Raw genomic sequence first — 144,179 nt, forward strand, 5'->3', positions numbered from 1 at the left:
ATAGGTACTTTACAAGTGTTTTCCTTTACCGTAAAGCTCGAAGTAAATTTTAAATGTTATTTTGCCCATTTTCTCAATAAATAAGTAATCTACTTATATTTTTTATAAGAATAATACATAAAAAATATCGTAAAATTAAACTTAAGCCGTCTTAGGTACGTAAGTACAAAAAAAAATCTAGATTTTTTTCATTTTTTTTATACGACTGGATGGCAAACGAGCAAGTGGGTCTCCTGATGGTAAGAGACCACCACCGCCATAAACATCTGCAACACCAGGGGTATTGCAGACGCGTTGCCAACCTAGAGGCCTAAGATGGGATACCTCACGTGCCAGTAATTTCACCGGCTGTCTTACTCTCCACGCCGAAACACAACAATGCAAGCACTGCTGCTTCACGGCAGGATTAGCGAGCAAGATGGTGGTAGCAATCCGGGCGGACCTTGCACAAGGTCCTACCACCTGCAGAAAAATTATGTCGTCAGACCCGATTTAAATTTAGCAGTTCATACCGAAGTATGTTTTGATATTAACTAAGCTTTAGCACTAAATCCAGTTTTACCATGCCGTGCCCCCCAATCACGTAGTATTGTTGACGCTGCGTGGTGCACCGGGTCACGGGTCGTCACCAGCCCCAGCGGCTGCGCTCGCGCCGCGCATACTAAACGGTTGACGCGCGCGGTGGTTGCCACTACCACAGAATAACTAATATCACTACCTCGCTAACGATAAAGTAGTAGATAGGTACGATTTTGTTGGAAGGACTTTGTTTCATTTAACTTTAACTTAAACTTTAACTTAAAGCCCATCACACACTACGCAGATACGATAATATGTTATCTGCGTATAATAACTTAATGATCTGAAACTATTACACACTACGCAGATACGATAATATACGAGACGATTGCATAAAAAATCCTAAATCCTTCAAACTGAGTAGACTTGTTTTTTGGTGCGGATTCTTTATAAATTCAAATGATTTATTCAGTAAATAGGCCGCAATGGGCATTTTTACACGTCATTTTTTTAAACTACCAGCGCTTTCGGAAAGACCATCATTGCCAAGAAGAATGCGCCGCAAGACTCTTGGCAGAAAGTCATTTTTTCATAATAAGTAATATAATTACAAATAAAATACTTAAAAACTATATTATACAATTAAAGAAAAAAAAATACAAAAAATAATAAGAATAAAAAATGCAGGGATGTACGGGGTCCCTTAGTTACAATACTAAACACTAACTATATCTAAACTATATCTACGTTCAGGGGAAGTGTAGAATGCTTCCACCGTCATAAATTTTAAAATAATAAAAACAATAATTTAGTTCTGAAATATACATTTCAGGTCGAGTAACCATTAAGTTTTTGGATTTCGAAGGCAAGTTCACCGCAAAGCTCTTGGTAAATTTCAAATGTAATTCCGCACATGAATTTCGAAAACGATTTTCGGGGTTCGAACCCACGACCCTCTGCTTGAGAGGCGATAGGTCAAACCACTAGGCCACCACAGCTTCGGCTTCGAACTTAAGTTACTTGTAAACTAACACTATGGATTTTTAGGTCCGAAATAAATTTTTGAATTTGAATTGGAATTTCAATTAATTCGATGCTTCTACCTATTTTACTAAGGCAGGTCTGGTTAGGTAGTTTAGGTACGACAACGAGCGAAGCGAGGAGTGTTAGGTAGAACTGCGACCCTCAGTGCGCGAGCGTGCCGCGGCAGCGGCCGGCGAAGTGCCATGCAGAACCGAACATTTTTTGCTAATACTTGTATGATGAATATAGTATTTAAGTATACTTATATGTTGTATGTCTACCCGTTGTTTAGCACCCATAGAACAAACTTTGCTTAGTTTGGAGCTGGGTAATTTGTGAGAGGATATTATTATTAATATTTCATTCATTGTTTAATATCATTATGGTCAAATTTCAGTTCAATTATTTGATGATGAATGTTATTTTCCAGTGATTAAGTATAATAATTTTTAGGAAGCCATTTCTATATTGTTTGGTGATTCAGTTTTAGTGACTATCATCTATTATTTTTGAACCCAATATAATTATTTGGATGATCAATATTAAATAGATATTCCGAGAAATTTTTAAATAATATTTAGAAAACCGTTTTAATATTATTTGGTGATTCAATTTAGGTGACAGATCTACTATTTTACTATAATTTTATAGGAACAAATATAATTATTTATTAAGTCGCCGAAAACTTATTTATCTATAGGGGCATACATGCCCAAATGTCAGAAAGTCCAGGTGTCACATTGTCCATGGTCAAAAAGTCCGCAGGATGAAACGTCCTGGTATCTAAAAGTCCTAGCGTCAAAAAGTCCATGGTCAATAAGTCCGAAGGATTAAACGTCCTAGTGTCTGAAAGTCCTAGGGTCAAAAAGTCCATGGTCAAAAAGTCCGAAGGATGAAACATCCTAGTGTCTGAAAGTCCTATCGTCAAAAAGTCCGAAGGATTAAACGTCCTAGTTCTGAAGGCCTGAATCCCATAATGTCTCATTGTATAAAAATATGACTAACACAACTAAATGATAAATATAACTGAAATAAATTAAGAGAGCTAGATTGCTCATCTGCATTATTTCCAGTCTATTATCTTACACACACTAACACTTCTTTTTGTTATATTTACTAATTATGTGTCATTGCTGTTATAAATAAATTATTTTCTTTCTTTCTTTCTTTCTTAACACCCTGAGGCCCATTCTCGGTAAGATCCAGATGCATCTATGATGCTTCGTCCATGTCGTGTCGAGTCGACGAGAATTGACCAGCTGATCTCTTACCATCACGAGAACCACTTGCTCGTTTTCCATCCAGTCGAATAAAAAAAAACCCAAGCGTTTTTTTTTCAGTAGTTTATTGTAATTATTTACAATGATCCGTTGTTCACTACGAATCGTTTTGGGCATTTTGTGTTATTGTTCAAATGTTCAAATAAACCGCCACAGTGACACTGAAAAATCATTAAAAGTATTGCCAGTGTAAGAAATTAGTTCCTATGAAATTCCGCAACATGGCGAATAGTCATATATTTCTGTATTATTATTTATTATGAAATTAAGATACACAACAAAAACAAAATACCTAGACTAAAGTGCGGTATGTAAGTAAGCAAAATAACCCCAAATCACTACCCTGAGGTACTTGTACTACTTATTACTTATTCGGTGGTGTGGCTCAACCCTTCGGGTCTCTTTTTATCATCGTGAGCAAGGTCGGAAGGTTTAATTACGCCACATTTACGCCTATAATTAATATTATTTTAGACTTTAAAGCTAGTCGTGGGTATCATTATCACTTTGTTTTAAATAAATTCCCATTGTCTTGTACTTGTTCTATGTTTGTTTTTATGGCGTTAAATAAATGTACTTATTTTCTTTCTTTCTTTCAATCAGTAAAAGTATAGGTAGGGTGCTTAGAATATTGTGCTAATGACGCGAGTGGGATTTGGTGCTACCTAATTCAGATATAAGTATGTTTTTTTTAGGTCATTACAAAACAGTCACCTGACTCATCGGCTGACTTACTGACTGGGTTAATTATTTATAGTTATAGATTAGGAAACAATTCTCGCTTTTACTTTAAGCCCTGTACTGGTTCTGAGGTTATCAATAGCTTGTAAGCAACAGTGTGACGTGGGGTGTGTGGTCTGCTGGTATCGGGAGTGTAAATGACAAGATCGAATTGTTACAAAAAGGCCGAATCTCGGCGCATCTCACTTTAGTCAGACTTGCTTTAAAACTTTATTCGAAAAAATACTTGAATACACAGTATTCTTACAAAACGTTCAGGTTCCGCCGTGGGGACAGTACTACACAAGTTGGTAATAGTAGAACTATATTTTCATTATTTATAAATAAAAAAATGGAAATAATAAATAAATTATTACATAAACAATATATTAAAGTTCGGTTCACTGCGCGGTGTCAGGCGAGTGGTGGTGGAACCGGCCGGGCGGGCGTGGCGTGTGGTGTCGGTGCTGGCAGCCTACGCGGCCTCTCCGCCCTCCTCCTCCTCGGCGCTGGCGGTGAGCATGGTGATGAGCTTGGTGGTGTCGATGAAGCCCTTGTCGTCGATGTCCATCTGGTCGTAGGCCTCGTCGACCTCGTCGGCGGAGAACTTGTCGCCCCACGTCATGAGCGCGTGCCGCAGCCGCTCCGAGTCGATGCGGCCCTCGTCGTCGAAGGTCTTGAAGGCGTTGATGACGACGTCGTCCTCGTCGGAGCCGCCGGACATGCGGCCCGCGAACAGCGTCAGCAGCTGCGTGAAGTTGATCGGGCCGGGCGCCTCGTTCACCATCTCGTCCAGCTCCTTCTCCGAGGCCAGCCGGCCCAGCGAGTCGAACGTCGCGCGCAGGTCGTTCTTGCCGATGATGCCGTCTTTGTCATGGTCCATCAGCTGGAACGCCTGTATGGACAAACATATAACACGTCAATAATTGTCAAACAGGTCTACCTAGCTAGTCATTAAGTTACCCGTCACAAAGATATACTTTAGGTCATTTGTGGGATTTGTGGGTTCTAATTGTAAAATTTATCTAAACTATGTAATAATGATGTCATTATAATTCCCGTAACATTAATACTTGTGCGGGCGATCAGAACAATGGCAGCTGGCGGCGGTGTTTACAAACACGCGCACGCGCCGCGCATCTCTCGCGTTATTTTGAGTTTCAGCGGAACCGCGTGGTCTTTACGATCCGCTAATATTAGGCGCAAATACTTAAGGGATTGGAATTTATGTTGAGAATGTCTAAGTTAGCAGATGCGAAACACAGGAAAGGTCAGAAGTTAGTCTGCTGGCCCTCCAACAGACAGATTAGTTGCTCACAGAAATGCAGGAAGACATTCTCGAGGGATGTTTGGAAAATTTGAACGAAGCAAGAGATATAAGGTAAAGTATCTGAGAGTCGGTATTCCTCACCTCCTTGAATTCGGCGACCTGCTTCTGGGTGAACATGGAGAAGACATTGGAGCCAGTGCGCTTGGCCTTGCGCGAGCCGCGTGAGCTCTGGCGCTCGCTGCCGGAGGACGGCGCGGGCGCGGCGGCCGCGGGTGCGGCGGCCTCCTCTGCTGGCGCGTCTTCCTTCGCCTTCTTCTTCTTTACTTTCTTGTCCTTATCCGCCTGCAACCAATCAACAACACTACGTCAAACCCCATTCAGTCCAAACTTGACTTATGATGAATTCAGAGGCTTTACGAAGTGCCAGACCTACATTGTTATTTGATTCCGTTCCGATTCTTTCGTAGAATTATTTTAATTTTTTTCATTTAATTTTAATTTTCACCGCCTTTATTGCTTTTATCAACAGCCAATGTTTCCGGTTAACGATTTGTCATGGCATGATGTTAGTCCAAACACGTAACATAACTATTGTCAGAATTTTTATTTGTATCCGTTTACAATTGTTCAACCGATTGTTGCCTTTATTTGATCTGTTATTTCATAGTTATAGTGCGCGGGGTCGAGTCTCGTCCCGAGCGGCCGAGCGGCGCTCCCGGTTTGGTGCCGCTATATTTAGCGCGGCTCCGCTTACACGTGCCGAAATAGACCGCCCTCATACTTTAGCAGGAATTTTAACCACTTCTTAATTGATTACCGATTTACCTATCAAAATGATCGTATTTTTAAAACTTTCTAAACAAATATGAGCATCATTAATCAAAGTGGGGTTTTGTTTATTTTGCACGAAGAAGAGTTAAATTGTAGTTAGTTATAAAAAAACTTTTATCAATTGTTTTATAGCTATAGTTATGTTTTGATGTGAATTCATTTTTCAGTCGATTTAGTTGTTGTGTGCGGTGACCGACCAGAAGTAACAAATACAACGAGAGATATTGAAATTTGGAGATCTGAATGTTATCATCGTTTATCTGGGTTGCATTGCAAGCCCAGTTCACCGCGAGCGCGAGCACATGCCGATGCATTTGCTGTTCTTTTCCTTGATGTCATCTTGTAGTTGGTTTCCGTCCAGTAACATCCACTACCATCACATAGTTTACTAATCGCGGCACTTCGCGTACGCCGGTGGGTTTATTGCGGGTAGTTTGTGCGGCGGCTTTAGGCTGCCGTCCACTCGCGTCGTAACCACTAAGTCCACATTGCACTTCACTAACACCATGTCACTTGTCTGCACTTACCATTGTGTTGTGTTATGGAAGGCCGACGAAGGATGGACTGTACCGCTCGGCAGTCCCGCCCTGACTCCGAGTTGCTGATCTCTCTCGCAGCCCCAGCAGTCACCCCCCCCCGCTACCCCCTCCACGCGCTGGCGCATGCTTCCATATATAGCTCGAAGCCGCTGCGGCGGCGCCGCGCTCAGAGCGGTCCAGGCAGTTCGCCGGCTCGGCCGCCCAGCACTCTTTTGTTTATTTTTAAAAACTACAGAAGTAGCACACCTGAAGTGGGCTTGTTTCAGTTCCCACCCCCCACTACCCCCTTGACTGATGATCGTCTCGATATCGATGATCCTCGTCATGCGCTATTCTTGAACTTTGTTCGGATGCAGGACGGCCCAGTCGTAGTAGAGTTTCGTCACAATATAGTTCACAATGTTATCGTTTAAACCACTCACTAGAGCTTACCACGAGTGTAGTGCTCTCACTGCCTAAGCTGTTATGATGACGATTTCTGAGTTCCTAATAAAACGCCACCTACAAACGCTGGTCAAGTAGATCAAGGTTAGGGTTAACTCCAGCGATGATTATTGCGTTGGTGCTGAAACCGGAACACTCCCAGAGTTTAATCCACGATCGTTTTCTGCGTTGACTGCTTGTACCTATACACTTTTTATTAAACCGCTTCCCTAATTCCAGAACAATTAAGTAGATGGTCCAGTAGGTATAATTCCATGATGAGTTTGCAAAAAGATATCCTTTTATAAGACCTGCGCTGTACCCTGCTAATCCTTTACTTGTGCTGTGCAGAATCAAATATGAGATTTTTATCTTTATCTTTTGTACCATAACTTCTTGCATTAGCGTCGCCGCCGGTGGCCCTCATGCGCTCACCTTTGTGGGGGGTATCTGGAATAAATGTTCAGCCTTGTCCCACTTATATAGTTCTTGTTCCGAAGCCGTAGCCTTAGTCTCGTTTTATCAATCGAATTGAAGATGCTACTGTACGTAGATCGTTGGCAAACCTTCACTTTGAATTTATAGTTTTTAGCTATCGCGTTTGCATTGCACATAGTCAGGCACTAGGCAGCAGGGTCAGTAGCGCTAGCCTACTCTGGAATCAACCCAATGCAGCCAACGGTCAGTCAGAATGGAGAAGAGCGGGACAATATGAAAGTTTCAACAAGTACCTATGCTTTACAATGTCAAAAGGCGGTTAAAAGCAGGACACAAAGACACCAATCTCATCCTTTTACTTCTTCTTACTCATATCATTTAATTTTGATCGAGAACCTGGCGAGAGGTACGAGCATCTGCGATCTCATGAATGTTTATAATGGAAAAGAGATAGAATCTTCAGCAGTCGCTTGATGATTTCCGAACCTCAATAGCTTGGAGATCCGGGAATGAACTAGGTATTTTGAATGGGAGGGGGCAGAGACATGGTTTTACAGTCTCCAGCACCAATATCTGATCCGACTCTTCTAGGGTCGGTACGAGTGTCAGATATTTTTGCACGCTCTTGCTGTGGCAGATATTATATAGGTACCCATAGGTTAACTTGTCTGTTGCGACGCTACGTGACGGTAAAGGCTGGAGTTGGTTCCGGGAGCCGCGCTAGGGCGGTGTGGATTACAATAGTCGCGGGGGCGGCGCGTGAGTCGGCGCCGGGAATAGATCGCGCGCCTCTAAAGTCCCGTCCACACGCACCGCGTCCTGGAGAAGTGCGTAACATAACTGAAGCTGTGACCAATAACCATGGAGTGCATGGCCATGGAGCCGCTAATGCATGGTTGACAATTGAGAAGAGGGTGATACTCGTATAAAGTGATATATTCTTCAGTTTAAAATGTCTAATGCTAAATTTCGATTTAAGTAGTACAGTCAGCAACGAAACTTGCCGAACAAAATAACGTTACAAAAGATAGACACATGAATTGTACATAAGTTACTGAACATAGTTGCAAACAAAATTCCATTTTAAATTTCCAAAAGTAGCTATACAGTATATTTCCAAAAGTGGCTGGACAGTAGACTTTCAAAAGTTGCTGGACAGTATATTGCCAAAAGTTGCTGAACAGTATGTCGCTGGACGTATAACATTTACCAGGAAAAAGAACCCGATTATATATGAATATCAGATATGCAGCAATAAGTTAAACAGGGTTCATGAGATACGTGATTTGGGGGTCATAATGGACTCCAAATTTACTTTCAATCCTCACATAGACCATATCTTAAAAATGGCTTATAGACAGCTAGGTTTTATTCTCCGCGTGGGCAAGCCATTTAAACAACCTGCTACATATAAATTGTTGTTTAATAGTTACGTGCGTAGTCGCTTAGAATTTGGGTCGGTCTTGTGGAATCCTCATTACCAAGTCCATAAGGATAGAATAGAAAAGGTGCAAAGGAAATTCGTAAAGGCCCTGGAGTTCAGAACAGGTCGACAATATGTAGATTATGTATCGTCAGCTGTACGCCACAGCATTCAGCCTCTAACCATCAGACGGTCATGTACCGATTTGTTTACACTTTTTAAGATTCTGAATAACCTGATAGATGCCCCTGAACTACTGAATGGTGTGAACAGAAAAACGAACGCAACTGCCGTTAAGGGGCGTTGTTTAGTGTACAGAAACATAGAACCAGGCATGCGCAATTTTCGTACTTGAGACGTATATGTAAACTGTATAATGATAGTTGTATGAGTGCAAATTTGTTTTGCAGCTCGTTGGATGTATTTAAAAAATGTATCAGAGATTTATTGAAGTAGATATTTATATATGCATGTATATGTGTGTGTATATTGTATATGGGCTTAAGATAATTGATGATCTTAATAATGCTTAGGTATAGGTTGTACGTTTAAACGTGTTTCATATCTTCAAAAAGAGGGGTTCTCAATTTACTTAGGTAATTGTGTTTCACATTATTTATTTTTTATTGTACCATTTTGTCGGCATAGTTTACACATATATTCGTGCAAAATTACAGCTTTCTAGCATTGATAGTCCCTTAGCAAAGCCGGCGACGGACGGACAGACAGACATGGCGAAACTATAAGGGTTCGGTTTTTGCCATTTTGGCTCCGGAACCCTAAAAAGGATCTTGCCAGACGGAGGAGTGGACAGAAGGACGGACGGACAACAAAGTGATGCTACGAGTAAAAGGGTTCCTTTTTTGCCAACTTGGGTACGCAACTCTAAAAACATATATTCTACACGTCACGTGGCGAGTCAATAACGGGATGTTTGTAAGGAAATTTTAAACATCCTGTCTACTACTTTATGTTGACTCTTATTTCGATTAATGCTTTCAATAATTTCTGCCCGCGGGGTTTTTATCGCGTGAAAACCATAATTTTTAGCATAAAAGTAGTGTAGATGTTTTCCCGAGGGCTCAAAATATTTTCGTGAAAATGAACAAATAAAAACGGAAATCAAGACAGAAAGAATATAAACTGTTGCGCTACGCGCGGCTTTACTAAGACGGTTGTACAACATGGAAATTATTTGCCAAGTCTTAATACCTACCAGTTAGCCAGTTTATATGAAAATATCCTCTCTTATCCCTATCTTGCAGAAATTTCTAAGGATCCTATTTTGTGAACCTTTACGACCTTTAAGGAAATTAACGTTTATTATCTGCGAAACATCAACCCTTGAAATTCTAAGTAAATAAATAAATTGGCAAGTTAATATCAAAAAAACTTTTATTCCCTATACTAGCTACCCCATGGGAAATACGGGGTTTACTAATGTTTTGGCGAAAATTATTTAGCAAATTATTAACTCCCAAACTATTTATCCCATATTTTTATTTGGGCAAAATTTCATTTCCCAACTCAACATTCCGCACTGATATCATTTCCCAACTAATGATTTGATAAATGATTATTATGCAAATTATTAACTGGGATTTTTTTAAGATGTCATTTGTGTTTTCGTCAAATGCGTTGATTGGCATTCCTTAATTAAGCAAGCAAACAAGCAAGCAAGACAATGATTTTTTTTCGTTCTGTTACAAAAAAACCTAACATCGAAGGCTAAAGCGGAAGCTACGCTACGTTTCGCTCCCGCCTTAGCCTTCTGAACCTAACCTATCCAAGTCGCTTCTGCCTAGTCTCGTCTTGCTCGCTCGCTTCGCTCGCTCACCGCCACATAATTTAACATTTATTCGTTTTATTATATATCATGACTAATATACCTACCTTATGTATAAAAATTGGCCAAATGTTATTTGACTATTTGTTATTTGCCTTAGCCAATCATTTGCTACATAATTGTTTGCCACATAAAAGTGTGATGAAGTAAAATTTTTCAATATAAAAATGTTGCGAAATAAGAAAAATGCGAAGCAAAGTTATGCCAAAGATTGGTTTGCCAAATTAAACTTCGGCGAAAGGTTGGTTGCTAAGTGAAATTTGGCGAAAAATATTTCGCCGAAAAGGCAGTACACCGAAATACGGGAATCATGAAAAATCCCTTCTTATTACAACTCTATGACTCTAGAAGAATATAACAAAATTCATGTCATAACTTAGGTTTATCAAATTTTTAGTCTCCATTTTCGGTACTTTAGGTATTGCGTCGAGTCGGAAAGTCTAAAAAATCCTCTACATTCCTTATCCCGTGGGAATATCGAAAAATTCTGAAAATTATTTTCGCTATTGTTACTTACTTGCACGCAAATGTAATGAAGTCTGTCTGTAGTGTAGACATAAAAATATGGTTACGGTTACGGAGATAGAGCGACTCTGACCGAAGATATAAATACGTTTTATTCTATATGTATATTATTATTACTTAAATTATCAGGCAGGCAGTTACAAGCAACTGATAGGTGCCTGTATCTAGCTGTTCCTTGGTCAAGTATTCTTTGTACTGTTAATATCCCCTGGATTGGGAAAATCTCTTTTTAATGGACTTCTATGATATGATTCTTCTATGATGTAGGTTCTATGATGGTTTGAGTACATATTGTGATGAGGGTAATGCAATAAAGTAATAGTCGTCTTTATCCGAAGCTTTTGTTTGATTTACGTGGACCTCATAATACAACTCTCAAGAGATATATCTGCTAAATTTCAAGTCTCTGGCTCCAGTAGTTTTCGGCAACGATGAATCATTCAGCACGTGATATTTTAAAGATTATAGATTAGGTATACCAATACAATATTCATTTTTTTTACCACTTACAATTTAGTTCGAATCGAATAGGTATAGTCGACTAAGTACTTAAGTGCTTTAACATCAAACTCTATGAGTTCGTTCTCAGAGCTATCGCCACCCGAGCACGCATCCCCTGAGCTGCCTCTTCTCTTGCCAGCGACGTTCTCGTTACCGTCGTTTATGAATGAGAAAGATTATTCAGTTCGTTTGCTTAAACATCCCTGTTTCTTTAAAATATTTTAGCTGTGGTTGACAAATATTTAGTTTATGTTGGGTACTGGTACTTAGTATACTTAAGTACTTATCCAGACATATTATAGTGCATATAGCGACACATAAATGTATGTACACAAATATTCGACCCTGCTAAATCTTGTGAAAGTAACTCTGTCTCTCTGTCTGTTACCTTTTCAGGCTTCAACCGCAGAACCGATTTAGACAAAATTCGGTTTGGAGATAGTTGGAGTCCCGAGGAAGGACCTAGGCTACTTTTTAACCCGGGAAATTTTTGTGATACTTAAGCGATTTCTACGCAAACGGAGTCGCGGGCAACAGCTAGTTTACAATATGTTACAAAATCAATTCAAATCGTTAAAAACATTTTTAAATTGACCCTCATAGCCATCTCATAGATAAACAATTTAAAACTATGATTCATTTTATTTATTTTGTAGTAGCGTATCTAAATTAGCGGGGGAGGGTTTTAGTAACGACATTATGCCGTTTGGGCGCAGTTTTTGCCAGAAAAATCTCTGGATTTGCTTCAGTGGTGCTGCGTGTTTCTACTGTGTCCACCATAATGGAAATATTAATATAATGATGTCATTGTGTGAATTCATCTATAGATCGTATGATGTCGCGGTGCGTGGAGGCGCGGCACTCTGCGGCTACGGCGACTCCGCGAGCTGTTCAAATGTCGACCTTATCCGTATCATCATAGGATAGGTATAGACAGAATCACTGACTTTGCCTTGACGTGCCTCCAGGAACATGCCACTCATGCCTGTACGTGACGTCGGTCAGTTTGCACTTGCAATTCGAAAGCATAAAAGCAAAGTGCATTGTTTGGTAGTTACGTATAAGTTATAGGCGCGGTTAGACCTCTCAAACCAGGAGTGAGCAGTTGTTATGCGTCTAAAATAGAGTAGGTAACTGCGATTCCTGAGATCAGAAATACTCGTTTGGAATCTGGGCCGCGCTCGTCGGAGCTGTGTTAAACTGGCCGGCGCTGTTTGATGGTCTGCTCTAAAAATACAATCGTGAATATGTATGAAATATAATTAAATTAAATATTACTAGTTGTTGCCCGCGACTCCGTCCGCGTAGAATTCGTTTATCGCTATCCCGCGGGAAGTATGCAATTTTCCGGGATAAAAACTATCCTATGTCCTTCCCCGGGACTGAAACTATATCTGTATATAGTTACCGAATTTCATCTAAACCGGTTCAGCGGTTTAGACATGATGCGGTAACAAACAAACAGACTTGCAAACTTTTGTATTTATAATATTAGTAGGATTAGTGGGATATCTCCTATTATAGTGTCTGTTGGAAAGGGGTGTCCCTCATTCGCCTGCTACTCGGTGGGGATTAGGGGAATTGTGCTGGTATCTTCGTAATTTAAAGGATGCTTGATTAAGTAAGTACTTAGTAAAAGCGGGGAAGTCGTGGTAGCCTAGTGTTTAGAACTATGGCCTCTCAAACAAAGGGATCGTGGGTTTATACGTGGCCCCGGGCTCACACGTATTGATTTTTTCGGTAAGTATATACTTGCGAAATTAGGTACATTTGCAACTTACTATGAGCTACACTGTGAAGGAAAATGTCGTGAGGAAACCTGTACACACCTATGAAGAAATTCAATAAACCTGAAAGCCCGTACAATCTACTCCTCAAATAGCATGTCATCTATGTAACTTCCAACAATAACATACTTTTATTGGGTGTATAAGTTTGAATTCAATTTTCTCATAATCACCTTTTCTGGCTTTTGAGCTTCAACATTTTTTTTTAAAATATCTATTAAACCTACATGCATGTTTCTTACATGGTTCGATAGCTAAATGTGTGTAGATTATGGGGATATCAATAACTCAATACCGACAACAAGGTACCTTTTCCCAGATAACGCCACATATTTCTTCGGGATACATATAATAATTAGGGTATCGCAGTTTAGTGACAAATCTAAATTTAAGTGACAGAAAATATAGTTCCCATTATGAACAATCAATAAATTCGAGTATAGAGACAAAAATATTCTACTATTTATCGCTGCAAATTTCTGAACGTTTAAATCTGTCCAACTAACAGCTGTCAATGCATTGACATCTATGTACCTTACTGTCAATGTCAAATGCGTCAGTGGGTGGTCGATTCGTTTATCGTCGTAAATTAATTCATTGAATTGTCCTTGCAAATTGGGTCTTGTGTACATGAGATAAGGTTTTAATTGACTTGATTTTTATTTGAAAACATTGAAAACAAATAATTACGTAGAAGATCAGGAGATCAAACGAAACAACAGTGAAGTGTAGTGCTAGCTATCAAAAATGACCGGGGAGTCGTCAGAGCACTCGACGAGAACGTTTAACTTCTCGTACCCGACATGCACGAACCCGCAGGTGGTGTTCCGCCTGTCGGTGCCGGTGGCGCTGGACGCGCGGCCGCGCGCCAGAGAGCTCGTGCAGCGCCTCATCCGTATGTTCCACGTGCCTGTCTACCTGGAAAACGGTCGGTACTCACCGACACACTTGTGTCTAGAGGGCGTAGACACTGCTACGAATAATGCCCGTAATAGAGGCATCACTCGTCCCGAGTCGCTGCGGGCGGCCGGGGCGGGCCTTCCCTAACTCGCCCGTTGTCAAGCGCCCGTCAGCGTCGCCTGATCTAGATCAGAAAGTAATTGTTTACGCCCCCTAATTTTTTATTAATAACTCGTCAATCAACTTTAATAAGCTATGCTACAACTATTATAATGATACTTAACTTAGTTGTACTGTTGTCTTTGTAAGATTTGCCAACCTTGTAGCAAGGGGTATGTAGTGGTAGATTAGGCAATTATAACTGTAACATTTGGTAAGTATAATGCAATAATGATACAATTAATATTATTTGATTTTAGAAAATAAATTTAACTGAACCAAATTTGTGTAGTATTTGTTTACTGCTATCCCATGGGCACTATATCCCCGGGATTCTAATTATCTGTATACCAAATTGCATCTAAATCGGTTCAAGCGGTTTAGACAATATGATGAGGTAACAAACAGACTTACAAACTTTTGCATTTATAATATTAGTGGGATTCATTACGAAACACAACTTCTCTAATCAATAAAGCATGTGTGGCGCAACACGCATTTGGCCAGTTTTCAACATCCCCACCAGATTGGGACATACGCATGTAAGATCTCGAAATGTCAACTGGTAGGTTAGGCAAAGAGACACTGCCAGTCGACTTAATAGTTGCTCAGAAGCCGCAGGCGAGAGCTAGTAGCGATGAAGGGTGGATGTTCCAGAGCTGAATGAGAAGCTGGCCCAGTTCATAGCAGAGGAGACCAAGAAGCTCCGCGACGACCGCGACGCGGCACTGCTGGCGCGGCTGCGGGGCGCCGGCGGAGGCGAGGGCGGCGCGGAGGGGGGGGCGGCCGCGGGCGGCGCGGAGAGCGCCGTGAGGCTCTGGGAGCGCCGCTTTAAGGACCACGTGTTTGAGTTCGCTGAACACAAGGGCACCTCCGAAGAAGAGGTGAGCGGCCACCCACTTCCCCTGTCTTTCTTAGATGACTGAGCTGTATTGTGTAACGTTCGCATTCTCATTCACCGCCTCTTTCTACCCTCGTCTTATGTCTGTGTATCTCGTATTATGGCTGTGATTCCAAGTTGTTAGACAATACATGCTGTGCAAACAAAATAAACCAATTAGAAAGATTTTTTAACCCCCAACGCAAGGCTGACATGATCACCTGGAGTGTTCAAAGCCTTAAAAAAAAAAAGAGAAAAAAAAAACCCCAATGCAAAAAGAAAGGTTTTATAAGTTTGACTCGTATGTGTGTTTGTATGTCTGGCTGTGGCACCGTAGCTCTTAAACGGGTGGACCAATTTGAATGCGGGTTTCTTAGGCATGTTTTATCAAAATCGGTTCAGCTGTTTTTGAGATAGAATTATATAATTTTGAACTTTGAAGTGGCAAAGTTGTGGGTTTATTTTAATCTTAGAACATAAAGTGATTCTGTTAGTGGGATTTTTCGAGCAAACCGTTCCGCTTCATGCACTACCCTACATAATTATAGTTGAGGCTTAAATTTTTTTAAATTACCTACCAACTCAAGTTCTACAACGGTAATTTTGCGCCAGTTCCCAATGTAGGCTATCGCGTATGAATTTGCCACTAGAGGCGCTGTGTAGCGCAGTGTAGCGTGAGGTCTCCGAAATGTCAAATCTCATAGTTTTTGGGTGAGCTACGCGGGTTTATTTATAATTAGAATAATTTTGTGAATATTTTGCAATATCTGAAATTAATTATGGCAAATATGCTTTCTGGGGCAATGAATGTCTGTGTTTTGAGACAGTTTTGTCTTTCGGAAACCTTTGTCCTCCCTTTTTTCCGAACAAAACGGGGACTATGCAACACTGTGGCATGCTCGATATTTTTATGGTACGGTTTTAAGGTGTATTAAATATGATTTTAATCTAAACTTTGTTTTCACACCCGTAAAAACAGACTTTGAAAGCCATACTTAAAAACCTCACGCAACAGTGCGCCATCTAGTGAGACAAAAAACGATAGCCCTCATTCTATTAAGTAAAAGAGTTGGGCACGCTAAAAGTATAAACGCAGGCATAAAAGTGTGAAGAACTAAAACTGTGGCACATAAACAAAACAACATGGCACAGGACTATTTTGAAAGGGAAATCTAAGCCTGTGTCTCAAATTCAAAAATGACTATGCCAGGAGCCCTACGACACGCGACACGATAAACGGTACCGAGCGAACGGTGTAGTTCTGATTTTACGTAGCATCTGTCTGCTTTAAGGATAATTAATTAAGGATAGGATTAATTAAGGATACGCATAGCCAGATCGAATATAGGCTGTTACTGAACTGGGTTATTTAATCTTCGTCCTCCCTCGCTCTCACCATCGGGCGCGATAGAGAGCGATCGCTTTGATGTATGGGCCTCCGCTGACTCGCGCGGGTGACAGCTTGTTTCGTGCTCTATTGAACGCGCGTGTTCACAGGAGTTCGCGGCGCTCTACCACAAGCTGGTGCACTCGCCGGCGCTGGCGGGCGTGCTGCGCGCGCAGGCCGGGCTGGCCGCCGCCGCGCGCGCCGCCGCCGCCGCGAGGGACCAAGACATACAGGACCTCACGCTCAGGCGAGTCTCTCACACGCTCCGTACCGAACCGTACTGCCAGCGCCCACTGCGGTTACATTACCAAAAATATAGCTGTTGGTTGACACGTCGATAATTTCGCAAATACCCACACACCTGGATTTTGGGGCCGAAACCGAGGATCGGCAAGCGAAGCGGACGGATGACCGCTTGCCGATCTTCAGTCCAAGTTTACGGTCGACGCGAGCCACTTTCGACCGAAGCAACTAGAGGTCTACCGGGGATGCCTGTATCCAACAGCGGCTGCTATAATGATAATGATAACGATGTGGGCAATTTTCAACGAATGAGGATGATCGAGATCGGTTCTCGTTCCAGGCAAACGGAGGAGATGGAGGAGGCCGTCCGTCTGCTGAACGTGTCGTGGTCGGAGCAGCAGATCAACGCGCTGGCGGCGCGCCAGTGCGAGGCGCAGGACACGGCGCGCGCGCGCGGGCGCTCGCAGCTCGACGCGCTCGCGCACGCGCAGCGCCAGGAACACCGCCGCGCGCTCAGGAGCGCCGTGCCGTCAGTACTCACAAGCTATAGCCTATAGGGCGCCAAAGCCGGCCCGGCTCATGGACAAAACACCCATATTAAAGCCCTTTCCCACATCCACAGAGCCTTATAGGTTTGCCGTACCGTTTACAAATATTTTATTTGGACAGAAACTTTATAGCCGTACGGCTCAGCCTGCGCTGCACGCATCACCCCGCGACCACTCTCCTCCAGCACGACACGGGACTCGATCAAAAACCTTCAGTGGTGAACTCGGAACGTTTCCTTTCCCCAGGCTGTCCCCGCAGTCGCCGGCGGCGGAGGCCCCCGGGGTGTGTGGGGCGGGGGCGGGGGCGCGACGCACGCCGAGGAGAGCTTCACCATCCACCTGGGCAGCCAGCTGAAGCAGACGCACAACCTGCGCATCGTGGCGGCCGACGTCGAGGACCTGTTCGAGGCACCACACGCCGACGAGTCAGTACCGACCGACCTCCTACAACAACTCCTTATACGCTTTGGCTCGTTCTCTATGTACAATCTACTATTTTCCAGCGAACTACAATACTATTGAGGGTTGGGACTTCTTGATATAAGTATAAGTAAAGTGTCTATTCCAATAATTATTCGTGAGACTTTTTTATTCTTTAAAACCGGCCAAGAGCGTGTCGGACACGCACAAAGTAGCCCAAACGCCCAAAGTCGGTATTAATATTTAGTAGGTAGTAATATTTAGTAGGTTGCAGAAAGGCCAGATATATTACAAATTATGTTGCAACAACTAGATATTGAAAGCAGAAAAGCAGGACTAACCATGAATCCAGTGAAAACAAAAATATTGACAAATTCAATCAGAGAAAACGTAAAAATAGGAGAAGAGACGATAGAATATGTTGATGAATATATATATTTGGGGCAACTAATATCAATAAAGGACCAATACTCGAAAGAAATAGATAGAAGAATAAGCAACACTTGGAAACGCTACTGGTCGCTAAAAGAAATATTTAAAAACGAGACAATTCCCATGCATGTGAAAAGTAAACTGTACAACTCGTGTATACTTACATGCCTCACTTATGGGTGTCAAACTTGGCCTTGTACAAGCAAAATCAGCCAGAAACTAATAACCTGCCAACGCAGTATGGAACGTAGTATGCTAAGTATAAGGCTAAGTGACAGGTGTAAGTCATCAACAATAAGGAAAAGGACAAAAGTTAGCGATGTACTACTAAAAATAAAACGTCTCAAGTGGTCATGGACTGGACACATTATCAGAACAAATAGAGAAAAATGGACGAAGGACGTAATGGAATGGTATCCTAGGAATGGAAAAAGACGAAAAGGAAGGCCAATAAAAAGATGGGAAGATGACTTACCAAAAGGATGGAGAAGATTAGCCCATGACAGGGAAGAGTGGAAGAAACTAGGGGAGGCCTATGCCCAAGGACAACCTGACCAATAAAATGGTTGCCGAATACATATTTACATAAAATTAAAGTAGGGAGTAGAGTACTGGATAGATGATGAAAAATTTGTCTAGACTTTGCCCCCCTGACTAACTACCTATCTAACTATTACTACTACTAGTTATTTTTAAATTTTTTGTACATTAGTTTATAAGCTTAATTTATACCTACTACTTTTTTTTGGTCAGAGAATAAAGGCTTTATTATTATTATTATTATTAGTAGGTAGTAATATTTTTCTAAGGATTTCGTATTTTATACGGAATCTTCCAAGTTTAGGTATATTTTATACTTTAGGCTCAAGCAAACTTAGCCGTTATAGTTTGATATACTTACTACCATTCTGAATTTTTTCAAATTTTTCGACCCACCTTTTTAGATTTTAGGGGGGGGCTCGATTTTAATGAAAATTTGCACTAAAGTTGAATATTTCGCAAAATTACAGCTTTCTAGCATTAATAGTCCCTGAGCAAAGCCGCGGACGGACAGACAGACAGACATAGCGAAACTATAAGGGTTCCGTTTTTGGCATTTTGGCTCCGGAACCCTAAAACCGAATTAATGTTTATAAACGGTTTTTAAAGAAAATGAAAGTCTATAACGAATAATTATTGGAGTAGACACATTACCTTATATTGTATATTAAGAAGTGTTCTATGAGACAACATATTTAATTTTCATTCAATTTTTATGGAATAATCGACAAAAACTAACAAAAATGCAACGTTGCCAGCTCAGCAGATATAAATGCTCGTAATGATGACATTATCCATGCTTTTTATTCCAAGCAGTTTGTGAAATCCTCGTCAACTCGACTCTCATACCATAAATAATCTCAACTTCTCACGCCACTACCGTTAGGTCCAGAGATGAATGCCGCGGAAACGGATCGATTGTTCGTTTTCTGTCTGTCTGAAGCTATAAATAGGGGACATCGAACAGACGGACGTTGTATAGGTAGGTATCGTGACATCTTAAATCAAAGCTTAAGCAAATTCGGGGTGCATAGCTAGACGACCAGCATCAGAAGCTGGACTGGTTTTCGTGCCACCTCACTTATAGATGACAGAAGGTAATGTGGACATAAATATAGGAGAGGAAACATTATTCAAAGTCAGTCAAACAAAATATCTTTATTCAATTTAGGCTATAACAAGCACTTATGAATGTCAAAAAAATCTACTACCGGTTCGGAAAAGCCTCAGTTGAGAAGAATCCGGCAAGAAACTCAACAAGGTATTTTTTTTAAACAGATTTACAATATTATTAAATGACAGTAGGTTTGCTATTTGAAGGGATCGCCAATGCGGATCGGAGTTATTTCCAAATATCCCTATATATTATTCCTCTAGGGTCGCCCAAGGTTCTCTTTTGGGGCCCTACCTGTTTATGGCTCAGTTTGATGACATGGCTTAAGTAATCAGCTGAATGTTAGACTTCCTAATTGACTTGTGTTGTGTGTGTGGTGGTGTGGCAGCGCGTCGGCGGAGTCCCGTCAGCTGCAGACGGCGCTGGCGCTGTACTCGGGCGAGCTGAGCGGGGTGGTGGTGCTGCGGGGGGCGGCGGGGGCGCGGTGGGGGCGGGGGGGGGGGGCCCGGCGGCCGCGCGCCTCTCCACCGACCACCACTTCCCCGCGCTCGACGACCAGCTGCAGCACATCGCGGACCTCACGAGGGAACCGGTAACTCGACACAACCTAAACACCTTGTTCCTGCGTATGGAAAATGCGTCTTAGATATCCCCCTTGTTTGATACAGGGGGTATATGGGACTGTAGTGGTACTCCTCAAGTTGCAATCGTAACATAACCTAGCCTTTTAAATACAACTGTAATAAATGAATAAGTAAACTTTTTCAGGTATGTATAAACGCGTTTCCGGCAAAGACGGTTCTTTGTCTCATTAGAAAGCGGGCTCTTTCACAAGAGTGAGAACACCCTAAAATTCGCACGCCATTTTACGACATCGTCCAGGGCCTGTAGCTTGGCCGGACCGTCGGAGCATCACCAATCATCGTCCAGGGCCGTAGTTTGGGTCATAATTATGACGTTGGACGTGAGAGATGTTTGAAACTACAAATTCCAATACCGGGTTTATTCAGGGTTTACTCTTGTAGTCATACTGCTAGCTCGCTTCATACTGCAGTAATGGGATTAGATACCTACCTTTTTTACTGTTGACTGTTTCAGATTGAGAAGCGTAACCAGTTGCGGCACGAGCGGCGGGTGGCGGAGGCGGCGGCGGGAGCGGGAGCGGGCGCGGGCGCGGGGGCGGCGGCGGGGGCGGCGCGGGCGCGGCGCGGCGCGCAGACCGGGACGTGGTCGTCACGCGTCACAGCAACCTGCCGGACGCGCACGTCGTGTTCCATCTCGTGATCAACGACGACGACCTCAGGGGCGGTCGGTACCTTCACTATACGGTATACCGCTTGTTCTATAGCGCGCCCGACGGACAACGCGCTGGAGCTAGGAATTTGGAATTTGACGGTTCTCTTATTGGCATGAAAGTTTAATAAACGTGTATGTTTACTGCCTGCATACATCTTCACAAATTTTGCATTTAAAATATTAGTATTTAAGCCATAAGCCATCGGTGCGCTCGGAACAGATTCGTGTGCATTCCTTCTGTATGTTACTTATTATTGCTTACACTGCAATATTAAATAGTTATTTATAGTCTCAGGGTTGCAGATGTTTGGTTTGACATTAGTAATGTTTTTTTTATTCGACTGGATGGCAAACGAGCAAGTGGGTCTCTTGATGGTAAGAGATCACCACCGTCCATAAACATCTGCAACACCAGGGGTATTGCAGACGCGTTGCCAACCTAGAGGCCTAAGATGGGATACCTCACGTGCCAAAAATGTTGTACCAAATCGTTTAAGAAACCAAAAACATGCTTTAATGGTAAATCTGCCTGACTGCTCCATCATCAGAACCTGGGTATCACTCTTAATCAAAGAACATCCCAAAAGTATTCCAGCAAGCTCTTCATCGGGGAGTTTATTTATTTTGTTGTTCGGTGGAGCTAATATAGTGTGTTAAAATGTCGTGTGGTGCAGGCGAGATGAGTTCGCGGCATGCGGCCATCCTCGGGCTGCGCAGCGTGCTGCAGGCCGCCAGCCGCCACGACGTCACCAGCCTGGCGCTGCCGCTGCTGCTGCGGCACGAGCTGACTGAGGTAACGGGGCTGGGGCTGGGGCCTGGGGGCCGGGGCCTGGTGCCGACTGTACACGGTGTGTGTGTGTGCGCAGGAGATGACGGCGGCGTGGTGCGTGCGCCGCGCGGAGCTGGTGCTGAAGTGCGTCAAGGGGTTCATGCTGGAGGCGGCGGGCGGCGGCGGCGCGCTGCTCCGGACGCTGACGCTGGCCGCGCCGGCCGCGCTGACGCCGCCGGTGTTCGCCGCGCTCCGCGCCCTGCTGCCCGCCGTCTTCAGACTCTCCACGCCGCTCAAGATCAAGCGCGCCGCCTGACGCCCGGCGCCCGACTGGCTCGCAGACCAGAGGACCCGTTTCACCTTCTCTCTATTAAGCTCCTGATTTTATTGTTGAGAAATAAACTGACTCGCAAAAACAAATATGCGACACTAGCTTTTTCCCGCGACTTCCTGTCAAGAATTCGTCTGTCGTCGTCTGCATATTGACTGTCCATACAATTTCTAACAAATGCATTTTTGCATTATTTAACTAGCCTCTTGACCGCCATCATCCAGTCGTGACGGCCAATGGAACGCCTCACGCGCCACGGTCATCTATAGGCACAATCCTTCTGCGATGGAATTAAAAATAAAGTCGATTTGTCGCTGGTTTTTTTTGTAGCGTACAGAGCACGTCACTTCGTTTGTTTCGTGGCGGTGAAGAGGTAAATGTATTATGTGATACGGCGACTTACGCTTTTGTACCGTGTGATGAACTAACATCTGTTTTAGAGGAATGAAATAAAAACACAAAATCAAATCACTACATTTATTCTGTATCCAAAAAGATCATAATTATTATCCAACAATCGAGCAAGTATTTAAAAATAGTCCCTATGATACCTATATACGATAGCTATAATAAAATATTATCGATAATTGTCATTTGGTTAAACACCGTTTGATCCCACTAGATTTACTGTTGCCTACGAGGAATTAATAGGCCTATCTTAGTCGAGCGAGTCACGAACTGCAGGGCCACCGGCGCGACGTCCGTTAAACTAAGTTGCACGAAGTACAGTCCAGCTCCAGCTCCAACCCGGGATACGTTTACATCATATCGGAATCATAGCGCACGCCAGGAACGTCTAACCTAACTCATAATAAACTATGTGCGTTATCGTTGGCAGTCACCAAAAGGTATTCGAGAGCGTACAGCTTACTGACAAAATTGTACTAATAATCAATAAAATTAAGACGTTATTAATATAAGTTGTGCACCGAGCCCAGTGTTCGCGCTCTCTTTGGTTCAACCGAACTAACTGTGCTTGTGTATCAGTATCAGGACACTATACTGTATACAGAACAACGGACATGCACAGAGCGAGGCGCTGCGGCGCGACGCGGGCTGGGACAATGCGTTACAATTAAAAACCTTAAAATAAATAAAATCATTAACATTATTTTATCTAATTTCGGAAACATTCCAAAGGATCTTATAAAAATCAGCGACTCATTCGAGCACCTGTAACGAAAAATATTTTTGTTAAGTTTGTTTATTTCGTATTCATTAAACCATAGTGTATCTTATATAATTGTTTAGTTCTACATAATTTTAATTAATTGAAATTATAAATTATTCCTTTCAAGTGGCGTTTCATTGTTTGTTCACCACCATTTTTCTCCATCAAGGCTTAAGAAGAACCAACTTAAGAATTTAAGTGACGGAAGTGATTTTAGGCTATAAAAGTACAATAATATTTAGATGTCCGCGGCGGACAGTCCGCCGTGAACTTGAAACTAAGTGAATGGGTATTTGTTTACCTAATACTAATACTAAATAAGCGAACCAATGTAAAATGGTTTGCTACGAACAAATAATAAGCCAGGAATTGTAAGTGTGTCCTGCGCTAAGGTGCGCGGTGCGCATGCGCGTCATTTAATTGTGACTGACATTTATTTCGCAAGTTTAGTGAGCTCACGTCACATTTTCGTATTTTTGATTGTGAACAGCTCTAAACTATCACGCCAACGTGTGTTATGAAGTGGTGCAGGGCAGGAACAATGCAAAATTAAAATGTCTAGGGATCACTTTCCACTAGTATTAAATAGTCGTAAAATTAGATTTATATTCAAAAATGTTCAAATACATTATCAGTTGGAGATGGTCAGAATTATGCAAAATCAAGTCTGTAGTCTATGCCTCACATAGTCACATAACGTGAATGACAGTTTCCTCACCCCTCTTCATACTTTCTTCTTTCCTGTATCGCCCAAACAATAGGTACAGTCAAGTGCAAAAATAAGTATCTATTCCAACCACTCAAAAATATGTTACTACGGCCTTATTGCGTCGGAATAAGAGTCTGTGGTACATATTTTTGAAACTTTGATTAAGTACATATTTTTACAATTGACTGTACAAACAATCTTTATATTTTTCACATTTTTAGTGTGAATAATATAAGATACAATAGTTTAATGTCAACTGCTCATCACCTTTTACGAAAGATTGCTTTTTCCCATGCAGAGACGTTCATTATTCAAGAGTCCTGGTGCTTCACTACCCGTTCCATTTCACCATAAGCATTATGAGAAGCATAAATTGCTTAGCAACTGTGTTAAAATTAATTTAAAACTTGTTATTGAGTGGTACCTAACTCCGGTGGTCAACCGTGGTCTTCACTTGTCTTTATCATTAGTTCCACTTCATCAAATGATAATGTTCAAGAGCAAATGCACGAGTTACTATTAAATATATCCAAATTATCCTAGGTGTCCCTACAATATTTAAAGAGTTCCCTCGATTTCCTTTGGACCCAATCATCAGATCCTGATTTTGTGCCTATGGGACTTAATTAGAGGTATTTCTGCGTTTTTTTTTTTTCAATCCGAAATACAACCGAATTGATAACCTCCTCCTTTTTTTTAAGTCGCTCAAAAAACAAGCTGTCATTATCAATATATGACGTCATTGAAACGTTAGATGTAAGAACAGTGTTGTCACATCTACTTACTTTTTGGTAGATCTACCACCCTTGACCTCAAAACTACCTATTTTTCAAAATACTACGTTTGTAAACAATTTACCACGCGTGTAATGAAATGTTACTTACTTACTATCGAATTTAGCCTATCTTGTAGTTTCAGCACAAACGGAAACGGAACGCGTCAGTCAAGTGGAGCTCCTAACTCTGAACATTTGAGATTATTTAATAAGAATATGGATAAACTAAACATCACGAATAAACAATTTAAAACATTTTATACGCATTTTTAATCATTAAAAATGGATTAACCTTGAGTTGGTAAATCTATCTATTTTCCATTTCAAATTCTACCAATCCTGTTCTACCGTTTTTCCAAAATTGTATGTGACAACACTGTGTAAGAAGTGATCCGTCTGAACGCCACTTGTCTATGTAGTTTGTGAATCTGACATTGCATCACGCGAGCCAACCAATCCCTGCTTTGTTTCTGAATTTTAACCAATCAACAAGCACGTCTATTTGTAACCTTGAAATTGATTCGTATTTGAATCAAGTCGTTTTGATTTTAGGTATGGCCACTTTTTGTGTGGAATTTGTTCCGATATTATATCACAAAGTATTCCATTACCAACATCCGTTCTCTGCCTTCTTTCATCAAATAATCCATGTATCTATTCCTCCATTGCGTCCTTTATTGTTTCTAATGATATTAAAATATAATTATGCCACCTCCCTTCATATAGATCCAGATCCTATATTTCCCTATCCAAATTCAAAATTCCGTAATATTTTTTATTAAATTCCGCTTCGTTTCCTCACTTTGTAATTGGCACAATCGTCTGTTCTAACCGAACTTGTATATTGCCATTAAAAAAAAAAAAAAAAAAAAAATTTGTTCCGAGTTAAGCTTCCTGACTTATTATTTGTTCGTAGGTGTAAGGACGTACCGTGCGCAGGGCGGCGGGGCGGCGGGGCGGCGGGGCGCGCGGCGCTACCGGCGGCGCGGGCGCGTGGCGCGCGGCGCCGGCGCTGCGATCAGACAATATAATCATCATTAAATAAAAGAATAGTTTTTTTTTTTATTATCTTTAAATCTGTGTTCAAGGAGGCTGTTTCAATCGGCATTCAAAAAGTAAGCTTCAACTCTTCATTGATCGCTTAGAATTTAATTTGTTGACTCCTTGAATGCTTTAGAGCGTTATCACACTGGCGACCGGCGAAGCGAGCGCGTTACGACGTTTTAGATTACATATGTGAGGGGTTAGTTACCGGCGGCGGCTCGGCTGCGGGCGCGCGGCGCGGCCTCGCGGGCCTTCTTGGGCGACGGCTCCTTTGCCTTCTCTGCGAACAAACAGAGCGTTTAGTAAATACACGTTAGACGCCAGTCGAGAGTCGAAGCCACGAAGTGCGCGCGGCGGCGGGGACGTACCTGCGGCCGAGGGGACGTTTTTCCTTTTGCGGCTACGAGTCGTGCTCTCCATCTCCACTACTACTGCTGCCACCTGGAAACATCAAATCGAACGTTAATGTATTAGAGCGTGGAGAATAAACGTAAACGACACTATCAGCAGCAAAGATGTGGACTATTTGGTGGTTAGCATAGCTATGAAAAATTGTAGAGCGTATAGCATGGCGTATAAATGAGCGACTCGCCTTCTTTCCCCGGGTAGATTTTTTGCTGTCTTTGGGCGGTGACACGACTGCCGGTTTTCTAGTAGAGCGCGCGCGGCGCGGCGGCGATGCGGGCGGCGCGGGGCGCGGCGGCGGCGGCGCGGCGGCGCGAGGCGGGGGCGGGGCGGGGGCGGGGGCGGGGGCGGGGGCGGGCGCGGGGGCGGGAGCGGCGCGCGCGCGGCGGGCCCGCGGCGCGGCGGCCTCCTTCTCGGCAGGTTGCTCTGCTGCGGCAGTTTTCCTCCCACGTTTAGCCTTAGGTTCCGTGGCGGTCTCCCGCTTGGGGCTCTGCGGGGCTTTCCGGCCTCTCTTCGGCGGCGTGGCGGCGGGCGTGGCGGCGGGCGCGGCCCTGCGGCCCCTGCGCGGGCCCGGGTCGGAGGCCTGCTTGGTGAGGTCCCGCGCCGGCGGCTCGGGCTCCTCTGTCTTCCGCTTCCTGGCGGGCCGGGGTGTGTCCGGCGCCGTCGCTTTGCGGGTAGATCTCTTAGCTTTAGCTTTAGGTGCGACGGGAGATCGTATCGGAGATTTGATCTTTCTAGCAGGTTTGTCGGTTTTAGTTTGTTTGGGAGCAGGCGCGGGACGGCGGCGGCCGGGCGGGGCGCGGCGCGGGTGCGGGCGCGGGTGCGGCGCGCGCCGGGGGACGCGACGGGACTGCGCGACGGAAGTTTCTTAGCGGTGTTGAGGGGGGCGGGCGACTCGACGACTGCGGCGGCTGTTTTCTTCGCGGCCGACTTTTTGGCAGCCGCTTTCTTCGTAGGGTCCGCGGCGCGGCCCTGCCCCGCGCGGCGCGCGTCCGCCCGGCCCGCTCGGCCCGCTCGGCGCCGGCTCGCGCGCGAGTTTTCTTCGGCGACGGTTTTACCTCAATAGGTTCACTTTCAACAATTGTGATTCTCGCTTTTTTTCCCGTCTGGGATTTATCTTTTGTCATTTCGAGGGGCAGTATAGTGGATCTGAAAATATTATTTGGAATCAGTACAAATGAAGAATCAGTTTTTAATAAAATTGTGATATCAAAATATACATAAATAAGATTAACACACACACCTATACACACGCACACGCACGCACGCACGCACGCGCGCGCACACACACACACACACACACACACACACACACACGCACACGCACACATACACACGCACACACAAACATCACGCCTGTATTCCCAAATGGGGTAGGCAGAGCACACGAAACGTTACCGCTTCGGAGCCACTTTTAGCAATTTCAGGTTTTAAGTTTGACCAAAACGGTACAATAGTGGCAGGTTGCTAACTCTAACCTATATCCTCAGTCACCTCTTACGACATCCCAGGAAGAAATGGAGAGGTGGAGCAATTTTAAATGAATTAATTTACTATTCAAATATCACAACATACTGAAGGTTAATGTTTTTTTTTACCTTTTTTCATGTAATTTACTAGTTAAGTACCTTTAACGTGAAATTTCAAGACTAGTACATTCTTAGCGAGTGCTCCCTGAGTTTGGTTTTTTACTTTTTATCTCTGATTTAGCAAGTAATATGAATGAGTGATACCAAAAAAAAAAACAATAACAGGCATGTTATTAAAAATGTTTGAACAATTCAAGAATTAAAAAAAAAAAATATGGCACAGAAAAATGACTGTTTCAACCTAAGACATTTTTAGTAATTTCGAATGCCTCTATTTTGTTTTTGTGGCAAGAGAGACACTTAAAAATCCGAAACAAAAGATTTTGTTTACAAATTAACGCTCACTGGGGCAATATTGACTCGTGACTATCAAATTCTGAGTTTCCTGAAACTTATAAATTTTCAATTTAAAAAAAAGATATCAAATTTCGGCTAAGACATATATGGTTAAAAATGTTTAAAAATACCTCGGCTATCACCCCCTTAAAGCTTTGCACCTAGCTACCAAACACCCTGTATAAACTGCAAACAAAAATAAAAATAAGTAGTCACCCGAGAAGTTCAGCGATAGGTTCGTCGTCGGTCGGCGAGCGCGGGGTGCGCGGGGTGCGCGGGGTCCCGGGCGGGATGGGCGAGACGCGCGCGGGGGCGGGGGCGCGGCGCGGCGGCCCTTCAGCGGCGTCGAGTGCACCAGCGCGCGCTTCTTGAGCGGCAGGCGCGGCGCCGCCCCGCCGCCCAGCGACCGCTTCTTGATGGGCAGCTTGCGCGCGCTGTACAGGTGAGCGCTGCGCGCGCGCGCCGCCAGCAGCGGGGCGGCGCCCGCCACCGTGGCGGTGGACAGCGCGGCCAGCGCGCGCGGCACGCGCCCGCCCACAGACGCGCCGCGGCGCCGCGGGACCGGCCGCCGGGCGAGCGCGCCGCGAACGACTTGGAGTAGGTGGCGCGGAGGACGGGCCGGCCCACCATCCGGTCGAACAGAGCCTCGGCCGGCGGCGGCGCGTCCTCCAGCAGCCGCGCCACGCCGCTGAGGTCGGGCGAGGCGGGCGAGCGCGGCGCGCGGTACAGGCGGCGCACCCGCGCACGTCGCGCAGGTCGTCGCGGGGGCTCCTCAGGCGCAGCGCGTCCCGCAGCCCGGACACGTGGCCGAGGTCGTCGCGGGGGCTGCGGCGCGCGAACAGGGCGCGCACGCCGCGCACGTCGCGCAGGTCGTCGCGCGGCGCGCCCCCGCCCCCGCCGAACAGCGCGCGCACGCCGGACACGCGCCGCAGGTCGTCCGTCGGGCCCGCGGCGAACGCCTCCTTGACGCCGCGCACGTCGCTCAGCCGGTCGGCGGGAGCCCTGCCGAACAGCGCCTTGACGCCGGCCACGTCGGTCAGGTCGTCGCGCAACGAGCGGCGCGCGCGCGGCGTGCGCAGCAGCCGGGCCACGCCGCGCAGGTCGGGGCTGCTCGGGCCGCGCGGGCTCAGCGGGCTCAGCGGGGACACCATGGCGGCGGGCGAGACGCCGGCGCCGACGCTGGCGCTGCGCGGCGGCGAGTCCTCGTCGTGGAGCCGGCGCGAGAAGTCGGTCATGCTCTGCGACAGCTTGCGCTTGACGGGGCTGCTGAAGAGGTCCCGCACGAGGGCGGAGTCCTCCAGGTTGTCGATGATGGAGCGCCGCGAGTGGGACTTCTTGGCGGAGGAGTGCTTGTTCTTGACGGCCTCGGGCGCGAGCAGCACGGTGCCGGGGGGCGTGGCCTCGCCGGCCAGGCTGCGCGCGCGCGGCGCGGGGCGGGCGCGGGGGGGGGCGCCGCCGCGAACGTGCGCCGCTTGGCGGCGGCGGAGCGGCGCGGGCCGGGGGCGAGGGCGGGGCCGGGGCCGGGGGGGGCGACGCGGCGCTGGCGTCCAGCAGGCTGCGGATGCTGAGCACGGGCGTGCCGGCCGCCTCGGGGCTGTCGCGCTGCTCGGGCGTCACGTCGCCCGCCGAGGTGCCGAGCGTGTCTCCCGCGCCGCGGGTGGTGCGTCTCGAGCTGGCCCGCTTCGATGTCATAGTGGTGTCGAGGTCGCGCTCGCCCTCCGGCGTCGCGGGGAGCGGCCGGCGGCCCCGCGGCGTGTGCCCCCCTGCGGCGGGGGGGCGCGGGGTGCCGTACTCGGAGAGCGCGGAGGCGTCCGACCCGCTGGACATGAGGTCCACGATGGAGTACGCTTCGAGGGCGCGGCGGGGCGGGCGCGGGCGGGGGCCGAGCCCGGCGAGCGCGGCGAGCCCGCCGTGCACCGCGAGTAGCGCGACGCGCTAGTCTCCGCGCTGTCCGACGTCTCCAGAGCCTTCTGCACGATGACGGAGCCCCGCGTGGACTTGCGCGCGGGCGAGGCGGGCGATGGGGGCGAGGCGGCTGGGGGGGCGGGGGGGGGCGGCTCGGCGCCGAGCGAGTGCAGCGCGCGGCGCGGCGAGGGCGTGGGCGTGCCCGGCGAGGTGGAGTACCGCAGCGTGGCGTCCCCTCCCCCGGCCGCGTCGGACACGGTCAGCACGGAGGCGTCGTCGGCGGTCAGCATGGAGGCGCGGCTCTCCAGATTGCTGAGGTCGAACTTGATGGAGTCGGTCTTGCGCGAGCGGCCGCGAGGGTCCTTCAGCGCGGACTTGCGGGGGCTCGCCGGCACGGGGGTCGCGGGGGTCGCGGGGCCGAGGGGCCGCTCCGCGAGCGCCGGAACGAGCCCGCCTCCGAGTCCGATATCTCTAATATTGACACCTACGAGAGCGAAATAAAAACCAAAAATAAAGCAAGAAATCAACAACAAAGCGCTTTTTATCAACAGACTACGGTGAAGCTCGAAAACGTTTACAAAACAGGTCACATCAGGTGACACAAAAACATAATTAGGTATCTATTCCACAATGTTCTGTGCTCATACTTTACTAAGTTCAACTTTCATGCCTAGTGATCCGTTTCATATTACACGGCTAAAGTTTATTGAAGGGCAAACGTCTTACCGTTTGGTTTCCGGAGCTCATCTTGGTGCCGCGTCGCGCCGAGCCGGCGGCGGGGGTCGCGGCGGGGGATGCGGCGGGGGATGCGCCGGGGGTCGCGGCGGGGGTGCGCGAGGCGCGCGGGGTCTTGGACGCACGCGGGCTGCGCTTCTTGGCCACAAAGCTCGGGGTCGAACGCCTGAGGGTCGCCTGCTTCTTGGGAGTGTAGCCCGTCATCAACATTATCGCCGCTTGTTTTGTGTGATCTGAAAATAGAGTGTGATCGAATCAGATATGAGAGCTGAGAGTTGGCAGACTTAAGTCGCAGTTGGGTGAATATTCGGGCGTTAGTACCGCCGTCATTGTTCTCAACACTTTTTTATCAGATTTCTTAAGCAAAAAGGTACAACAAACATCAACATCCGACACATATTGATGAACACATGTCGATATTTATTGTACCTATTTCTTGAAATCTGATAAAAAAGTGTTGAGAACAATAACGGCGGTACAAACGCCCGAATATTCACCCAGTTAGCAGGGAACAGACGGCAGACAGCGCAGTAAGATAGGGGGAAACACGGGTGGGGCAGCGCCACTACGCTAGCGCTGGCGCACTCGAAACGAGCTAATTTCAAAAACGGACTCCTCGTTCATGGCATCAATAGCGTCAGTTCGGTTACTACACCTACCGCACCTCTCGGCGTGTTCTTCGTCAAAGGGTCTCTCCACATCTATGGACGCAGAGTCGGCACAAGCCAAGAGAAAATAGCTTCATGTCCACGCTATAAGAGCTGCTAAGAGAAAAGGCATGGTTCAGCTCGAATCGACTCGACCGACGCATGCCGACGCGTCGACGTCTTTTTCAATCTTATTTTTTTTTTTTTATGTATTGTAGCTTTTTACAGTCAGCTTTTGCCTATTCCGCTATGACCTGGGGTGTGCAGCGTGGGCAGGCAGCGGTACCACTGCCTGCTGCTGTCAGGACACGGCTCGTGTCAGCGCGTGTCGTGCCCCGGCCAGCCGTTACCTGTGTGCGCGGGCGCCTGTATCTTGGCGGGGCGGGGCCGGGGGCGGGGCGGGGGCGGGGCCAGGGGCGGCGCTCCTCCTCAGCACGGCGAGGCGCAGGGGCGTGGCGTGCCGCAGCGAGGCCGCGCGCGCGCGCCCGCGACGCGACTCGATCCACAGCGTCGCCTGCGCAAGAGCACAACTCCACTTACTATGCTTGTCACTAGTGTTTGTCCGCGGCTTCGCACGCACAAATCATTATATCCAACAGTTGAATTAAAATTCAGAGTTTTTACTATATTCCCGTAGGAATTCCTATAAGATTAATTTTGGTTTGTACAGATATTACATTTCAAACATGTGCCAAATTTCATGACTCTTTTACCCACTTTCTTTTCGTTTTTTTTACTTCAAGGTTATATTAATATTTTATAGCACAGTTACATTTTGACAAAATTCCCTTTCGAACCCAGCCGGTACGATCGTGCGGGTTGATTAAATTTGAATTTGACATGTTTCGTACAATAAGGTCGTAACTCTTGCATTTGAATTCTGAACTTGACATGGATTGTACAAAAAGTCCACTGCCGTTGTTCGAGGCGTGAATGAATACACGGTTCCTGGTCGAATGACAATTTATTTCCAATTTACAGGCCTTATATACAGTGCAAGAAAACTCTTGCCAGCGCGATGTAGGATTCGTTCGAGACCGATACAGCGACATCTATCGGGCTTTTATTCAAACAAACCTCCCTATGTACATTACAATCAAACCCAATAATGCGAATTGTACATGCCGCCCACCATGGACATATCTAACAACTATGTCCATAACTAAAACAACCATTATTCAGAACCCTAGTATAATGTGAAACCTAAAAATGAATGACTCAAACAAACATTGAAATTGAATTGAATAAAGGTTTCTTACTTATTTACAAGTGATAAGATGCTGACTTCCTTTAAAATTAAATGAATTATATAACTATATAACTAATTATATAACCCACACTCATATTATAAATTAATAAAAACGAACATTGACATTAAAATTCTAACTATATTGTGCAACCTATTGGACAAACTCCTACAGGCCAATGAAAGTCGGTACTGTGTTTGTACTTTATATAATTGAACTCTTAACTCTATCTTTCTTTCTCTCTTTCTCCTGCATACAAAAATTAACATCAAATAAATAAATTCTAAAGCGACCTAACGTTAGCATGTTTTAAACAAGTACAGCACCATCTACCGAGACATAAAAAAACTAAATTACTTCAAACCTAAATACAGTTTGGACATACCGCCCACCAAGGACAGAATGTCCTTACTAACCGCCCACCATAGCAACATTGACTTTCCTGATCTTGGTGAAGATCATAACATAAACCTTATAATTATAATCATAACGTAAATAAAATCTGAACTAACAAATTCACTGACGGCATACAATAACATATTATTAATTACTACACTAACAATCTTACCTACACATTAACAGGTAGAACACAAAGCTTGGAAGTTGGACGTTTTAAAATTGAATTCTTACATTTCAAAGATACCACTCTAGTTAGTCCGTCTGAGCCAGGATGTTTGGTGAGAATTCTGCCAAAAAGCCATTTACTAGGAGGTAAATCATCCTCTTTTACCAATACAATATCTCCGACTTCAGGTTCTGGTATCTTCAAGGCCCACTTGTAACGTTGCATGAGCTGTGTCAAATATTCATTAGACCATCGTCTCCAAAAATGTTGTAACATCACTTGAGTGAGTTGCCACCGTTTCAAGGTGCCTATATTAGAACTCTCATAATTATTCTCTGGAACTGTTACAAGTGGCTCTCCTACTATAAAGTGAGCAGGAGTTAAAGGATGAGCTTCTTTTGGATCACTGTTCAATATTGACAAAGGCCGTGAATTGAGACATGCCTCTATTTGACAGAGTAACGTGCTCATTTCTTCAAATGTCAACGTGGACTCTCCAATAACTCTTTTAATGTGGTATTTGACTGATTTTACACCAGATTCCCATAATCCGCCGAAATTAGGTGCGTGTGGAGGTATAAAATGCCAATTGGTTCCATTAATTGACAGACTATCAGCTACCTCTTGAATCATTGTTGATTTTTCTGCATCGAACAACTCTTTAAGCTCCCTTGAAGCTCCTACAAAGTTAGATCCATTGTCACTGTATAAGTTTGCACAATGACCGCGTCTGGCAACAAATCGTTTAAACGATTCTAAAAATCCTCTTGAGGTAAGGTCACTTACAACTTCAATATGTAAAGCCTTTGTAACCATACAAACAAATAAACATATATAACCTTTATATGCCTTATGGCCTCTACCTTTAGAGGTTCTCAACATAATTGGGCCTGCATAGTCAACACCGCTATTTAGAAAGACTCTAGCAGGTGTGACTCTAACCGCAGGCAGAGTTCCCATAAGCTGCGTTTGTAACTTGGCTTTATATCGCACACAAGTCACACACTTGCGCACACAATGCTTTACAAGGTTTTTAATTCCTACTATCCAGTATGCTGATCGGATAAAATTCAGCATCAACTGGACATCACCATGCAAAGTTTTCTTGTGAGCGTCATCCACAATTAAATCTGAAAAATGTGATCTGTGAGGCAATAGTATGGGTGTTTTAACAGTTTCGGGTTCTTGTGATTGAGATATTCGCCCATTTATTCTAAGTAGTCCCTTGTCGTCGATGAAAGGGTTCAAATGAAGCAGTTTCGAAGATTTGGATTTAATGTGACCGTAAGTTTGAATTTCTGTTATTTCTGCTTGATACTCATTTGCTTGTGTTAACCTGATGCAATTATTTAAAGCTTCATCTACCTCCCACTTATTTAAATATTTTATACTATGACCCTTTTCAATGATGCTATTTTTAGTAAAAAATCTCCTGCAATATGCTACCACCCGAATAAGTTTTTGCAGCGATGAATATTTGTCTAATATCGACACTTCAACTTTAGCTATATGAACTCTTGTCGATATCTCTTCGCGGGTGTCGTTGTCCTTTAGTTTTTTGTACAATACCTCTTTATTCCACAGAAACCTTGGACCGTATTTCCATAGCTCTAAATCAGCAAGCTCTGAAGGCTGGACTCCTCGCGAAGCACAATCGGCTGGATTGTCTTTTGATGGAACATGAGCCCACTGTGAGGGTTCCAAAGTGGAGTGAATTTCAGATATTCGATTGGCCACGAACGTCTTCCAATTGCTTGGATGTTTGTTTAACCATGCCAACACAACAGTCGAATCAGTCCAAGCTCGTACGTCGCTCCGAGGGATGTTCAGAACATTAGCAATCTCCAACAACAGTTTGGTCAGCAAAACCGCACCACATAGTTCCAAACGCGGTATGCTGATTTGTCGAACTGGTGCCACTCTGGTTTTGGCGCCAACTAGAACAACATGGACTTCTCCGTGTGCATCTATTACTCGGCTGTATACAACCGCGGAGTAAGCCACATTGGATGCGTCAGAAAAACCATGTAACTCAGTAACTGCATCATTTTCCTTTGTGAACATCCATCGTGAAATACGGAAGTCGGTAAGTTGCGTTAATTCTTCTCGGTAAGTATACCAATCTTCTAGAATACTTGTTGGTGGTTCCTCGTCCCATTCCGTCCCCGCTATCCACAATCGCTGTATGAATATTTTTGCCTTAATCACGCATGGAGCTATCCATCCAAGTGGGTCAAACAATCTAGCAACATCTGATATTATTTTTCTTTTTGTTACAGGTGCGGACAACGGAGGTAGTTTCACCGAGTATTGGAATTCGTCGCGACTTCTGTTCCAGGTGAGTCCTAAAATCTTTACTATATTATCCTGCTTTTGTTCTAACGTTTTGTTTTGTTTTATCTCTTCCCTTTTTTCTGTTGGATTTATAATTTTTAATAACTCATCTTCATTACTAGACCACTTCTGTAGAATGAATCCACCTTCCTTTAAAAGTGCATTCATCTCTGTATATAGTCTTATACCCTCTTCTATTGTTTGACAGCCAGTCATTAGATCATCCATATAAAATTCCTTTGCGACTCTTTCTGCTGCTATTGGGTAAGCTTCTTTATGATCTAAGGCAACTTGATTTAAAGCCTTAACTGCCAGGTATGGAGCTGAAGCTGTACCGAAGGTAACAGTAAGCAGTTTGTAATCTTGTATTTTATTTTCAGCGTCATTTCTCCAGACTATACGTTGAAAATCACAATCTTCTTCTGCGACCTTCACCATTCGGTACATCTTAACAATGTCAGCAATCAGACATACTGGATATTTCCTCCAACTTATAATCAAGTGCCGCAAGTCTGGTTGCAACCTAGGTCCAATCATTAGATTGTCATTTAATGAAACACCATTTTCGTTCTTGCAGGACGCATCGAAAACAACCCTGACCTTGGTTGTGGTCCTATCTTCCTTAACTATTGCATGATGCGGTAAATAGACTGAATCTTTATTAAGTTCTTGTTCCGGTACTGGCACCATGTGACCTAACTGTAAGTATTCATTTATTACTTCAGTATATCTCTCCTTTAGTACTTTGTCTTTTATAAACCTTTTTTCTAATGACTTCAATCTTTTTATTGCAATTTCACGAGAATTTCCATTTTTCCAGGTTGCATCATCATCACGAAACGGCAACTTCACTATGTATCTACCATCTTCATCTCTATGGGTCGTGGCTGAAAAGATTTCTTCGCACCTTTTTTCTTCTTTTGTTAAAATTGGCATATTTAATAAAAAATCATTTTCCAACTCCCAAAATCGTTTTATTACTTCATTCTCATCCACTTGCGCATGAAAAACTGATATTTTGTTCTCTGTGCCTGCGGCACCCATCGAGCCAGATAATATCCATCCAAGTGCTGTGCACTGAGCAACAGGAGATCCTACAGGACCTTTTAGTACTCCGTCTTTTATGATCTGGCTGTAGACCTCAGCTCCCAATAAAATATCTATTTTGTTGGGAGAATCAAAACTTGGGTCCGCTAGACACAAACCTTTCAATTGTACCCAGTCGGGAACTTCCATTTTTCTCTCTGGGAGTACAGTTGTTATGTTTGTTAGAACAAAACATTTTACTTCCATTTTAAAGTTTGGATCCGTCAGTGACTGGATCTTTAGTGTTACTACTGCCTTGGACAAAATTGATCGTTGATCACCTCCAACTCCAGTAACAGTTAGGTTAGCTGATGTTTTCTTCAAGCCTAACCCTTGAACTATAGCTTCTGTTACAAATGAGGCTTGTGAACCTTGATCCAGTAGAGCTCTGGCTGATCTATACTGCCCGGTTTTTGATTCAACATTCACGATTGCCGTCGGTAATAATGTATGCTTACTCAATTTCCCTTTTGAGAAACAAGATACAACCGGTGTGTTTTCATTTGAGGAATGGCGACATCCCGTATTTGAACTCCCACTAGCCTTTTCTCCATCTTCTCCAATTGGTTGACCTGAACTACTTGTACCACTTGAACTACACACATTACCATTTGGAGTACCCTGTGCATGGAGCAAGGAATGATGTTTTCTCTTACAGATTTTACAGCTGGTGGCTTTTTGACAAAATCTCACCCCGTGATTGCTACCTAAACAGTTAAAGCACATTCGGTTATTAGTGACAAACTCGTGTCTCTTGTCATAGTCCAGGCTGGCAAACTTTTTACAATAGCATAATTTATGCTCCTCGCTACAGTATTCACAACGCATTTTAACAACATTAGCTGCATGTAACACCTTAGTGTGGTTCACCTTATTACTGGTAGACACCTTTGAATTGAATGTGTTTGGTTTGTTTACATGTTTCGGTTCAATGAATTCCAATGCTCGATATCTATTGGTTAAAAACCTTTGGAATTCTTTGAACGTCGGCAACGAATCTGATGACACATCAGTTGCTACATGTAATTCCCACTGCTTTCGAGATTCGGCATCTAGTTTGAGTGAAAGTAGGTGGATTACAATTATATCCCACGTCGAAACATCGATACCTAAATTCTGCAACGCACTTAAACAATCGGATGACGTATCCATTAACTCTTTCAAGCAACTTGCTGACTCGTTAGTTAAGTTACGTTGACTGAGCAAACGTTTCAAAATGCAGTGTGAAAGATACTTTTTGTTACTGTAGCGATCTTCCAATTGTTTCCAACACTGTTCATAATTTGCGTCAGTGACAGGTGTGTACCGAATCAATTGCTCAGCTTCTCCGGTCAAGTAACCTTTCAGATATTGCAGCCGTTGAACGTTATCCAAATCTTTATTACTGTGGATCATAGATACGAACAAATCTCGAAAAGTAGGCCACTCTGTATATTTTCCTGAAAAGATTGGAATGCTGATTTTCGGTAACTTGACGAGAGAAGACTTGTTCCCACCTTCACTGTTAACATTAGATTGACCTGGTTGAACTTTGACTTTAAATATTTCTAAAATATCCTTCAATTCACACATATGACTCATATAATGATCTTCTGTTTGTTCATAAACATCATTTTTTATATACTCTTCATCCTTTAATAATTTGGAATCAACTTTTTGCAGCAGCTCTTTATGTCCCTGCCTAAAATCCTGCCACAACTGTTCCAACGACTGTAACCTGCCTTCCACATAACGTTCGGTTATACGTTCCCTACTTGTCTTTTTAAAATTAATTCTTGCCTTAGTTATGCGATTCGAAAAATCATTTTGAAAAGTTATTAACGACTCCATGTTTTGAACAAACAGTAAAATCCAAACAGACTATTTTGTTACAATATTAAATTAAAATAGCTTAATCAAACGAACAAGTCACATCACAACTTTAAATTAAAACGACAAAATGTAAACAATCTTCAGATTAAAACGAAATTTAAAGATACCTGTCAAACACTTAGAAAAAATGTAATGTTATTTTTTTGAAAAAAATTACAAGTGTTTGAAATTATTGGGACTTAGGTGAAATCCGGCATGGATTCCCCGTACCTTCGTTTTTTCTCAAACTATTCTAAGTCCCAAATCTACTGCATCTAAATTTTACAAGTTAATTTTAATTCTATAATACACTAAGTCTAGAACTCCATAGAAATAAAGTTGAAAATGTTGAACCTGCTTTGATGAACTTCCACTAATTTTAAAGTTTTGAACTTCTTTATAATAGGGTTGAACTTCGCGTACCAAATAATATCAATGTACTTACAGTTTGCTCTTTGACAACTCACTCAACACAATGCACCAAAAACTTCCACTTTGACCTGCTGTGACGTGCTCACTAGCGCCCTCTTCGCTGTTCTATTGGCAACACAACCCGGTTGTGATTCAGCTTGGCTACCACTTGATGGCACCACCGTCGCTGTTTGATGCCTCTCAATCGTTCCCTCTGGACAGCGATCCACTGACACTATGGGAACGATGCGAAGAGTAGCTCACACCCCACTGAACTACTAAACTAACACCACTTCAGCAATCCGATTCGATGGACCATGGACAAACTCCTACAGGCCAATGAAAGTCGGTACTGTGTTTGTACTTTATATAATTGAACTCTTAACTCTATCTTTCTTTCTCTCTTTCTCCTGCATACAAAAATTAACATCAAATAAATAAATTCTAAAGCGACCTAACGTTAGCATGTTTTAAACAAGTACAGCACCATCTACCGAGACATAAAAAAAACTAAATTACTTCAAACCTAAATACAGTTTGGACACCTATCTCTGCAACTAATTACAATAATGTTAGATCTGCATCCAGTGACTAAAAACCAAAAAATAAACATAAAACATTAAATAAAACAATCGTGGCTCTTTGTCAAATAATATACAACTATAACACACTACCTAGTTGTAAAAAAGAACAATTCTGAGTAGAATAAATTTTAACAACCTGCGTAACCTTGTCCACTCCAGGGTGTTCTTTCACAGTTACTTACCCTAAATGAAGACTGTTTATCGAATACCCAAAATAAATATGAATTAAATACCAAACCAATGAATACCTAGTTCTCGAATTGAATTCACCTTTCATTATTGCATCTATGTGTATTGTAAACGAAATTAATAATAATAATAAATAAACAAAAGTGGTCTAGTAAAAGAATAAAATCTAAGGAACCATCACCTAAGTGATACTGAATTGCTGCCGCCCACCATCAGGACGCCCAGCGCGCTCGTCACCCAGCTATGGATCAGGTGAGGTAAGTACACTTACTGACTTTAACTCCTGTGATAAATATCCTAATTATGTCTCCTGTGAACACCTTGTTTTGACAATTCTTGAATAAGATTATTAACGCTATAGTTATGATTTCTTTCAGAAGATGAATCCGAGATGATTTTTGCTTTTTTAGCAATCTTTTGCGGTATGATATGGTTTTAGTTAACCCTATGTAAGTAGTTACAAGGTGAGTGTTTGTCGTGTATGGCGCTAATGATCCCTGTGCGTCGTCCAGTTCTGAAATATGTTTTGTGATTATCTTTTCTTTTGTTACAGGTGCAGATGTCAACTGTAAATTAGCAACGTACGTGAGTTCTTCGTGGCTTCGACTCAAGGTAAGTTCCGAAACATTATTTATTACTTCTAGCTTTGCCTTTAGACCTGTGTTATCTTCCCATATTTGCTCAAATTTTGCTTTAGAATTACCAGACTTCAGTTTAATCATAATCTGTTCCAATGGATCATATAATTGCTTCTTTGCTTCAGTTGCTTCTTTTTCTCTGTCATATCTTTTATCTAATTCGTGCTTTAATTTTTCATTTGCTAGTAACAATTGCTCTACTTCGACTGTTTCTATCTCTATGTACCCCTTTATATCCCGACGTGTATCATCTGAAGACTCATGTGTGTCTCTAAACAACTCTTCCTTGCATGCATGCGATGCATTGATGCTTATATATATTTTACCTGTCTCTCCGTCGTTTGACTCGATTGTTTGATGAGTTAAGTATAAACTTTTCGTTTGGATCCCTTTTACTTTGTGTGTAACTTCTGGTGTATTATTTATACTTTCGTTAGACATTAATAATTCTGTGTTGTTATGTTTCAGATGCTGGTCCTCCTGCAACTCCTTTTTCAGGAAGTGAAACGTCTCTGGTCTGTTGCAGGACTCTACCTTTTTTTCCTTGAAGGATGTACAAACTTGTTTTACTGGCTCTACTCTTGTGTGCATGCTTGTTACATTGCAAGTAACTCTTTCCAGTGGGTCTGTTTGCCCACTCAATATCCACCCCAGGGTGGTATTTTGTGCTACGAGTGACCCTGAAGGACATTTGATGATGCCATTGTCGATAATCCTACTGTACACCTCCGCCCCTAATAAGATGTCAATCTTATTAGCAGTGTGATATTCTGGATCCGCAAGCTCAACCTTTTTCAGCTCCGGCCATGAAGTGACTGAAAATACAGATGAAGGTGAATATGCAGTCAGCTTGTCGAGAACGTATGCTGACACCTGGAACACACAACCTGGATTGAGACGTGAACTGATTTTTAACTCTACCTTGGACCTCGAAATAAGGTCCTGTTCACCCCCCAACCCTGAAATAATCCCCTTGGTTGGTGTGGATTTCAGTCCAAGTAATTGAACTGCCGCGTTTGAAATAAATGAGGCCTGAGACCCCTGATCTACGAGAGCTCTTAAGAGCTGATATTCCCCGTCATTACGTGATTCAGCTTTAACCATAGCTGTGGCTAGTAGAACTTCCTGCGCTACTCCTTTCACGAAATGACTCGCTATATTTGTGGATGTGGATGAATTGATTTCCTCTGATGCTTTGACTGTATTGAATTGACTAACAACCTGATTACTAACTGACCCGTTTGATTCAGTTACATGTTCCTCACTCTTTGAATGCAATAACGAGTGGTGTCTCCCGTGACATATTTGACAAGACGCGGTGTTTCTGCAGTGCTTTGCGGAATGATTACTACGTAAACAATTATAACACAACCCGTGAGTTTGGACAAAGTCACGCTTGCTGTTAAAATCAATGCTTATAAATTCCTTGCAATTCCTAATATTGTGATCCTGCTTGCAGTAATCACATGACATTTGAGTAATATGCAATGCGTGAATCGGGTTTGTTTCAACATTATAATTAAAACTGTGAGTTTCAGTTCGCTGTCTCTGACCAAATGCTGAACTAGGCTTTGAATCTAAAAACTCTAACGAGTGATATCTTGTTTCCAAAAATTCTCTGAATTTTTCGATATTTGGCAATTGGTCTGAGGCAGTGACTAGTTTGCTAACTTCCGCTTCCCATTGTTTCCTACTCTCAGAGTCCAACTTTTGACTAACAATATAAATTACTATGATATCCCATGACCCGGTGTCAATACCTAAATTAACTAATGAATTTAACGTCTCGTTTGTTAAATCCAACAGCTCCTTGATGGCATTGGATGATTCAGACGTTACGCTCCTTTGGCTAAAAAATCGCTTCAGAATGCAGTTGACGAGATATTGCTTGTTGTTGTACCGCCGCTTTAAAAGATTCCAAGCCTCCTGGTAGCTGTCATTAGTGATGGGTACATGTCGCAAAAGTTGTTCCGCTTCTCCTCTGAGATGAGTTTTGAGGTAGTGTAACTTCTGTACGTTGTCAATGTCTGCATTATCATGAATGAGTGATATGAAAAGATCCCTGAAGCTCATCCATTCTGTATATTGGCCCGAAAATATGGGAATGGTAATCTTTGGTAAATTTACTTGTGATGATTTGCTAGCCGGTGATGATGAGCTCGATGAACTTGGGTATTGTTGTGGTATTAACTTACTAATTGCAGTTTTCAGAGCACATTTGTAATCCATGTACAGTTCATCCGTTACGTCATAAATACCCTTTGTGCCATAAACTGATTTTGCTACACCAGTGTGCGTTAATCCTTCAACTAATGATGTGTGTACCGAAGAAAACTGATTCCATAACTTCTCTAAACTCTCCAACCGAGTCTCCAAGTATTTGGTGATTGTTTGAAGTTTGTGTACGCTTTGGTGATTCGTTCAAATACATCCAATTGTATATTAATTTTACCTTCCATTGTTTAGGCACAATACTCGGCTACTACCTCATTCAAAATCACAAGTTATAAAATCCGTAAAATTTACAAGTCCCAAAAAATTTCATAAAATTTTACAAGTGTTTGACTTTTCTTATGTCAAATGGAAATTCGGCATGGATTCCCCGTCTTTGCACTTTTCTTCAAACTATTCTAAGTCCTAAATAAACACTTCTAAAATTCAAACTACGAAATACACTATTTTTTCTAAGTCTCGATTTGACATTGACACGCCCGAATTAATTAATGATGACAGTACTCACAGTTCTTTCTTCTAATCCACAATTAACACTGCACTTAAAACCTTCCTTGATCCGACGTCCATCCAGCTTGTCTATGGTTGCTTCGTCAGTCCCGATGATTGGAACCGATGTTTCCCAGCCGACGACTCCACTGCTCCGGTGGTGGCGAATCCTCGGTGACCTTCATCAGTCACCACGTGATGCCGCGGCCAAAAACACGCCTATTTTGAAGACACTATTGGTGACACTTGCACCAATCCGGTTCGAAGGACCATGTTCGAGGCGTGAATGAATACACGGTTCCTGGTCGAATGACAATTTATTTCCAATTTACAGGCCTTATATACAGTGCAAGAAAACTCTTGCCAGCGCGATGTAGGATTCGTTCGAGACCGATACAGCGACATCTATCGGGCTTTTATTCAAACAAACCTCCCTATGTACATTACAATCAAACCCAATAATGCGAATTGTACAGCCGTAACTCTTTTCATACTCGGCTGGATTCGGAAGGGTTATATTTATTTTGATCCAAATTCAAAATGATCAATTCAAGTGGACGATATTCCATTTGCACCGAATGACAGTAAATCCAATTATCGTATACAGCGGGCTGTGTACAGCTCTATGAAAGACAATTAGCCTGATTTTCAAGAAAATTCCTATCAACGAGCTGTATGTACATAAAGGCTTTTAGGATCACCTTGGTAGGCGTACTCAGCCGCGCGCTCTGGGGCGGGGCGTCCGCGAGCGAGCCGCGCGCGCGCTTGTCGGCGCGGCCCCCCGCCGCCCCCCGCGCCGCCGCCGCGTCCGCCACCGCGCTGTCTGAAGGAAACATTCGTAATTTAAAACCACACCTTACAATATATCGACCAAGCTGATGCCCAAAAAACGACACTTAACGCACCAAAAACGCGGGTACTCAACATAAATACGAAAAACTAAATTCCGAAAGTCGGAATCACGAATTTCAAAATACCGATTTATATAATTCCGAATGTTTTAAAACTCCTAATATGACTATTCCGATTCTTCATAAAACCGATTTTTATAAATCCGAAAATGAAAAATATGTAGCTTGAAATTACGATTTTCAAAATTCCGAATTTAAATACACCGAACAATAAGCAGTCCGACTCATTGATAATCCGAAATGTCAAAAATACGAATTCCGATTACTAAAATGCCGAACAAAGTTTATTTTGCCGAATGACATATTTCCGAATTAGCGATGTCAGTTCGGAAAATTGATCGTCGGAGTACTGTACTTCGGGCCAATAACATTTCGTGTTTTTCATTCTTCGGGGTTATAAAAATCGGATATTAAAAAATTCGATATTTTGAAATTCGAAAAAAAAAAACTTGTTTTTAAGTAATCGAAATTATGTCTTAGTAATTGTGAAAATCGGAGTTTTGAAAAACGGAATTAGCGAATACGAAATTAAATATTTCGGAGTATTTGGGTGTTCCCCCAAGTAGGTATCAAGTTTTTATCTACCATGCAGATCACCATAAAAAACGCTGCCACAGTATAAATCGAACCACAATTTGAGCACCGGTGTGGTTGATCCTAAACCCGCTTTCACAACAAGTGGCTAGCGGCTCCAAATCTTAGGCCAATGGCGCTGATAGCTGAAAGCGGCGCGCGAAAGCCAGACTGAACTTTATCCTCACGCCACAACACATATCGAAAAATCGTTTAGGGGCATACATGTCCAAATGTCAGAACGTCCAGGTGTCACATTGTCCATTATCAAAAAGTTCGAAGGTTATAATGCCTTAATGTCGGATAGTCCATATGTCAAAGAGTCCAGGTGTCACATTGTCCAGTCAGCGTCATATAGTGCGTAGCAGTTAAGATCACCAAATACTTGGAAACATCCAAATAGTCATTAACATTGACCAAATCAAAGCGATCAAATTGCTCAGGACATCCATCGTGTACAAATAAATCGGAGCACGCACATCACCACTGGTAGCGTAGCAGCCATAATGTCCAAAAGTATGGGACACACTAGAAAACTGAGCTTTATTTAAAAGGTTTAAGGTTTAATCTCGAGTTGAGTGCGAAAAAACATTAGGTAACACGTAATAAGATTCGACTTTTCGTTTTTGACAATCACCGAAAAGAGTACCAACTTGTCAGTGATCGTTCCGTCTCTTTCATTTGAAGCCTGACGCCTTTTTTTCACATTTTTATTTACATTGTCAGAATTTAGGATTAACGGATTTCCTTTTAAATATGGCTTGAATTGGCCAGTATAATTACAATATAAAGAGTTTTTATTTAATTAAAAAGGTAATGACATGTGCATTTTGCACCAAGAGACTGAAAATAGAACATCGTTCACGTTGTATTAAGAATGACTAGCTAACTAGATCATTGGACCTTATACGGTATGTAATAAAGTAAATTTTTCTGTGGTGTCCCATACTTTTGGATACTTTGGCTGCTACGGTACTAATGTCGGCTTGAATGTTATAAAGTATTTGACGACGGGCGTGCTCCGGTATATTTGTACACGATGGATGTCTCGAACAATTTGACCGCTTTGACTGAGTCACTGGTAATGACTATTTTGTATGTTTCCAAATATTAAGTGATCTTGACTGCTACGTACTATATGACGCTGACTGTCCATTGTCAAAAAGTTAGAAGGTTATAATGTCGGATAGTCCATATGTCCGATAGTCTAGGTGTTTATGCCAGGCTTGAGGGCTTGGTACCTCTCGAAAGCCGGTTCTAGAAGGAGGAATGCCTCGACAACCAACCCGCAGAAAGAAGGAAAAGACTGGACGGGAGGACTCACCAGAGGGCTGTTCGCTAGTCGCTTGTCCTTAGCGACGAGAGCCGGATCACACAGTCTTCTTTTATGGAGGAATCCCACTCTCACTATCAATTTTTGTTTACGAGACACGCGCGCACGTCGGTTTTTTGTACAGAATTGTAGCGAGAGCAGAAAATATGGCTGCGACGATTGCAGCGCCGGTCGGGATTGGTCGAGCTACGGTCTTCAGGCGGCACCACGTGACTTCAGGACAGCGCATGCGCGCCAGATAATTGTGCGATGACCTCGCTAGATGGCGGGCTCTGTTCAGCCATGGTGAAGGGAATGTTTGGACTTGGACTTTTGGTGGGAACAAGGAAAGCAATTCGGAGGTCGTAACATTTCCCCCCACTTGAAATCATCGAGAGATTTCAGAAAAAAAAGTAAAAGGACGGCTAGAAAAAAAAACCTTCATAAAAAAAAACTACACAGAAGAGTGTGCTCGAAACTACATGTACTTAATCAAAATTATGAAAAGAATATTACCTAATCAAGCAAAAAATATATATAAGATGTAGGTACTTAAGTTCCTAAATCTGTCTAACTTAAAAGCTAAAAAATTAAATCGTCATAATTAGAACAGCTATTTTTCAACGGGTAACGGGCAAAGTTTTGACACAGGTCGACGAAATAACCCTCCTTTTATGCGGAGAGTGACGACTCGTACTACGCAGTCAGCGCCAGGGTGCAACTCTACCACTTTACCAATAGGCCACTCTAAGGATGGTAAATTTTGCTCCACAATCATCACGATATCCCCGATTTGAATGTTAGCCTGACCTTTACACCACTTAACTCTTTGTTGCAATGTATGTAAGTAATCTAAATGCCAAATGCGCCAAAAGCATTGTGTCAGCTTTTGAAGCATTTTCCATCTAGATAGAGGGGGCACATAAGTGTCAACTAATTGAAGCTCTGGTAGAGCTACAAGAGGCCCTCCAGCCAAGAAATGACCGGGAGTGAGCACGTCTACTTCATTGGGATCAACCGAAACCGCACAAAGCGGGCGTGAGTTTAACACTGCTTCGACCTTCGTCAACACGGTCGAAAACTCTTCGAAGGTGAAGACTTGAGTCCCTACTACGCGCTTCAGGTGGTATTTCATCGATTTCACACCGCTCTCGAAAATTCCACCGAAATGACTCCCAGTAGGAGGATTTAACTTCCATGTAATGCCACGCTCTGATAGGCCGGTTTCTATAGCTCTATTTCCCGCCTTCATAAATTGAGCCACATCATGGAAGTAGTGCTTCGCACCAACGAAGTTGGTTCCACAGTCTGATATGATGAGCTTACACAATCCGCGGCGCGATACGAATCTATCGAGAGCTGCTAGAAACGCGGGAGTTGATAATTCAGTTACCAGTTCCGAATGTATAGCCTTTACCGCTAGACAAACTATAACACATACATAGGCTTTGTATGTCCGAGCATTGCGTCTTCTGCTTTCCTTTAACGTGAAGGGTCCTGCAAAATCTACTCCTATATTCTGAAAACAACGTGCCGCCTGGACTCTTATACTGGGTAAATCACCCATTAAAGGTTGACAAGCAATAGGTTTGGCCTTAAAGCAAGGCACGCATTGCGCATCCCGAGTATCCAAAACTTTCGTTGCACCAGAGAATGCAAAGATCTTGGACCGCTGTGTAAGTAGGTGCGATGATAGGAGTCTATGATAAGCCGCGATAACGACGATTTTTTATGTAAAAGCAATGGCTGAACAGCCGCTCTTGGCAGCAGCGCATTGCGCAATCGTCCCCCACTCGCAGCAATCCTGATTCGTCTAGGATTGGATTGAGCTTTTGGACCGCTCGACTACATAATTTTCCCGCTCGGATAGTTTTTAGTTCCGTTTCAAAATATGATTTCTGTTCCTGGCGAACTAAAGTCAAGAGCGATTGCTGAAGCTCATCGGCAGTTAAACCCGAATTAATGCGTCTGTCTGCTGGTTTCTTAGCGTTTTTTATAAACCTGAGACACCATGCTACCACGCGTTGAAGACGAGACAATTGTGAATATCTCTCCGTTAACATAGGTAGTAGCGTCTTTTCGTCAGTACTGGTTGTAGTGTGACTGACATGTTGGTTATTCTTAAGCTCCGGGACGTCTGTCACCGGATATTGATCTGGAGTGGGCCAAGATGACGTGTCTTCAGTTAACCAGTTTGGACCAGACCACCAGGTGGCACAATCCAACAGCTGCAAGCAACTAAGACCCCTACTGCAGTGATCGGCAGGGTTGTCTCGAGTTGAAACGTGACGCCAGTTTTCCACAGCAATCTCATCGGTGATCTTGACTACTCTATGTGATACGAATGTCTTTAATTTATGTGGCTCAGTATTAAGCCAGGACAGAACCGTTGTGCTATCTGTAAATGCTACAATTCTATTTATTTTCAGTTCACTACTAAGTAAATTTCGCATGTGGTTAAGTACCCGTGCCAGTAATACTGCACTGCATAACTCGATTCGATTCACAGTAAGGGCTTAAGGGGAGCGACTTTTGACTTGCCAATGAGAAGGTAAGCCTGAATAGCCGAGTCCGTTACTATACGGAGGTAAACACAACAACCGTAGGCTGTGGATGATCCATCACAGAATCCAATAAGCTCAACTTTAGTTACGTTTGATGGCACTACCTGACGAGGTAGTCGCACTTTACTCAAATGCTTCAAGTCTGCTACGAACTCTTGCCATTCCTTTGCGTATCCTGGAGGAATCGTCTCATCCCAGCTTAATTGATGACGCCACAAAGCTTGTAGCAAGAGTTTGGCTCGGAGAACTAACGGTGTTAGCCATCCAAGGGGGTCATAAATTCGAGCGACATTGGAAAGAATCGCACGTTTAGTACATATCGGATTAAAATCGGTTGTCGCGTAGGTAAATAAGTCATTTGTGGGGTCCCACTGGACTCCGAGTACCTTCAAGATAGCTTCATTACTCTCTTCACAAAATGATTTTGGAATCTGGCAGTGCTCCGATGGTACTGTCGTCAGGAATTGTGTAGAGTTACTACTCCACTTCCTCAATTCGAATTTTGCCGCCTTTAACAATTCAATTAATTCGTCTTTTAGTTCAATAGCTGCATTCACAGTCGGAGCACCGGCGGTAATATCGTCCATAAAAGTATCGTTCAGCAAAACTTTAGCTGCGCTTGGCCACTGGGCACCATGATCTTTAGCAAGTTGGTGTAATGTACGAATAGCTAAATACGGAGAGCTGCTCACTCCGTACGTCACGGTGTTAAGCTCGAACTCGCGTACTGGATCAGCCGGGGATTTTCTCCATAAAACGTGCTGCAACTTTCGATCTTCGGGGCGCAACTCAATATGTCGATACATCTTACAAATGTCGGCTGTGAAAACTATTTTCTGTAGACGAAATTTAGTCAAAATATCTATAATGTCATTTTGTAGTTTAGGGCCAGTATAAACCATATCATTTAAGGAAGTGCCGTTACTTGATTTTGCACTCGCGTTAAACACTACTCGAAGTTTAGTGGTCTGACTTTCCGGACGTAGCACACAGTGATGCGGAATAACATATTCACCACTTTTTTCCGCAGTTTTATTAATCGGACGCATATGACCTAGCGCTTCGTATTCTTCCATGAAATCTGCATAGTCCTGCTTTAATTGACTGTCACGGTTTAAACGTTTTTCTAAACCAAGTAATTGAGAAAACGACTGATTATACGATTCCCCTAAAGTTCCGCGTGGTTCTTTTAGTAATATCGGAACCACGTAACGACCGTCCGGTTCTTGATATACTAACTTAGAGTATTGTTCCTCACATTTTTCATCATCTGGATTACCCACGTTTACGGTGGGTGGTTCTTCAACTTCCCAAAACCGTTTAACTACCTGGTCGAGAGTCAAGGTTGATGCAAAAAGGGATGTGACCGGTAATGGTTGGCAACTCGTACCTAGTTTTCCAGTAATCACCCATCCAAATACGCTGTGTAACGCTACCGGCAGTTCAGGTCCCAGTTCCACACGTTGACCGTCATAAATGTTATGGAATAGCTCGGCACCGAGCAAGAGATCCACGTCTTTTGGTTTGTCAAAATCACTGTCTGCGAAATTCAAATGTTGATAAGCTTGTCGAACCGATTCCGGTACTTCCACTGCAGGCATTTTACTTGTGATATTTTTCATAACGATCGGTTGAATATTGTAACGCGGTTCGCTCGCGTCCCGCGGTTGTACTACGCATGACGTTATACCTATCACTTGCTGTTGAACCGTATTTTGTCCTAAACCGGCTACCGCGACGTTGCATTTGCGAAGAGGTAGCCCTAAGCGCTTCGCGCAGGTCGCCGTCATAAAACAATCTTGCGCGCCGCTGTCGATGAGCGCGCGCACCAGCATAGGCGGGCTGTCCGCATCAGTGCCGCGCACGAGCACCGAGCACGTGCCCAGCAAGACCATCCCGCGTCCGCTTTCAAGATGTGTACCGCTATTGGCGCTTGTCGCTATGCTCGGGGCTACGCTCGCGCACATACCTATAGCCGCATTACTCGCACTGACATCCGATACTTCCGCATTTTCTGGATTTACAACTGAACCCTCCTGACCCGAAATAAAATAACAGTTATCGCGAATGTCCGATGCTTGGTGATGATTTTGGGTGGCCTGGAAGGTGTTCTGAGAGTTACTATCAGCGCGGGCCCCGGCCGCCGTCGTCGGACTAACGGAGTCCCCGTGTAGTGCCGTATGATGTCTAGCTCCGCATATCGCACAGCTGGTACGGGAAAAACATTGCTTTTCACTATGGTTTGGTCGTAAACAATTTCCGCACATATTTTTCCTTTTAATAAAATCGGTCCGCTCAGCTGAAGTAAGACTTAAAAACTTCGGGCACTTGTAAATAGAATGCGCCAATCCACAACCAAAACATTCCATAGATTTCACGTGAGCGGCCAGCGCTGCTGACTTATAGTTATATTTCCATGACTCCATGGGCCTGGCGCTCTTTTTTAGCTGTGCACCGGTGCTACTATTATTATTAATTGACGTATTTGATTCACTTGCTTCTATAATTTTGACATAGCTCTGCAAGAAGGCTAGCAGATCAACGAATGTAGGTACAGGTACCTTATTCTGTGTTTCGAACCGTTTTCGTGTATCGGAGTCTAAGTTCCTAGATGCGAGATAGAACAACACAAATTCACCTAGATTTTCCAGTTTCATGGCTTTAAGGGCGTTGACGCATTCATTTAATAAATTTGTATATTTTCGTAACTCGTAAAAATTATTTGCTTTCACTTGTTGAAAGTTGCAGATCTTGTCAAGATAATTTGCAGCTAAAATTCTTCTATTTTGATATCTATCAACCAGAGCCTCAAACACAATCGAATAATTGTCTGCGGTCACCGGGACGCCCTTAGCCATTGACAACGCATCCCCGCTAAGACATGAGATTAAATAATGAAACTTCTCTATAGCACTTGTATTATTATTTTCGTGAACCAGAGATATGTAAGTGTCGTAAAACGTCTGCCAACATTCAATATTGCCATCAAATTTCGGTAATTCGATTCGCGGTAAGCGAGCTTGAGCGCTCGGTTTATCGCAATAAGTATCATTGCCGGCCGGCCCGTGCCGATCAAAGGCGATGCCGCCGCACCGCTGCCGCTGCCGCTAACAACTTTTGGTATCAAGAACTCCGCGGCACTCAGTACCGCATAGTATAATTCGTCAAACGCTTCTAATTTTTTCATACAAATGTTTTCTTCGGGGTTTAGTTTTAAAGTTAGTGTGTTGACTGCCTGTGTAACCTCCAAAAACTCTTCCCGCAAAGACTCAATACGTGAAAACCTAGCCTTGAATGCACTGATTTTCGACTTATCATTTTGGGCTTCCCGCGACAAATCATATAAAATTTGCATTGTACGAAAAACATATTCCCGTTTCGTAATTGTAACTTTTAAAGCACTTTCGTCAGCCATTTTGGTCTAGCAAAGCGACCGACCGATCGCGCGACGAACACAACTTATAGATACTTAAGTATGTGTTTATACCTGTTTATAGGGAATTTGTTGTTCGCAGGCAACGAATCACTATATTTACAGATGAGAATATTTGTTTACGCGAACGACTTCAATCCTTCTTTATTGTTCGAATAATACCTAAGTAGATGCAAGCCGTAAGTTTGTACATACTTAAGTAAGGTAAACAATGAACATGAAAATCCTTTAAATTCGGGAACAATTTAAGTCCCTACTTATTATGCGAAGCATTTGTCACTAATTAATTAGTTATATAAGTAAAATATGACGTACCTACCTTCCTATGCATAGACAAAATGAAATTCACTAAGTAGTTAGGTATTTTGTTAAGTTTCTTTATAAAATACAACACGGACATAGGTAGGTAAGTAAAGGGCAACACACACAGAGAGCGGGCGCGGGTCGGGTCGTGTCCGCCGCGGGAGCCGCGCGGTTCGTTGTATTCACACAGAGCGCGGGTCGGACCCGCGACGGGCCCGCAGCGGCTATCAATGTTGCCAGTTTAGTGACTTTATCCCTAGAAGACGGCTTTTGCTTAAATATTAGCGACCAAAAAAAAGTTTTGACTAAAAAAATGGTTTATCTGGCGACTTTTGGAGTACAAATGAAAACAGTTCTAGAACCAATAATAAGAATATTATATGTACGATATAATTATGTATGTATTCGTAGATGTATTGCTGTTACGTTTAAATTTTCTTATCTACTTTTGATGCACCACCTGTTGTAAACTAGTCCTTACTTCTTTCTGTAAAAAAGGTTGCCTGGAAGAGATCGCTCTTAAGCGATAAGGCCGCCTATTGCTCACCTTGTAATATTTTTTTCTGTGTATCTGTTTTCTGTATCGCTTACTATGTCTGGTGTACAATAAAGAGTCTTTGTATTGTATTGTAAGAATAAGAATAATTTATTTTCTCAAACATGCTCGGAAATGTATGCGTTAATGTCACGAAATGGAGACATGAAGCTTCTCATTTATGGCTCCCTACCACCTCCCTACATAACTTCTTGGCCTAGGCCATGAAGTATGTATGAAAATCCATTATTGTCCGCTGCTCTTACTTTTTTAAATTTGCTTACTAAGATTAAACTGACAAAGGAAAAATTACGAACAGCCAACCACCACTACTCTGTAAGCATTTGCGATAGTGCGATGCGATGCGATGTGATATATGGATGTATGGATAGATGGATGGATGGATGGACGGACGGACGGACGGACGGACGGATGAATGGATGGACGGACGGATGGATGGACGGGCGGACGGGCGGACGGACGGACGGATGGATGGACGGACGGACGGGCGGACGGACGGATGGATGGATGGACGGACGAACGGACAGATGGATGTATGGATGGATGGACGGACGGACGGATGGATGGACGGACAGACGGACGGATGGATGGATGGACGGGCGGACGGACGGACGGACGGACGGATGGATGGATGGACGGACGGACGGACGGACGGACGGACGGATGGATGGACGGACGGACAGATGGATGTATGGATGGATGGACGGACGGACGGACAGATGGATAGACGGATGGATGGATGGATGGATGGATGGACGGACGGATGGATGGACGGACGGATGGATGGATGGATGGATGGACGGATGGATGGATGGGACGGACCGACGGACGGACGGATGGATGGATGTATGAAATATTTCCTCACATTGTTTGAGAAAAGCACTATACAAACCTCGTCCAGAACAGGGATTGCTGGACTCGTTCTATCCGGCCTCGTCTACGACTCTGCCGTCTACCCCGAACTCGTCCATCAATCCCTTACTTCATGGCCTCTGCAGTAATGTACTATTTCTCAAACATGCTCGGAAATGTATGCGTTAATGCGATGGATGGATGGATGGATTTATGGATGGATGGATGAAATATTTCCTCACATTGTTTGAGAAAAGCACTATACAAGCCTCGGCCAGAACAGGGATTGCTGGACTCGTTTTATTCTACCCCGAACTCGTCCCTTACTTCATGGCCTCTGCAGTAATGTACTATTAGTAATAAAGTTACACTATCTACGTAAACTTATAATGGATACATTTTTGTCAACTCGACACAGAATTATTACAGTACCGCGAGATATATGTGGTTAACAAAAAAGTAAAACCGACTCCAAACAAATAAAAAAAAATAACAATAAATGGAACCGACTACAAAACCCTTCAAAATATTTTCCTAGGTGTACCTACTAGCTCGAAGTCGGTGCTTCAGCACGAGCCAGCATAAATAATCGAAATAAAAAAAACCGACACGCTCTTGGCCGGTTTTTGTTTATTACTTCATCATTTGACGTTAAAGTGCCAAGGTACAAAAGTGATCTCTTATTTATTACGTTGACTGTACCTACACGATATGTCATTAATTAATTATAATATTTATCTAATTAGTTATCAACATTTTTTTTCACGTAACCCAACCTTTCAGACCGCCAGTGCACTGTTGCCTGGTAAAATTAATTATATCGGAAATTAAAAGATCGATAATCGATACTATCGACCGTTTCAACGCGATCCGTTCCAGACGTCTGGCTCATCCCTATCCCGTGGAAATATCGGGATAATATAATAAAATTAAAAGGAAAAACCTTTTTAAAAACAAGGTTTTATTAGAAAACTAAAAAGGAAAAATAAATGTAAGTTACATGTATGTACCTACTAATTAAATACTCGTCATTATAAGAAAGCGTGTGTAGATAGTTAAAGTTCTAGAGACTGAATATGGATACTTAAATTACTGGCACTTGAGGTATCCCATCTTAGGCCTCTAGGTTGGCAACGCATCTGCAATACCCCTAGTGTTGCTGATGTTTATGGGCGGTGGTGATCTCTTACCATCAGGAGACCCTCTTGCTCGTTTTCCATCCAGTCGAATAAAAAACAATATATATTTCTCCTTTTTAGTTCATTTATTTTTTCTAATAAAAGCTTGTTTTGAAAAAGGTTTTTATGGTTCCGGAGCCAAAATGGCAAAAACGCAACCCTTATAGTTTCGCCATGTCTGTCTGTCTGTCTGTCTGACCGTCTGCGGCTTTGCTCAGGGACTATCAATGCTAGAAAGCTGTTATTTTGCACGGATATATGTAAACTATGCTGACAAAATGGTACAATAAAAAATAAAAAAAATAAAAATTTTTTTTAGGCTACCTCCGATAGACGTAATGGGGTGATTTTTTTCTCATCCAACCCTATAGTGTGGCCAGTGTGGGGTATCGTTGGATAGGTCTTTTTTTCGTTTCAGTAATTTGTTTGCGAAATATTCAACTTTAAACTTGGGAGATTCCGTATAAAATACGAAATCCTTAGAAAAATATTACTTAATTTTGTCGTAATGGCTATGGAACCCTATTTTGGGCGTGTCCGATAGGCTCTTGTCGGTTTTTTTCTTTTAATTTTGTTTTTAACTGTTTAGAGGGTCGCATATTCACCCCGACCAAAGTACTCATCAAGACGAATCAAACGAGCCCAAACTCGATGCGGTTGCGTTATTTAATTACCGGATTCCTATGGTTGCCTTCCAGCTCCATCATCAGATCAGCTTCATGACATAATAATAATGCATTGTCATCCGATTTACACATGCATGCTAAATTTCAGCTCAATCGGATGCCGGCAAGTGGGTCAAATTTAACTTGCAAGTTTTGGTAAAAAAAAACATTTTTAATAAAAGCTTTTTTTTGTGACTGTACTTTTTGTTGACAGTCTTGCAACCACACAAACTACATTTGCATACCATATTTCAAGTCGATGCTATTAACCGTTGAAGAGTTCCGTGCTGCGGAGACGATCCTGGCTGAACTACCAGGATGTCACTACCAGATTATTGTATTGTTACACAATTTACATAAGTATTCCAAATTTCAAGTCAATCTGACTACTGGAAGTGGTCAAAATATACTTGCAGAACTTGACTACAGACGGACAGACAGACAACGGGACAGGTGAAACTAAATAAAAGGTTGTAAAAAGTAGCCTTTATGTTATTCCAGCTATCTACGTACCAAATGTCATTGAAATGCTGTTTTAGTGTGAAGGAGTAACAAACAAACACACACACACACACACACACACACACACACACACACACACGCACAAACTTTCGCATTTATAATATTTACTTATATATAGTACTTGTCAATTTAATTAGCTGTACATGGCTGACAATTATATTTTTATTAGAAAGTTAACAGTGTGGATTTTACTTTATTATTTAAATTTATGTAATGGTTAAGTTACAGAAATAGCGTATCTTTAACTTCCCTTAAAAAAAAGCCTGGGTGCCGGTAGCCCAGTAACACTGTAGATAGGCAATGCTAATATATCAATACTGTGGAGTCAAAGTTATCGATACTATCAAAAATTCGATATATCGTTGCAACCCTACCTGTCAAAGGACGCCGCGTGCGAAGGCAAAGCCATAAATCGCACGCGGCATCCTTTGACAGAGGCGGCGCGTGTCAAAGCGGCGGCGCGATACAAACACCGGCCATTTGCCGCTCGGCACGGCTGCCAAATTAGGGTTTTCCCCTCAAATTTAGGGGGTAAATAACTGGGATGGGGTATTTTTAAGGATTTTTGGGAAGTTTTGCTTTTTATATTTATTTTGTATTTCTTATATTTCACATTATTTCTTGATATTTGCACGGATATATAATGAAAACTATCCCGACAAAATGATACTTGTACAATGAAAAATTAAAAAAAAAAAACATTTTGTGGGTACCTCCCATAGACGTAAAGTAGAGATTTTTTGTATGTAAGTAAGCCGATGGGTGGAAAATTAAAAAAAATACTGAATGGTAAGTATATCAAACTTACAATCCTGCCTGATGTCATTATACGACATGTTGCTGTGTGTGTAATCATTCACTTCAATTCTTGTGGCACTACCTATACTAACATGTTTTAGGGGATTTCCAATTAATTATAGCAATTTTAGGGATTTTTAACTTAAGTTTTAGGGATAAATATTTTTGAGAGTTGGTAACTGCGCCCGGCCCGCGCGCTGTTTGTGACGACGGGCGACGGCGCGGCCCGCGCACGACCCGCGCCCGCGCCCGCGTTCTGTGTGAAGGCTTCCATATACCGCCATGCAAATACGCCCGTCGCGGGCCCGCGCACGACCCGCGCCCGCTCTCTGTGTGTGTTGCCCTTAAGTCGGCAATTCCGAGCACACGCTTTGTTTTTGTTTTGTTTCTAGGTAAGCAAATACCTACCTAAATAAAAGGTTGCGAAGTATAAATTAACGTAATTAAGTATGTATTTATTACTGGAGTTTTCTTCCGAAATTGAACCCAGTTCCAAAGGGGATTCGAGCTCGATAGGACCACAAATGTTTATGCCAGGCTTGAGGGCTTGGTACCTCTCGAAAGCCGGTTCTAGAAGGAGGAATGCCTCGACAACCAACCCGCAGAAAGAAGGAAAAGACTGGACGGGAGGACTCACCAGAGGGCTGTTCGCTAGTCGCTTGTCCTTAGCGACGAGAGCCGGATCACACAGTCTTCTTTTATGGAGGAATCCACTCTCACTATCAATTTTTGTTTACGAGACACGCGCGCACGTCGGTTTTTTGTACAGAATTGTAGCGAGAGCAGAAAATATGGCTGCGACGATTGCAGCGCCGGTCGGGATTGGTCGAGCTACGGTCTTCAGGCGGCACCACGTGACTTCAGGACAGCGCATGCGCGCCAGATAATTGTGCGATGACCTCGCTAGATGGCGGGCTCTGTTCAGCCATGGTGAAGGAATGTTTGGACTTGGACTTTTGGTGGGAACAAGGAAAGCAATTCGGAGGTCGTAACACTAGGTGTCACATTGTCCATTATCAAAAAGTTCGAAGGTTATAATGCCTTAATGTCGGATAGTCCATATGTCAAAGAGTCCAGGTGTTACATTGTCCATTGTCAAAAAGTTAGAAGGTTATAATGTCGGATAGTCCATATGTCCGATAGTCTAGGTGTCACATTGTCCATTGTCAAAAAGTTCGAAGGTTATAATGCCCTAATGTCGGATAGTCCATATGTCCGAGAGTCCAGGGGTCTCATTCTATTTTGGTTTTATTTACACCTATTTCAATGGAATTGTTTTCGCCTCGATCGCCTTTACTGTCAAGTCAATAAGAGCTGCCACTACGTAGACAATACGATAACAATATGGAAAGAGACAATGTAGAATGAGGCCCCAGTCCATCTGCATGACTGGACCAGCTGGTCAATTCGCGTTGACTCGATACGACATGTACGAACCATCATAGATGCATTTGGATCTTACCGAGAATGGGCCTCAGGGTGTTAGACTGGAAATAATGCAGATGAGCAATCTAGCTCTCTAATCTATTTCAGTTATATTTCAGTATTATTTGTTAGTCACATCTTTATACAATGAGACATTATGGGATTCAGGCCTTCAGAACTAGGACGTTTAATCCTTCGGACTTTTTGACCATGGACTTTTTGACGCTAGGACTTTCAGACACTATGATGTTTCATCCTTCGGACTTTTTGACCATGGACTTTTTGACGCTAGGACTTTCAGACACTAGGACGTTTAATCCTTCGGACTTTTTGACCATGGACTTTTTGACGCTAGGACTTTTAGACACTAGGACGTTTCATCCTTCGGACTTTTTGACCATGGACAATGTGACACCTGGACTTTCTGACATTTCGACATGTATGCCCCTAAACGGTTAATTCTATTAAGTAGGTCTGAAATAAAATACCATTTTAGTTCAAGCTAAAAAAAACGTTTTATACATAAATATACTTACCATTTTGATTACTAGTGTCTCGTCTCTGCGGTTGTACTATCGCCACTTGCTTGCCGCCAGTGCTTGATGCTGATAATCATAATATAAAATTAGTGTAATTTATTTTACTAAAAATATAAAAAGAAACATGATTTTCATTCTCAACATTTTTCCAATGTATATTAACTTCCAGAAACTTTTCACTACCCATCAAGTCATCGTTCCAGTCATCGTTTAAGTGTTCGTGTACTGACCGGGCATGGAGGCGCGGTGCTTCAGCTCCAACGCCAGCTGCAGCTCGCGGTCGGGCGCGCGCGGGGCCGCCGCCAGCGTGCCGCGCCGCGCCGCCCGCGCGCCGCCCCCGCCCGCCCCCAGTGTGTACTGACCGGGCATGGAGGCGCGGTGCTTCAGCTCCAACGCCAGCTGCAGCTCGCGGTCGGGCGCGCGCGGGGCCGCCGCCAGCGTGCCGCGCCGCGCCGCCCGCGCGCCGCCCCCGCCCGCCCCCAGTGTGTACTGACCGGGCATGGAGGCGCGGTGCTTCAGCTCCAACGCCAGCTGCAGCTCGCGGTCGGGCGCGCGCGGGGCCGCCGCCAGCGTGCCGCGCCGCGCCGCCCGCGCGCCGCCCCCGCCCGCCCCAGTGTGTACTGACCGGGCATGGAGGCGCGGTGCTTCAGCTCCAACGCCAGCTGCAGCTCGCGGTCGGGCGCGCGCGGGGCCGCCGCCAGCGTGCCGCGCCGCGCCGCCCGCGCGCCGCCCCCGCCCGCCCCCAGTGTGTACTGACCGGGCATGGAGGCGCGGTGCTTCAGCTCCAACGCCAGCTGCAGCTCGCGGTCGGGCGCGCGCGGGCCGCCGCCAGCGTGCCGCGCCGCGCCGCCCGCGCGCCGCCCCCGCCCGCCCCCAGTGTGTACTGACCGGGCATGGAGGCGCGGTGCTTCAGCTCCAACGCCAGCTGCAGCTCGCGGTCGGGCGCGCGCGGGGCCGCCGCCAGCGTGCCGCGCCGCGCCGCCCGCGCGCCGCCCCCGCCCGCCCCCAGTGTGTACTGACCGGGCATGGAGGCGCGGTGCTTCAGCTCCAACGCCAGCTGCAGCTCGCGGTCGGGCGCGCGCGGGGCCGCCGCCAGCGTGCCGCGCCGCGCCGCCCGCGCGCCGCCCCGCCGCCCCCAGTGTGTACTGACCGGGCATGGAGGCGCGGTGCTTCAGCTCCAACGCCAGCTGCAGCTCGCGGTCGGGCGCGCGCGGGGCCGCCGCCAGCGTGCCGCGCCGCGCCGCCCGCGCGCCGCCCCCGCCCGCCCCCAGTGTGTACTGACCGGGCATGGAGGCGCGGTGCTTCAGCTCCAACGCCAGCTGCAGCTCGCGGTCGGGCGCGCGCGGGGCCGCCGCCAGCGTGCCGCGCCGCGCCGCCCGCGCGCCGCCCCCGCCCGCCCCCAGTGTGTACTGACCGGGCATGGAGGCGCGGTGCTTCAGCTCCAACGCCAGCTGCAGCTCGCGGTCGGGCGCGCGCGGGGCCGCCGCCAGCGTGCCGCGCCGCGCCGCCCGCGCGCCGCCCCCGCCCGATCCGCCCGCCGGCACTGTCCATTACGAATAACGTTATCAGACAACAAACTTAACATAGAGGTTGTGGTTTCATGAAAAATAATTAAGCCTTTTTGAGTTTCTTGCAGGATTCATCTGAACAAAAGTTTTTCCAAGCCAGTATTAAGCGAAATAACAAAAAAACTCTAGATGCTATTCTGTCCGCTTTCATTGACCTGAGCTATATTTACTAAAATTTGTTTGCACTTACTATTCTTATCCATTCCACATTATGTAAAACGAACTTTTTGAACAAGTTGTCATTATTGTAATAATACCTGTGGCAACCCCCATTCAGGACCAAAAAGAACACAAAATAATTTGCTTTTACCAGGAGTCATTGGGCTGACCACGTTTGCCGCATGCCGGATGAGTTGTGGGCCAAGATAACCACCGAGTGAACGCCCAGCCCACCAACTCGAGAAAGCGACGTGGCGACCTAGACGGCGATGGCGGGATGAACTGAACGACTTCTTGAAGGACTGGCCTTTATATGCAGCAGACAGAGAGCAATGGACATATCGGGGGAGGCCTTTCTCAGTAGTGGGACAGAATAGACTGATAATAGTAATAATAATAATAATAATAGGAGTCATTGACAGCAGTGCTTGCTATCCTGAAGCAATCAGTTGCTATAAATAAACCAAGAAATTAAAGTGGAGGTGCAGCGACAGCTCGTACCTTGTACCAGCGACAGCTCGTACCTTGGGGCAAGGGGTCCCCCTGGCGGCGCGGCGGGTGGTCGTACTCCCAGCGCAGGCGGCGGCCGCCCAGCGACAGCTCGTACCTTGTACCAGCGACAGCTCGTACCTTGGGGCAAGGGGTCCCCCTGGCGGCGCGGCGGGTGGTCGTACTCCCAGCGCAGGCGGCGGCCGCCCAGCGACAGCTCGTACCTTGTACCAGCGACAGCTCGTACCTTGGGCAAGGGGTCCCCTGGCGGCGCGGCGGGTGGTCGTAGTCCCAGCGCAGGCGGCGGCCGCCCAGCGACAGCTCGTACCTTGTACCAGCGACAGCTCGTACCTTGGGGCAAGGGGTCCCCCTGGCGGCGCGGCGGGTGGTCGTATTCCCAGCGCAGGCGGCGGCCGCCCAGCGACAGCTCGTACCTTGTACCAGCGACAGCTCGTACCTTGGGGCAAGGGGTCCCCCTGGCGGCGCGGCGGGTGGTCGTACTCCCAGCGCAGGCGGCGGCCGCCCAGCGACAGCTCGTACCTTGTACCAGCGACAGCTCGTACCTTGGGGCAAGGGGTCCCCCTGGCGGCGCGGCGGGTGGTCGTATTCCCAGCGCAGGCGGCGGCCGCCCAGCGACAGCTCGTACCTTGTACCAGCGACAGCTCGTACCTTGGGGCAAGGGGTCCCCCTGGCGGCGCGGCGGGTGGTCGTATTCCCAGCGCAGGCGGCGGCCGCCCAGCGACAGCTCGTACCTTGTACCAGCGACAGCTCGTACCTTGGGGCAAGGGGTCCCCCTGGCGGCGCGGCGGGTGGTCGTATTCCCAGCGCAGGCGGCGGCCGCCCAGCGACAGCTCGTACCTTGTACCAGCGACAGCTCGTACCTTGTACCAGCGACAGCTCGTACCTTGGGGCAAGGGGTCCCCCTGGCGGCGCGGCGGGTGGTCGTATTCCCAGCGCAGGCGGCGGCCGCCCAGCGACAGCTCGTACCTTGTACCAGCGACAGCTCGTACCTTGGGGCAAGGGGTCCCCCTGGCGGCGCGGCGGGTGGTCGTATTCCCAGCGCAGGCGGCGGCCGCCCAGCGACAGCTCGTACCTTGTACCAGCGACAGCTCGTACCTTGGGGCAAGGGGTCCCCCTGGCGGCGCGGCGGGTGGTCGTATTCCCAGCGCAGGCGGCGGCCGCCCAGCGACAGCTCGTCGCCGTGCCGCAGCGCGTGCACGCTCACGGCCGCGCCGTTCACCAGCGTCGCGCCGGACCCCACGTTGCGCACCACCGTCTAATCAATTGTCATGTTACAAAGAGATGCCTAGGTGAGTGTGGTTAGTCCACAACGCAGTATTTGTCAACATGGCACGAACGACACTATAGTCGACGCCATAATTCGTGAGACTAAATTGACAAGCCAATGACACTTACAGGGTTACCAGGGTTCGACGAAATTAAATAGTGATGTAGCCGATATCGATATTCAGTGTCGATTCGACTAAATGGTGTGCTAAGTGGCATTTTATTGTACAATTTCGGGAATATTGTTGGTGCAATTGTCACTTTCATGGAGAAAAACGAGATCTTTAGAATAGATAAACTACTAAATACCTACTTGTTTTTGTAAGGTTCTTCAGTATTATTTTGGATAAGGGAAGAAAAACTGGTAGATATTATTTTTTATAAGTAGTATTTATTAGGTTTATAAATTGAGATTGATTCAAGAGCATGTGATCCGATCCGTGAATCGTTTCATAGGCTTAAGATCCATTACGATTTAAAGTGAAAAATCGACGAATGTCCCGTTCCGCCCCTGGGCCTATAATACTATGAAGTGTATAAAATTCGAACTTCGTATCTTGCCGTCCTGCTGACGTTAATATTATTCAATACGAGAGTGAGAGGGGTGGTATGATACGAACTTCGATTTTAGAATTTCGTAATAGTCCCCCTGCCCCTGCCAATCGCGACACATTACCGGTGACAAAATGGCGTCTCTTCTGAAGATAGTGATGAAAATATTACTTCAGTTAGCGCACTGCGCACTTGGGGATGGCAATGATATCATGCGCATATAAAATAAATAAAGTGGATTTAAGGTGAGGCCAATCGAAACAATAAATGAAATAATTCTTGTTGGTTCGTATTTGCACTTCTTACAATGATATCTTACATTGCAAAGTAAATTATTAAACTAATTTGATATTGTCACCTTAAATAATGGACAAATATCACTAGAACCCAATGCCGTAATGTTTTATTATATCAACACGAACAGCACTACCCTGACTGTGGCAACATTTGAGCACAATGAATTGTCAATTTAGTCTCATGAATTATGGCGTTGACTATAGTGCACAACCTGATAAGTGAGTCTTATGGCAGATAAACTCCAATTCAATAGAATCTGACAATCCTATAAACACTTCCAGCCTACTAATATGAACACCGGGCTGCCTAAGGCTTTGTGATGTGACTATTATTCTTTTTTGATTCGTTTTAGATGATAATTGCAACAACAGGGACATATATAATCAAGTGTGCCCACGATAGGGTGTCTTAAATATGTAGAAAATTGACAGATTCTATTGAATTGTACTTTACATGAAAGTTTGAAATATCAGAAGCCTTTTTGTCTAACAACTTGGAATCACTAATGTTTTCATCACTAATTTCTGTTACAAATAAAGTTGCACTGTTGTGTTTCAGCTTGGAAAGTAAGACAGCCGGTGAAATTACTGGCACTTGAGGTATCCCGACTCAGGCCTCTAGGTTGGCAATGCATCTCTGCAATACCCCTGGTGTTGCAGATGTTTATGGGTGGTGGTGATCTTTTACCATCAGGACACCCATCTGCTTGTTTGCCATCCAGTCAAATAAAAAAAAATCTTTATCATATCCTTAGATGAATGATTGGTCTCGCGCGCTCGCTCGACTAGATACCGCGCTAACTAAAAACAAAACGTTCGTGAATGCGGCAACTCAATATTGTAGTGTGCGTAAGAACGGTGTAAGACAATTTGCAAGGATGCTAGTGTGCGTGACGAATTGTGTTGCCAGCTGCTCCACTGTTACCCGAATTATTGGGAAAATAAATTATTCTGTGGTCTATTAAGTTACTGGTTACAAAATGTATCTTGGGAAATACTTAGAAATTAAGAAGTAATTAAGAGTGAATGTATTAATATGTTTGTGTATAGGTTAGGCGTAGGTTTCTTCTTTAAAAAAATGGTAGGTATGATGTAGGTATATCAATGATCAGGCCTCACTTTTAATTAAAAAAATATATATATTTAAGGACATTCAATATTTACAAATTATTACTGAATATTCATGGACTGAGTCACCAACTAAGAAGTTTTGCGTACTTAACACGTTGCACCTATAGTTAAACCTAATATAATTTACAGGTTAATTAAGACTAAAATAAAAATAATTGTTTACAAAATATACATACATAGGTACATGCATACATACATACTTACATACATACGCTTGAAAAACATAACCCTCCTTCGGGCAGTCGGTAAAAAGTTAACATTTCAGGAAAATGGGTAGAAATACGAAAAAAAAATTTTTTTTCGTTTCCCGTAATACCTAAGCACAGAATATATAATAGTACTGGCATACAGAATGGACACGCTCCGCCCCGCACCGGTTCGAGTTACCCCACCCCTCAAGCGCAGATTGTAGGAAAACCGTAGGACAGCAGTCGGGCGCGCAACGCGATGTATGTCGGCCGCACCGTCGCACGGCACTAAGTTCGGGAGCAATAACTTTACGAAATGGTGATATACTGTGCATTGTATGGGTGTTTGTCAACAGCCAAAGATAAGAAAAGGAGTTCATTGCTCGGCTCGGTGGCCGTGAGTCCGCGAGCAAGCGCCAACTTGTCAGTGGGCGCGCGAGAAATTGAGGTTCCTACCCTGCCTACTTCCTTTTCTTAATAATAATGCTTTCTAAAAGTATCGCGATTAATACGACATGAAATAACTAATTAGGTACCGAATAATTAGTTCAAGTTTGTAGTCATATATTTATTGTAATGTAAAATAATAATGCTTAAATACATAGACAGACACATTTTAAGTAGGTTTAAATAAAAATATATGATTAACGATTACATTTATTTACACATTTAAGCCATACCTACATACCCTATAGTACTAGGGTTTTGCGATAGTCAGCCCTGTGTGTCTTACGCACACATTGACGCGTGTACAGACGTCGTCGTGCCTATGTAGATTCCAGAACGCGTATTTTGTATGGCGTGTCCGCCCTGTGACCTAAGTAAATCAGCTGATCGGGCTTTTGACTGGGAAGACAAAAAAACATTTTTAATTTTAAGACACATTCACCCCTTAATTAAATAGTGTCGGGTAACAATTAATACACCTTCAGTGTAAAATAATTTAAATAATATATCACAAAGGTAAACTTTAAATAATATGTATATATAATAATTACGTCAGATACTTAAATAAAATAAGTTATTAAAATTTATCATCATTTAATGATGATAACAATAAAATTCAATTTATTAAAATTTCAACCACGGGGAATTTGATTCTTGTGTGCGCGGCAACACAGAATGGCGTTTAGGGTTCATGTTATTTTATTTTGTAATTTCGAAATTATACGATATTTAATGATGGTATGTGATCCCAGTGTCCTTCTTATTTCTTGTAGTTTTATTTTTAAAAAGTTTCACTGCGAAAACTGACATTTTACTTCGGTTTATGACCAAAATTTAACAAAACTTCGGGACATGCACATTACGCATAGCTTGCAACGCGACTGACTCGCCTCGGGCTCAGGTACGCCGATTTCGGCGTACTATTTGTTGCCGCATTTGACAAGTACGCCGGCGGTATCTAGTCGAGCGAGCGCGCGAGACCAATCATTCATCTAAGATCATATCATTCGATGATGGGCTACTCAGAACCATATTCAATCCAGTGTAACGCAATTGTACTTGATCCAGGTACAGTCACCAGTATTAATATCTGCCACAGCAGAGCATGCAAAAATATCTGACACATCCTTCCGGCCCTAGAAATAGTCATATCAGATATTTATGCACGCTTGTTGTGTCAGATATTGGTGCTGGTGACTGTACTTCCTCCTGGGGCAAGGATAGCCAGACAGACTAGCCAGTTTGGCCGGACTTTTGGGCAAAAATTTTACATTAGTTAGGACTAGCTTATGCCCGAAGCTTCAAGCGCGTCAAAAAAAAAATTTTTTTTCCATTATAAATGGTAGCCTATGTACTTCCCAGAGTTATAAACACTATACCAAATTTCATCTTAATCAGTTCAGTAGTTTGACCGTGAAGAAGTAACAGGCAGGCAGACTGACAGACAGACAGACTGAGTTACTACTTTAGACTAAGTTAGTACTTTTGCATTTATAACATTAAGTAGGGATTTTGTGTCTTAGTATACTTACCTATATGACAAAAAATTTGTATGTAATGTCTATGGTTATTATAATTTGTATAGTCACTGGTCAGTTGTAAAAGCCAACCTCACTATAGTGTAATAATTATATATATAGTGAGGTTGGTTGGTATGCAAATGTGCAAGATGTTGCATTATACACCATTCCTGCTAAAAGTGAGTGGGCTTCTTTTGGTTTTAAATACTGTGGATTTTATTCAATACAATTATGAACACCATCTTAAAACTTACATTTTACAATACAATGACTATAAACACCTCATGCATGTAATAAGCACTACAGAAAACAAAGGTACATAGAAAAAATATGGTCAGACTATATCAAAAGGGGCACCATACAATTTTTGATCCGGACAGATATGCTTCGACCAGCAGAGATCTTTTGATTATAAAGTGGAGCTTACCTGATTGGCATGCACGGTGATAGTGGCGTGGTGCTGACTCACGGCCGGGAGCAGCACGCGGATGTCGCAGCCCGCGCCGCGGCCCAGCGTGGCCAGGCCTGCCGCCAGCGGGAAGCGCTTGCCGGCGCGCCCGCCACGGTCTAACACCACCAGCCGACCCGACATGCCCGCGGCCGCTGCTCACACTGCACTAACACTTTAGTTCCTGCGATGTCACCACTGCTCTGCTATTCTGATTGATACACTTCTTAGCATAACCAAAGGTTATGTCACAGAGTTCAAGTAATAAAACTCATTAAAAAACCAAGGTAAACATTTTTAATCCACGAGCCGCCGGCGTCTCGTCAAAACTCGTTAGCGTCTACGTTCGTTTCAAATTCATCGTCGTAACAATAACATTGCAAGTAAACTAAACTAAGCAAATAGTTACACTTATTCGAAGTAAATATTACAAATAACATACAGGTCTGCTATAGTGAAAAAAAAAAACAAAAATTGATTACAATTACAATTCTCCTAACGGACAAAAAATAATGCCAGCAATGGCGTCGCTAATCTTGTTTGCTTTGCTTTGCTTCCTTCCCTGTCGCTTCGTTCGCTTTGCTTGTCGAGAAAACGCGGGAGCGGAGCGTTGACGTTGACGTTGACTGACACTGACGGAGCGACAGGCCACAGAGTGTAAATAATTTAATGTAGATGTAGAACGCGTTTTATTTTATTAGTTAAATTGATGAGAAATTGCAGCACTAAATAATGCCTTCCAATCTTCTTCCAAGCGATTGAGAATGCTTGAGTAGATCCTGCAGATCTTCAAGTTCTTCAACACTTTATACTTTATAGACACTATATGTATTGCAAAATTTAGACTAACCTACATACGCTTGCTTACCGCAAACCAAAAATGACTGACCAAAACTTATAAAAACCGGCAAAACAAAACTTGGTCACCATTACGTGCAAGTTGCGAACGATAGGTGGCGCTGATGTCGTGCACGCAAATGTCACGTTACCGGAAACGAGCGTCGGTCGAGTCAAGTCGAGTAATTTCATGTGGCCGCGGCGGGTGACACTATTTACCGGCACGGATAATACCAACCCGTTATTTCGTTCGTATACACGCCCCCCTGTCAAACTGACAAGAGTTTCTATAAGGTTTCCAAAGAAGGTTTCTATTCTATGGGTGTTTGGGTGTGTTAGATACAAATGTGTCGGTATTGTACCAAAGAGATAGGGTACGTCCGGTAAATAGTGTCACCCGCCGCGGCCTTATTTTCTTATCTATGTGTGTTGTTGTATACGATTACGAAAATAAGAAAAATCTATTATATTTATTATATGATTAATACTTCACTTTGCGACCTGTGCGTGAGTATCTATCTACAGTACTGAAAACTAATAAGTACTTCAACTGCAATATCCATCCACATTGGCTTAGATGATACAATACAATAACAATAGGAATATAAAAAAAAACAATACCTCTCCTTGCAGTCGGGTAAAAATTAGAACTGTTCAACCACAATGGATGTAAATCCACATAATCAAAACCAGAGTTATTGGTTTGTATTCAGAGAAGACCAAAGTAACGTTATATTTAGCAGCAACAACTTCACAATACAGAATCCTACACAGAGTAAGTACTAAAGTTTGGTCTGTTTGTTTCCCACAGAGTACTTTTATTATACTTGTTGTTTCCTTTACTAATTTTGAACGAGCGAGTCCCACTTGACTTCGATTATAGAGTGAATTTGAACAGACTTTACAGTGAAGTCAAATAGATCTTTAATCACTTAATTTTATTTCAGTAACAGCTCATGAGGCTCGTTATATAGTGGACACAGGTACAGGAGACAGCAGACAATACATCCAAATAAATGAAGCGCCCACAACCGTCCAACAAGAGCTGGCAGAGCCCACACCTTGTGAAAAAGAAGAAGAGAAGCAAAAGGAAGAAGAAACTTTTTGGGACCGGAGCAAAATCAAATTGCTCCTCACACTGTGCCTTGAGAACAAACTGAGTAACACTACCGGTGCCAGGGACAGGACTCTCTGGAATGATATTGCAGCTACAGTGGGCACATCACCAGAGGAGTGCAACAAGAAATATAGGAACCTCAGAAGAACCTATATCAGGCTATTGAAAAAGAAGAAGATGGGCAGGAATATCAAATGGGCCCACTTCAGCCTTTGCGACGAAATTTATAAGGAATACAAGAGCCTGCACCCTGCACTCATTGAACCTTGGGAGGACATCAAAATAAGACGTCTCCTTAGTCTTTACATAGATAATCTCCACCGATTTAGAAACTCAGACTGCCTTCAAAAGGACATTTGGAAGGATATAGCTTCCCAGTTAGGCTCAACCGAATATAGTTGCTACCATAAGTTCAAAAACTTGAAAAGGACTTACATGACCTGGCTAGAACGCAGTCGAGAATCTGGCAAGCTCATCAAGAAATGGCTGTACCAACATTACTTTGAACGGATATTTTACAACTACCATCCCAGTCTGGGACCCTGGGACAGCTTCAAGACTAAGCAGTTACTGAATGTATATGCTCAGCACAGCCACAAGTTCAGAAATCCTAAATTTCAAAAGAAGGAACTCTGGAAAGAAATATCTACAATGGTGGGGGAGAGTCCCAATGACTGTGATAGGAAATTCAGAAACTTGAAACAGACCTATATTGTTATAAAAAGCAAATTAGGCACTTCTAGGCGTAACACAAAGTGGCTTTATTTTGATGATTTTGAAGCCATCTATAATAGCGGGGCAAGCACCAGCAACAGCAACGAAGCAGACCAGCCCAATGGCACAGCTCAAGAGGATTACATCAAACAGTTACTTCAGTTTTATTTAGATCATAAAATTAAATTTAAAGATCCTCTGACTAAGAAAAAGAATGTGTGGAAAATGATCAGTACCAAGTTGGGGCTATCTCCCGAGGAATGTGACAGGAAATTTAGAAATTTAAAGCAAACTTACAACAGGCTAGCAGACAGGAAAAAAGAGACAGGACAAGATGTAAAATGGCCGTATTATACATATTTTGAAAAAATATATGATGATTCCAAGCCCTATTCTGAAAGTAAAAAAAATAATATTGACGATGATACTTTCTCAGAGATCAGGGTTGTTCAAGATGTCCAGGACAGGAAGGATAGTGATCAGAAATTCGAAAGGCTTCTTAACTTGGTAGAAGAGTCAAATAACATACAAAAGGAGAGAAATAGAATTCTTCACGCTTTAATCAATCAATGAAAGATTTCATGATAGTAGATGATAGTTTTCCATCCATAATTTTAATACTTAACCCAACTCAACATGATAGTCTCTTCTTATTTAAAAAAAAGTATGGTTCCCGAGGATAGCATGGATTTTGCAGTAAATAAATATATAATCGTAATAGATATCAGACGGTGCTGTTGCTCCTTTTCTTTAGAATATCTTCTGTCAAAAAGTAAAATGATAATTTATAATCCTTGGTATTTTCATGCCTAAAATACCATGTTTCCAGAATACCACATTTACCAAAATATTCTAGCTTACCAGACCGGATTCTCGTTGCACATATTACAAAATCGAAGATTACGCAAGAAAGTAATTTTTTGGTGGAATGTCTTATTTTGGATATTAGGTATACCTAACAGGAATGTAATAAATAGGTAGGTAATATTTTTTTTAAATGTGGTATTGGGAACGTTTTCGTGGTATTTTCGGCACGAGCAGTTACGTCGTGGTCTTATCTTGAGAATTGCACCCACTTCTATTGATCAGATTAACATGAAACCATGGTAGTCAGCGATGAATGACAGTGCAAGTAGTCACTTGTGCACTTGCTCAGTAATAATAATTAGTTTCCCAAATAGCATATCCCACTTTTGAAAGGTAATTAATTAACAACATATTAATGAAGACCTGGGATAGCTGCTCCTCATACCCCCACTCAACTGTACAGTACAGTAGATCTAGAATGAAACTTCTCTATTCATAATAATAATAATCCCAGCCTATATACGTCCCACTGCTGGGCACAGGCCTCCTCTCAGAATGATAGGGCTTGGGCCGTAGTTCTCTATTTCAAGTAAAAAAGTGCTAGTGATCCTTCAAATGGCTAAACAGACATTACTTGCTAAGATCACTGATCCAGGCATCCCCCTTCTAAACCAAATTTGAAATTACTCATTTCAATCAAACTTCCATAATATTATATTGCATTCCCGATAGCGAAAGCGTTACCAGTCCACAGACTATTAGGAGATACTAAGCTACGTGGCCCAGTCCCATTTCGTCACCTTCAAATCATCCTCATTCTCATATAGTCTACTGTTCTGATTCGCCAACATTCCTTCAACATTCGTCGTAAACGTAAAAGAGTTGGCACTGTGGTAGGAATGCACTCGGCCGAAATTCGGTTTAAATGCCGAACGTTCGGCACTAGAAAAAAAGAACCTACTTGTACTATTTTGACAGAAATTAAAAGAAATCATGTCTGTCATATCAGTAAAATATGTACCTATTCTTATAATAAACATCTTGATTACAACGTAAATTGAATTTAAAAAAAGTTTTTGGTTCACAATTCTACAAACTTAACATTGAGTAACATTAAGTATTTTTAATCATTAAAGGATGTTTTCAACAATCTATCTACTCTTATTTAAAATTCACCAGAGGCAGTTTATTGAACCGAAGTTCGTATACGATTCAAACCACATTCGGCCCATTCATTCATTCATTACTATGTACGAATCAATGCGCAAGCTGCGCGCCGGCCGCCGAGCCGCCGACAAAGCCCCAGGTGTGCCGGTTGCTGCGCCGCAGCGGGATCGGATTGGCAAATAAAAAGCAAACAAATGTTTAGAAATGTTTTTGTTTTATTGTTACCGTTCTTATGCTTTTATATGTACAAACAAACTATAATAGATTATCAGCTTTTCATTCTGAAATGAGAAATCGTTAGCAAAAAAATTAATTAAATGTCGACCGGCGGCTAATCAATACTAAATGTATCCTATCAATGTTTATAAAGTACACTGATTATGCTTACGTCTTAACTTAAAAATACGTCCGCGTGAATTTAATTAGGGCTTAACATTAAATTCGACATCCATACTACAACAATAAGGAATGGAAATCTTTAGAAAAAATAAAATTAGTGAAGAATCACACTCGATCATGTGTCGCGACGGAGCGAGCTGTCGCCGCTCCCACTCACTCTCTCAGGCACGCAGTCGATACAACGCTAACCTAGGCTGAATTACCACACTATCGTAAACTAACCCGCCGCGGCCGCTCGCGCCGGCCGCGCCCACGCAGGGCGGCCGGCGCGCGCGGCGGCAGCGGCGCCCCGGTGCACTCACTTCTTGGCATTCTTCTTAGGCGAAGGAGCCTTGCCTTTGGCGTTGTTTGACATTTTCGCCTTCTTGCCCTTGGGCTCGCCTTCCTCCTCATCGTCATCCTGCAACACAAAGCTAGGTTGAGGCCTGAACACTCCATCGCTCAGACAAGGTCCGCGCACTACCTACATGACTGAAAAATTATTTGATCCCTACATCACTTATGTGTGTATTAACACTACATAAAGCTATCAGAAGGGAAAGGGGACATTGAATGAGAATACAGAAAACCAACAGCCAATTTAAAAAGAACTTGTAGCAATAGAATTTTGTAACAGTACATTTTTGCACTGCTTTTACCACCCAGTTGTACTATGTCATAACAGCCAATGACTATGAAATTGTACAATACACGCCAAATGACAGTCATGTTGAAGCAAAATTGGGCAAGATCCTTTTCCCTCTGTTGAGCATTCCAGAATGCGTCTACGGATTATATCTTATTAGTTGAAGGTTTTCAGTACCTCATTCGTCTTGCGTTTTCCTGCAGATGCTTTTCTTTTATTCTCATCTTCCTGTAAATGTAGCAAGCTGCTGTATCATTGATGCCAAAAAATAATTAATAATAAAGCATTTTTCCATTTTTTGAGCTAACTAATCTCATCTCAATGTCAAGTAAAATGCCATTAAACTCTTTTAGGGACTTTTCAGTTCATCTTTGATTCCTGTATTGAGACCATGAGATCCTTTTAGCCTACAGTCCAAGAGTTATAAAAAAGATTATGGAAAATGTGAAAAGCAAGATAGAACTAACCTTAAATTGAGAATCATCTCCCTCTTCCTCATCAATCATCTCCTCTTCCATCTCCTCCATGTCCTCGAACTCCTCAACAAGAGCACCCAGAAGATGCTGCCCAATCAGGTGCACAGGGCCTGAACCCTGCAGAGAACAGCCACAAATTAAAACAGATTTCAAACTCACACAAATATTCTGGTTTGTGACAGTTTTTTTTTCAGACAAATGCCTCGAATGCAATCACAAGCAGGCAGCGCGGCGCCAAAACGACACCTCGCACCCGTCAAATAACACATGGTTGATGTTTATCATCATTAAATAGCAATCATCTTATACTCAGCTTAACTGAAATTAAGAATTTCCAATGTACCTGTATGAGTGTGAAGGTAACTGGCGCGTCAGGGAATTCCAAGTCTAGCCGCGCCTGTCGCGTCTCTCCTACTTTGAGGATAGCCACCGGGATCTTGATGGAGTCCTGGAGAGACATAGTCTCCACCTGTACAACCAACAACATTGTAAATTACTGACCAGAAAAACAAAACAACAGTCAAAGCATACAAATAAACATGAGTGCAACATTGAGGTTATCTTTTCGTATGTGAAGTTTTCACCTCATGTTATTATTCTGCTTGACGTTTTGCTTACAGACTTTATCAAGAACAAATCTTAAAATCAGTAAAGCAATAATGACGACATTGTACAAACGTCACAATTACAAAAATAATTAAGTATAACAGCATGTTTTTTTGCAACTGACCTGAACAACATTGAACTCGTCAGGCTTGGCGTCGGGCCCGAGTAGAGCGAGGCGGATGAGCAGCTTGTTGTTGCGCGGGTACTCCACCTTGGCTTCGGGGTCCCATGTCTCTGTCTGGTGCGACGACGTCAGGGTGACACCTGGAACACCACGCACCGCCTGTCACTACACATCACACGATAACCTCCAGCCTCCATAGCTGGCGTAAACACCACGCCGCCCGACCCTCCGACCCCCAAGTCCCCCGACGGAATTCTTAGAACGGAGATGCGCTCACCCGAGCGCCCGACGCTTGGACGCTACTTTTAAATTACGCGCCTTCCGCCGAGGCGAGTCGCACATTCGCGAACACATTGTAGAGCGAAAAATCGATATCGCGTAAGTGCCATGGGCGGACCGGATATCACAAAAACATTGTCGGAGATATAAGTCGACGAGACTATAGACTTCCGATGAAATAGCCATTTCTCATTTCGCAGACCTTCATCGAAAATGGCGGCAAGTTCGTTGCAAATTGCAAAAATATATAAATAATGTATTTTCAACTAAAAATAACACAATCCTTAAGGGTGAAGCACAAAATTCACATAACAAAAAGGAAAATGATTGAAAAAGTATTATTAAAATGGCGAGTTAGCCGAGCCGGGTGTCAAAACTGACGCTAACTATAAATCATTATTTAACGAAAAAGTACCAAAGTTGGAGCACAAATAATGATTTTATGATAAACGTTATGCATTTAGGATTCCTGCTTACCATAGAAATATTCGTCCGACATGGTGATTTCACTAATATATTGAGATTTTCGCGACACGTTCACGTGCGAAGCCGGCGCACACAAAAATCTGAAGAGTTGTAGTTTGGTGTTGTCAGCCTAGTCGCATTTTTAACAATATCCAAAAACTCCCCACCACAAATCGCCATTTGCAGCTCGAAGCTGTGTGCAAATGCAATTCACAGAAAATACCGAAGCGATTATAGCTAAGGCCCTGTCCGCACTGCGAATTTTTTCCGCGTGGTTTTTTTCTCGCAATTCTGTAACATAATGAATCTTAAACGAGTATCCACACTGGCGGTAAAAAAAAAACAAATTGTATATCAAGCACGGAATATAATTCGCGCGAAAAGATATCATACGGTGAATATTCGCAGTGTGGAGTCACCCTAAGGGCAGCCAATAAAATCAATAAAATATATAAGTAGGAAAAACGCGCTTATATTAATTTGTGATTTCAGATTTCTTGTAAAACATTTACTTCATCATTTTTGAGAAAACGTACAGCAACAGAACAGCTTTTCTTGCCCGTTCCAAGGCAATTTTAGAACATAGAAGTCGTGACTTGTGGTAATTGCAATGGATCGCATCACAAGCTGCATTAATGGATATAAGAAATCAAGAAAACGGTTCTGAAATGGAATACTGGAAATTTTCATACATCATTAATAATTAATTGTACTCTCTATAACAAATAAGAAAAGAAATAAAACAAACCTAAAAAGGAGATCCTCATAAAATTCTTTTTTTTTCTTTTTTCTTTATCGCAGGAATTATATCAAACGTCATTGTAACTCTTCATAGTATATTTATTAATATCAGCTTTTCAAGAGAATGTTTAGTGTAGTGTACCCTTATTTTTTACTTAGCTTGAAGTGTGTCCCACTGCTGGGTAAAAGATTTACCCTTAATTTTGGCAAATTGGAACTATTTATTTGTGGCAACATTTTTGAATCCCCACTTAACCATAGAGAAAGTGATGCGTTCAGAAATTTGAAAAAAATGTGTTGTACTGTACAACAGCTGGGCTACTCCGAAACTCGAAACTCGAAGTTCGTGTCGTGCGGTCCCTCTGACACTTACACTGTTTGGTACGAGAGCGAGAGGGACCGCACGACACGAACTTCGAGTTTCGAGTTTCGGAGTAGCCTGCAGAGGTCGATGTTAAAAAAAAAACATCGAAACGAAAAGATATATTGAGGTGAGGATTCGAAGACAACATACATACTTAATTAAATACTATAAATTAATATAATTAATGATATGTTAAGAATATGATAGTACGAATAAATGAAATAATTATAAAAAACAACTTAACGATTTTAATCGATGATTAAAATACATTTAGAAAGGTGCGGACATACTCGTACTAAGTATTCAAACAAAACCCAGCGCTTTCAACGCCAGCGTTTTTTAGGGTTCCGTACCCAAAGGGTGCCAACGGGACCCTATTACTGAGACTCCGCTGTCTGTCTGTCTGTCCGTCTGTCACAGGGCTCTATCTCTTAAGCCGTAAAAGTTAGCCACTTGAAATTTTCACAGATTATGTATTACTGTGGCCGCTATAACAACAAACACTAAATATAAAATAAAGTTACAAATTAAAGGAGGTCGTCATACAAGAAACGTGTTTTTTTCAGCGTTTTTGGTTGCTAGGCGTTATTAGCCGTTGCTAAGGCGACCGAGTCGACTAGCAACGGGTAGCTATGTCGTTTGAATATTTACCTTTAAGTTTGCGATTTTAATGATGTTTTATAAAAGCTTCGATAGTATAATATAGTAACTGTCTGATTGTGTAGTTTATAAAATTAATAAAGCAATTTATGAACCACAAACCTCAATGAAGCCAACTTTGATAAAGCGCTCGCCAAATCCACAGCGTATTAATCACTATGTTTACGTATTGTTTTTTACACTAAAAAAATTTAGTATTTAACACTATTTACAAGGTTTATAATACAGTTTAAATATGATTCCCACTAGTCGAACTTCTTATTATTTTAATTACATAACATACGAAGTCCGCCGAATTTCCCGCGAATGACGCTGACAGATATTTTTTTTAGCCGCGCGCGGCAAGTTGCGGGCAATGGCTTCAGAAGAAAACAGCCAGAACCAAAGAGGATGAGAATACAAATTGTTTTTTATTCGAAATACTTGCACAAGTGCTTACATTTCGGCGATATTTTTAGAAGCTTTTCTTTAGCTTGCCCTCTTTGTTTATTTATTTATTTATTATTTGTGTGGGTCAAACCTTGGAAGCTAAATTTGACCCACTTCCAGTGGTCCGATCCGATCGACTTGAAATTTCGCATACTTATGTAAATTTGGTGACAATACAATAATCTAGTTGTGACATCTTCGTGGTCCTGCCAGTATCGTCTCTGCAGGAGGGAACTCCTCAATAGTTAATAGTACCGACTTGAAATTTGGTACAGGTATGTAGTGCAGTGTACCTAATGTAACTATATGTTTGCTTGGGTGGAATCTTTCAACTCTAATTTGAAGTGGATATCTTCAACCGATTGAGCTGAAATTTTACACGCATGTATAAATCCGATGACAATGCAATATTATTAAAACATGGAGTTGATCTGATGATAAAGCTAGCGGGTGACCATAGGAACTGTGATAAACGACCCGACCACATCGAGTTTGGACTCGGTTGTCGTCTTGACGAGTACTTTGGTAACCAGGGGCATAAAGTACAGTCAGCAAAAAAAAACTTATTTTAGAAGAAATTTAACAAAAACTTTTACTGAACCATTTACGGAACCCTTCATGTACGAGTCCGACTCGCACTTGACCAATTTTATTGTTTCGCCTTTTCTGTCCGTCTGTCTGTCTGTCAGACTGTCCTCGGCTAAGCTCAGAGGCCATTAGTACTAGAAAGCTATAATTGGGCATGACTATACAAATCAGTCACGCCGACAGTGGTAAAACAAAAAAATAATAATAAAAAAAATTTTAGGGTACGTAAAGTGGGGATGTTTTTTTTTTCACTTCCACCTTATGTTGTGGGGTAGGTATCGTTGGATAGCTATTTGAAAATGAATAGGGGTTTGCACAAAACATTTTTTGATTAAGTGAATATTTTCGGCGATATTCACTCAGAAAGTTCAAAAAATGTGTCCCCCCCTCTAACTTTTGAACCGCACCTCTAAAAAACATATAAAAAATCACGGAGGTTAAGCTTTATAGAAACTTTCTAGGAAAATCATTTTAACTTAATCAGTTGAGCAGTTTGTAAGTTTTTGTTAAAAATTATTTCTAAGGCAAAGTTAAGTTAAGGGAACTACGGAATCCTACACTGAGCAAGGCCCGACATGCTCTTGAGCGGTTTTTAGTATTTGATGTGATAGCGGCAACAGAAATACGTCATCAGTGAAAATTTCCGCTGTCTAGCTATCACGGTTCAATAAGATACAGTCATACAACCGGTGACAGACCACAGAACAATAAAAAAAAATGTTCTGTGTGACAGACAGACAGACGGACAGTGAAGTCTTAGTAATAGGGTCCCGTTTATACCCTTTGGGTACCTACGGAACCCCAAAAATCGGCTCCCAGGTTATCATAACATATGTCATAACGTTTCCTATCCTACATTTAAAAAGTTATAGAGCGGGAAATTCATGAAAAAAATATTCGTAAGCCGCACCGCATGTATGTTGAGTATAATGTTTTCCTAAAACCTATAATAGGTATGTCACTGTTTTAATATAATTTATAATAGGTATTTAGTAGTTGTTTAGATTAATAGATAAGGCAGTCTTCATTTTTTTTTATTCAATATAAGAAATACCCAGAGCAGAGTCCTTGTAACAAACATTAATCGCGTAAACAGGGCATTGAAGTTGATTTCGTCAAGGTTTCTTGTAATTGAGCTGACAGAGGTTTCCGTTCATTATAAAAAGCACTTATAAGTGCGGGACTGTGCCATTTGTACTTTAATTTTGGTGGACGCCATTTCATTTTGTGTCGCAATGGACCTGGGCAGATTTCGGATCCTTCCGCAGCAGCTATTGTGTTTCGAGATCCACGGAAAATAGAGTCATGGTAGTTTTGTTCGTGTCCTTCAGTTTCACGATCTTTGATTGAACGATTATTTTGCGTCAGGCTCATTTTCAGCTGGGTATTTTCATAGTGCAGCTTTATATTCATTCTCAACAACTTCAAATATTTTTTGCTTCCTTGCGACACTGTTGAGAACCGCAATATTTTTTCGAACAGATTGTCCATTACTCCTTTGTTGTCTTGAAGGAGAAGAATTATACTCTCATACGTCTGAAAAATTCAAAACCGTAGGTAGGCATCAATTCTAGTAGGCATAAATCTTACTTAGCAGCCCTATCTTATTAACAAACCAGTATTTTAAGAAATAATATACTAATTATTTGTATATTGCTGTGCCCTAACATGGTGAAAGTTGAACGTTTATACTTAAAGACTGAGTTTGAGTTTGAGTTACCTCTCGGGTCTCGGTCTTCAATCGTCGGATTTTTTTCTGTAAAGCCGACTTACTGGTCTTCAATTTCAAAAACTTTGCACAAATATTGCAAATTATTTCATCTTTAGCTAAAAGTTGATCTTGTAAAGAATCTATAATATCTTCATCCTGAAATTATGATAAATGGAAAGTCGGGATTCTGCTAAAAAATAATAATTAACTTAAGTACTTACAAAATAAATTTTATATGTTTAACGTACATTTGAATAATGTTGTACTGAGTAACAGTCAAATTCTTCTTTCTTAGACAGCCTTGCAATTTCTTCCACTAAATATTGTTTTTCTTTTGAATGAATATCTCTGGAATTATGAGATGACTGATTGATTCATTGTTAAAAAATATAAAAGTATTACAAACAATGTGTAGAGCAGTAAAATCTATTAAGTAAAGTCGTCGTTTTCAGCAGTAAGCTACAAAAAGCGGTAGTCTCTTTTCAATGTTATACCTACTGATAAACACAGACTAACGCTTGTAAATTGTTAACTTTGTTAACTTGTAAGTAGCTTCGAGAAATAGGCACAGGTCAATAAGACTACTTGTCTACTATATTTTACAAGTAAGCCCCACTGCTGCAAAATACTAATTAAAACCGGCCAAGAGCGTGTCAGACACGCCCAAAATAGGGTCCCGTAGCCATTACGAAAAAAAAAATATTTTGTCTAAGGATTTCGTATTTTATACGGAATCTTCCAAGTTTAGGTATATTTTATACCTTAGGCTGCTATTTACTGTTACACTTCTAATAATTCTCTAGCAAACGCGGCGCGGCACTTTAGCAAGTTGTTCTTCAAGAAAGGAGAGTAGGTATAATATTTTAGACTATCGCGGTCATTACTCATTTTATGAATTAAATTCGGGTTTTGTTTCGCGTACCTTGAAATATCGAGCTGCTCTAAAATCAAGGTACGCGGTACAAAACCCTAATTTAATTCATAAGGAGAGTAGGTAGGCCTCCTGCCTGTTTGCCACCGACGTGGTATAAAAAAAGGTACCAAACAATTTTTTAGGAATAGGTAAGTATAACGAGCATGCGAGTACCCTGCAGCTGAAAGTGTCGATAGGCTATGAAATGAAAATACTTATGTAGAATAGAATAGAATGTCAGGCGGGCAGCACGCTTTTTTGTATCAAAATAAAAAAAACCTTCCCAAGACTACGCAACCCTAAAAAGATCACACCTCTGTGATAGCAAGGCGAGTCAGTTACCGTTCGTCAACCAGCTGCTGGCGTAGGTTCCGGCTCGTCCGTTGCGCACCTTTCAGCTCTACGTATAATTTTTCTTTTTCACGAGCGAGTTTTCCTATAGCAACGTCCCTGCTTTCTACAGAATTTTTCAAAGAAACTACTGCCTGCTTCAGGGATTCTAATTCACTATACAATTTTGACGATTCTTCTGGATTACTTGAACTTTTCCTAGGGGACGAAGATCGTGATGAACTCTTTGATGTATGTCTAAAACTCATTCAGAACTCATCTATGAATGGGTATTCTCTCTTAAAATCTACGCAACACTTCATTAAATTCTTTAACAAATTACTGGAAATGTAACGATATTCTTACAAAGAAAAGCTACTTTAGTAAAATCTTAAAAAATATATAGTGATTAACGAAAATTTGGCTCATAGCCCGGCTGACATTGTCTTAATGAAATCTGATGAAATCGTAAATTGCCGCCCCAAGCTCGAAAACTGCTCGAAAAGTTTTTTTTTTTAATAAAACTGTACTGGATACACAATTGTAGTTTACCTGTGGCAGAATACCATAGACAAGGTCATTTTACGAGACAAGATGCCATTTTGGATCAATTCGGAAATGAAATGAGGACGTTTATTTATCTAATGTCTATTGGATGTTTACTTTCGATCCTCTCTTGTGATTGGTCTAAATTTTAACTTGTATATGTGTTTACTAAACTTGACCAATAGCTGCGCCTCATTGTACTTTTTTTTAACAATAGGTCATCTCGTATCCTAGATTGACATAAATTTATTTGTCAAAATACCGTATAAAAATATTGCCTCCGTTTAATTACTCCATTGTTTCTTTTAGTTTTTCCCGTGTCCCCTCAACATATTTTCATCCATTCTTCAGAGCCATATTGTGGAGCCCAGTAAATAGTGAAAGCAGCCAACCAACGCAACATCGCAGTGTGAATCGAGTAAGTCTCCGTTCGCATATTTAATGTTTCGTTGTTGACCTTATGCTACTGATGTTTCAATAGTTATATTGTGTAACGACGCCAAACACTCGCGGATGAACGATGCCAAATCGCGTTTCGCGTTCTATAAATATTAAAGCTCACAATAAAGGTATCCCCTGAACTGTCAAAATGTCCATTTATGAAATCGACTATGTGAATGTGAATATAGTGATCGCAAAGCGGTGGCGCAGCGGACGTCTCGTCGCCTTCCTCGCCTAATAGCCTCCTGTAAAAACTGTTCGCAGAGCGGGAGCGTGTCTTTGGGCTATCGTTGGCTACATGGTGAATAGCTGACGGCTGACGCTCAGCGTGCATACGGAAGCTCCTTCGGCGAAGGATGGTCGCCTCGTAGCGGCGGGAAGCGGGCAGCGAGCGGCGACAGCGCGAAGGCCGCGGCCGCTATGAGCGCGGCGGGCGAGGAGCCCGGCGCCGAGCCCGAGGGCGCCCAGTGCGGCGCGCTCGACGCCTCAACCAACACGCCCCCTCACACCCCACAGGTGGGTCATTTGTTGAGTATCTTGGTAAGGGGAAATATGGGCAGCTATTACTCTATACATTTTCCCCTGTTTCCTCCCTAATTAATTATACTAGGCCTATGGTCTGTTTCTTAATTCGAGATACTAAAATGATGTTTCATGTATAACCTGTTTTTTGCGTCTCATATTAAGTGATGTGCCGCAACCGGTTATCACCGAAAATTTTTGTAGGTACCTATGTTATATGTATAAAATATTAACAACAATATTTTGTGCAAACAAATGCCTATTTTTTTTTTCTATTTTTTTTTTGAGGTTTAAGTGCACTTGTGTGACTATGCCAGCCTCATTGAATGACTCGATGTCCACATTCATCAAACACTCCTATTGCAATGTCCAGATTATCTGGCTGCAAAGGAGTGCTTGATGAACCTGTAAATTCGTACTGCATCTTCCGACACCGGACAACTCAAAATAACAAACTGCACCATTGAACAGGTCCAAATCACTTAACCACCTCTCGCGGATATCCTTAGTCGACAAACCAACTAACCCTCCCATCCCCAACCCTCCTCCTCCTCCTCGACTTCACAAAATATTGGTTTCATTTTTATTTTTATTTTGTACTACAAAACTGTTTTTGTGAATAGCGAATAAATGATTAATATTCTTGAAATTTCCTAAATAACTGGTCACTCCTATCAAATATGTGTGGATGTCAGAAGGTCACGATGTCTCATGTTATCTTCATTTACGGGATTACCTAGTTTGAGTAATTGCGATTGGAATGTTTTGCATCACTCATTACTTGACATTAATAAACAAAATACAAATAACAATATGGGTGTACTGTGCAATTGTGCACGAATTGATTTACGAGGTACAATTTTTTGTATGATTGTAACGCTTTCAAGTAAAAATTACTAAATGAATTTTGAGGAAATATGGCAGTCATATGGGAAGCATTAAAAAGTTTGGATTTCTTTTCTTCTTCATCAGCGCGTATTCGCCCACCGTTGGGCATGTGTCTCTCCAATCTCTCTCCATCCAAATTGTTGGTTGTTCCTTCTTCTTGGTCTTCTAGCCCGGTTATGCCTGACGTCTCTCTAATATCATTGGACAAAACCGGCCAAGAGCGTGTCGGACACGCTCGAAATAGGGTTCCGTAGCCATTACAAAAAAAATAAGTAATATTTTCTCTAAGGATTTTGTATTTTATACGGAATCATCCATAGTTTAGGTATATTTTATACCTTAGGCTGCTATTTACTCTTAACCCTTTGACCGCCACGGTCGGTAAAACACGACAGTTGAAAAAAGTGCCATAGCGGCCATGTCGGCATTTCGTGGCGCATATTCGCACGTTCGATTTTATCGTTTTATCGTTTATCGCATCTACCATTCCTGTTTACCGATGTATGCTTTATTACTGTTATGGCACTCCAGGTCTATACCTTATCATGTCTTAAATGCAATGTTTAACTATGTGACTGTTTGTTGCCTTAATAAATTAAAAATTAAAATTAATGAAAATATGCACTAAGTTGAATATTTCGCAAAAAAATCACTGAATCGAAAAATCGTCTTAGCAAACCCCTAATGGTTTTAAAATCCAACGATACCCCACACTATAGGGTTGGATTAGGAAAAAAAAACACCCCACTTTACGTCTATGGGAGGTACCCTAAAAAATTTTTATTGTACCATTTTGTCGGCATAGCTTACATATAAGTATATCCGTGCAAAATTACAGCTTTCTAGCATTGATAGTCCCTGAGCAAAGCTGCGGACGGACAGACAGACATGGCGAAACTCTAAGGGTTCCGTTTTTACCATTTTGGCTCTGGAACCCTAAAAAGTCTTGTTTGCTTTGACTACTTGGACTGTTGGCCGCAGTGTGTGTGACTACATCCAGGGCAATTCTAGAGGTGTGATTAGGAACAACCATACCATAGTTAACTTTATTTAAGGCGCTGTACGTAGTGAAAACTACAATTTTAGAAACTATTTAAAATATACTTACACAATACTTACAACTGCAATTTTTTTATATGTATATTTTCAGTCTATTAGCTAGTTTTTGACTTCATCAAAAACACGATTGCTGACAAAAACCTCGATAGATTATTTTTTTGAAAAAGAGCCTTAATTTACACGTTAAACCAAATATTATGAAAACTATTATGAATATCAACACAAAATTTGCTTTATTAAATAGTTTTAGTAGATTTAGATTTATGCTTCATAGATTTTCAATAGGTTGAGTACATCAATCATACCAATTTATTTCGTCTTTGGCAAAATAAAACGGTTCTAGCGCGCGGCGGCGGCCAAGTATTTCCCAGTCGCCAGTACACGCGTGTACGTAGTCGACGACGGACCTGTGCACATTTTTCTAACGCGCTAGTACTACTTTTGAGAGCAAATAATATGGGTAATCGCAGTATTAAAAAAGTTAAGCGAAAGAGGAAACGCATAAGTGAACTCAGAGCACATATGAGAAGCATTAGAGTACCTAAACGGTAAGTACCTACCACACACTAATCGACCGGCCGGAGTCGGGCCGAGTCAGCAGGGATACTACGAAACTCCAAACTCAAAGTTCGTGTCGTGCGGTCCCTCTCGCTCTCGTACTAAATAGTATAAGTGTCAGAGGGACCGCAACCCACGATCTTCGAGTTTCGTAGCAGCCCTGCTGAGCGGATTTCACATTCGTACTACGACCGCAAGCTGGTTGGCGCGGGCCTCGGCTGCTCATGGAAGCGGACGGCTTCGTCCAGATTCTACCGCGACTGCCATACAAATTGTAGGCACGTTGTATAAACCTATACTACTCACGGCGAACATGCGGCGAACCTTGCGGCTACTATGAAACTCGAAACTCGAAGTTCGTATCGTACCATCCCTCTCGCTCTCGTATTAAATAGTATAAGTGTCAGAGGGACCGCAACCCACGATCTTCGAGTTTCGTAGCAGCCCTGCTGAGCGGATTTCACATTCGTACTACGACCGCAAGCTGGTTGGCGCGGGCCTCGGCTGCTCACGGACGCGGACGGCTTCGTCCAGATTCTACCGCGACTGCCATACAAATTGTAGGCACGTTGTATAACTACTCAACCTTGCGGCTACTACGAAACTCGAAACTCGAAGTTCGTAACGTACCGTCCCTCTCGCTCTCGTATTAAATAGTATAAGTGTCAGAGGGACCGCACGACACGAACTTCTAGTTTCGAGTTTCGTAGTAGCCCTGCTTGATCCCTTTGACAGTTTCACTGACATTTCTGATAGTAGATGCAACAGTTTCGATCTAAGTTTAGATTTTCTCACTTTTTTGCAGGCAAAGGTAATATCTTGCATTCAGCCAAGTTATTTAACATAAATTATTTTAATAAAATAAGATGGTTGCACTTGGTTGCATTAGTAAATTATTGACAAAAACATGTACTCCAACTGCAATCCGGCTGCAAAATGGGAGTTTGGATGCAGTTATTGCGCAGTTAGTACAACTGCACCAGCACTGGACCCGACTGTCAGAGGACTGCATTCCAACTGCCATTTTAGGCAGTCGGAGTGCAGTTCTTACGCAGTTCTGATGTAGTTCTGCCATTTTACAGCCGGATTGCAATTGGAATGCGGTCCGTGTGTACCAGACCGTACATTACGACGCCTACCGCCTACCTTATCAGCTTTACCTTCACGTAAATCAAGATTGGTTTTTTGGAATCTTTTTATATTTTTTATTTCCATTCCAATTTTTTTTTTCTCTTACGGTCATCCCGTAAAACCTAAATTGAAAATACAAACTGAAATATAGATGCACAGAAAAACCAGAAAAATAAGACCAGCACTGGGAATCGAACCCAGGTCCTCGGTATTCTGTACCGCGTGCTATACCGCTACACCACTGCCGGTCAACCACCACTACTGGTCACTGCTGGTGGACCAGCAGTGGTGTAGCGGTATAGCACGCGGTACGGAATACCGAGGACCTGGGTTCGATATCCAGTGCTGGTCTTATTTTTCTGGTTTTTCTGTGCATCTATATTTCAGTTTGTATTTTCAATTTTGAAATTAGTTTGTCTTTAATTTTTTCTCCCAAAATGTATCGTCTTTAAGTAAAAGTGAAATAAAGTGCCCGGTTGAAGTGTAGCCTTTAGAAATGGACTTGAAAAATGTATCAAAGAAAACGAAATTCAGATGTAGAATTATGAAAAGGAAACTAAAACTACTGAAATTAACAAAAATAGTAACTGGTATGACCAGATCCAAGGTCTCCATGTCACGTGTCGAGCACAGTGTATATTTGCTGTGTGGAGTGGTGAAAATCATCACCTCAAAACAGTAATCATACTTATAGATGATACATTTTGGGGAAAAAAATGAAAGACAAACTAATTTCATTTTATATGGACTGGTTACTACCCGAAATTGTTGATTCCCGTCGAGCTCGGGAATGCCACTAAGGGAAAAAGAATCTTCATGAAAAATAACTGTAGAACCTCCTCTGACTGAAGAAAAAGAACTTTCTTCTACATATATAGATATCTTTTCAAGAGACGAAAATAGCGAAAACATCGCTTCATGCTCCAGACAATCAACTTTGGAATCTCCTCTTACTGAAGATAAATAGCTTTCTCCTACATATGCATACTTCTCAAGTCATGAAAATAAGAAAAGCATCGTTTCATGCTCCAGACAATTTTGGAAGAGCTATAAATTTATTTAAAACTAATTGTTGCCGTCGACTGCGTCCGCGCGGAATCCGATTTAGAGCAATTTTTTATTTTATCCAAAAATATTTATTTTCCGTAACATAAAGTATCCCAAAATGTTGACCAGACTAATAAGCTATCTAACTAACTAATTTGGCTCAGGGACCCAAAGAGGGTCTTGGCCTCCGAAACAAGAGCATGCCATCTGTCATATCTATCTATCGACCTATTCAGTCTAAATGTCTATCCATTACCTACGTTACAAATCAAACTGTGGGCATGAAGAAGCATAAATAATTTGTTTATTACCAAGATTATTCATATTAAACGAAGATTTTCTTTATTAAACCAAAAAAATGTGTAATTATAATTTTAAGGAAAAATCCGGAATTCACATTAACCAGAATACGGATACAAACAGAATAAGGCCGTCAACGGGCTGCGTGACAGACGCGCGAGGCGCCCTGCATTCGCCTCCACCGCGTCGTCTGCTTCACCCCCTCAAATACCGAAAATTCTTCTATAAGCGCGCCTTAACTAATCTACGCATCTAATTCCTTTAAAGAAGTAATTCTTGTGTATTCATTTATTTCGGCTATCTCAGAAACGCTCTAACGATTTCTATGAAAGTTACACGAGGGTTTTAGTAAGTGTTGCAAGTTGTGACAGATAACGGCGAGCGTTGCGCCCCGCCCCCCCGAGCCCGGGCGGCGGCGCGGCCGGCAAGTGGCGCTGCGAGGCGTGCACCTACGAGAACTTCATGCAGTCCAGGAAGGTACGTCCACTGCATCTGGTCGAGGACCAGGCACTCCGTATGTACTCTATGGTAGCCTAAGGCCCCTCCTCACCTAATGGTGCGGTATTTTATACGCTCATCCATCATCATCTTCATGTCAGAGGTGGTTCCCACTTGTCGGATGTCGGGCTCCGATGTTCCAGTGGCAGAACATTTTATATGAAGTTACTAGCTTTTGCCCGCGGCTTTGCCCGTGTGGAATTCAGTTATCGCACGCAGTTCCCTCGGGAACAGTGGCTTATTAAAAGTAGCCAATATCACTCTCTGGCCCATAAAACTAACTCTATGCCAAAAATCACGTAGAGCCGTCGCTCCGTTTCGACACGAAAGATGATTTATTGAATCAGGCGTTACTTTGCGGAGGTCCATATCAATGAACTAAAATAATTTCCTTGCTCACCCGCGACCTTACGATAGCTAAGCTTATGCAAAATATGCGTGTTCATGCAGTTCCTCCACCTCCACACTGTAAGAACACACACAAATCACACAAACCCATCTATCACCACCACCACACTACACTGACGCGTTTCGAACTCAAACAGTCAACACTCAAAACAGTTGTTTGAGTGACAAGTTAAAACGGTGGTTGTGGTTCGTTAGTCTATCAACTGGTAGCATGGTGTACGGTTGTGTCACTCTGAAGATGAGCTCTGTTTGAGTTCGAAACGCGTCAGTGTAGTGTGGTGGTGGTGATAGATGGGTTTGTGTGATTTGTGTGTGTTCTTACAGTGTGGAGGTGGAGGAACTGCATGAACACGCATATTTTGCATAAGCTTAGCTATCGTAAGGTCGCGGGTGAGCAAGGAAATTATTTTAGTTCACGAAAGATGAACAAACATACAAACACACATTTTCGTATTTGTAATATAAGTATGGATTCACACTTGCCCGACACGATTTTCTATAGAAATGACTGGCATCCGACACCCGACAAGTGGGAACGGGCTCTCAGCCGTAGGACGTCCACTGTTGGACAAAGGCCTCCCGCATATACCTCCACTTGTTTCGGTTGGTAGCGGCCAGCAGGGCTACTACGAAACTCGAAGTTCGTATCGTACCATTCTTCTCGCTCTCGTATTAAATAGTATGTATGTATGTAAACTCTTTATTGTACAAAAGAAAATTAACAAAACACAATAATAGTAGAAGTGTCAGAGGGACCGCACGACACGAACTTCGAGTTTCTAGTTTCGTAGTAGCCGTGCTGTATCCACTGTGAGTCCGCGACTTTAACTGGGTAGGTCATTGTCTATCTCATGCGGGAACGTCCTGCGCTGCGCTTGCCTGTCGCGGGTCGCGGTCTCTCGAGAACTTTACGCCAACGCTAAGGTGGGTCTACGCTAGACGAACCGAGCACGAGCGAAGCACGAGCCGAACACAATTCGTCTAATGTGGACCTGTAAGTCGGTGCGAGTGTTTCGTTCGTGCTCGGCTGCGTTCCGCCAGTTGTCGGTTTTTTGATGAACACAAAGGGATTTGCTTCGCGCTCGCAGTGCGCTCGTGGACGTGTCCACACTTGACGCCGGGAACGGCTCCGCTCGTGCTTCGCTCGTGCTCGGTTCGTCTAGCGTAGACTCACCTCTAAGTTTATGCATTGCAATGGCGTCTCGGTCGTGTTGCAGTGCACGATGTGCCGGTCGGGCAAGCCGCTGCCGCTGCTGGGGGAGGACATCTTGCGGCTGCAGGACGGCGCCAGCGCGCTGCCGCACGACGCCGGTGAGTGCTGCTGCTGCTGCTGTTTCATCATCATCGCCCCAGTCCCACTCCCGCACTGCTGGCCACAATGCTTGGGCCCAGAGCGGATTGGGTATTTCACATACGCCAATGAATGTCTTCGCTGGTTTGTGCGGTGCTCATGATGTTTTCCTTCACCGTAAAGCTCGTAATAATTTCAAATGTAACTTGACAGTTTCACACGTTCTCAGCTTGAGAGGCAATGGACCAAACCGTTAGGCTGCCACGGCTGACGGCTGACGGCTTACATAAAATGAAAAGAAAATGTGTTTACATAACTTAAATTACCCAGAGAGATGAGGACATCAGAATCTGATCTGATCGACTTTGCTCTCTGAGCGAACCGCTTTTGTTAAATGATCCTAGACGAAATTTAAATGTTGTACTTAATGTTTTCAATTTCGATTAGCTTGAACTATTTCGTTTCATTTGCACATCAAATTTATTCATAGCAAACAGAAATTGGCTCAAGATGACTTCGTCCACAGTACCATTTCGTCACCTTTTTAAATCGTCTACAGTGTCATGTCGTCAGCCTACAATGCCTAACTCGTCCACTTTATGATATCGTCCATATCCCATTTTGTCTACATTCCTATTTCGATCACGGTGTCAACTCGTCCACTTTTTTTTGTAGACCATAGTACTACTTGGTCAGCAGTGCCAACTCGTCCACGTTTAGCAGACGTTGTCTCACAGATATAATCAATTTAAGCGTTTAAAATAGCAAAATATCCCGAGAGTAATTTGCAAAAAAAACCCGTTTTCAATAATCATTTATAGAACATTTATATTAGTCAGGATAATGAACTATGCAATAATGTTGACCAGTTGGCACTGTAGGCGAAATAAGACTGTTGACGAGTTGGTACTGTGGCCCACGTAAGAAAGCGGACAAGACAGGAAAGTGACGATGTGAGAGTGTTGGGGAATCAGAACAGTAGACTGTATGAGAATGAGTACGATTTAAGAAGGTGACAAAATGGGACTGTGGACGTCATCCTGAGCCTAGAAATGAACTGCAGTGTTGTTGATGCTTATTGTTTTGAGAAGTTTGCTTTTGGGCTTTTTCACAACAAACTCAGAATCTAAAGCACAATTGGTTCCCGTGGTTTAAAAAAATGTCCCAATCAAAAATGACAGTTTTGTGACGTTTTTTTCATATATCTACTCGGTGTGGGCGTCACAAAATTGACTCATGAAATTTATTTGTAAGAAAAAATTAGACATTTTGAAAGAGAAGGTACATGCTTTTTTGAAAACACCCTTTTATAAGTTTTAGTTAATTTGCAATGTACGCAGTGTACATTTCAAATATTGTGAGGCAAATGTCGTTGGGTTGTTGTGTTGTGGTGAGTGTGTGTGTGTGTGTCTGTTGCAGAGGCGGAGGCGGTGGCGGAGCGCCTGAAGCCGCTGCGCATCTCGTCGCCCGGCGGGCAGGCCGGCGCCTCCTGCGCCAACAAGTGGCCCTGCCCCGTTAGTACACCCTGCCTTACATACTGTTATATTGGACACCATAGTCTAAGATCAGTTTAAGAACGACCTTCACCGAGCTGCTTAATGGATGAAACGTATTTTATATGAAACTAGCTTTTACCCGCGGCTTCGCACGCTTAAACTATTCGGTCTGGTAGTTGCAATTGAGAGTTTCGGGATTTTACAAAATTCCTCTGGAAATTTCCAAAATTTATATCGTAGTCTTCATTGAGGTTGTGTTGTGAATAGTTAACTAATTTTTCCCTATCCAAATTCAAATTCAAATCATTTATTCAGTAAATAGGCCGCAATGGGCACTTTTATACGTCATTTTTTTATCTACCAGCGCTTTCGGAAAGACCATCATTGTCAGAAAGTATTTTTTTCAAAATAAAATAATTACAAATAAAATACTTAAAAAGTACAGTATACAATTAAAAAAGAAATTACAAAATAATAATAATATTACAGGGATGTATGGGGTCCCTTAGTTCCAAAACTATCCCGTGGGAATATCGGGATAAAAAGTAGCGTATGTGTTATTCCAGACGTCCAGCTACCTACATACCAAATTTCATGACTCTAAGCTCAGCGGTTATTATTTCAAGATTTTATCCCTATCCCGTGGGAATATCGAGGTAAAAAATAGCCTATGTGTTATTCTAGAGGTCCAGCCACCTACATACCAAATTTCATGGCTCTAAGCCCAGGTTATTATTTCGAGATTTTATCCCTAGCTATCCCGTTGAAATATCGGGTCAAAAAGTCACTTATGTGTTATTCCAGACGTCCAGCTACCTACATACCAAATTTCATGACTCTAAGCCCAGCGGTTATTATTTCGAGATTTTATCCCTATCCCGTGGGAATATTGGGATAAAAAGTAGCCTTTGTGTTATTCCAGAGGTCCAGCTACCTACATACTAATTTTCATGGCTCTAAGCCCAGCGGTTGTTATTTCAAGATTTTATCCCTATCCCGTGGGAAAATCGGGATAAAAAGTAGCCTATGTTTTAATCCAGGTTATAAAGTAACTTTTCGTTAAATTTCATCCAAATCTGTCCAGCCGTTTCAGCGTGAAGTAGTCGCAAACATACTCACTCACTCACACAAACTTTCACATTTATAATATTAGTAGGATTTAATATGTCAATAAATAGGTTGTCTAAAAAATCTCATTCCAGGATATGATTAATTAATAATTAAAAAAAAATTAACGGTTTAGTTAATTGACAAATTCCATACCAATCGAAAGTGTGAAGTCGATAGAATATGCAAACGTTAGGTAACCTATTTTTTTCCCGTCACAAGTCTCGGGTAGGCAAGTATAAACAGGTAAATCGATACTAGTATCGATTAGTTATCGAAGTTACTAGTAACTTGCACCGGTCTGGTTAATGAATGAAAGTTAAATTAAAATAAAGATTATTTCATTACGAACACGGTGGTATAGGGTTGTCTGCGAAAAATCAGTCCTGAATTCCGGTTGTCGAATTTTAAAAAGTGAAATATTGCTGCGAGTGAATATGTGCGACTGAGAGGTCCTAACCAACCATCTCAGTGCAGCTTTTCGGGTTTTAATCGTTTATTTTGTACCTATTACTTTTTGAGAACAATTTTGCTGAGATCAACGTGTTCAGTAGCATTAAGACGTAATGTTTTCTGGCAGACTTGCACGTACGAGAACTGGCCGCGGTCGCTGAAGTGCGCAATGTGCGGCGCGCCGGCCGCGCCCGCGCCCGCGCCCGCTCCCGCTCCCGCCTCCGCGCCCGCGCCAACGCCCCCCGCCGCGCCCGACGCGCGCCCGCCCGCGGCCCCCGCGCCGCCCGCGCCCCTCCCTATAGGTCCTATCACCTTATTTCAACTAAAATAACACAGCTCTTATGGCTGAAATCTCGTAAGCTGAAAATGTTTGAGAGAAACATACGCATGTACCCGGCCGGAACGGCGATTATCCGACTTGTGTCACAGACGGCGACGCTGGCGCTCGGCTTTCTACTTCCTCGCTCATTAATCTGCAATAATGTACTATTGTGTTGCCGCAGGTATAAACGACATCTGCAACAGCCAGAACGCGTCGTCGGCTGACGCCAAGCGCCGCAACAACCCCGACTGGCTGTGGCTGCAGGCTTGCATAGGTCAGTACATACTACCGGTACTACTACTGGTAGTTAACTGGTAGAACTAGTTCTAAATATCTTTTTCACCCCACCTTTTTAAGCGTCTCGTGCCTTGAAACCCTCGGTTACGCTCCGGATTCTTCTTTTGAACCATTGCTCGAGTTTCAATATACGAGTGACCACTCGCGCCAAACTTTGCATAGTAAATAAATATTTTACTTGGTGATGCAGGCGTGGTGGAGGGCGACCGGTCGCGAGTGGAGGCGTACCTGGCGGGAGGCGGCAACCCGGCGCGCGCGTTGGCGCCGCACGAGGCCGCGCTGCTGGACCGGGCCTCGGCCTTCGACGCGGGACACACGCTCGTGCACCTGGCCATCAGGTACCACCTGCCAGGCGGCACCCGGCGCGCGCGTTGGCGCCGCACGAGGCCGCGCTGCTGGACCGGGCCTCGGCCTTCGACGCGGGACACACGCTCGTGCACCTGGCCATCAGGTACCACCTGCCAGGCGGCACCCGGCGCGCGCGTTGGCGCCGCACGAGGCCGCGCTGCTGGACCGGGCCTCGGCCTTCGACGCGGGACACACGCTCGTGCACCTGGCCATCAGGTACCACCTGCCAGGCGGCACCCGGCGCGCGCGTTGGCGCCGCACGAGGCCGCGCTGCTGGACCGGGCCTCGGCCTTCGACGCGGGACACACGCTCGTGCACCTGGCCATCAGGTACCACCTGCCAGGCGGCACCCGGCGCGCGCGTTGGCGCCGCACGAGGCCGCGCTGCTGGACCGGGCCTCGGCCTTCGACGCGGGACACACGCTCGTGCACCTGGCCATCAGGTACCACCTGCCAGGCGGCACCCGGCGCGCGCGTTGGCGCCGCACGAGGCCGCGCTGCTGGACCGGGCCTCGGCCTTCGACGCGGGACACACGCTCGTGCACCTGGCCATCAGGTACCACCTGCCAGGCGGCACCCGGCGCGCGCGTTGGCGCCGCACGAGGCCGCGCTGCTGGACCGGGCCTCGGCCTTCGACGCGGGACACACGCTCGTGCACCTGGCCATCAGGTACCACCTGCCAGGCGGCACCCGGCGCGCGCGTTGGCGCCGCACGAGGCCGCGCTGCTGGACCGGGCCTCGGCCTTCGACGCGGGACACACGCTCGTGCACCTGGCCATCAGGTACCACCTGCCAGGCGGCACCCGGCGCGCGCGTTGGCGCCGCACGAGGCCGCGCTGCTGGACCGGGCCTCGGCCTTCGACGCGGGACACACGCTTGTGCACCTGGCCATCAGGTACCACCTGCCAGGCGGCACCCGGCGCGCGCGTTGGCGCCGCACGAGGCCGCGCTGCTGGACCGGGCCTCGGCCTTCGACGCGGGACACACGCTCGTGCACCTGGCCATCAGGTACCACCTGCCAGGCGGCACCCGGCGCGCGCGTTGGCGCCGCACGAGGCCGCGCTGCTGGACCGGGCCTCGGCCTTCGACGCGGGACACACGCTTGTGCACCTGGCCAGCAAATATATATTGTGAATGAGCCATATCAGTTTGATCGTTGTGGTACTGGTACTGGTACTATATATAACGCAACGTGTTCGTGTGTCGCAGGTTCCAGCGCGAGGACATCCTGGCGACGCTGCTGGCGCGCATCTCGGGCGGCGGGCCCGGCCTCAAGCGCTCGCCCTCTTACATCGGTCAGTGTCCGCTGCCTACCACCTCCGTGGCTCCGTCCAGTCGGACCAAACAGACCCTGACAGTCTTTTCTCGCCTCCTACCTCCCTTTGCACTGTCGTCTCATTCTTTACATAACTCTCAATCAAATGTATTATATCGCTAAAACTGGACTTTTTAGTTGGTAGATTATTTTTTAATGACACTAAGACGATGATCAACTTTAGCGTGGTAGATCACATATGTATTTGGGTGACGGTAGTCTCAATGGAGGGTAAAGGACCCCGGACCTAAAGTATGGAAAATGACTTTTAATCAGGACTTTGAAATCTATAACATATCCAAATCTCAGGGTATTTAACTGAAACCACATTTTCCATACTTTAGGTACAAAACACAGATAGTTCAGAAGTCAATCTCCATACAAGTGCGCTTGAGCAACGCACACATAGACACTGCTCACGGACACGATATCTCGGACCGGTTTGGACCAGTGCGAGCGCGAGTGCCATTTGTTGAGACACGCGTCTGTGACTATCTGTGCAATAATGGAGCAACAAAAAAAAAGTTATTACACCTGTTCAGTAGACGGTTGTTTAAATTAAATAATCGTGAATTTCGTCAAAAACGAAGTCGTCGCAAGATATTTTCTGTGACAAATTTATAACATAACAATGACATTAAAATTAAAATATTTTAGTAATTAATTTATATTTCCATTGTTCCCGTTTAATTCAAGTCCGAATGTTGAATGTATGTGGGTTGTGCGCAGCGCCGGACGTGGCGGCGGCCATCCGGCGGCACGTGGCCGCGAGCATCCGGTACAAGAAGGGCGCCTTCCCGTGCCGCTACCTCAACGAGGTCTGCACCTTCGCGCTGCCCGCAGGTAACAGCACCCGGCACCCCCAACAACGGTCAGCATGGCGCCACGCGGGTTGTGGTTGTTATATGGTCGGTCGGTGTGTTGCAGAGATCGAGGAGCTGCCGGTGGCCATCCAGGAGCAGCTGTTCTCGGAGCTGCTGGACCGCGACGCGCAGCACACGCTGGAGGCCGAGCCGCCGCTCATCAACTGGAGCCTCGAGCTGTGCGAGCGCCTCGGTCAGTGCCGGCCTGCCATACACCGCACACACACCGCACCTGACCTAAGTTTTTTCTAGTTTCCGACGAGAACATGCGCTAACCAGTTGCTTTTAAGACCACTTGCTATTTAGTCCAGCTGTTTTTTTAGATGAAGTGTTACTAACCTGTCCAGTAGAGTAAAGCGAGGCAGCGGAGCTATCCACCAATAGAACTGCATGAAAAATTCGCTCCTCATAAGTGGACAGGGAGTCGGTAACTAGCTTATAAAAATATACTTAACCGGGAAGCGGAGCGAGGACGCGGAGCGAGGAAGAGGTGCGGAGAAACGAGCGCGAGCACGGAAGTGAGGAAGCTCTATGGTGGCGGATTTGCAGTGTTGGCTGCCCGAGGCCCAAGCCGCGTATTAAGTATCAGCCGCCTCTTTCTCAGCATTGTTATCATCATACTGACTTTATGTCTCAATTTACCGCCCTTAATATCTGGCCGCCATAGGCCCGGGTCTACTGGGCCTTAGGGCAAATCCGCCACTTAGCTCCATAAATGGAAAAACAGTCTGTATCTCCGGCTCGCATAACTTTCTCGCGCCTTGTCCACGCCTATGGTGTGCGGCTCCGCTCCGTTCCGCTGTATCGGACAGGCTGTGATTGTCGTGCGCGCGTGCAGGGTCGCGGCTGCACGCGCTGTGGAACCGGTCGGCCGGCGACTGCCTGCTGGACGCGGTGTCGCAGTGCGCGTACGGCGTGTTCGACCGGCGCGGCGCGCTGCGGCAGGCGCTCGCCGACTCGCTGCTCGCCGCCGGAGACAGGTGACAGAGACACCACGCTGGTCAACATTAATAACGATTTTCGAAAAATTATGCATGCGACTCTTTAGTCAAAATACCACAAACGGGACTTATCACGCTAAAACACACGAGTAATATTTACCTCGACGTTTCGACCACATTACAGTGGCCGTGGTCACGAGTAGGCCACGACGACGGAGACGGCGGAGACGAGTGGTCTGTCCGAAGTCGCGAGGCATATCAGGACACCCAAGGATGTCGTTCCCTTCCAAACACCGGGTGTTTATACGGTTGATTGTAGTCGTGGTAGTTCCTATATCGGACAGACGAAAAGAACAATAGCCTAGGGGATCAAGGAACATATTGCAGCTGTTAAAAATCGGCAAGCGAGCGAGTCAGCCATAGCTAAACATGAATTGTAGTTACTGGTCTCGTGGTGCGGTCACGTTCAGGTTCTACTCGCGCTGGGCGGCGTGGGAGCGGCTGCAGGCGGCGCGGCTGCAGTTCGCGCTGGAGGAGAGCCAGCTGCGGGCCGACTGGGCGCGGCTGGTGGCGGGCGCCGCGCGCAAGGGCACGCCGCTGAGGCAGCTGCACGTGTTCGCGCTGGCGCACGTGGCCAGGCGCCCCATCCTCGTCTACGGCGTCGACGTCGTCAACTCCTTCCGCGGGGAGGCGCTCGGCTACGCGCGCTTCCAGGGTGAGCCACACGACTATAATGCTACGGACACACCACGATAACGCGAATGTTCGCTTTATCGTGATGTATGTAGCCAAATATTCGCAAATACCTAAGCGAGTATATGAACTACAAATGAAATTAAGCTTGTTTTATGTGGTTTAGGCATTTACCTACCGCTGCTGTGGGATCCGGCGCTGTGCTCCAAGTCGCCGCTGTGCGTGGGCTACACGCGCGGACACTTCTGCGCGCTGGTGCCGGTCGAGCCCTACTGCCGCCGCCACGCCTACATCTGCAGGTAACTGCTGCCAGCCTGAGGGCTGCCACATGCGCATTGTGCCCTGCCCAGGCCACTGGCCGCTGCCAGGAACTGCCTGGCTGCCAGACGCGATTACTCTGACCCTCTGTCCAGGCTACTGGCTGTTCATGCGGAGCTGAAACGGAGAGCGGAGTGTTCACGTGACTTTCAGCTCCGCTCCAGTTATCTGTTTTAAAGACCTCTTCTAGTGGCTATCGCTAAGTCGGTTGCGTGAACTGTTGCAGGGAGGAGCAGGAGAGCGAGGAGAGCTGCTTCCTGCCGCTGACCGACTGCGAGGGCAAGCTGCTGCCCGTGCACTTCCTGTCCGTCGACGAGGTAATGCGCCCAGCAGCTGCACGCTTCCTGTGTCAGCGTCAGTTGGAACACGTCCCGTCCGCTGTTGAACAAAAGCCTCCCCCTTAGGACGCCACAGTGAATGATTGCCACCTACTTTTACCGGTTGTACGCAACTAGGGATATCGTCGTGTCATCTGGCGGGAGGCCTGCTAATGTTGCGTCTTCGGGTTCTCGGTTGCTACTCGATATCGACACACTTTTCAGTAGCGTGACGCGAACAAAATAGACACTGCCTTGAAGCACGGAAAACAAAAAGGGGGAATGAAAAATGTGGAAATGGGGGTCACTCACATAGTATGACTTTATACCCAAGTGCTGAATAAGATACTTCTACAATATAACATGGTCTATAATTCGCGTTTATATGACTTCATGCAACACAATAGCCATATAATAGGAACCACATTGCTTTTACTCGACTGCCTGGCATGTCATAAGTCAACTGTATAAGTTACTGTTACTCGAGTAAAAAGTCATATGAGCATCTATTAAACGTGTCTTATTCAGCAATTTCTTATACGACTGTTAAGTCATGACACGAAGCCGAATAAACGTGTACTCGGCATCATAATATGACTGTTATGCTGAATAACTAAAATGCTGGCTTTATGTGACAGGTTCTGTATAATTTGCGTTTACATGACTTTTATACAATTTATTGGCTGAATAAGCTGAATCTTATATGAGTATTTTGGTAGTTGGGGTTGTACTGTCGCTCGTACCGTACTGGATCTGAGCGGTGTGAGTCGGCGTGTTGCAGATGGGCGACTCTGAGGGCGTGGTGCGGCGCTGGCTGTCGGCGTGCGTGACGGGCGGCGGGCTGCTGTGCGCGCGGCAGACGCTGCACCAGCGGCCGCTGCTGGTCGCGCAGCTGCTGGAGGAGTGGCTCAACCACTACCGGCGCCTGGCGTGCGTACACACACACACACATTTAAAATCATTTTTTTTTCCAAGTTTTAATAAGTTGCTGACAACTTCAAAGTAAACTTCATCAATTGAAACTTTTTTTAAGTGGTGCTTAAATTTTGCGCTTTAAACAAATCGTTCTCATATTACACCGAACATCGGTGATCAGGTTGACATAAAATTAGAAAGTACTTCCGTACTGTTACATTATGATTTACTGTACCTATTTGTATTTAAAGACGTTTAGAAAGTAATTTACACAAATGGAATCAAATGCAATCATCATCATCATCATCCTTTATTATAACGCGACTTTACTCAATGAGCGGCCACTTCAACGTCAATCGTTTGGTGTTACAGGCAGCAGGCGCGCGGGCCGCTGCCGCCGCCGCCGCGGCTGCAGCCCGCCGCGGACTTCTCCAGCGACCCCGACACCGACGAGGAGTAACAACACAATGTACAGGCGGGACGGGGGGAACTTTGATCTATTTCCGTTACATTTTGTTTACAAAGCTTAAAGTGTCTATGAATAACGCGAAAATCTGTTGTAAATTTTCTTATTCGGATTATTAGTCGATGCGCTTTTCAACTTTATTGATTAGTTGTTACAATTTTTATCAAGGGTGCGACTTGTCAGTTGCAAGTCGAATTAATTCAGATGATTCACTTGTCAAGAAGATCTCCAAGATCTTCAATTTGATGTCGTACGGATGGAATGCACCTGTTGCAGTGTCCTTGCAACTGAAAGTTTGCCGATACTTATACAGTTACCATTACAATCAACTGTTCACAAATGACCAGTTAACCGTTTTGGTGAATGTCTAGCCGTTTTCAAAAATATGTCTATTTGATTATAGACATCCATGCACTTGTTTCTGAAATCCGCTGTACACAATATACGTGATATAGCATAATTTTATGTGAACGGGTGGCTTACTGGTGTGTTTGAAAAATAAAATCGAATCTAAACGTAATTGTAGCAATAGCTTCATGCTAGTAAGCCACCCATTTTTTCATAAGAGCACACGTTTCGTACAAAACAGTTTCATTCACTACCTTACTTATTATGTAATTAAATTCAAATTGCAACAGTGATTTAATACTTAGTACAATCATAATGTAAAGCGGGACGCTCTCGTTAACATATTATTAATACCCTTTTAATGAGAAACGTGTGTATTTAATTGTTGATAGTTGTTATGGTCTACGCAGCTAGCTGTAGCAATCTGCGACTTGCACAGTTGCCGCTATCCGCCAGAATGTTGCTATGTATGGTCGAGATATTCTTTTGGGGCTAGTCGCAACAGTCCCATCTCAGGACTACCAGGGCCGGTCCCGTTGGCACATGGCCACTTTTAGTAGTTAAATGGTAAAGAACAGGGGTGTGGGGAAATGGCACGAGTGTTGAAGCTCAATTCTACTCTAACTCCGCCTAGAAAAGACACTTCAGATGAAGATGTGACCCGTCGTTGGCCAAATATAGAAAAAAAAACATGAATGAAGTTGTTAAAAGTCATGTATGGTTATTTTTTGCTTTATTAGTAAACCTTTTTTTCGTGGCTAGTTGCGGAAGCCACGTGCGACGCTTATTATATAGAAATACGGGTTAAAGATGATAGTTTGATAGTACAGACTACACCAATGTACTCTAAAGGCTGATCGAGAAAAACTAAAATAAATGATTATTGCAACGGTGCAAAATTACACGCGTGTATTCCAAGTGAACCACGTCTTTAGGCGACTCTATTTACTGTTGGCAGCACTCACAGAGCTGCAATAATATTAATATTAATAAATTTTATGTTGGTGAGGCAGTGGTAGACTTAATTTCATTTGCGAATAATTAAACTACCAAATAATCGCTTTATAAGTGAGCTACGTCTCTGAGAGTGAGACAGCGGCCTGCCCAGGGGTCCCGTGGCTAAAGTAGGACTTTTTATAGAAACTGACTCGAATGCCCCGCCACGGGACGAACGTGAGGCTACGTGCGCACTATGCGGTTAACCACACGGTTTTAGCACGCCGCCCCACTTCAAAATATCGCTTGACACGGTTAGTCGTATGGTGCGTACGTAGCCTAAGCAAGTGACCGTTATAAGCCAATAGGCGTAAATCTTACGTTGCTAAGAATCTGCCGACGTGAGGAAAGAAATAACTTCATTATTTCATAGCATAATTGTTTTAAGTTAGCTAAATATGCATAGGGAGAAAGGGACGCAAAATGTTGGTTAAAGTAGTTTTGATATTTAACATTACCTATAATTTAACAGTACCTAATAGAAAGTAATTTCTATAGCGTTTTATCAACAAATTAATGGAATGTTTCCGACGAAATAGTCGTCATTAACCATTGGATAGGAAAGCTGTAAAAATTAAAGCTGTTCGGAACTTTAAAATGTATAAAATCAAGTTGTTGAATCTTAATAACTGACTCTTCTGGAGTTCTGCTTATGCCGAATCCATTCTGGATTCCACTGCCTGCCTTTTAAATAACCCGCAAATTTATAGAGAATCAGAGAAAAGGGATGCCGCATGAAGAGAGACACTAGTGATGAAAAAGACTCACAATTACAAGTTTGCCTTTTCGACAAATGAGGATGCTTGGCCACTATACCATAAAAATTACAAGTGCTACATCTCGACGTAATGGTTAACTTTCATTTAAAAAAAAAGTGACAATTATGTGGAATTGTAGCATTTGTTTGTAACTTTTGTGGTATAGGTTGCTGTCTCGATGCTTGAGTACTCTTCAGCTAGCGTCGTAAAATAATTCATATAAAGTAAAATAATTAATAAAGCAAATTTAGACGTTTGATAGAACCAGATGTATTTTATTATAGAAAAGTTTAAATTACATTGTACAGAGAATATAAACTTTAACGTGTCGTTTCGGATTCGTATATGTAAATAAGATATTTTTTTGCGAGACGATTGTATAAGTTTAGACATGCTTTCACCGAGTACAACTACTCGTCCGCGAGCGCCGACAGACGGACCGCAGTCTAACTGCAACAGAACTTTCGAACTGAGCAGTTTCCTGGATAAAAAAATATATTCGTGTTAGTCTGTCAGTTACTAGAAAATGCTGGACACTTATTTTTTTCTTTTGCCAATTAAATGAAAAAAAAAATACAATATTGAAGCGCGTCAAAGCTAGTGAGTGGGAGCCCGTAAGACCCTGGTTTCTCTGACCACTCGCCGCCCGTACGTACGGCCGGTAAATAGTGTCACCCATGTTTGCTATCACCTAGCAAATGATCGACAGGCTGCAAGAACCGTATTTTTCCCTTAAAACTTTACCTAATCTGTTGCCATGTGATGGCAGTCCGAGGGTAGCTCAAAGCGAGCTGGGGCTCGTTCATCCTCCGTAGTCTCGTGCGAAACAATCTATGATAGGGCAACTGCTACTCAGTATCTGTTCGGTAGGCCGCTTATTGTTTTTATTTAATTGTATATGTATTTTTACATTTTCAGTGTGATCTTCAATAAAGGTTGTTTTGTTTTTGAAGTGTCGGCTGCTTCGTAGTCGTTTGTCGTACACTGTGTAGGTTTCAAAAATGACGTTTAGGACTCTGCATCTAAATTGCTTTCGTGGGCTGACGGGAGTTAGGTAACACGCAGTTGATTAGAAAGCTCCTAGAATACTTCGCCTCTAGTGTCTATAATCAGGAAAATCGCCTGCCACTCGAATCTGTAGCAATGTATACCTACAGTTGATATAGATTCGTGCGTCTGTCATTAGAAAAGTGGTAACATCATGGTGCTTATAAAACGTCTGTCCTGCGTGAGGGATGCGATGCCGGCATACGTTAGAATGAGAAAAATGTAGTTATATCTCACTCTGACGTGTTTCGGGACGCCTTAAGCTGCGCATCCGCCGGAGATGTACAGGGCAGCGGATCGGTGTGCGAGGACAAAGCTACTAACAGAATTACTTCATTTTCCTAGCTCCATGAAGTCCGTCTGATTCTCATAGGGCGTATCTCGAAACCGTAAGAGATAGCTGTAATTTACACGTAATGGTGTTTCTATTGGCGCTACGACAGCAAATTATAAAAGGAAAATAAAATTTGCATGTAACTATAATAAAAATAAAATCAGAGGGCGTATGTCCGACTCGCACTTTGGGCTTTTGCCTCGCACTCCACTCCCCGCATTTCGGCGGAGCCACAGCCTCCGGTTGGGCCTACTGTGGCTAAAATACCACAAACGGGACTTATCACGCTAAACACACAAGTAATATTCACCTCGACGTTTCGACAACATTACAGTGGCCGTGGCCACGAGTAGACCCGATGACGAGCTTACCTACTCGTGACCACTAGCGTGATAGGTAAGTCCCGTTGGCGGTATTTTAATTAGTACGCAATGTTTGGTAGGGCAGTGCGAAATATTTCCTTGAGCTCTATGTTACTTTTAGAGTACCTATTATTTTTGTTCAAAATACTCACAATAGAAAGATATTTAAGATTCGCACTGGCTTACATGGCAGTTGTTTGATTTGGAGAGAATAGTATTTGTAATTGGATGGCTTGTACGAGTGGCTTGTACCGTCGCTATGCTAGTTCCCTTTTTAACAAATCTATTAAGAAATGAAACTAGTATTAGCGAAAAGATTAACTACAGTACTGGCTGCTCGTTAGACCTTTTGTATTGTCGCATTGTTGGCTCTAGCGCTCCTCGACTACGTACTAGCTGGGATACTTCCAAATTGACAGCGTCATGTTTATAATTGTACATAGCAGAAGGCCTGGCGCACTAGCGTTCATCGCGGAGATAAAGCACTTGTCCCTTTCGTATTGCTGTGGTGAGAGAGAGACCGGTGCCTATGTCCGTGGCAAGTGTGCTGTAGACAGCAGTCCTTTCATGTGGACGTCGGCAGGCTACTATTATTTCTAACAATACACGTTTAAATCAAATTATGTATATTACTAATTTTAATCAATAAAGCACTTATTTTATGATGCTGTTCGATATTTTGTTGTTTCATTAACCCCTGATTCCCTTACAATTTTAAATATGATACTAATTTAATGCCGGAATCCGAAGGAAGAGTATCGGGACCTATTTTTATACACCCAAGTTGAGAAACTGCAATACTGCGATGCAGGATGTTGGAGTATCTACAGTTGATCACTAGATGGCGTAAGGTGTCGCTACACCGGCTTTCTCTCACTTGTGATAAAATGAAAAGTTACAAAGTGTCTGAAATCTGATTTCATGAAGTGGAAAGAAAGAGAACAGATAAGTCAGCACAGATAAATCCACAGGATAAGTAACTTATGCTATATACCTCACGGGAACAAGGGGAAATTGAAAAAGTATTCAATGCATTTACAGGTTGTAATTGCGATGCCGAATTTAATTTCATCAATATCGGTTTTGTGTGTTGGGTTGGAGTAACAAATGTTATTATTTTCTTATAAATAAACTAATATATTTTATAGTAAACGTCGAGGCTGCGTAAGACACGCTACATTTCACACGCCGGCCGATAGTAACTTCTCGAGCGTGACTATTCAATATCCTTGACGTGATTTTGTAATTTGTTCATTAGTTGGCTGCGACTCAAACGAACGAACGCATTCGTAGAGCGGAACGCGTCCTAAGTAAAGTTTCCGAACGCACGCGCGATTTCTGACAGCCGCGACGAGCAACGGCAGTGGGAGCGCCTGTGGTAAGATTGCTGTGATCTTCAAAATTACTTGTTATATGAGTTCAAAATTGGACAAATAGTGCTTGTGCGTGTAAAAGTGTGTTCCATAATTATGCGAAGGTGATCTTACGAGATAATTGTCTGTTTGTCAAGCGGAGCGTGCGGCCAGCCTTCTTTACAATATGGGTGAGTACGCCGGTTGAATGTTTTTTATATGTTTGAAAATACGCTAAATTACGATTATATTACGCAATACATGGTCAAAATGCAAAAGGACGTTTTGTCGTACCACAGGCGGAACTCCGCAAGGGCGACGCGCGTGTTTATTGGCGGAAGTATCGATTTTCTCATGCGTCCCCTAACTACGATACTTATTAGAACTTTTCAGATCCGCTATCCTTCTAAAACTTCGCTAATTATCTGGTAATAGTTTTTCTTAGGTGACATTTTTACGTTTTCCGTTACTTATTATTACCCGCAGTTTTAGATGGGGGGGAACTCCCTATTTTTACGTACTTATTCTTTTTAAACTAGAAGGGTACGTATTTTAAATTGAGCACGACTTTTCACCTGATTGCTGCAAAGAGCTCGTCTAATTCGTCTTAAATGTAATGTAATTTTGAGGGGAGTAGTTCCTGGTGGGCTGTTGGCAGGTATTTAGCGTGGTGCTGCTAACAAGCGCGTCCTTGACGCTAACTGATAATACGTTACTTACTGCACTGATAACAATTTCGTTAAGGCACATTACTTATGTAAACGATATGAAAACTGACTGCAGGAGAATTTTAAGATGGTTAAAGAATGAAAATGTAATGGTTTTGAGTTTAAAAGCATGACTATTCCAGCAAGGAAGGGGTTGTTAACTTCTGTGCTTTCTTGTTTAGTCCCTGTTCTTCACTGCTGGTTGATAAAACATATTCTTAGCATGTTCTAGTAGTTGGGGATTTTATAGGATGTAGAAATACTTGTAAGTATGTATTTGTACAGCCTTTGTTAACATAATTTTTAATAAAATAAAATTTGTGTTAACATATAATAGGTTTAAAAATTTATAGCATATAAATAGAAATAAGATTTACTTTATGTCTTTAGTAACAGATTCTTACATTTCATCTTAGTTAAGCTTCAAAGAGGCTAAATGCTTATTTAATGATACTGAGCAGTAAGAAACAGTGTTGCGGCCATATCACACTTTGCACCAGATATCTTATCAGTGCAACATGCATCAATGGGCACTTCATGCCGTGTGCGGACATAATTGATTGATTCACTTGTAGCATTTGCATTCAATGGATATCGTCACTACTTTGAAAAAATCTCGCATCTCAAATTGATACATCAACAAAATCAACCCTTCAAAATAATGTGCATAAAGTTCACAGAAAAATTATCATTTCTAAGCATCATTCTGTTTTATTTAATTGATGTTCTACATGTATAGCTTTATTTTACTAATTTGTTGACATGTTTTAACAAGAATTTAATGCAGAATTTTTTGTATGGTCATCTTCATAAAAATATGTATTTTTTTCACCTTATTCCAATGCTGTCTATCAGGTGAAAAAGTGGACAAGTAAATTTTAAGGTTTGTCATGTCATGTTTAATTACAAGCTTTAGCAACAGGTTTTAATCCATATATTTGAGCTAATGGCTCAAAAATATGAATGTGAATTTGCCCTCGTATAGCACCCACATTTATGTAATAAATGTATTTACAACATGTAAATTGGCATCTCCTTAGAATTGACACCTGAGGCATGTGCCCTTGTTTCCCTCCCCGCTAGATTAGGCCCTGGCAGCATATATTTATGACAGACATTAATAAAAGTATGTTGGCATATCACTTTGGAACTGTTGCATCTATTTAGTTGACTCTATTTTGTTGTGTTTGTAAATGTCATGAGAGGGTTTGTATGAAGGGTACTTTGGAGTACATGAGAGGTCTACCTAAACCTCTAAATCTTAATTATGAAACCTCCCAATTGATTGCTTGTTTCTATGGAATTCATGTTACCCTGAGTTTATACATAGATATTCTCCACACAAAGACAAAAAGTATATGCCACAATGCTTGTTATGCAAATTTACCCTATCCTTGAAATTTATCTGTTTGTAGTTTGTAGCAATGCTGTTCTCTGTTCAGCTTTATTCATATTTCCTGATAAGATAAAAACCTTTCGCCTTGGACCGAATATTTAAGCAAAAAAGAAATTGCCTCACTTCATAAAAATGCTTGATTAATATTGTGAATAAATATTTTTTTTGTAGCAGCTGAGCAAAGCTTTTATAACTCATTAGCTTTTACTCGTGGTTTCGCAAGCGTAAATCTTTAGACCTAGCAATTCAAATGAAATTCCTGGATTTCGTTAAAATTCCCGTGGGAACCCTCAAATTACATCGTGAATTTCAGGATTGTGGCATAACATGCGCCGAATATCTTCTCTTACTAGTGGTTAAATTTTGGGATTTTATCCCAATCCCGTGAGAAGTTTAAGATAAAACATAGTATTAATACTATTAATATCACTAATTACTGCTACAAAACGCTAGCATATTACTAACGGAGGATCACGTCTGCAGAATCGCCATGCCTATTCATAATACATTTTACTGTTTCGAGAAACGATTATAAGATATACAGACCGCCAACTGGACGGCAGCGAGCAGCGATGCGGCGAGCGTGTTGTCTGTTCATTGTGCGAACGAGACACTCGCCGCACAATGGTTACCTAGCAACACTTGCAATGGACGGAGAAAACGCTTGTCGCACCGCGGCCCGCCCCGCTGTCTGCTGGCGTCCAGTTCGCAACCTAAGACGGAAACTGCCGGGAAATCGGTTATTGCCCCACATGGAATAGGATAAATAAACCCCAGTAAGCACCAGCCCGTCCAGTTTAGTATCAACACGGTTCCAATGAATTATCTTCCGGCCAAGCAGACCATAAAGTTAGTTTACGTTGCGCAACGTATCAATGTCTGCGCGATTAATGTTAAGTGGGTCAGCAAGGCCGTTAATGCAAATGACTAGCGCCGAACAAGTAACGTGTTTCGCCGAACATTGTTTGTTTAAGTGGCTAATCGTTTAGAGCACTTTTATTGAAATCAAAATGGGGTTAAGTCTTTGGAAGCGTTAGACTGGCTGGCCATATAGACTGCGCGGACTCACAAGGGCCTGGCTTGCCGGTCATGCTTATGCTAGGGGGTCCGCGCAGACTTGGTCTGAGATCTTGCGTGCGACATCAAGTCATCAGCCTCGGCTTGTGGAAAGCCACCCGGGCCCTTAAGACTCAGTCCGAGCCAGGTTTTTGGAGACATCAATTTCTTATTGCTTTTATGCAAGGAAACAGACGATAACATCTATTCTTCTTATTATCAGTCCCATATAGTAGGCCTTCTAACTTTCAATACGTGACTGGGTAAATATCTGAACCCGTACCCATATTCCCGATGGTCGGAAACCCTATTCCAGCTGTTGCTGCTCTTCTACAAACTTTATGCTCGTAAATACCGTATGACACGCCAGACAAGTAAAATACTGAATAATCTAAACTTGTATCGAGTGAGCTGCAGGGTGGCTGTGAGGCCATTCTCATTAGCGCATTCCTTGAGCGGCTGTTTTAATTGCTTTAACACGTGCTTGCCACTGCGTGTTAGCCGTAAACAAGTATTGTTTACCATTAGTCCGCAACTCGAATTAATAAGTAACAGCAGGGCTACTACGAAACTCGAAGTTCGTGTCGTGCCGTCCCTCTCGCTTTCGTATTACATAGTATAAGTGTCAGAGGGACCGCACGACACGAACTTCGAGTTTCGAGTTTCGTAGTAGCCCAGCAGGCCTTCCGTTAGAAATTATAGGATTACGTTTCATAGGAATTTTACGCAACCATAGTAATGTAAGATATAAATGCATAGCATAGTTCAGGCGGGATAGCGATAAACCAATTCGCCGCAGACAAAGTCACGGGCAACTGGTAATAAATCTGAAAACACATTTAATTCAATGCTGTATTTATGGAAAGATTCGAGACCCTGTTTGAATTATAGTTTGGTTTGGTTATGTCAGCGTAGCAAACTTTGTCTCTTATCGCTGCGGTTTGCTAATGTCGACCTGTTTTCAATTTATTTCAATCTGTAATCACCATAACATGTGGTGGGGACGGAGTTTCTTTGGCGGCGCCATGGCAATGCCTTGCAGTTTAAGAAGCATTGAAGTGGCAGTCAAATTCCCAAGCAGCTGTGTAAAGCGTTTTCATTTTCTTTCGCTAAACAATTCTCGAACAGTTGCGACTGTTTCTCCTATAGGCATAGTTAAATGTTCGTTCCTTATTCGACACTCCAATTGAGATCCAAAAATTAACTTTATACATGCAAGGAAAAATCGTGCTAGCTGCATTGCATCGGCGCTTGATTAACTATGTTCCACCTCGTTCGCTGTACGGCTAGCAATGTAATGCAACTTTCACCGTATTTTTTGGAGGTCTAAACCTCGGCTTAACAGGTCACTCACTAGCAGAAATATGAACTAGATGAAATAAAGATAACGACATTTTGCGATGTGAGCCGTGTGGTCATTTTGCGATGTGGTCATTCTATTAGTGACCCGGTTTAACAAGTTGCAAGAAAATAAGTAATAGCCAAGCGCGTTAAAAGTGGTACGCGTCAGTAAGTCAATAAGGGCTTACTTAACGGCGTTGTCGCGGTTTAAACGAAGCCGAAGTAGAGCTAATCCGTAGTACTAGCATTTTATTGTTGCAGAGTGGACGGACAGGGTAGCCATCAGAGCCATCTGACAATCTATATCCTCTAAAAACCTGGAGTTACGAGGCTTGAAATTAGGCACAAGTACATGTTCCTTGAGGATTCAAATACTAAGAAACATGTGTTACAATTTCAAACCTTAAATTAAACGGAGTATAGTCTGTTTTTATTCTTCTGCAGGATAAAGAATATGACAAAACTTTATAGTAGGTACGCAGCTTGTATAAGTAGCTTTGTCTATGAAGACATTGGACACGAACTATCCTTGGCGTAGGTTCGAACTCTGATGACCAATTAAAAATTATTTGTAAACGGTTTTATCGTGTCATCTCAGTTCAGTAGATATTGCTCCAGGTCAGACTGAACGGTGGTTCCGGCCGGATAGGCGCGGGGAGCGTAAGAGGGTTCTCATGGTGCAGTGGACCGTCGCGGTGTCCGGTGGCCGCGGCTCGGGTGTCGGCCGCAGCTGACTGGCGCTGCTGGCCAGAGCGGCGAGGCTTGTAGGGTCCGCTCTGAAAGTTTGTTCTTGGAAGGACCAATTTTCGCAAAGCCCGGTAGACTTGATAGATAAATTGTGCAAGGTGCATTACATGGCGAAGCCGTAAAGCGAATTAGTTTGAAATGGTGACTGGAGCGCCGCAATGTAATGCAACTGGGATCCCTGTTTCCCATACATTTTTGTTCTGAATTTCGATGGTCAGAAATTGATATCCATATAATTTATAAAACATACACATCACTAGTCCAGGCATACATTTGAAGTGCTAATTTAATTAACTACGACTTTAGATAATATGACTAATAAAAAATATGTTGAAAAACGCTATGGATTAAAAAACTCGAAATAAGTTTGGTTAGAACTGCGACTTCTTCAGAAGAGTACTGCCAACAGGAGAGTTGATTAAGTCAGATTCGAAGAAAACTGCTATCAGGAAAGTGGGTTAGGTTAGAACTATGACCCCTACAGAAGCAAACTGCTATCATAACTTGCGAAAATCGGAACTCCACTTTTTACTGTTTAAGTCATAAGACTTAAGATAATATGACTTGCAAGAATTATGATTTATGATGAATAATGTTATAGATTTTTAAAATCGGAGTTAATATTTTATAGGAGAGACAATATTTAGGAATTAATATTTTAAAGGTTTTTCTTGCAGGTCTAAACTAGGGTTAAGGACAAACTCCTTAAATTAACGAGTCATAAATTTGTCTTCCTTGGGCGCATTTTTCATGAGCCCTGTAAAATTCTAACCGTGGACATGAGTTCAGTGAGGGATGCTATCGAATGCTTTCCCCCCAGTTAATAGATCTTTGAAAAAAGTCCCGTGAGGCTGAAATCCCTGACTGTCAGTTAGGGAATCTCTTCTTTAACTATCCTAGTTTGGCGTCTGCACAGCTGATTCCTAAAGTTATGTTAAAGTTTTTTCTTGTCAATGTCATTCACCCTTATTACGTTTCAACGTGGTCCCAAAGTCGTCGGTGCCTGGTGCCCAGAGGGGCTGCAACGAAACTCGAAAATCGAAGTTCGTATCGCACCGTCCCTTTCATTCGACGGCAACATATGAAGTTCGAGTTTTGTACTTCGTAGTATACGTAGGGCCAGGGCCCCGGCAATCCCGGCATGCCGTAATACGGCTCTGAGGGCCTACTCCGAAATTCGAAAATCGAAGTTCGTATCGTACCGTCCCTCCCTCCGTCGTCCGTCTCACTCGTGTTAAATAGTATAAGCGTCAGAAATACGGAACGACACGAACTTCGATTCGATTTTCGAATTTCGGAGTAGCTCCACTGGTGACCACTTACGACATTACCTTCATTATCATATAAAACCTTCCGTTTACAAATGACGTGGTAGTACTCATACCTAGTAGATAGTCAGTTGTTTTTAGCTAAAATTCGACAAGCTTGGTTTTTTTTTTCTTGTTTCCAAAGTCAAGTTCATGTTTTTAACCAGCAGTGTGCCTGAATGTACGCCTCTCGGCCACTGTGTCGACAATATCGGCCTTCAACTACCAGTGAGCTTAAGAAAGTGCCTTTTCAATACACTTATTGTTTTGTATTGTCGTACCGGTCGCAGTACTCTCCTACGTAGCAGTAGGAGAACTTTGCAAATATATCTCTACACTATTTGGATAGAATATTAGATTTCTGGCCATGTTTGAACAGTTTCCGAAATAAAGAGGAGCAACCTACCTAATATTACTTCATTATGATAGTTAAATTGTATGTTGTTTATAATTGCTTGTTACAATGCAGAGTAATCCAGGGATTTTATTAAAAGGGTCATACCTGCTAAGCCTTCTAAATATTGTATCGAATATCAATAGAAAGGTGCGCAGTGCATTTGCTATGCAAGAAATGCGCTTTCTTAGCGTTTCAGGTTTCTTGGTCAATGTAAACGGACTCTAGCCAGTTCACTTTACATTCACACAGCTCAGTATTCAGTCCGCATCAGTGTTCAAACGTATAATTGGCGCAGGTGTAAACTAAATATGTATAAGTTTTGTAAATTAAATAATAATTGCAAGTCGATTTTCTCCTACGTCAAGTAGACGGAATGACTAATTTGCTAGGTATGTATGTGTGTGTATTCAGATTGGAGGACAAAGGATAATAATAGTAGGTATATTCAAATTCAATAGAAACCATCAGCATTTTTTTTTAAATCATAAACTTGTTACTACTTACTGGTATGCTTGTTTCTATCGACAGTTAGAAGACTTTTTCTATATTGCCAGTAGTCAGTCCTACGAGTATCTCACTGTGTGCACAGCACAGTAGGAGGTCCTAGACTTTGAGTTAACTGTGAATCTCTTCCTTGAGGTTTACACGTGGCTTTACTTGTGTTACTGTTCTTAAGGGATGAACTGTGCGCTACTTAGTTTCGTTTATTTCCTGCTGCCGTACAGCGTTTTACTGCCGAAGCAAGGCTAGGGAAACACTTAAAGCTAAATTTAGTGGCGACGGGGATTCTTCAATTCCTGGTAAAGCCGGATAGTTTGTAACCTCATTTTTTGGTTATCTTTTATTAGCCCATAAAATCTTAAACGCTGCTTGATTGTGCTACTGTAGATACTTTCTGATCTTATTTTTTTAAGAACGTTGTTCGCCATAATTTTCCTTTTACTTACAGATTTCAGAATCATTGATTTAATATTTCTGAGAACTCATTTAAAGGTGAGTTTGGCATTGAGCCTGATAAATCAGGTTGATTTGACCGATTAAAAGTTGCTGCTAAGTTATGAATTTTCTTTCTTATTTGTCGTGCGTGAGGTACTGCTTCATATTAACAAAGCCCCTGACCTTTGAGGCACTTTGTAACATGAAACAGACAGCTAAGTCTGAGCGATAAGTCACGTCATGGAAGAGGCTGAATAAACTAATTACGCACTCGACCCCGCTATTGACTCGGCTTAATTTCATGGCTTATGCGGTGCACGTGCACTGAATAAGTTGTTTTAGTGGCTCTCTCGCTCTCCCCTCTTATTTGTTCCTTTTTTAATGGCCGTGACAAAGTACTTAATTTGATATTGAATCTAAAGCATCAAACATGCTCGTCTGTTTAACTAAGCAGTCATATTCATTGGATGGCTCTTTAAAATGTGTATATAGTAGAGTAGGTAATGAACAAGAAAGAATGGTAAGCTCATGAACTCCGTCACATATAATGTCTTGCTATAATAGTTATCGCCCTAACCGAACTTAATTTAACAGCTATACGTAAAAGCGGCGCCAGCTACTCCATTTTAATTAAATACTATGAAGATTGTAACCATTAAGATTAAGAAAGAATGTAACTTGTGAGTCAGAGGAAGAGCGATCAATTAAACGGCTCATGTAGGTGAAGGCGAGCCGGTTGCGCTGCCAGTGCGCACTATCTGTGTGTGGTTGTGTGGTAACTTTACGTAAAACTGCGTTACCTCATTTGCGATTACGTTTACCGAATGCAGTGGGAGTGGGACACCGGTTGAACAACTGCCAAGTGCTTTATGTTTTTCTTGACCATAAATTTATAGCAACGTGCCGCCAAATCGAAAGAGATTTACGTGGTTATAGCTGTTACAATCCAGGTTGAACAAATTTACAAGTTTCCGGTTATTACAGGTCCTGAAATTTTGTTAGAGTCACCTTTAAGGGTAAGATATACTTACGAGTGTTCGCGTACCTACCTTCTTGTAGCTCGGTGAGGTTTTTTCGCTCGTGTGTCACCTACGTTCGTAACTTGATGGAACAACATACAAGCGAAAAAGCTCACCGAAATCACAAGTAAGAGGACTTTCAAGTAAGAGGACTTTCTGTTTCTATCTGGGTCTATAGTAATCTAATTAATTATTTAATCTTTAAATTGCTCGATGACGTATTGTTCGTAAAGTGTGTTCCTTGTAGTCTATTCCGTTGCCATAACGTATTAACATTTTACGGTGTGCCACGCGTATTCAAATTCGAAATCCATTCCTAGAAGATTCAATGCGAGCTCACATTGAATTTCCAAGGTTCTAAACAGCACAGGCAAAGACTGTGAATGGTCGAAAAGCTTATGTCATTGTTAAAATTTGATCCGCGACGCGAGGTGTCCCGAGGCGACGCGGGCGCTGGCCTTAACAATTCAATACTCTCACGCCGTTGCTTATTTACCTCACGAAGGCTGCGCCGCTCGTTTCCTGAACTAGACCGTGTCAATATTTACTATGATTGGGTAACTACTACCTAACTAGATGCTTGTAGGAGTTATAGGCTTTTGGGCTTTTTGCTAATCGGCCTCCGCGGTCGCGTGCTTTAATGTGTCTTAAATAATTGCTTATATAACACCAGATACACTACGTTTCCCGCAATTTTGTTATAAAAAGTTTATCTCAAACCTTACGAATAACTAGCCCATGTTAATAAAGGAGCGTCTAGCTTTCGATTACAGAAACATTTTTAATATCGGTTCTGTAGTGCCTGTATAACAACTCTATTCCAACAGGGTTGCTTAAACTGGTAGATTGCATTCAAAGATCTATCTCAGGCTATTCTTACTGTCCTGGTTGCCTAGCAAAAATGTTCTCCTCGTCACTGGTTTACGCACTCATAAACAAACAAACCGGTGTGAAGGTTTAGGTACTTACCTAGTATATATTAATATAAAAGACCTGTGTAAAAGACAGACGGTACACGACAATCAATATTTGCTGTTGAATGAGGACTCGCACGCAGCGCATCTTTTGACTTAAAAAAAATGTATCTATTACCTATGCTACTCCGTAGTAGGTACCTATTCTAATTGAAATATAGCTTGGCTCCTCGTGAAATCGGGTCAGCGTCGGTGTGAGGAGCCGGACCCGCTGACCTGCGCCTACGCCCAATAACCGCGGTTCCCGCCCCGAACAATTTAACTGGAGATCTTATGTAATAATAAATTGGAGATTCCGCACGAAAACAAGTGCGATTACAGTAAGATCGTGGCTGTACAGTATGAGAATGTTATTTTATGTCTGCAATTTTGTTAAACTTGAGGACAATGGCTTACAAGATGAATTTAAATCATGATTTAAAATTGATGTTTCAAGCTCAGTTAATGATGGTCGATGGGCAATATACAGCATTAATTAATTCGTTAGAAGTAGTCTGATTAATGGTTGAGTTTGAGTTAACTCCAACAAAGTATGAAAAATTTCAATTTTGTCAAAATAAGTTTAACAAATTAATTAGTGCATTATATTTTTATTTTCTAATTAATTATCTCTAAGCACTAATTTATGTATCACAATTTAAATATCACCGTATAACAAGGTCTTACGACGGCATGGTGTGTTCTTATAGTTAACTGTAAAATAGTTTGCGTTTTCCAAATTCTTACTCACTCAATTTTAGAATTATCAAAACTTATCGTAACTTCTCACTTCTGTCCGACAAAATCTTGGAAAAACCGCGAACTGGAAACAAAAGCAGCGTAGCTCCTGCAGGGCTACTACGAAACTCGAAACTCGAAGTTCGTATCGTGTCGTCCTCTCGCTTTCGTATTAAATAGTATAAGTGTCAGAGGGACCGCACGACACGAACTTCGAGTTTCGACTACGAAACTACTAAGCCCTGCTGCATAAATTATGAGAACAAATCATTACAAATCTGACGTGCAATCGAAAAATACGTTTGCCGGAAAGGATTTACTTTTAACTTTGGTTTTGCGAATAAACTTAGCCTGCATATTATTAATAAGCAATGGATTATTTTGAAGCCGTCCTAGTCCCTGCTATCAATTGCGGTTTATTATTAAACAAACCGCAACTTAAATCAGGCTATTTAACATTGTGTAAATACCGTTGCGTCACCTGCCCGCGCCTCGCTTGACTGTAATTCATTGTTTTAACGAACAATAAATAATACTTCCCTGGAAACAGTTGGCTCGGAGCACGTGACGTGGAACCGTATGCAGTCGGCTATCGTCGAGCAGACACGATGGCAACTCCCAAATCACAACAGACTGTTGTAATGCAATGTGCTGTGGCTCACGTTTAATGTTACAACGATGATTCCCTTCTATACCTATAAAATAGTGTCTCAATGATAATAATACGAATGTTTGTTCTCGGGTCTTGAATGTGTAATATTTATTTAAGTATGTATTTATATCTATATAAGTACCTATGTTTATCCGTTGCCTAAAGGTTGCCTAGTATCCATAGTAAAAGCATTGCTTAGTTTGGGACTAGGTCAATCGTTGTCAAGTGTCCCATGATATTTATTTTAATTATTTTATTTTGAATTATGTGCACTAAGAGGTATTTTTTGGAATTCCAATGGCTCAATAAGGTACGATTTACTAAGGTTGTCTATGACATTTTCTCTTTCAATAACCGGCAAGTTTGTAACAAATAAAGGAACATTCACACCTTACACGTGATAAGTTTACATTACTTACGCCATTTATGCCTAAAGCCGTTTCTAAGAAAACTTAGATCAGACAGGAACAAGTCCACGATGCAAATCGTTTGCCAGCAGCTGTCAGCTCCTGCCACCTGCTGCGATGCGCTGCACTCGCTTTGTTCACATTTCAGACATTGGCCGCGTGAAATGCCAACTGCTACGCTCGACTTCACACTTTACTGGGACCGTGTTGAAACGATGGGTCCTGCTTACATTATTCCAGTAAGATCATTCCAGTTCCAGTAGCATGACACTAGCTGGAAAAATATGCAAGTTGAAGTGGCAATGGGCGGGCCACATCGCTCGAAGAACAGATAACCGTTGGGGGAGAAAAGTCCTAGAGTGGCGACCATGAACCGGAAGACGAAGCGTTGGCAGGCCTCCCACTAGGTGAACTGACGACATCGTGAGAGTTGCGGGAAACCGGTGGATGTAAGTGGCGAGTTGTCGATCATTGTGGCGTTCTAAGGGGGAGGCCTTTGTTGAGCAGTGGACGTCTTCCGGCTGATGATGATGATGATGATGATGACACTGCGATGCTCCATCCTTCTCTTCTAACTGGTTAACTAACATAGAGTGTCCCGCGATGTCTTCCATAGATAAGGTGCCTCCGCCTTGGTGCCGTGTAGGTATAAACAAAAACTGAACGTTATTACGTTCCGGCTAATAACTCAAATCATAATAGGTAAACGATTAACATAACAACAAAGTGCCAAATGTTGAAAAGCACAACGTTTAAATTTTTGTCATAAAGGTCGGTTAGTTATAACGAGTTTACCTAGTGCTTCTAAGCGCCTCGAGCACGTGGAATAGAGCTCCGCCTCCGTCGGTTTTGCCTCACTCGTTTATGTTTTATTGTTATTTGAAAAGTACATTGTGGGTTCTAGGCATCAATATTACTATTATATGTACTATTTGTTTATTATGCAATTATAAATTATGTCGACATGTACGCATAAATGTTGTTATGCAAATCATTACATACACGCCCAATTTAAACAGGGCCTTTCTGAGAAGAGAGCACTGGAATCGAATAACGAGATTTATAAAGAATTCGACACTTCAAATAACCTATTTGAAGCGTTAAAGTGTCGCAAGTTCCACGAATTTAACACCATGTTTTAGTGCTTTTCTGACGCCGGTCGCCCATGCAGTGTATCACATTAAATCAATCATTGCGTTTAGTACCATCTGTCGAGCAGTAGCTTACTAATCTTACTAAATGCAATCAACGCGTTTAGAACATAAAATCGACTGTTTGATTTATTCCCATATATCGATATCGCCACGTCGAACGCTGGCCCAATTAAAGTACCGAAATACCTGAATAACTTCTCATAGATACTTCCCGGAACACAGAAATCTTTAACCAGTGTTTTTTACCACTTACCAGTGATAACCATGGATTCGAGACGTGGTGCTTCACTATATAGATAGGACCTATAAAGAGAGCTATGCTCGGGGTTTCTCTGTGGGATAATGGGATCAAACCAGGAATTAGGAGATACCTAGAATACCTACGTTGAAGAACGAGGGCCACCAACATAGCCAAGCGAATTAGCTCGTTGAAATAGCAAGGCAGGCCATATAGCACGTAGAACAGATGGCTGTTGAGGCCGAAAGATCTCGACTGGAGACCGCGGATCGGCAAGCGCGGCGTATATAGGACGTCCACCAACGACGGACGGATGACCTGGTTAAAGCCGCAGGTCAGCGGTAGACGAAGGCTGCTTCCAACCGAGGCAACTGGAGGTAGATGTTGGAGGCCTATGTCAAACAGTGGTCGTCCTACGGCTGATATGATTATGAGCTGCTCACTCTGAGTCGGGGAGTCAAAATATCTTTATTCAATTTAGGCTATAACAAGCACTTATGAATGTCAAAAAAGCCAAAAGTCAAAAGAGCCTAGCGACAGTCGTGAAGACCACCAAAGATTAAACTGTTTTCTCAGAATTCGATCTGATAACTATGAATACTATCATCGAATGACGCCAATGTCACCGTCTCGCAGGGAGATGCGAAACTTCGGACTGCTATAGGTACTAACTGTTTATCAAACATTGCTTCAAATGGAGTTAAAAATAGTCACAACTTCGCGCTGCATTGTTACACAACCCGATTACAGAGATACAACAAACACTACTAGCGATTGCTACTCGTATGCCTAAGGGCGGGGCGCTTTACGTGTTTCTATTAACATCGGATTACTGGCCACTGCACCAGCGGATTTGAACCTATTGCTTTATAAAGATAAGATAGGGCTTTCCGTTTAAATATCGTGAGTCAATTCGATAATCAGATAGGTTTTGAATTATCTTTGCTTAATCTACCTAAATAATATTTAAGCATTAACATATGTTTTGCTACCACTTTCAAAATAGACAAGAGGAGACTCATCAATCTGCATCAGTTATTGTTTTCCTTAGCGACTTTTGATCAACATGGCTCAAGAGAAGTAACAGACTGGGAGGCAAACTTTTAATAATAATACATTATATTACATAAAATCACGCCTGTTTCCCAGCGGGTTAGGCAGAGATTACATCCTTCCACTTGCTACGATCCTGGCATACAACTCTCGCTTCCTCTACATTCATCAATCTTTTGATGCATGCACATCGGTTTAGAGTACTCCTGATCCGAACTTTCTTCAGAATGTCCTCGATTTGTTCGTTGTACGTTCGTCTAGGCCTTCCTTTTCCAACGTTCCCATTCACGCTCGTCGTATAGATCTGCCTAGTCAATCTGTTTTCATTTATTCTCTCAACATGCCCAAACCATCCAAGCATCCCTTTCTCAATAATAATATCTTTATTGTATGATTATGGTATACACACAGATATAGATGTATACACGTCTTCTTCAGATATTTCTCATCAAAATTTTGCTCACAAGTTTATGAAATCGACGTACATACGTTATTGGCCAGACATACAACCAAGATGTAAACGTAATTTCCAGTCTAATTTGTTGATTAAACGTCATATTAAATCGCCTAACTTCCTTTAGGGGCGAGACAGGGACCGGTTCATTAGACAGCAATATAGGCAATCGTATAATGTTTCGCAAACGAATCTAATGCCGCCGGATATTACACGAATGAGGCGACCCTGTTTATACCCATATTATACCGGGTAGCCTCATTCTAGACACGAAATATATATGATATCTGATTATATATGTAAGATAGATTTCATTTAGGCTCAAACCCATCCTTTATATTTATGCCAAACTCTTCTTTTATGCCGCTGAGCTAAACTTCCAGTGCTACTCGATCTTTCTTAAAATCATAGGACTGATTCTTCAAAAGTAACGTTTATAACTTTGTTTTTGGAGTTTTGCGTTTCCTGGTTGTAAACCTCTGGCCTCGTATCTCCCCTATTCAATCAATCCAGATGTTTTTACGCGTGCCTCGATTGGCTGTTTCGCAATTGACCGCTATTCGCTGATAAGACACACTCTGGCCAATAATATTTGTTACAAATGTCGATTAACGGTATTGCCCATACGGTCCCCGCTGTGCACTGACACTAAGTACACCTTAGGCCGCGGCCACATGAAATCGCTCGACGCTCGTTTCCAGTGTCAAATCTGGTCACGTGACATATAGCGATAAAGCTGAAAATGTTGAGCTTTATCGCTGGAAAAAAAACCTCTTCAATTTTGACAAAGCTTTTATTTGTATCACTGCCACGACTGCTACTAAATGAGATAAAGAAATCAGCTTCCAAGGCCAAGATCAATCCTGCAAGAAGCCATCTTGTCACTGCTGCTCGACGCGGCGACTTGACGCTACTTTTTCGAGTCGCGGGAAATTCAAAATCACCTTCAAAATGGGGTCACGTGACCAGATTTATCGCTGCAAACGAGCGACTGCATGTAGGGGCACCTTTAGCTTCACATTTTTGTAGTGCTAGCTTTTACTCACGACTTTGTTTGCCAATTCGTTTATCGCTATCCCGCGGGAGCTTTGCAATTTTCCGGGATAAAACTTATCCTATATCCTTCCGTCCTTCCCCAGCGTCTCAAGCTATCGCCATATCAATTTCCATCTCAATCGTATCAGCGGTTTAAGCTGCACGCTCTCCCTTGCACTGAAACCACGTCTCTGGATGCAAAGGCCTGTCTAATGAACCTGTAAATCAGCATCGCTTCTTCTGAAAGCAGTCGACTTAGAATTACATTTACACCTCCATTGAACAAGCCCATACCATCCAAATACTTGTCTCTGATGTCTTTATTCTGATCACATTCCAAAAGAAAAAAAAAAAATGAATAAGGTCTTCAGTCTTATTACAACATATACACAAAGGTGATTGTACAACTCTCATCAAATTCAAAAAACAGTTTAGTGGAATGTGACCACTTGACCAGACCGCACACGAAAAGCCCACAGAAAATGTTACTTTTATATGAATAGTAAGCATTTGTTTGAATAACCTCGAGTAATGTTTATTTGCTCCCTGCGAGTTCACTAGTGTTGGTACTGAATGCGATCAATTAACTTTACCGCGCGATTCAATTAATTTGTTTGTTTGTTAGTACTCGTTTAATTGGTCGAATAATTCCAATATCACAGAAATGGGGCTCGAGCAGGAATTTTTTTCCGGAATTGGTGCTTTAGATTAGTAATCGCCCTTTATTTTAGGTGTTTGTTTGGTGTTTAATAAGTTTTCGTGTTGGTAACAAAGAATGCCTTCGCATTTCCGTCAGATAACCTAACAAACCGGATGTTTGATAGGTAGCAATAATGTGTTAGGTTTCTGCTGTATTTATTTTATTTCATAATCAGCATCATCTCTACCAGAACTTAAGGTCCACGTCGCATTTCCATGTGTTATCAATGTTACCATTGGCAACACACCCTGTTTAAAGGCTTTTCTTGGGCAACGCGTTGTTTACCGAACGCTGCTCCGCCCGCCGGGTTGGGTGGGTTCGAAAATTTACCTCTTTCTCGAAGTTGGACCTCCCTGTGACTGATGTTCATGTTCTATGCTATATTTAACTAGCTTTCAACAACCAGCAAGGCAGAACTCTAACTTTTGGATCAGTGGGTATATAACATGGATGTTGGCCGTCATTTTCGTCTGCCTGCTTTATACTCCGAAACTAAAGAATATGCGTCGGTTTTAAAGTTACCAACTCTTTGAAATCTTTAACAATGACATGCTCATAGTGCTCATAATCAACGGATCAAGTTATTCACTTAAGTTTTTGAAAAACCAATTGGATGTCATCGATCGAGCCGGCGAAATGTCCCCGGTAGAGGCGGTCGGCGCTCCCGGAAGCGCCCCTTATAGAGCGCGCCGCTCCCGGCACACATTCGGCACGCGCGAGGTGTACACAACACACAGACGTACTGTCTATACTTGCTGTAGTTGCCGTACTCTATACTGTCGCGATCATTATGCCAAAGCGGACTAGATGTTTAAAAATATCTCAACAAGGCATTTAAGGGATTCACAATGCAAAGAAACATGATTACGACTCTACATTCATTTTCATCATTCTTTAGAGGGTGCCTTCTTGACCATGACAGAGATATGACATGAGTTTTCCCATCTTGATACATTACCTAATCTACGAGTATTTATAAAATAAGGTCACATCCATCAACATATAACTAATTCGAAATTCCCGCTCAAATAGCAATATCCGCCGGAAGACAATATAGCCCAGAAACTCACCGAACGTGACAGGTTTGTTTTTGTACGCAAATAATCACGCTCCTCCGGGATATTCTAGTTTATTTCACATTAAAATTAATCGTGTTTCATGTTTCTGTAAACATCTTTCCGACATTCCATTTATTCCATTAGCATAGTTTTGTTCGACACAGTTCTCGGGTACATTATCGCTCGTAATATTTACGCGATTGGCACACCTCGGCCGAGCCCTGACGTTGACAAACGTCCTAGACGGAAACAGGCGGGCAGGTGTAAAGGGCGTGACTAGACTAGTGTCGGTGCTAGGTCGTTCCACAACCCGTCGGCTATCGACCGAGATTGACGATGGGCCGAAGCTAAAACTCACGAAGCAGCCGCGAGTGGCCGAGTGGCAGACTCCACCCGGGGCCGATAATGTCAGCTATAATGCCCAGTCAACCCGCCACAAAGCTACCGCCATCGCTCCACTCCGTCTGACACTTCGACATTAATTATTGACTGGCCACAAGGACAGACTTGTCAGTTTTAAACTCCGTAATACATTAAAAAAGACGATGTTCGCGTCAAGGTCGAGACGACAAAACAAGATTCGAGATTTAAGAGGCCATCTTTGTTTATGATTAAATGACGTGATTTTATAGTAGATTCTGGAAACTAAATAAAACCATTATACTTTATTGCACAAAAAACAGAAACGATGCGATTCTAATTGTCATAATGTGTCTCTATATTTGTGTGGGATTTTACATTTATCTACCTACATACGTATTACATCAGTCGTGTGAGTCGCGTGTGTGACATGCTTTTGCTCATTTTATCTAGTTCCATTTCAATTTTCGCTTTTGGGCATTTTGGGAGGACAGAAGTGGAATGAGTCGATTTCCTGTAAGCTAGGCGTTACGTCAGTGAATGCAGCCGGCGCGGCGTGATCCAGTCAGGTTGCGCCTCACTGCACTGGCAGTTTTTGCTCTCGATCGCGACTGGAATATGATGTCTCGGCGAGTAAGGCAGCGGGTTTAATGCACCCTCGTTGACAGTAAACACCGGCCTTATTTAGTAGTTACCTCGTGTTAAAACGAATTGCACTAGGTCCCGGACCAGATGCTTTAATAATAATAATAGAACATCAACTTGACCTAACCTTTTGGTGTGATTTACCGTTCACCGGACAACCAAATGTTATGTAGTTAATTTATAGTCAAGACTTAGGAAAAGACCTTCTGACGCTCTGTCCAGAGATCAGACAGTTCTTTTTTGCTCACTTTGAATGGTTTTCCTTGACCTTAACCAGTCACTTGTCGTCTAAAAGTAATTCTGTAAACTTCTTAAAGGAGATAAATATAATATTTAAATCGCTGGGGAACTGTGCCGGCCGCCTTGAGCATGAGCACAATCTTTTAATATAAATATTACCGATGTTTGAGCAATAAAGTAATGTCAACGAATATGAGCGGAGAGTAACCAAGTGCTTCCGTCGCTTGTCAATCATATTTATTAAATGGCTGTGCGAGAAAGTGCCCGCAATTGCATAACCCTCAGTAACCAAGTTAATGCCTTCCTGTACACTGTACAGTCAACTGTGTGTGATAGCGATCAGGGAACGGTTATCGCTACTCTATCTGTACCTCTGTAAACTCACGACTGTTTGGAAATGTGAAGAGAATTTAATTAAATCGATTCTCGCAGTAGTTTTTTTTTGCGTATTTATCTTTTTCATCAACACGGAAATAATGAGGGATGGTTTAATTTCCTCTTCTGTTATTTTGTTCTTTTCGATATACTTAATGCATTTTTAACCGGCGAAAAAAAAAAACGGAGGAGGTTCTCACTCAAGTCGCGTATAGGTATATATATTTTTTATGTATGATATCGCGCATAACTTTTTACAGAATAGTCCGATTTTGACAATTCTTTTTTTATTCGATAGGGTATACCTCGAAGTTGGTCCTCGATGACTTTAATCGATACCTCAGTACTAGCCAGCAGGAGTGGACCTACAGTCGTCTACCTGATGGGCTTATATCACTCCTGGCTCGTGCTGGCTGAGGCACCGACTCCAAACTGGTACCATTAGCCAAATAAGTGGTCTATCAATTTTTAAACAAGTTCCTGTCAAATGAATATGTCGCTAAAGTCGAACTTTCAAGTTGACAGATACGTCTATTGGCATTATTGTTTTATGACATGCAAACGATTATCAACTTAAGGGTGGTAGACCACATAATTTGGCTGATGGTAGCTAGATAAAGTTTAAACAAAAAAGGTTAACTATTATTTGAGTTTCAGTTTTTTCAGCGGTTTATTTTTTTTTATTAAAAAGTTTTCAATATTGACCACGTATTCGTGCGAATGGACCTAGCTTTACATTTCGTCTTAATTCAATTTTGATCTACGTTGCTGCAAGTTGCCAGAACGAGGTTTACATTACATTGCTCCTGCCAAGCTGCCAAGACTCGCTAGTGCCTACTCTAGCTGAGATTTGAATCCAGTGTAGTAATTGTCTCGAGCAATGTTGAAATCGCAATCACTATCTATCTGTCAAACGGTATAAGGTGGCAGTAGAAAGAAATGGTGAATTAGATTGTGATTGTGATGAGGGAGGTCCATTCCATAGGTACTGTAATATTGAAACAGTCCGATACTCGTATATTCTGCTGAGTATATGAAACTCAAGATATTGTTTAAAAACATCAAATAAGTATTTTCAGAGGCAACATTGATTTATTTAATGTTATAATAACTATCCTATTGATCGCGCTCTGCAACTCTACTTTAGAAACGTCTTGGGCCTCCAATTATACGGCAATTTCCAAGGATTTACAGCCGCATAAATTTCGCAATCAGTGTTAATAGAAAGGTGCCCAATCGATTATATTTGACGTTTATATGCAAATGGAATAGATAGAGATTTCTCTCCAAGCAAATTGATCACGGAGTTAGCAGATTTCATTACAGCGACGGGAAGACGCCTGGGTTGACCATTGTATTCAGGTTCGAGTCCGACTAGCGATCATTTAGTGGCCAGAAGCAAGTGGGTACTAGCTAACGAAGGTGACGTTAGTTATAGGTCTTCTAGGTTCTCGGGTCTTTAAATTGTTTACAACCAAATAACATTTTATAACGAAAATATTCTAGTTTCCGCCGTGTCTCCGTCGAGTGTTCGCCAGAGTTTCGCGATTTTCTCTCATATTTAATTACTAGCACACTCGGGACTCGGGACTTGATCACGACTTAAATTCCTCAAATTTACCTCGACGTTTCGGCCACACTGCAGCGTGCAGCCGTCATCGCGAGTATAATACTCGAGCACGCTTGTTGCTAGTTTCAACGGGACGACATTAATCATATTTGCAAAATAGTAAACGTCGCATGACACCGATGTCTTTCGTTATTGTTAAGTGCTTTTCTTTCACGGAGAACCTAGTAATGCTGACTTGCTATTGCTACGCTACAGAACTAAGAGAAAAAAATATTGACACCCTATTTTATATGCTTTTTAATTTCATATCTAAGCATTTTTTATAACTAAAAAAATACTACTAAATTAACACGATTGTTTTGTAACACTAAAACGGGTTTGTTAGATTATTTTCCGATTATCGTTTTTTCTTTGTAGCAAATTTTTCCAAGTCTGCTTTTTTAATAAAGCTTATTTTCACATTCGCGTTTTTTCTGTCGCATTTTTTTCCAGTCGCGTTTCCCCCCAATCCCAATCGACACAGAAGCAGTGTCGATGGAGCCCTGGTATCACAGAGCTAGCTGTTTTCCACCGAGTCTTATGCACCCCACTAGTAAACCACACCCAGGTTTAACGGCTCATAGGTAGGTTTAGGTTATGTTAGTTTTGCATCGGCCCGAAGGGCCAAAACCACCCAGGATCCGCGTGAGCAGAGCTTCGTCGAGACTGTTTCTGTACCGATTGGGATTGGGGAAAAACGGGGAAAAATGCGACACAAAAAGAACGCGAATATGAAAATAAGCTTCATGAAAAAAAAAAGACCTTTAAAAATAAAATTCGTGAAAAAACGTGAAAAGAAATTTTGCTGCAATTAAAAAATGATTATGATTTTCCCATAACAAATCCTAAAACGCCATCTTCTATCTATGATAGCAAGATGACAGTTAGGTGCCTACTCACGAATCGACATCATGTGTCATTTCGGCCGGATGTCTTTAAAATTCCCATGCGATGGGAAACGCGGAAAAGGTACACGACAGCCTAGTAGATGTGAAAACTCGAGCGGAGCGGATGGCATCTCAGTTTTCTATCACTGCGTGGAAGGAAAGACCATGAGTGGGTAGAAATCGCGCGCAGCATATCCCGTGGAAACTCGATTTACCAAAACGACAGGGAGTTTTTACTTTCTTCGTTAAGTGCATTGTTGTGATAGGAAGCATGTGATAACTGGCTAAGGTCGTAGTTCACTGGTTTTTAATGCATTTAATCCTTTGGTTTGCTTTGCTTTTCACCGCCTGTGATTACCGTCAGCTGAGCAGTAATTAAAAACAGATCTCATAAACTGCTCTATGTAGAGAGTTCAAGGTGAGGCTATTTTTAAAGACAAATCACGAGGGGTCTAAAGTAGAGTTAGTTGTTGGAGTCGGCGGCCGCGGTCACGCCTCACCAGGCTCTGGGAACAAGTTTTTTGTGTTGCCGCTTCCTTTGTCGTCGCGACGACGTCATTTCACCCGACATCGATTTCATTCGCCACGCCCTCATCTCACAATTTTCCACTTGAGATGGGATTACGTATAAGGTACTTTTACATTCGCGGGGATTCGTTTGGTCTGATCATACTCAATAAATGTTTTTTTTTTAACTAAACTTAATTCTAACAAAAACTAATCACGCATGACTAGCTCAAATGATTGAGAAAATATAATTAACATTGTTGGTGTTCCTTATCTTTACGGACTTATCATACATGTATTGATTAGAGCGGACCTTGACATTATTAGAAAGAAAATATACATTCCAGAGCATGTCACAATCAGGAGAAACGTTCTCAAGGTGATCTTCAGACTGATCGCCGGGGTAACTGTCGGATTGTGCAGGGCTTTCGAAACCGGCTTTCGTCTTGTTTCGGCGGCGATGCCTTGTTTGGCGGCGCGGGACCGCGCTGCTGCGCCGGAGTCGCTTCACGGTGCACAATGGACTGTATTGCCATCCTTATCTGCATTCAATTATTTTGGTTTGTCATTCATTAGCGGAGTCGGACACCGCCGTGCTTGGACAACTCGGACAGCCGCCACCGCGCCCGGAGACATTGGCATTGCCGGAGCATTTGCCGATAAAACTCCATTCGCTAATTCGAGACCTTGACATCGAAATCGAGCGTAAACACGGCTCGCAGCGAAGTGCTCCGTTTCCGAAGCCGCCTTAGTCATATGCCGCGAAAAGCTTTCATGGGTTCATTGGCCATAAATCGTCTTCTGATTCCATATGCTGTATAGGAAGTGAAGGTTTTATTTTTAGAGTTTGACGCTCCCACGCGGCGCTCGCGCACGTTGTGCCGGCGCCGGCCGCGGCAGTGCCTCCCCGGATCGCGCCGCGCACGGACCGCACCGCTCACCGCTCGCGACACCCGCGACCGCCGATCGTGCTATCGTCCCCCGAATTTCGAAACGGTTGACGAGTGCCAGTGATAACTTCGATACGGTTTCGCCAATCGCGAGCGCCGTGGAGCCGAGTCTCTGATAACCGCTTCGGTCTGTGCCGAATCCAATTTTTTCACGTCGAGATAAATACGAGTGCATTTACACGGGATTCTGTTTCTATAATTACATTACCCTCGTGTGAGTCGTAGCGAGGGAGGGTCGCGAACGCGATGAGGCCGAAGGACGAGCCCGACGCCAAGGTCGAGACGGAGACGTTCATCCTGTCGGAGAAGATCGACGACACCAAGTCGAAGCGCAGCGACAAGGACATGAAAAAGGAGCTCAAACGGCAGGAGAAGGAGCGCCTCGAGCGAGAGAAGCGAGACAAGAAGGCGCGCGAAAAGGAAAAGGAACGCGAGAAACACGCTAAGAAAGGTCAGCTAACGTTTATAGGAATACTAATACATTGCAAAACTAGTCGCATCGCCTTTATCATTAAGTCGCGTTATCGTGATGTCATCCTTCTTTGTGGAGGTTACGAGATAACTGCGATTGACGTCGGCGCAACAATAAACTTATGCGGGTTTATTATTACTAAATAAAAGCACGGAGCCAAATTGAAGTTTGAAGTCGGTTGTTGTGCGGCCGCGGTGTGCGGTTACATCATTAGTCTGACCTTGATGACCGGCATCCTCATTATCCGATCACATTCTTATTGATTACTCAATTTTCGCATTGTTCCATCGATGAGCGGTGTTAATTGAGAAGTAGAACTGGTGCGGGATGACGACTGGCGTGTCGCATCGTCACGACGGCTTACTCATCCGCCGCTTTTGGTATTTTCGCATCTTATATGTTCGCATCGAAATAAACCTGCGTCACGAATCGTTTTAACTCCTTTAAAACAAACAAAGACTTCAAAATATGCAGATTGACACAAACTTAAAAATAAATCTGTACCATTATTGCTCATGAATATTCATATAATTTCAATGGCGTCATTACGTGTGAATGTGTCGGTTGTAGTAATTGCTTTATTTCTGCTTGAAGATGTAAATTGCATCATTGGAAAATCGTAGCTGGAGTGTTCGTGTCCGAAGTGCATTAATTAGCTTAGCTTGCTGATAGCGCGGCAGACTGCATGTCGTTTACCTTTATATTCTTGGAAGCGGTCTCGAAATTTAGATCGGCGACTATGTTATGTTGGCACTCACACCTTCGGGACGTTTCTCGGAATGCGCCTTACCTATATTCTATTTCGGAAAATGTATCATTCGTAACTTTATTGCTGTCAGTGGTGTCACACGTAGGGACTCGAACACAATATATATGGTATCGGCGATTAACGATAAAAAAAAGTTCAAAGTGACATTGCGGTCGAATCGTAACAACCGTTTATCTTTATGTATTTCTGTTTTATTTGTTTTGCGTAGAATGAATTAGCCATTTCGGCCGGCGCGCACGCAGCAACCGCTGCGTGAGCATCGTCATGGACCATTACAATTTCACGCCCGGCGTCCGCGTTACAGCCCCTGTATTTACCAGTGTATTATTGAAATGCACGGTTTCTCTTTCAATCACGAACGCTTAACTTCGTTTTCTCATACAAACATGTCGCGCGGCAAATTGTGTAAATAACATTATTTATGCGCTGTTTTACAAACAAAAGGCTCGCTGCTGTCACGAGTCCGCTTGCATTTGCATGAGCCGGCCGCAGCCACCGGAGAAATTGCATCGGTGTCGCCGCACTCGTTACTCGCACCGATCTCGTACTTATTTGGAGTTATAGTACACCGCTTTCATGGCTTGCTGTGCCAACTGCCAATCCGGGCTGCAACTGCAAGTCCAGCCTTGTTTGCGCAACATTTTTGTGGTCCCTATAGGTACTCTACGTACCTATACCTACTCGCACGGCGTCGCAGCGAGCGGACGAACAATGCGTTTCTTTTCCCTCGTTTTTTACCAATTAGCATTGCCATTGTAGCACTTTCTGGGTTAACTGCTTGAATACCTCTACTTTCTTTGTTTGTATGTGAATTGTCAATACTGTACAAAATCCATAAACATTTAATGGCAAATGAAATAGTCATATCATAGTATATTATCCGATCATATAACAGCTTTGTGTGTTAGTGTGTCTGTATCAGTTCAGCATAAACGAGACGGACCGGTTCGAGGTGATCTAACACATCACTGTGAAGCAATCGTTTATAAAGCCTTTTGAGGCTTGTCTCGATCGACCCAAAAAACTTTAGTGGGTAATTAATATCGCTGTGACGTGTTTTATATTACCTACACCGAATTAATTTCAATTATTGTTATGTTTATATTTGTCATGGCCTAGAGCATTTATATTTTGCGCGACAAAAGAGTGCTGGGATTTAGGTCAGTCAGTATCATGTCTACAAATGAATCAGAGTGCCTTACATACAAAGGAGTAAACTTTTGATAGCTGCTTTTCTATTAAAGTTTAATTAATCAGTATCTCAAATTCAAATTGCGAGGGCTCGTCTGGGATGGCGCCATTTATTTATACAAGTACGAGTATCACATTAAATTTATGATTATCTGCTGGTAATCTGCTGTTTGTTTCGGGCATCACGAGTCAAGCGTGACGCGTCGTTTGTCGCTCCGCTGCCGCCGAAAAGGACTGGCAAATTGCTAGCATTAGTGGCAACCGCGTCTCAGTGCTGGAAGACCGCAGACCTGATCAGGTATCGCCGCTACGAACACAAATCAAGTTGGCTATGCGGGATAGCTTTCGACATTTACGTATGACAGTGAGATTTAATTCTCGATGCTGTCTTTAAATCGTGGACTATCAATATTGTAACAATCTATGAATTTAACGTAGTTTTATTGAATCTCGCGACTATAAGAGAGATCTCAGCGGCAAGAAATGCGACCCTGCCTCGTTAGAAGAGACGTAGCATCGACTACATCTTGGTAAATGAAAGCAGTATTTGGTGGTCATGATCGCGAATCCTTTCAGCTTTACACCTAGGTAGGTATACCTTATTATTAGGTACTAAATTTAATAACTGCTATGCGCGAGTTACACCTTACGTACCTACTTGCAGTTTATTTTAGGAACTTAGTAACGATTCCAGTTTAAACAGGTACATATGTATGTATGTCTAAATATGTAAACGATTGTACAAAAGAAAAGAAACAACACACAATTGACAAACTTTGAGATATTTGTACAAAAGCGGACTTATCCCTTTAAGGGATAAGAGGAGTAACCAGTTAGGGGTATGGGTTATATTTTTTTGCTTCGAGGCTCTTCTTTCTGGATTATGATGTTGCATTGTCTTCTTTGCATATACATTATACATATAGAATTATGAACCTCTTGTAAGACAAATTAATACTTGCGCCGGAGAAAATGTTTCTAAACAATGTTTACCTACATGATACTCTTTTGGGATTGCTGGTTTGGTGATCACTCGTTTTCTTTTCCTTGTCACTAATAATATTGATACGAGTAGGTATACTATACCGGCATAATCTGAAGGTTAGACGATATTATCCACTGTCAATGTAGTAAACGTGTTTACATTGGCAATAAGTCGATAAACCCATGATTTCGCACGTAAATCATCAGGGCGCGAATAATGTTCTATTACAGCGCTGGGTTTTTGCGCCGCGTAAAAAGTGCAATCAATCACCGGCAGCTGTCGATCGCGTGCGCCGCGCCGTGCTTTGCTTTAGTGTTAGCTACGCATTTCAACTTATATACTAGAATTCGCTAGATTTTTAATTAATTATTTGTAATTCTATTTTAGTTTAACCTTACCTGTCTTAATAGTGAGAGTGACAAGGTGTTTGTAGAAACTAATACAGCGAAAAATTTCGTTAGGCAACATGGAGAGTAAGACGAGCGTGGGTTAGGTACCTATTTCTTTGGATGCAACTCCTCGAAGTTAGCGTACACAAGCTTCGGCGTACTTTTCATCAATGACCACGTAAAAAACTTAGGCAACCCGGTGGGAGTCTAGAAATATCTAGCCGTAATAACGGCTATTCGCCACTGATAAATATGACCTTGATTGAATGCAGAAGCGAATTTAAAGTCTCTTGGTTGGTAGTAGTGCATGCGCTGCCGATACTACGTCGCCCCAATGATCAAAAGGTTCCCCAGCATCTATTTCTTCCTTGACCTACACATACATTGCGATTGTTGTCGTTTTTAATCGCATCTATCCATTCTTGTGGTTTTTATTAGTAGTAATGGATGATATGCCAAAGGCCGCTAATTATGGGAAGCTACAGTCACAAGTATATGTCCATTTTGGCGGAGTGGAGCGGAGACGTGCAAAAATGGCGATCAAATAGTTGAAATCTATTTTGGCTCCGCTGCTCCCCTCTGTTGTAACATTAATAATATAATGGTGATTTGGTTGATTATGCATGGCTGAAAGGCTGAGACGGCTGGCATGTTGTTGCATTATGTTGCGGTATATGTTGATCGCTTCAGACTCTTAAACTTATTTCTTTAACGGCCTCGCAATGTTATACGAATTCAATATTTTTTCTTGCGGGTCTAAATTGGACTTAATAGAGACCAAAGTAAAAATAAATAATTAAGTACCAAAAGTCTTTAGTATATCGTATATATACCGTATATATTCCGATCGACTTGACTCTTTGGCGCTGCGTAGAGATGTAGCTTCACTGTGCATCCTCTATCGCATGTACAACGGGGAGTGCTCCGAGGAGTTATTCATGGGTTGATCCCTGCCGCATCCTTTCGCCACCGACCTACGCGACAACACTTCCATCCTCACCATTTAGATGGTTGGCGGTCCTCTACTGTGCGTTTTTCCAGAAATTTCCTGCGTCGCAAAGCAAAACTTTGGAATGAGCTATCGCCTGCGGTATTCGCTGACCGATATGACCTTCAAGCTTTCAAGTAAAGAGCGTACTCCTTCCTAAAAGGCCGGCAACGCATTTGTGACTCTTCTGGTGTTGCAGGTGTCCATGGGCGACGGTAATCGCTTACCATCAGGCGATCCGCTTGCTCGTTTGCCCCCCTATACCATAAAAAAAATAAAATAAAAAAAAGATGAAGTCTGAAGAGTGCCTTTCCGAGTTGGACGAGCACGATTGGTCCAACTCTCATTGCATCCAGTCCAGCCTGCTGGCCCTACTGCACATGTTCCGTCCGCGCCGCGCTTCCTCCTTTCTAGCGGCCGGTAACCGCAGAACTTGTTAAACTTCCGCGACGTTTTCCTTAAGTTCCTTAACGGTTTAACTTGATAACATGCTTCCTGTAATTTCTGTTTAAGGGTTCTGTACCTCAAAAGGTAAAAAACGGTACCCTTATATATAGGATCACTTTGTTGTCCATCCGTTGGTCTACCCATAGCCAACATCAAACCAGCAATCAAAAGAGATTTGAGGACTGTTTCGACAATGGTTATGGTTAAAGTAACTTGAAACAACTCACGCTAAGAGTCAGTTGCACGCAGTAAAATTGGTCCAGATTTGTTTAAATTTAGAATTTCCTTGTTTGACTTCATTTTCACAAATCAAAATTATACATTGCGCCGCCGTCGGAAAGCATTTACTGCCGAATATGTAAATAGGTACGGATATCGGCTCACTGTGTGGTCGCGGCGCGGGATTGGCGCCGGCGCCGCGCCGCCCGCCCGCGACTGCACGCGCGGTTCACGGGTTACGCTATTTTTACAGGGGTCGCTGTCGCGGGTCACAGAAGGGGCTGGGACAAAAATGTTTTAGCTATTTTTAAAACAGTGTCATCGACCAACGAGGTCTAATTATGTGCTTTTCCTTTGTTTCGTAAAACTATTACTGCTAGAAAGAGGTGGGTAGGTACCTAGGTACGGTCAAGGATATTAATTCATGAGTCACCACTCACTGACACACACACACACTGTAAACAACAACAAAAACTTTCATTGTAAACGTCACAGTGACATCTCATTAATTAACAAGGGAAATCGCAATGACTTTTCCTCTGAAAAGGTTCCATGGTGGCTCATGAATAGTCATGAATCAAAGTCCTTGACCGTACATAGTAAGTTTTTCGTGCTTGTGGCTCGACTAGCTTTTTCGCTCGTGCGTTCGGTCCAATTCGCGAATTTAGGTGACAACACGAACGAAAAACCCTGCCGAATATGAACTTTACTCTAAGTTTATCTGGTCCTTATGAAAGCATGGAGAATTTGAGTTCTAGTGTGCTAACCAGCATAGTTTAACGACCCTTGCTTCGGTTTATAAGTAAAAATATTAGAAGAAAAACAAAGAGCTATTCAAGTTCCAACAGTTTTAATCATGCGATGTATTTTTGCACCGGAACTAAAGCGCGTTTCGGTTCGCGCAGTGGAACGTGGAATGGGCCGATCATTCGCTACAGTCGCGACTGAAAAGCGAAACAATCACAGACTTTTCGTACCGGTTTCACTTGTTTAATTAACAGTTATCGTTTATGTCAACTATTTTTATCAGAATAGAGCACGTTAATTTGCGAGTCTCTCTTGTTGAAAAACTCGTTTTGTTGGAAACAAAGTAATCGATCATTACTTGACTGTAGGTCGTGCCTACCTATAAAAGAGCCAAAGAAACGTGACGGAACTTTCAATTGAGCTAAGGAATAATACTATCCAAGAAAAAAAAAACAGGCTATTTCTACACACCAGAGCTGAAATCGCCTACTAGTTCCATGAGCGCAGGGTTCTCAGCGACGAAGGAGTACGCAGAAATACCCCAGTTCCGCAGACGCCGCGGTATGCGCCCGCGCCGCCCGGCCGCCTTCCGCCGGCCGGCTATAAATAGTCCACCGAATTGCGGGCCCCGTCTGGAATTCACCATAGCCAGAGAATTGTACTGGGTTTTACGCTGCCTAATTAACTTTTGAACTTTATCCTTAACCGTATTTTTAAATGGCAAATGAACTGTTACAATTGAATTGAATTAAATGAACCGTTAGTAAGATAAGGTAAATGCAAGGCGTTTGTCATGCTAATGCCCATTAGATGACACCCTGCGGTCTCGTTCATTGCTAGTGACATGAAATTAAAGATGGGAACACTGGGACAGTGCAGGACAGTACTCGGACGTCTACTTTATTTGAGATAAGGAGTTTGAGGTGTAACTCTGGTCTTCTCAGTCGACGTAAGAAAGACGTACTCGTATTATAGTATGGAAGTCATTATCAAAAATTCTGTCTGTACTTATGAGCAGCCTTTTATGATCCCCACTTCCTGCGACAAACGGAGGGTTTAACTTCAAGGGCGTAGTGATATCGTTGCATACCTGAATGGAATCGAGTGCGATAATTTATTTTTAGTGGCACTTCGCCACGCGGCATTATTTCGTGATGGACTGATAAGACAGCGCTATCGGCAAGGTGTCAAGCGGCAATGCGCTGCACATTCACCCACTTGTTATCAAATCTGTTGTTGTAAAGTAAAGCTAGCTGTAAAACAGCCTGTAGTTCTAAAGACTACATGCGTGAACCTGTTGCAGAAGTTTTGAACTTCAATTTAGTCGAGTAGTACAAGCGATTGCTACTTGGTTAGATGCCTCTCTTTATTTGGTAACTATTAATTACGCCCTTTAAGTATATCAGAAGTTTATCGGTATCAGTTTTTTGATGATTCACGGTTAAAATTTCATTAGATATATTTGTTCCAGGATGTAGACCGTAATTACCTCGTGACCGTGATTTGTCAGTATACCATTAATAAAATTGGAGATATCTATAATTAATAGCTGTAACTTTTATTAGCGAAAGGATTTTTCGCTAAATTTGAAAGCATTTAAAAGGTGAACATACTCGTACAGGGTTAAGTATGTACTAGATCTTTTAAATAGATCAAATACAGAAAAAAATATAATATATTTGAGTCCAGTCTTCGAAGGTCGACTGATGAAGGTGACTGACGTCACCAGGTGGTTGCTCGTGCGGTTGTAGTCCCCTATTTCACCTTGTCGCGTCGCGACGGTTCAACACTCCAGCGACACGGCTATGGGCTTTGTTCGGAACTTGAGCGACGAACCCGAACCTAATGAGTAAGGGTTTCTACGAAGCTATCGATTTCGAGCCATGAATTTTATAAGAGTTCAGAGACGTAGTATCGTAATTCGTAATGTCACGTCAGTTTGCTTTTTGAGCGTGATCCGAGAAGTTAAAGATATTCACGGCTAAATGTTGACAAAGAATCTGACGTTGTGTCTCTTACGAGATCAACATCTGTCGTGTGTTCTAGAATCTAGATATTTCTAATGAAAATACTGGCATCGTAATCAATTTTGAATGCGCCTCTTGTTTGCCTCGAGATACAATAATACTAAATATTTATGAGCTTCTGCTGCTGCTGTCTACTGATTTGAATCCTTCAGCAAATCTATCTAAGCAATTGAATCGCATTGCATTGCAAGATGGAATACAACGGATTTGCAATGATGAATGACTATAAGGGTAAGTAGATGATTTCATTGTGCAGAAATAAATAAATAGTAACAAAGAAGAAAAATAATGGTTGCAATAAGGAAGAATTGAAAAGAATAATTAAATTGAGCTCGATAATCAGATTTATGGCAAGAAATCTATAACGACGTCTTACCATTTTTTAAGTTTTGCACTATACGAGTCGTATTTAAATTTACATGATGCATAATGTGATTTAGCTAACGTCATCATAGTGCAGCGGAGCTAGTTGATGAATGCGCGAACACGCGAGTAGCCCGCGACCTCCCTCCGCGCCATGCGTCGTGTCGTGCGCGAGGTGGTCGTGTCGTGAGGGTGCGTGTCTCGAGAGGATTGCGCGCCATGATGCCTTTGTTAGCTTGCTTGAGCTGGGGTGGCAATGCGCCTGACATGTCGCAGGTGGGAATTGCAGGTTGCGTAAGGCCGTCGCGGTGTCAATATATGTATAGAAAAGCAATATACTTCATTCAGTTTTGACAAATGAAATTTATGTAGGTATGGAAAAATTTCGTAGCAAAAAATGTGCCGTGAACGCAAAGCACTTTATTATTTATTTTATTATAACGTTTGTAATTATAACCAGAACCACTGAACCACAATAGGCGTACATACAAAGGCATTTTTATTAGCTTGTAAGAGTTGTATGTACGCCGAATTCCTAATTCCGAATTCATAAGTGCTTGATATAGCCTAAATTGAATAAAGATATTTTGACTTTGACTGAATTCTCCAGGCGGCGCCTACGTTTTATGTAAAGAGTCTCACATCTCTCCGCGGAATACTAAATTGCAAATGTATTCCGCAATATTTCGGTTTTTCGTATACATTATGTTCCTGGTGAAATCAGTCGAATAAAACTGGCTATTTTTATGATTTTGTAAGTCACCTTAACATCGTTTATAAATCAGCGTCGAACTCAGACGCATTCGGGCACTCAATTATGCGCGATATGACGTTATTGCGATACTCGTTCTGCAGTCCGGCTCATAAATATGGTTGCACCCTTCGAATACGACCACATCACAGCTCTATCCGGTTTTAAAGGTCGCCGCGATATCGCAGACGTCTGCTAAATAAATTTGGAATGGCAATATATATACTTACTTATAGGTAAATCTTCAATAGTTGAAATTTGTATGTTAATAACTTTCTACTCTGAGATGAACCTATCCAATAGTAAGCTGCTTCACTGCTAAGCGCTCATCAAGCTCTCATTGTCCAGGAATTGTAAAACCCGTTTAGATTACAGCCAACAACATAATAATATGGGGTCGAAACAATTTATCTTTTGTTGATAACTTATTGTAACTTCACGCTTGTAAGATACAAATTACTCCACCAAGAGACTTATCAATTTTCTACCAAGTACATGCAGCTTTACGTTTAACTGGGTTGACTGTACGCCGTGCCGGTGGTACGGTACTTGTCGCTTTTCAATTCACAGGCATTGTGCAGTCTGTTATGTTATGGATAACTACATGTACTTGCCTTACACGCTGTATGAAGCGTGTCACTCGCACAATGCGATGTCAAAGGCTCAACGGTGACAGTGTGGTTGTTTTGCCATGTTTGTCGGTTAACAGTTATGTTTAAAAAAATAGTCATGTATTAGGTCTAGGCCAAAGTTCAAACTTTAAGCAATGAATTCTACAAGCTTGTTTATTTCGTGATCTTCCTTTACTAGTTCACAAGTACCTACTCATCTGATCTCTAAGGCACTTTACCGTCAGAAGCATTTAAATGAATACAGTTATTTAAGTTCACACTCGTTGATATACAAGGTGTCCTGACATTTTTTCGGAATAATTTCATTCAACACATGCTTGGGCTAGTTTGACTGAACTGAACTGACTGTAAAAGGTATCTTTGTCAACTCAAAATTAAAAAAAAAACCTTTACAATATTTACAAGTGTTCAGTCAGATTAACTATAACCACCTGCAGAATCATTCCAGATTAATTTTAAAGATACCCTGTAGGTATCTAATTCACCAATGGACCTCCCTCTAGTTAGAATGTTTGTATAGCTGCTTTCATTTGAGTTATTTATTTTCATTGGGATAATCGAGTCTGTCCACGTGTTGCGCTCCCTCTGACAGTCTGCCAAACCGGCGACCTTAACCTCGATACACTTTCGCTTCTGATTGTACACAACATACCTTGCTGAATGTTTGTGTCGTGATACAAGCGGGGTCGCGGCTTTCACTAACAAGTGATCACCGTCAACACGCGATATAAGACCTATGGTATTGAGTTGCCTGAGAAATTAAGTAATAACCGCTTTCAATATCAACCTCAACTTTCATCAGATCTGAAACACACCCTGAACTGACAACTCCTGACCTGAAGCGAATTAATTACTAACTCCAATTTGACTACATTATATACCTGTATCAAGTTGAATTACATTATGATTGTTGATTATGATTATCATCGTAAATGGAAGATACCAATAGCTTACTCGATCACTTCACGATCATTTGATTAGCCTCTCTCAACAGTTTCTATTGGTGGATTGTTCCACCGCGCACCACTTAGCTAACCCGCGCAGTTCTCCTTTATATAAAACGTGTATTAATGATTCACTTTGCTCGTCTACATTTACGGCTCTATTTGCAGTTCTTTTGGGTTTTCACTGTCAGCTTCTGATCTGATCTAAACTCATCAACCGCATCTCGGATAGACGAAAGCAACCGGTCGTTGATTAGAGCTAATGAATGGCCTCGCGCGAATCGCGCGGCCTCGGCCTTCGCCTCGTCGCCAATTGTCTTCAGTTTCGCACTTCCCGTGCTCCCTCTCACGCTAAATGGATATACGGGTACGATATATTCCTGGTGCCTCTTAGTAAGTTGTTTTTGCAGACGATCATTTGCTAGACAACTTATTACAAAGCTACAGTTCTGGTCTGGAAGCAGTTGGTAAACATAAACAAACAATCAATAAATTTTGCAGGAAGGAAAGATTAATTGTGGACGAAAGAACAATCGTGTTAAGTAAAATTCGAGTATGTGATATTTCGCTTTTATTTCATTTAAATATTTAGCTAGAGTTGACGAAATTTCCCACGGGTGCTTCTGTTCAGCTGAGAGCCCGTGACCTTCCAATGGTAATCTGTAGTCTGTTTTACGTTTTCAAACAACTCCCAAAAGGATTCTATTTGCGGTTTCTTTATACACGACTGTTATATTTTTACACATTTAACATTAAAGCGATTAAACATAACTGCGTTGGAAATAACTTTTAACCACGTTTTAAAAACAGTTTTAAAATGACTCGTGATCGCACATATTTTATATTTTAAAGTCCACAGCAATTAGCGCATCGCAAGTTAATAGTTACATAATTGATGTGTTTGTGTGTGGTACAAATAATGAACTAGCAAGGACATAAAAATGCCAAAGCTGTCTGATTAGATCTCGCTGTGTTCAATGCTTGTGCAGAATCATAAAGAGGGGTTATTTAACTGCTTTTGTGTACTAAACATTTTCTCTTAATGTTCTATGCAGTTGGACCTCTGTTAAGTAACCCCAGATTCTATCAACAACTACAGATAGATATCTAAATCATAATCATGAGTCAACGACACACAATAGCAATTGAGGTAACTTCTTATAGGAGCTTCTTATTGGATCCTTTATAAATGTAGATGATGAGGTCCAATGATTCTGTCCCAAACGAAGAGATTGCTATGCAATCAAATTAGTGGTTCCGTTTTTAATTTCCTCCTAATTAATTCTAACCTTACCATATATGGCATAGCAGGATTAGTGTTGTAAGAGAGTCAACTAGAATTTTCAAGATCTAAATGTACTACTTAAGTATATAACCTCTGTCGGCGTGTTTATTATCAGCAGGAAACTTAGGGATGCATGCGCTGCCGTGAGAACTCGCGTGCTTTTTGCAGCGCACTCAGCCGGCTCTTGTTATTGTGTTTTTGTCTCTAATGTTCTGTCTATGTTTATCATCACAGCATTTTTTTATAACTAATGGATGGCTGCCGCTTCGCCGGCTGAGTGTGGCTGACTCTGGAATGTTATCACAGTCGCTAATCTCGAGTGCTTGTCGAATGATCAATGCCACTGCGATGGAGCAATCTCGCTGTGTCACGAAATCATCTGTCGTCGAATATGCTTTTTTAGAAACCCTTGCATGTCTGCTTAACATAGCTGCTGCTGATTTTAGCTGAGAAAGTTTAGAGGGTGCTAGATGTTGTGGAGAATTTGTCATGAGTTTTCTCTAGTGATTTGTCTGATACACTTTGATGTTGATTGATTAATAGTATTCTTCACATAAATAAATAAATATCACGGGACAATTCACACCAATTTACCTAGTCCCAAAGTAAGCTTAGCAAAGCTTGTGTTATGGGTACTAAGCAACGGAGAAAAATATAATTATATAGATATAGATACATACTTAAATACATATTAAACACCCAAGACCCGAGAACAAACATTCGTATTTTTCATACAAGCAAATTAGCTAATGTCTAATGAAAAATAATTAAATAAATGTATAACCACTCAAATTCCTCCCAGGCTGATCACGTGCTATCCAGTATCCACGCATTAACCCTAATGGCCTACGTCGTTACAATTTTATAGAACTAATCCTTCAGTTTTTATTAAATTACATTATGATTGCGTATTCAATTAGACGTAATCCCACTGCATTTGGGGTTAGAGTTCTGACCAGAAAAAACGCAGCTGTTAAGTGCACAGAAAAAAGCCAAAGCCGCTCTATCACATCACCTTTAGATAGTAGTTAGTAGAGGAACACGCACTTCTGAATACATTGAAAGCTTGTGATCTAGGCATTTGAATAAACATTGAAATAGGTAAGTTAGTTCCGAACTTCTTATCTTCCGCTGACGGAGTAGTACGATTATTTCTACTCTACATCCGTCCCAATCGTCTCTTAAATATATTTATAACCTAACTATAAAAAAACATTTTTAAAACAAGCTTTTTTGGTTGACTGTATGTACTTGCTATTAAACCGTTGAAGAGTTCCGTCCTGCGGAGACGATCCTGGCTGGACTACCAGGATGTCACTACTAGATTATTGTATTGTCACGCGATTTACATAAGTGTTCCCTTCCAAGTCAATCTGACTACTGGAAGTTGGTTAAATTTAACTTGCAAGATTTGATTACAGACAGACAGACAACGGGACAGGTGAAACTAAATAAAAGCGTGTAAAAAACACTGAAATGCAGAGTTCAATTTCTTGATCTACTTTAAATTACACAAAATATCTTAGTCACATTCCTAATGTCTTCAAAATTGAACCCTTGACATATTTCCGTTCCACGGCACGGCATCAGCTTTGATCGCAATCGTTCTACCATAAAAACTCCAAGAGACCGACGGCGGTGTTCTGAAACTTTTATTTCGGAGCGAATTCCTCCGTGGATCCGACGTGCGCCTGTCAGCGCGGCGCCGGCGCGTGCGCCGCGTTTTGATACGCTGTTGACATAGAGATGCTAATGATTATCGGATTCATGGGGATCCCTTTTTGTGTGTTTTAAAAATATAAATAAAGAAATTAGCTGGTAGTCACTTTTGTTCTTAGTACATTTGGAACAGTTTTCTTTAAAAGCATTAGTGTAATAAGATCAAAGTGATGAAAAGAGATGTAAAAGAATGATAACTTTTGTCACATAATCTCATTTAGAAGAATGAACAGCGGAACCCTCTCGTAGTAACGTCTCGGGCTTGCTGGAGTGGGCTGCATTAGCCGCGTGATTTAGTTTGTCATCAACGTTTAATTAGTCGACGTTGGATTAATGCTGACGCGTGTTTAGATAACACCTGACAGTCGCGAGCGTTAACACGTCTTTTAACACTATTTTTATGTCAGATTATTTTTTACCTAACGACTTCCTGTTTGTAATTTACTAATGGCCTTCTCACGTCCACTAGGTTTTAATATTCTTGATATGAAAGCTCATATTTTGCGTCCTTTGTTTTTTTAATGACGCCATTTGACATTAACATCTGATAAAATCACAGGTTTTATTGGGTGGTAATTTTTCGGTCCAAAGAAATTAATTTCCTGCTAATATTATTTGCTTTTCATTTAACGCCGTCAATCTTATTTCTTGATTCGTTTCAGTGAAAGTTCTATCTTATTAACGGTCTAGTGTTTCTCGAGCACGGTTCGCTTCACCCGATTTGATCTCGGCTGGAATGAGACACTAATTAGTTTGGATACCGGAAGCGAAAAGCTCAGGTTACTCGTCGCGACCGCGAGTAGGCGTGAGCGTGAGGCGATTAGTTGTTGGAGCAGCTAATCAGGAACAGGGTATCAGATCGCGAGATTGCTATCGACCTCACGACTAGTTACCCCAGGGCTGCGACGTTGGACCAAGTTGATTCAAGATAAGACTGAACCGTAGCTGTAAATTTATCTGATGCGACGATGCAAAGATCGCGAGATGACGACCTGCAGAGACGTTTATATAGATAACAGTGGCAAAAGGTGTGATTTAGTCTTCTCGGGACAGGCTGTATTCGTGCTTGTCGCTCTGTGTGACTCCTTATTTTACAATAGTGTCACGTCACGACCATGACTTGCTTTTTTCCTGCTAATCGCTGACTGCATCACTTTTGTGCTGGCCTAAGTAGAAAAAGCACGCACATATGTATTACAAAGCGAGTAGCTTTAACTCGCATCATCTGCGCAAATATAATTTGGTGTACTCGAGGATTCAGGAAGGAATATCTGTAGGTCTGTAGCAAAGTGCCCATCCAGATGTTAACCCCGCGAATCCCGCGATCCAAAGGTGTCCTTTTTAACCGCACACGTGTCGCAGCTCGCAGCCCTGCCCGCTCGCTTTGATGTTCCGGAATTAATCGGCGCAAGCGACCGCTCCGATTGGTTTGCGCCGCTTCCTTTACAAATATGTCATTGTTCCGCCGCCCGGCTCCTAATGAATGTTCCGGCCCATTCAGATTGCTTTTGATTACTGACCTTCATTATTTCCGGTGTTTTCGAGAATGGCTCGTGTTACTTTATTACAGCAGTTGCTAACGTATTCGATTGCGGCTCACCGCACTGTACTTGTACTGTCATTTATAAATGAGTTCCTTTAATGACTTTTTTGACACAATCCCCCTGATACAATCGAAGAGCATTACCGCTGAGACGACCACGTACGTGTATTGTCATCACTGTAAGTGTAAACTAAAAATGAACTTCGTTCCAGTCGTTGTGTCATATCTAAATTTATTTATCGCTACGAAATTTCTTCTTACGAACATGTAAGGATTGTGCTAATCTTTTCCTTCCTCTTGTGAGACGGCCAATTTGCCTCGACAATAATAATATCGCCCACGAACGTGCTGGTTATATCTTCAAAGATTACATTCTCATTGATGTAACTTGTAAATTCATCCAATTTGTGTCGGCAATTTGTCGGCATCTCACAAGCAACAAGTAAGACGAGAACAGTCCCTATAATTTATGTGCCGCTCCCCGCGCGGCCGCGTCATCGGGGTCAATTGGCCGAGTTATGTAACGACTGTCACCGCGCCATGGCGCTGGAAACCCATTTGTGCCCATAAAACCTTCTGCACATACGGTGTTTGAGTTTCTTTGCGTCACCGAATACCAGTTACTGAGATATAGTAGATTAGATAGCGGTCACGTCTGCGTTGCTTTTGAGGAATGGGTTCCGTGAAACAATAAAGCATTGCAAATGCTTATTACTACTTGTATGCGTTTCAGGGAAAATATAAACTGGTGTCTGTGGTTGTGATTTGAATCTTTGGGTTTGAATTATAGTCGTTCTTTGGAGTCATCTGTTTTGGCTTACAAATTTTTCTTCATAAATTTTTAGTTGATCTATTCAGTTTCTTGATGTTAGCCTTCTTCTCTAAGTTGTTGCGGGGCGACGTGCTGCGGATTCTTTTTGTTCGGGAGATTATCAGCTCTATTGACGACTTTTCTTTGTACCGCTGAATTCACAAAGGATCTTGTTCTTTGAACCTGATGCGCCGCGCAGTTTAACGTTCACTCAAAGCCTATTACGTATTTCCAAACGCCCCTTTGGATTAATTGTTCACCTTTTGACTATGATGTAAGAATTTCAATTAGACAGATTATGGCCCGAGGTGTTTTGTGTCGTGTTTTGTTTGCTGAGTTTAATATTATATATAACCGACTTTATATTTAGATTGCCAGTGGCTTTGCTATGCAGCTCGAAAGGACTATTGTGTTTTACTGAACAGAACTTAAAATAAAGACTACCAAAATCTGCAAATACCAAATCGGAACTAATTACTTGCTACTACTAACCAAACCTCCACCTTCTCAAGAAACTCAATGGTGCCATTGTAGGTTAGTATAAAAAGTTGTTATCGATTTTACGTAACAAATAAATCGTTAGTAGGTTCATTGAACAGTGAACCCATACGTCTTGCTCGTGTTGTAGGCGATTGTGGGTCACTCATGTGGCCGCAGCGAGCCGGGCCTGGCGCGAGCGCTGACTCACAGCCACCCCATGGCCCGCCTTTACTGCTTATTATTGTACCAACTACACATGTTTCTGTATCTACTTCCATGCCATTTAAATTCCATTCATTATTTTAAACTACTTTTAGGTTGGTTGTATGTATTAAATCGCCCAAATTTTGAAATGTTTAGATTATAGTTAATTCAATTTGTCGTTGAGCACGTTCAGTCGGGATTAGTTAGTGCCTGTAATTTTGTTTACCAGAAGTTTGACGAAGTTTCTGTTTTACATTTGAATAAGATTGACGAAGGTTCCCGTATTGTATTGTCTACAGATATTTGTTCTCATTGCTTTACCAAGGGCAGATGAACGGAGTTACGTCTAAAAACATAAAGCATTGTAATGGAGGACGTGACGCTTTTCGTTAGATGCATGCA

The 144,179-nt window shown here is 42.9% G+C and overlaps 9 protein-coding genes across 14 annotated transcripts in view; 4 read left to right on the plus strand and 5 right to left on the minus strand.

Annotated features, from left to right (window-relative positions):
- Positions 1–3,714: 3,714 nt before the first annotated feature.
- On the minus strand, positions 3,715–6,261 carry Mlc2 (myosin regulatory light chain 2). The gene is made up of 3 exons (XM_074107020.1): positions 6,171–6,261; positions 4,954–5,154; positions 3,715–4,437 (listed from the first exon to the last, which is right to left on the minus strand). Exons 1-3 carry the CDS (start codon positions 6,171–6,173, stop codon positions 4,018–4,020), a joined length of 624 nt encoding a protein of 207 aa, XP_073963121.1. The 5' UTR covers positions 6,174–6,261; the 3' UTR covers positions 3,715–4,017.
- Positions 6,262–13,677: 7,416 nt separating this feature from the next.
- LOC141442072 (FERRY endosomal RAB5 effector complex subunit 3) lies at positions 13,678–23,441 on the plus strand. Its single transcript, XM_074106982.1, is given in 11 exon segments — positions 13,678–14,053; positions 14,842–15,068; positions 16,562–16,698; positions 17,035–17,237; positions 17,478–17,667; positions 20,137–20,233; positions 20,236–20,340; positions 20,847–20,930; positions 20,933–21,056; positions 21,719–21,837; positions 21,911–23,441. Coding segments are annotated over 11 exon segments (1,686 nt in total). The 5' UTR covers positions 13,678–13,872; the 3' UTR covers positions 22,130–23,441.
- Positions 23,442–26,607: 3,166 nt separating this feature from the next.
- On the minus strand, positions 26,608–30,368 carry LOC141442073 (uncharacterized). The gene is made up of 3 exons (XM_074106983.1): positions 30,020–30,368; positions 28,390–29,728; positions 26,608–27,397 (listed from the first exon to the last, which is right to left on the minus strand). The coding sequence occupies exons 1-3, from the start codon at positions 30,366–30,368 to the stop codon at positions 27,001–27,003; spliced, it is 2,085 nt and encodes a 694-aa protein (XP_073963084.1). The 3' UTR covers positions 26,608–27,000.
- On the minus strand, positions 30,350–67,572 carry LOC141442398 (uncharacterized). Of its 3 annotated transcripts, none has more exons than XM_074107374.1 (11): positions 66,782–67,572; positions 62,027–62,209; positions 61,686–61,943; positions 61,262–61,602; positions 60,969–61,180; positions 58,715–58,783; positions 43,788–43,909; positions 31,874–31,974; positions 31,811–31,839; positions 30,805–31,046; positions 30,350–30,562 (listed from the first exon to the last, which is right to left on the minus strand). In XM_074107374.1, the coding sequence occupies exons 1-11, from the start codon at positions 66,944–66,946 to the stop codon at positions 30,443–30,445; spliced, it is 1,842 nt and encodes a 613-aa protein (XP_073963475.1). In that variant the 5' UTR covers positions 66,947–67,572; the 3' UTR covers positions 30,350–30,442. The 3 variants fall into 3 exon arrangements, with proteins under 3 accessions (XP_073963475.1, XP_073963473.1, XP_073963474.1); XM_074107372.1 differs by having other exon boundaries at positions 61,262–61,390; positions 61,474–61,943; XM_074107373.1 differs by having other exon boundaries at positions 61,262–61,390; positions 61,474–61,602; positions 61,686–62,209.
- A 322-nt stretch (positions 67,573–67,894) lies between these two features.
- LOC141442400 (uncharacterized) lies at positions 67,895–70,191 on the plus strand. Its single transcript, XM_074107375.1, has 3 exons — positions 67,895–68,146; positions 68,273–68,414; positions 68,587–70,191. Exons 2-3 carry the CDS (start codon positions 68,303–68,305, stop codon positions 70,041–70,043), a joined length of 1,569 nt encoding a protein of 522 aa, XP_073963476.1. The 5' UTR covers positions 67,895–68,146; positions 68,273–68,302; the 3' UTR covers positions 70,044–70,191.
- Positions 70,192–71,637: 1,446 nt separating this feature from the next.
- Positions 71,638–74,540, minus strand: LOC141442406 (nucleoplasmin-like protein). Of its 2 annotated transcripts, XM_074107382.1 has the most exons (6): positions 74,431–74,540; positions 73,675–73,814; positions 73,288–73,413; positions 72,936–73,061; positions 72,646–72,696; positions 71,638–72,243 (listed from the first exon to the last, which is right to left on the minus strand). In XM_074107382.1, exons 1-6 carry the CDS (start codon positions 74,450–74,452, stop codon positions 72,142–72,144), a joined length of 567 nt encoding a protein of 188 aa, XP_073963483.1. In that variant the 5' UTR covers positions 74,453–74,540; the 3' UTR covers positions 71,638–72,141. The 2 variants fall into 2 exon arrangements, with proteins under 2 accessions (XP_073963483.1, XP_073963484.1); XM_074107383.1 differs by lacking the exon at positions 72,646–72,696.
- Positions 74,541–78,228: 3,688 nt separating this feature from the next.
- LOC141442359 (uncharacterized) lies at positions 78,229–80,627 on the minus strand. The gene is made up of 4 exons (XM_074107319.1): positions 80,167–80,627; positions 79,160–79,259; positions 78,921–79,067; positions 78,229–78,736 (listed from the first exon to the last, which is right to left on the minus strand). Exons 1-4 carry the CDS (start codon positions 80,421–80,423, stop codon positions 78,281–78,283), a joined length of 960 nt encoding a protein of 319 aa, XP_073963420.1. The 5' UTR covers positions 80,424–80,627; the 3' UTR covers positions 78,229–78,280.
- A 6,396-nt stretch (positions 80,628–87,023) lies between these two features.
- On the plus strand, positions 87,024–103,215 carry LOC141442396 (uncharacterized). Its single transcript, XM_074107369.1, has 15 exons — positions 87,024–87,123; positions 88,770–88,863; positions 90,263–90,357; positions 92,027–92,201; positions 92,403–92,495; positions 92,709–93,873; positions 94,075–94,160; positions 94,910–95,023; positions 95,108–95,236; positions 95,882–96,023; positions 96,455–96,699; positions 96,844–96,976; positions 97,222–97,312; positions 98,094–98,242; positions 98,600–103,215. Exons 1-15 carry the CDS (start codon positions 87,109–87,111, stop codon positions 98,685–98,687), a joined length of 2,814 nt encoding a protein of 937 aa, XP_073963470.1. The 5' UTR covers positions 87,024–87,108; the 3' UTR covers positions 98,688–103,215.
- Positions 103,216–126,737: 23,522 nt separating this feature from the next.
- The window catches only part of Unc-115a (actin binding LIM protein Uncoordinated 115a), a 66,940-nt gene continuing 49,498 nt past the window's right edge, over positions 126,738–144,179 (plus strand). For 2 of the 3 annotated variants that reach the window (XR_012452903.1, XM_074107101.1), the window contains exon 1: positions 126,738–127,262. Coding sequence is in view for 1 of the 3 variants with exons in the window: in XM_074107101.1 (XP_073963202.1) it covers positions 127,058–127,262 (205 nt within the window). In the remaining 2 variants the exon portion in view is untranslated. The remainder of the gene's footprint in view (positions 127,263–144,179) is intronic. The other variant, XR_012452902.1, reaches the window with a different exon arrangement.

The sequence above is a fragment of the Choristoneura fumiferana genome, chromosome 25, assembly GCF_025370935.1.
Source record: "Choristoneura fumiferana chromosome 25, NRCan_CFum_1, whole genome shotgun sequence".
Lineage (NCBI taxonomy): Eukaryota > Metazoa > Arthropoda > Insecta > Lepidoptera > Tortricidae > Choristoneura > Choristoneura fumiferana.

Coding starts and splice junctions, on each gene's coding strand:
- LOC141442359 (XM_074107319.1), bottom strand. CDS start 80,423: ATGAGTTTTAGACATACATCAAAGAGTTCATCACGATCTTCGTCCCCT. Junction 79,068..79,159: donor CAGTACAACATTATTCAAAT/GTACGTTAAACA, acceptor TCATAATTTCAG/GATGAAGATATTATAGATTC. Junction 78,737..78,920: donor TGAAGACCGAGACCCGAGAG/GTAACTCAAACT, acceptor TGAATTTTTCAG/ACGTATGAGAGTATAATTCT.
- LOC141442396 (XM_074107369.1), top strand. Junction 92,202..92,402: donor GCCCGCGCCCCTCCCTATAG/GTCCTATCACCT, acceptor GTGTTGCCGCAG/GTATAAACGACATCTGCAAC. Junction 97,313..98,093: donor ACTTCCTGTCCGTCGACGAG/GTAATGCGCCCA, acceptor GGCGTGTTGCAG/ATGGGCGACTCTGAGGGCGT.
- LOC141442398 (XM_074107374.1), bottom strand. CDS start 66,946: ATGTCGGGTCGGCTGGTGGTGTTAGACCGTGGCGGGCGCGCCGGCAAG. Junction 31,975..43,787: donor GGCTGAGTACGCCTACCAAG/GTGATCCTAAAA, acceptor GCTCTTGCGCAG/GCGACGCTGTGGATCGAGTC. Junction 31,840..31,873: donor CTGAGGAGGAGCGCCGCCCC/TGGCCCCGCCCC, acceptor CCGGCCCCGCCC/CGCCAAGATACAGGCGCCCG.
- LOC141442406 (XM_074107382.1), bottom strand. CDS start 74,452: ATGTCGGACGAATATTTCTATG. Junction 73,062..73,287: donor TTACCTTCACACTCATACAG/GTACATTGGAAA, acceptor TGTTCTCTGCAG/GGTTCAGGCCCTGTGCACCT. Junction 72,244..72,645: donor GAAAACGCAAGACGAATGAG/GTACTGAAAACC, acceptor TTTGTGTTGCAG/GATGACGATGAGGAGGAAGG.
- Mlc2 (XM_074107020.1), bottom strand. Junction 4,438..4,953: donor AGGTCGCCGAATTCAAGGAG/GTGAGGAATACC, acceptor TTGTCCATACAG/GCGTTCCAGCTGATGGACCA.
- LOC141442400 (XM_074107375.1), top strand. CDS start 68,303: ATGGATGTAAATCCACATAATCAAAACCAGAGTTATTGGTTTGTATTC. Junction 68,415..68,586: donor AATACAGAATCCTACACAGA/GTAAGTACTAAA, acceptor ATTTTATTTCAG/TAACAGCTCATGAGGCTCGT.
- LOC141442073 (XM_074106983.1), bottom strand. CDS start 30,368: ATGCTGACCGCCGACGACGCCTCCGTGCTGACCGTGTCCGACGCGGCC. Junction 29,729..30,019: donor CCCCGCCGCGCCCTCGAAGC/GTACTCCATCGT, acceptor CAGCATCCGCAG/CCTGCTGGACGCCAGCGCCG. Junction 27,398..28,389: donor CCTATCGCTGAACTTCTCGG/GTGACTACTTAT, acceptor TAATATTTTCAG/ATCCACTATACTGCCCCTCG.